Source organism: Pagrus major, chromosome 13 (assembly GCF_040436345.1).
Source record: "Pagrus major chromosome 13, Pma_NU_1.0".
In the NCBI taxonomy this organism is placed as follows: Eukaryota; Metazoa; Chordata; class Actinopteri; order Spariformes; family Sparidae; genus Pagrus; species Pagrus major.
The window spans coordinates 12,523,349-12,667,527 of record NC_133227.1 but is presented as its reverse complement, the minus strand read 5'-3'; the positions used below and the strand labels follow the sequence as shown (position 1 = coordinate 12,667,527).

Genomic DNA, 144,179 nt, shown 5'->3' with positions numbered 1-144,179 from the left:
ATCAAGTGCATGGTGCATAAACTCAAGTGCATAGTGCGATAGAGGAGAAATATGTAGTAAAAAGAACAGTGTATGAGGATATGGATCTGTGTAGGTTTTTGGGAGAACAGGTTGAGTACAGCAAACTGCTACAGGTGCAGATGAAAAGCGAGTTTGAAGAGGTGGGTTTTGAGTAATGACTTGAAGGTGGATGAGTCTGGGCAGTCACGGATGTGTTTGGGGAGGGAGTTCCAGAGGGAGGGGGCAGCAATGGAGAAGGCTCTATCCCCCCAGGTACGGTGCTTGGTCCTGAGGGGGGGTGAGAGAAGGTTAGCGTCTGAGGATCTGAGGTTTCGAGAAGGAGTGTGGTGGTGGAGCATGTCCATGAGGTAGGGAGGGGCCTGGTTGTGGAGGGCTTTATGGGTGAGTAGGAGGAGCTTGAAGTTGATTCGGTGAGGGACAGGGAGCCAGTGAAGGTTTTGGAGTACGGGGGTGATATGTTCACGGGAGCGGGTGTGGGTGAGGAGGCGGGCAGCAGAGTTTTGGATGTATTGAAGTTTATTGAGGACCTGTTTTTTAAATGTTTCATCATTAATGCAGGAGGAAAATGCCTTTGCTTTTAGTGAAATCATCTTACACCGAATAAAATGTGCTATCAAGGTCTTCATGTGCAGATTAAGTAATCATTTTGTTATGATTTGTAAAGCTAGTGAGTGTAAAATATATATGCAAGTGCCAAGTAGACATTCTGAACATCACTTCAAATACATTTTTCCACTTTTTTATGTTTTTTATGGTTTCATCTTACCCTCATATTAAATATTCTCAATGTTTTGTTTTTTCACAAACTTGAGCAAGGCAAACTTTGGTATTTACGCTTCGGTCTGTTTGAAATGTGTTTGGCTGCATAGAGTCTGGAATGACTGACTCACCAGCTGGTCAATGAGATTTATATGGATGATATTTCTGAACATGTAGTTTGGTTAACAGCAGCTAAAATGATGTACTTCTAATGAGAATTCAACACAGTATAGGTGTCAGATTTCAGGTTAACATTGTATAAATTAAATGTGTCATAAAGGTAGATATGAAATTACTTTGCATATATTTGCTTATTTATTAGGAAACATTGCATCTCCTGACCATTCGCTTTGACATAAGGCTGTCTTCCACCTTTCCATCATCTGTGACCGTTTATCCTGTGCAGGGTCGTGGAGGGCTGGAGTCGATCCCAGCAGACATTGGGTGAGTGGGATACTCCCTGGACAGGTCACCAGTTCATAACTTATAGCTTAGGCTATCTTACCACTGAGAAATACAGGTAGTTTGCCTGGACAAGACTGCATTCTCCACAAATATTCCAAAATGAGTGATGTATGGATCATCACTTTGATCAATAGAAGAATAAACTCAAGGTGTCTCAGTTGTCCTTCTTTGAATATGTAAAGTTATCACAACACAAATTTGATATCAGGGAAGATCTTGGTACATATGTATACACGGTCACAGTCACATACCGAAAGCTTAAAGTAAAACTACAGTCTGTCCCACATCATACAGAATCATCTTGTATGGACACGTCAACATCTGTGTCCTGCAGTCCTCCTGTCTGAGTTCCTGTGGTCATTTCAGGACATCCCCTGGCAGACATTGATCTTTGGAGAAAGTCTTCCTTACTGTACCCACTAAAGACAGACAGTCCTAACAATCTCTCTGTATCCCTCTCCTTTACATTCACTATGTGTATCCATCCTTCCCCATGCTTCAATCCCTCTATGTCTCTATACCATTTTTTTTAAAATCATAATTGTTGTTATTGCCCTTGGCCTCAGCTGTGGTGGTAGATATCTCTGAGATAACAGCTTACTCGATCTCTCCTCCTCCGTCCTCAGGGACAAACACAGACTGATGCTCCTGGCCCTGGAAAACATTGGCTGTGGCAGGATGGTACACATTCCTGTTGGTGCAGTTTACCTCTGTAACAGATAAGGGCTACTTAGTGTATTTATATTGTAAGATGAATCACACTAACAAGAATGGATTTGGAATGCATCCCAGTAATTGAACCACGAGCATAATGCTTCCATGCAGGTTAACTGATTGTGTATAGGAATGCAGCAATATACAGCAGCGCTGCACTGCCTTATAAATAGTCGGAGGTTGTGTGTGTTTGCAAATGAGCCCACACAGCAAAAATTGAGCGAATTAGCTGTGTGTGTGTGTGTGTGTGTGTGTGTGTGTGTGTGTGTGTGTGTGTGTGTGTGTGTGTGTGTGTGTGTGTGTGTGTGTGTGTGTGTGTCCTTCTGTGAACTTGCACTTGTGCACATGCGTTTCTATTTGCACCTGTGTTTGTGTGTGTGTGTGTGTGTGATTGACTTCTCCTGCCTGGTTGTGTTTGTATAAGCTGAATGTTGTTGCCTCTGAGACCTGGCCCTTCCAGCGCCTCCAGCTGTGGGCTTTAACCCAAGCTGCTGAGGGCTGTGTGACCCACCACATCAAACACACACACACACATGCACCTCTAAAAACACATCTTAAGCTCTAATTTATGCAATTACTGGTCTCAATTTACATACATTACCATAGATCATACATGTGGAGGCTGCTTGCAAGGTCACTGCTGAAACGCTCCCTCCTATTTAAAAGGGAGGATAACATGTATAATGGCTGTACCAGTGTATCCTTGATTTATTTCAGGAGCTTGTGCCTGGGATTTCTGACACTTTATAGTGCATAATGCTACCATCCCCACCCATTCCTCGCTACCTGCTCTAACCGCTCAAGTAGATGTGAAATGCATAGACCTCATTAACCCATAATTGCAGGGTGCACCGGCGAGGATGTCTCTCTTAGTGTAAGAGCCCTTAATGCTAAACAATGGGCCCTGTGTTTCCTCTGTGGAGGTATGTAAGGGCATGTGAGCTGGTGAAAAGGGGGAGTGGGCTGGAGCCAGTGATGTCTCTCTGATTTCCTCTTTTCCTATCCCTGCCTCCCTCCCTCTCAGCTGGTTAATATGCATTTCATTAGGGTGGCCTGCTGCTGGGGAACCTGCTCTTTTAGCTCTTCCACTCACAGCGTGACTCCCTCCAGGATCGGACATAATGATTCTCCAAGACGGCAGCAGGTCCAAGTCCACTTCCTGCTTTGCATCCAGCCACAGAGAAATCTGTGGATAATTCACCTCTCCTCACTCCCCTGTCTCTAACTGAGATGGATGCAGATGAGCTTTTCTATACCTCTCTTTGTGTGTGTGTGTGTGTGTGTGTGTGTGTGTGTGTGTGTGTGTGTGTGAGTGTGTGTGTGTGTGTGTGTGTGTGTGTGTGTGTGTGTGTGTGTGTGTGTGTGTGTGTGAGTGAGAGTGAGAGAGAGAGAGAGTGTGTGTGTAGGAGGCGGTGTGCCTTAAGCAAGAAATGGATTGGTCTGTGTCTTCAGACTAGGCCCGGTGAGGCAGGCGGAGAGTATAATCTGATTTAAAGCATGTCAAGGATTGTGAATAATTTCCTCATTACCCCCACCCCTCCCGTCATTTTCAGGGCATATTTAATTTAACAAGAAGAGGGAGCGAGCTTGTGTGTGTATGTGTGTGCGTGCGTGTGTGTGTGTGTGTGTGTGTACTTGTGTTGGTGTCTTTGTGTGTCACGTCTATGCTGAAGACTGTCTCCTATCTTCCCGCTCGAGGAGGAAAGAATTACTCCTTGCATACTCTCTCTCCGTCTCTCACTTTGCCTCTCTCTCCCCGACCCCCTGAGAGCTACAGCTGTCACAGTGTCACTTTTCCCATCCATAATTGAGGAGTGCGCACTGCACAAAGCCCATGAAACCATGTCAACCACTTCCAGTTGCTCCTGTTAAATAATCAGGCAGAACCAACAGTGCCGGGGGGTGGGGGGGAACTGCCTGTGCAGCTGCCTGTATCGCTGGCTTGTGCAATCAGTCCACAACTTCTTCACCCAACCCCTGACCCCCCACCACCTCCGTACTCACCAGCCGACCCAAACACACTAATGCCTGACCAGTTACTAGACTTGTCCAGTCAGAGTTGGGTCACTGTGTCATGATGGACCTGAACACCAGCTTTGGTTGTCAGGTAACAGGAGAGAGTCAGATTGACCACAACAACACTCGGAGTCTACAGCCATGCAAGTAGCTCTGTCAAACTGTACTTTGAGTTGTTAACATCAGTATGCTAACATACTCACAATTATGCTACGATGTTTGGCAGACAGAATACCATTAGTTTAATAATATTTGCTGATTAGCACTAACTAATCTTAACTTACGATGCTTGCTAATTGGCAATAAATACAAAATACAGCTGAGGCTGATGGGAATGTCATTGCAGGTATTTGATCAAAAACCAAAGTACTGGTTGAACAGATATTTTGAAGTAATGACTGTGCCAGGTGAAAGTTTTAGAAATCATCCTCTAGAGAATAGGAATTTATAACTCTGATACATTACCTTGAAATATATTAATATTCGATAACATGTTCGAAGGAAAAATTGACGAAATATTGAGGCAATAAAATTAAAGATTTTTTTTTAAAAGGCTTGTGAACTGTGTGTTAAGTGCAATAGCATTTATCAATATTTTAATATTCTTGACAGCACGACAAGAGAATATGAATATACTAAGTTTCATGAAATTCCATAGTTATCCAGACATTTTCTCTCTGAACCAGTAAATGACTGTCACAAAATGTTTTGCCAAGTTGAGATATTTCACTGAATAAGTGAAAATTTTGACCTGCTGGTGGCTCTAGTAGAAAAGTTAGAGAATCACCAAATTCATTAGAATTTATCTTCTCTGGACCTTGGACGTCTCTGGCTAATTTCATGGCAATCCATCTGATAGGTGTCGGGATATTTCACTCTGTAGCAAAACCTTCAACCTCATGGTAGAGGAAAAGTCAAGGGATTACCAAGGAGTCATACTCTGGTGTCCATGAATGTCTGTACAAAATGCCATATCAATCCATTTCTTACTTCTTTTGTCTGGACTAGGGTTGTAACTGTAAGTGATTTTCACGGTACGGTAACCATCTCAGAAAATATCAAGGTTTATGGTGTTTTCTTATTATCATTGGTTACAATGACCCTTAACTGGATAAAAGTAAAGGTTTTTTTACAATACTAATTTCACAAAATATAATCCTGTCCTGACAAACAAAAAAATTGATATAAACTTGAAATATACAGTATGTATTTTTAATAACACTATCATGGTAGAATTTACTCCCATAGATAGGCAAAAAAAATGAACCAAAGTGGTGGACTGACTGACTGACTGACTGACTGACTGACTGACTGACTGGTAGATCAACTTTGCCATCCCTTGAGCCATGAAGCTAGCATCATAAATATAAGAAAGAGATGCTACCTGTGCACAACATCAAATGTCTTCACCGCTGCAGCACTAACACACGAGTGTCAATGAGATTAAGTTGTTTTTTGCTTCAGACACGACTTCCCACAGAGGCGTTTGTCATTTTTCAAATGAACTCTGTGATAATTAGATCACTATTAGTCCTCTGATTAGTGAGCCACAAGGAATCTCTCTGTTATCATTTCCCTCACCCACACCCATCTCCTCCTCTGACCCCGCCTCTCTCTCGCTCCTCATGGCAGGTTCTTGCTGCCATCTCGCAGTGTCAGGAATCAAAGCAGGCGGAGAGCTCCTAGGAAGGCATACGGCATGCTGTGTAACAGGCACTGAGCTCCCACCCTCAGTGTCCCCCGTCACCCCCTCTCTCCCCCCACCCTTTCCTGGGTCTCTGTATAATTAAGCATCACCACCTTCACCATGCAACTGCAATGACTCACACTGTTTCACAGACACAGCTTCCATTAGAATAACGCTACCTACCCTGACGATTGTTAGAAGCACACTTCACTCTCACAGCGAGGCTGTGTATTGGTTAAGACGAGACAAAGAAAAAAAGCTGGTTAGGCGCCAAACCTTCAACCACCTCAAAACTACAGAGTTTACATTTAGATAATAGCAGTGCTGCCAACATAGGAATTGAAATTATACAGAAGCCTGCATACAAGAATTGTCCAATGAGTGTGTGTCTGCGCTGTGTGATGAAAAGAGCTGTCTGGAAACGTACACCCTCTACAGAAAGGTAGAGTACAGTGATGCTTTGTAATGAAAGATCTGTAATTACTGTGTAGTGAACAGTAATGGTAACCTCCCACTCTACAGGCTTTTGACAGCAGTAGAGCTCTCTCTGGGGAGCATGGCTCTCTTATTCGGGTCCTATAGGAGCTGAAATATACCATGCCGGGCCTGTGGATTACCACTGAATACAATCTGAGTATGACAGCGGAGAAGTCTGGTTGTTATAGCTGCCTCTCTAGTCTTCGTATAAATCCTGTAAGGCATCACACAGTAGGCCTCAAAGAAAGAGTGAGGGAGAGACATCTGAAATACAGTACACTGCTGGTACTGCTTTCTAATAAGACATTCTTTATAAATCTTCTGTCTTCTATCTTTGTGTTTTTAAAAAGGTCTAATTCATCACACAGGAAGACATCTCGAATGGATACTTCAACCACTTGAAGAGAGAAATGTATGAAAATTATTAATATTTCAATCTAACTGTTGACATATTTTTAAATGTTTTGATTGACGGTGAACAAATGATTGTTAATTGCTATTAACAATTCATTAAAGAAGTGGTTCTTATTTCCGATTTTGCATTTTACATTTTACATGAGTACATTTACTCAAATTCTGTCGTTAAGTAGAAATTTGAGACACTTTAACTGTGTTTTCTGTTATGCTACTTTACACTTTATACTTCACAGCATTTCGGCTGTTTTTTCAGACTTTGTTAAACTACCCAACTTGATATATATACTTGAGTTAAAAATGGCTCCATATTGACAAAATGCAAGAGTGAATTGATACATCAGTGATAACTATCCAATGGTGTACCAGTAATAAAGCTATTGCAGTCATAGGGGCCATTTTCTACATTGCATTGTTTTACTTTTGACACATTAAAGGTGCAGTGTGAAGGTTTTAGTGCCATCTAGCAGTGAGGTTGCAGATTGCAACCAACTGACCACCCCTTGTCTCACCCTACCCATACGGTGGCCACTGAAAACGTTAAAAATGTAAAAACTCCCTCTCTAAAGCCAATAATTGGTTTGACCTTTCTGGGCTACTGTAGAAACATGGTGGTGCAACATGGTTGACTGTGGAAGAGGACCTGCTCCCTCTGTAGGTATGCATGGCTCATTCTAAGGTTACAAAGACACAGCGGTCCTTAGTTTCAGGTGATTACACACTAATGAAAACATCATCATCAATATATATTCCATTTCTGCTAATAGAGCCCCCTAAATCTACGCTGCTGGTGAAGAAATGACCAAAGTGATTCTGATGTAAGAGGTGGGGAACAAATTTCCCTTGTAAAATTACATTCTAATAGGAAGCTTATACGAGGCTTCAGCAGTCTGAGATCAAGTGGGTATCAGTCATTTTAACACAAAATTTCCTCTCTCTGTTTCCATGGTAAAAAGTCTACCTTCAGAAGATAACCCACTTTATTTGACTGACTGTGATTACTGAAGTATCATATTGGCTTCGGCTGAACTTCGAAATTCATTTTTGCACAAAATGAGAACTCTGGATTTTTTTCCCCCCATCTCTTACTCTGGAATACATATGAGCATGAGAGTGTTGTTTTAAGGCTAAAGAAAGAAAGACTAAGAAAATGTCAACCTATCCTTTTAAACTGCTGACTGGATTATGGAGTGGAGGAAGTCTGCATTAATATGTCATTGACATTCTTGACAGCAACCCTGATGACTTATTACTTACTAAGAAAAAACATCTGTATTGCAAAGTTACTAATAAATTCTGAAGTAATTAATCCAAGTCATTATTACTGATATGTGAAATATTAATACGTTATTAATTGAACATATGCTACAGTTAATAAAACACCTGTAAAGTATCAGTGTTCATTTTAGCAGCTATTTAGATTTAAAAATTAGAGATACAAATATTTATTTGTTTCAGTCACATTTTAGTCAACAAAGAGTCGCACATTTTTAGTCAGCTTTTAGACAAAATGTTCTCTCTCTTTCAACTTATCCAATTAGGCAAATAAGCCTCTGCATAATCATCAAATCTGTTGGGTAGGTTTTACTTACAAATAGGCTACTACCATAAAAAATCACACTAGTGCTGAAACAGTGAGTTGTTTAATATGCCTACCTGGCCTTACAGTTCATCATCATACATAAACACAAGTGTGACTAGATGGCAATTCATACCACGTTCAGGGCTGCCATTACGATTTTTCTGGTAAGGACAATTAAGTGAAAATGGATTGAGCATAATTACAAGTCACTTGTCCAAATATGTAAATAAAATTGCAGGTTATAATGTAAAGCAGCAACACCTGATGTGCATTTAGACAGACTGGGGTCTTAAATCCCAATGCAGTTTTCCCCATATGTTTCACTGGAACCTTAAGACAATATACAGTATGTATGATACAGCATTTTACATGTCCTACTAAAAAGTTTATTAAAAAAAAAGTTTACGTTAATTCTCAGGCCCTTCATGTTTGACTAACAAGCTTTGAAGCTAACAAACAGACGTTAACTAACACATTAGCACAGACAATGTTAGCCTGGATGCCACGCTCATTTGTTTATTACTTTGTTCGCGCAAACTGAAAACTTTTTTTGCAAGAAAAAGTGTCTTGCAGCCAGGCAAAGTCAGCTTGGCTTGCTAGCAAATGTTGCCACAAGTTGAAAGAGCCAACTGTCCAGTAACACTGACTTAACGTTAGCAAACTGATTTGCTTAGTCAACATTAGGATAGAGTTAGTTAGCTCACTGTGGTAATTATAGCAAGATGGTTCGACTTCAAGTGTCTCTTCAGGTTGGTTGTATTCTTTGTTCATTCATAGCCACAAGTTGTCCCTCTGTCTCCTTTTAATGCATTGTGCTTTCCTTTCTGACCAATTATAATAATAAGAGTGTCCATAGATCTACTCTGTTTACGAACAAACCTTTTTTGCGTTGAAGCCGGCAGCTGTTGTCACTAATCCACTGTCTCTTTGGGGCAGCATCACCTTGGGATTCTGGGAAACTGCATATGTCACATCAATCTGTATGCATGTCAATCAATGACAGGGATGTAATATTTATATTTTTAAGCAAGACTAGATGCACAATTGGAGAAAAATATCACATATCTATTGAAATCTCATTAGTCCCCTAATAACATTTTAGTCCTGTCTAGTCTCGCCACTGATCCTCATTGTTTTTATTATCACAGATCTAATTTTAGCTAGTCGACGTCTAATCTTAGTCATGGAAAACAGGTCATTAACAAACATTTTTTTGTTTGTTAGTCACAAAATCAACACTGTAAAGTATGACTTATGATGAAGTGGTATTGTTTTCTTTTTTCACAATGTGAATAAAGACCACTCATAACTTGAACTGAAGGGAAATTTTAATTTGCTATGTCAGTACTTGAGAAAACATATCATATATATTTATTTTGTGTTTTTGACACAGTCTCAACAACATAACTGTACACTTTATGCTTCTCAAGCTTAGAGTAGGTATGAGTAGGATATATTAAGAGAACCCGATTATTCACTTCTCCAAGCCAGGTTTTTCCAGCTGGTCCTTACTCACGAGTCACATCTCCATGATCTTTCATATCGCTCTAATAACTTCACTGTTTTTATATGCTAAGGTTCCCCTGTTGGTGTGCAATGAATTCCTCTATGATCTACTCCTGTATGTAACCTGAATGATGATGTCTGGGCCACAGTGCCTCTCTGCCAAGCTCCTGCTTTGTTGTTATTTGCAGTGACACATGCAGGGACTGGAAAAGGTCAATGACTTCTCCCATAGAGGAAATAAGAGAACCTCTGGATCATGACATCTGCATATCTATGAGCCAGAGAGAGTGGCTGTGACTCGCTTCCGTGGATTTATTGACTAGCACACGAGTCTAAATGGGGAGTCATAATTGTGTGGAGGCGAAGGAATCCAAGCAGGCTATATTATGTTAATGTGGCGTCTGCAAGAAGAGAAGAAAGGACTGTGGAGTAGTATTTGTGTTTTCCTGCCACTCAGAGTCTGCATCTCATGAAAGCAGTCAGCTTCAAGGTTCCTGCTCTGTGTGTACTAACCAGAGCTATTCATAGCTTTGATTGCCCCTGAGCAGAGCTTTGTCTGTGCGAGTGACTTACCAAACAGCCCAAGATGCAATATGTCTGAGGAATGGCTGTAAGTTTGTATGATTTTTATTTTTTTTTACTCTGTGTGAGTAAGAGAGAATGTTAAATAATTCATTCATCTTTACTGATTCTTTTTAGGAATCAGGAGAGATATTAATTTAACTCTGCAGTGTATCTGTAGAAAGCAGGGCCCTGCTGACGCAGCCAGCACCTCTGAGTCAGTCTTGGACTTGTGTTTGCTACTCTACCTTTCCCACGCAGACCTTGGGATTTTTGTTCCTTTAGCGATGACTGGAAGGCAGCTTCAAGCCTGCCAATCCTCGTTACTGACTGAAATGGTGTAAATTGATTGGAAAGATTTGTTGTTTTTTTCTCTGAGTGAAAGAGCTGACTCCCACGGAACTGAACTTGCAGTGTACATGTTGGTTGAGGTCTGTACATGTGCAGTGACTGAACAAAATAATACAGACATGTACAAAAAAACAAACAAAGCAGGAGAAAATGGATGTCATTCAGAAAATACTGCCCAGTGACAAATAGGAAAACATTTCAAAGAACAGCAATGATTCAGTGAGGTGGAGTACATTTAGTGCTCCAAAGACAGATTTAGCCTCTTATTAATATGAGCAGGAAATTCATTTCATTTGGGTCAATAACCATTTTTGGTTTGGGACTGGTAGGGAAGTACTCTCTGAGCGGTTGCTCATTACCTCCCTCATGTTGTGCCAATTATCCAATCAGGTAGTGTTATTTTCATTAATGAAAACTGTAACTAAATGTGTTCATCAACAACCTTTTTTGCATGACTAAGACAAGGTGGTGATAAGATGGCACCGGCATCATCACACTAACTGTCGCTATATTTACATGCAATATTGTTAACAGAAAAGACAAGAATAAATATTTTAGTCAGACAGTTTTTTTCCCCTCTGTCCTGTGCTATACACCATAACATGTGCAGCTCTCATTGTTTTATGATAGTAATAGTTTATTAGAGTATTGGGTCCCAGGCCAGTTGTTGAATCATGTTGCTTCAAATTAAATATGCAACTCAGGACTTGTTCCATGTCTGGATGTACTCCTCTCATTGATACCATCAGGCCAACAGACCAGACACTTTGAATGGTTAAATGATTAAGCTGCATTCTTAATCATTCAATGTGGTTTCATCAGATAATAATGATAAATATTCTGTGAAAGAAGTTTAACCAAAATTAGTTTTTTATCAAAATCCAAAATATTGATTTTGGCTAGACTAGATTGACTGAAAAGTTTAATATATAATTTGAGGACTAAAAGAGACAACTGAGCGAGGTTGAATAAATATAATAAAAACAAGGCCTAAACATTTAGACTAAATTAAAAAACTGATTATTAACTGAAATTAACAGTACAATCAGGAAACACCCCTGAAAGACAGCAGAAACAGTCCAGGCTCAGGTGTTGTCAACTGATTTGAAGATTTTACCCCTTTTCCCACCAAGGGCCCAACATTTTGCTGAGTACATCCAAATATTTACCCTTGAGGTACACCACTTTCTTTTTGGACGTGCAGTTTTTTCATTTCTGAAGCTGTTTTTGCACCCAGTCATTTTGTCTAAATTACCAAGGAGATGAATGAAATATAACAACAACCTGTTTTGATGACCTCCTGTTGATTTTCATTACATAGTGCTGCTGTGTAGAAACCATGAAACTCTAATTGTTAATTACCTTGGTCAAGGAGGTGTTTTTTTTTTTTACCTGAGATCATTTGTTTTTGGTTGTTGACTGGTTGGTTTGTCAGCAGGATTACACCAAAAAAATGGGTGGAGGATGGGTCTCAGAGGGCCCAGAATAGATACCATCAACTTTTGATGTGGATCGAGGTTAAGTAACGGATTCAGAATTTCTTTCTCACTTTATTTAACTTTTTTTCACTAATTTCTCAGCGGATAATGCATGGATCTTGATGAAAAAAATATGGCATACAGTACAACTTGATGGAGATCTTCATGAAAAGCTAGATTCTTCAACAACACAATGGACATCATGATTCCATCGGCATTGTTTTGTTGGTTGGCTATTCCAGTGGTCATGTTAAACTTTACAACAAAAGTTTCTCACCTGACAGTGCCTTTATTAACGTGCCCATACACAGGTGTAATCCACTTTTCATGTGTGGACTAAACGGTCTGCTCAGTAAAGGGCAGACTGGGTCTAAATAAATGTCTTATTGTGTGATCAAGAGAAACAGATTGTGTGGTGTGACACATGCTGAGCAGAAGACAAATATATGCACAGTGCACGAACAAATATTCTCCCTTAGTGGTTTCAGGCGAAGCCTCTTTACACGTTGCTTCACAGCCAAGCACTAGGCAAGCTACTTCTGTGTGCAATGTGTGGGATTAGATGTGACATGGCCGTGGATGGAGGGAACGTCATGGTTATTCCTCCTGTGTTGTTTGTGTGTGTGTGTGTGTGTGTGTTTGTGTGTGTGTGTGTGTGTGTGTGTTTGTGTGTGTGTGTGTGTGTGTGTGTAGATCTGGAGGTTGCTGAGCTCATATGTAAGTGTTACTTAGAGGTCAAGCTGTATATCAGGAGGAGCATGGAGAGGCCCTAACACAACATGATGATAATCTGACTCTAGTGTTTATTCAGACCATGGGGATAATATCTGGATATCACATAACGACGTCCAGTGCTTCCTTTTAACAGCTTGCTCTCTCCTCTCTTCATGTATTGCCCTCAGGTTAACATTTCTCATCATAACAAGGCAGTTTGGAGGGATTATTTGCCCCACACAGGGATGTGTTCTGGCTGTGATGTGTGTCAGGATCGTTCTTAATGACTTCCTTGTGTTTTCAATGGCCCACCAGTCAGTGTGTCCTTGACTCTGTCAGCTGCTTAGCTGCCTGAATAACATCAGGAGAATACGATCCTCTGGATGTGTGTGTGTGGGGTTTGTTTGGGAGGGCTATCTATACAGAGAGTGTATGCATGTTTAGTATACATGTCTGTCTCTTTATGAGTCTCTGCTTGTGTTTGTGTGTCTGTACCGTGTGTGCAGGCGGTGCAGCAACCCTGTCCTCCAGCACAGCACAGCACAGCACAGGCCCAGGCACCGCTCTTCAGACATCTTGTGCGTCTCTGGTGAGTAATCAGGTAATTGATCATAGAGACAGGTAATTATTCCTGTGCCAAGCTCACTGGCAAATGAAAAGTCCGGCAAAAAGCATCCGTCTCATCCAACACAGCCTGGAGTAAGAGGACAAGGGAAGAGTAAAAATGGGGCTCTGGGAGGATAGATGGCCAAACGAAAAGGCCTTAAATCACACGCGAGGTTTTTTGCCCGTTTCGTCTTGGAGTATTAGAGAGGTTTGTGTTCCAGATGTTCATAACCACAACCTCTAAATGCAGGCATGGATGAGGAGATTAAAGGGCTGTATTCAGAAGGGATTCCTGCGCAGTAACTTTAAACCGAATTTCTCTTTCACACAACCTCCCATGTTCACACTTTAGAAGTTTGAATAGAGGCCAGCAATCCAGTGATTAGAGCATTTCAGTGGTCATGTAGTGTTTTGGTTGGGCCTGCACTCTGTGGGTTGTAAAAGGTGAGCTACCGTCGGCGTGACAAAGTGCTTACAGGCAGAATTTTGCCTCCCCCTGCCTACATCTGTGATCTAGATTGCTTGCTTCATTGGTGTCATTTAGGTTTGTTCTGGAGCAGTGAGTAAACCAATCTTCTTACATACACCCCTGTCTGCAGTTTGCCTTGATTTATGAACAGCGAATAACCCAGCCGAACTTGAGGCTCATTTGTCACCTGTCATTAAGATGTACTGGTAAGGTGTTTTCCTGTTACAAATAGCCCCCCCTCGGCCCCGTCAGTAGTTGTGCTGCTGCTGCTGCTTCTGGGGCTGTGTTGTGGAGACCAGTGGAGGAAGAAGAAGCAGAGAAGAGAGGAGCCTTGCTGCCTCTCCAGCTGTGTGCAGCTCACACAGAAGGGAAGGGTATTACGCGTTGTCCAGTTTGTCTGCCGTAATTGCATTGCCATCCACACCACGAGACCACGTTCCCCTCACGGCGATCACTCATTGTCATTTTTCATCTTTGCGAGTGCCTTTTTTTTCTCCCTTTCCTCACCTCCCCTCCTCCCCCCCGTCCTCACGCACCCCTCCACCACGCGCAGAAGTGGTTGCGCTCTTGTGGGCTGAAACTCCCACTGGAGACAGACACTTATTTGGCTCCAGGATAAAGCTAGATGTGTGCTGAATTGAAATGCTAAGTCTAGCATGAAACTCGGGGGCCATAGGAGACTAATCAGTTGTTGAAAGGCAAATAAATAAATAAAGGCATGTTGCTAATCTAATTTAACTCGGACGTATGCTCCTGCATTTTGTGAGCCTGACTGTTGTTAAAGCCTTAGTTGTAACATGCAGGGAAGTGCATGAGTTTTTGTCCGCCTTTGTTTCAGGGTGATGAAGGGATGGAGAGAGGGATATGAAGGGACATTAGCCCCAAAGAGGTGAAGGAGGTGGGAGGAGGAGGAGGGGTGAGGCTGGCTAATGGGTGAGGTTGAAAGAAGCACAGTTGCAGATTTGTCATTAAATATGTATTTCCCTCAGCAGAAATCCCTCTAAACACACTCCCTGAACTGACATTCAGTTGGTATCCTCCGAGCTGTGTGGGGGGGAGTGAGGCGGGTGGAGAGAGAGACAGACACACAAAGGAGAGAGACACACAGACAGAGAAAGGGAGAGAGAGAGAGAGAGAGACAGGAGAATATGTTTGACAGCATTAAGACAGACAAAGGCAGGAGAAGCTGTATTGGGGGGGGGGGGGCTGAGCCGACAAAGCCGTTAATGTAGCTTTAATCAAACGTGCGAGTGCTAAATATTCAGAAAGTAAACAATGACAGAGAAGCTGAGATATGAATGGGAGCATTGTTTAACAATTGCAACTTCAGATCTTCCAGATTGTTCTCTCCAGTGCAAGCAAAATATACGCTTCTGTTCCAGAAGTGAAATAACTGGAGCATGTGTGACAGCTAAGATTACACATAGCTACACAGCTAACACTCATTAATATCTGAGCCTAATTATAGCTTTCACAATTGAACTTGTAGACTTAACAGTCTATTTCCAGAGGGGCTCTCAGCGTGTGTTTATTTACCTGCTCACACAGCAAAGAGGTGCTACTGCGACTCGTAACGGAGGCATTTCTGAGGGCACGACTTCAGCTGGCTTTTAAAGACGTACAGGCGTGTTTGTTGTAACCATTGCAAGCTTTTTAACAGTCAACAGATTTGGGATTAATTTCTCATACAGCTCAGTCTTTCTTACAGATTCAGCACATTCCATCAATATTCAACAATGATGCACAGAGGAATGTGTCACCGAAATTAATTTCTCCACTTGCGGTAGCCTCAGTAGCCCGGAAGGCAGAAATAACTACTATAAATGTTGTCTTTCGAGTAGCACAAACAGCTCTTCAATTTTACTGAAGCGAAAAACCTTGTGCTATCTCTTCTGCTCTCTCCACCTACATGTGAAACAACAGCTGAAAACGACTGGCAGAGGTCCATTCTTTGGGAGACGACAAAATGTAGAACATTTCAGACATGGGTTGAAAGACACTGGATTCACTAACAAGTGAATCAAATAAGAGTAAATCCAGCTTTAGTTTGCAGCCATGCAAACAACTCCGTGAGGCTGCTCTGCCGCTTCCAGCTAACTGCCAATATCACCATGCTGAAAAGCTCACAATAGCAATGTTAACATGTTGCTGATTAGCAGATACAGCCTGATGTTTACCATGTTCACCATCATAGTTTACGACGCTTGCTAATTGGCAGTAAACACAAAATACAGCTGAGGTTAATGGGAATGTTATTACTTTTGCAGATAGGCTGAAGAAGAGCATTGGCTTAAAACATCACTTATGGATGAGCTAATAAATTGCACTACAGTGCTCAAACCTTTTTTCATGCAGGTATTTGACATACACCAAAGTATTGGATCTCCAGCAGACATTAAATTGTATTTTTTGGGGTCTGCTCCAGCTTAGTGTTCTGTAAATCAGTTTTCATGTGCTCTCCTTTTCAGACACATTTAGAAACCAAAAGGGAGAAATGGAGTGCTGCAGGAATGAGTCCTAAAACCCAGAAATGAGTTAGTATTCTTGCACATCCAATTCCCTCATCTCAAAGTCTCAATGGGTTTTTCTGAATGGGTTTTTGGTTAGGTGTCTGAAATAAGGTCTGTGGTTAACACAAGCATTAGAGATTGTCATGTTTTGTTCTACAACATAAAATACGTCAGCGAATTAAAAAAGACAGCGAACAAGTGGCTAAATGAGATGACAGAGGTTGTCAGGGACATTAAACATCATCACGCTGAAAACTGAAGCTCATCTACTCACTAGTCCGTCTTTACAGCCTCTTTGTGTTTATACTCATGCTTTTGCAAACTACTCTGACTCAAATTTGATTCACGAATCTAAAGTAAGGTGTGTATAGTGTTGACAAAGTCATGCAACCAGTGTGTATTAAATGGTTTACTTCTGGTGATTGCATTTGCACTTCTAAATTACTTTCAAACATATTCAAATCAAACATAGATGGAGACCTTATTTCGATACAGCCGATCAAATCCTACATAAAGCAGTAATGTCACAGTTCTGTCGTAGTCAGAGCTGGCGGTCACACTGAGCCAGCAGCAGCATGCTACACAACACAAGAGCAACAGCACACAATAGCTTTCTTGCTAAAGTCTCCCTCTTATCTAACTCACAAACACGGACACACGTCTTGTCCTGCACTCCAGCTTGTTGAATGGGCCACCAAATAAACACTCATCAGGAAAAAGTGCACTGCTCAGTTTACGGGCTAGAGAGCTAATTAGCTGCTCAGCTGCAGCACATTAAACAGCATGTAAACAAATGTGACTTCGGTCTGGTGCCGTCCTTCCTTTTCAGTACCACTAACAACACACTGAATAAGACATGTTGGCTACAGCACAAGTTTGTTTTTGTCTCTCTGTGTTACACCAGCACTCTGGCAACCTGTCAGCTGCTGTCAGTCAAACACAGGTAGACGGGGACACGCCCCTCCAGCCTGCTGAGAGGAAAAAGGAGCATTTCTAATGTTTCCACAAGTACTTTTTTCTTTCTTTTAACAGTTGAAAACTATGCACAGTATATTTAAAAACATGTGGACATTATCCATGACTACAAAAGGGACAATTAAATGATTCCAGTTGGCATCATCAAAGATGTTTCAGTTTATCCTGAGGCGAACATGAAATATTGAGACAATTCATCCAATAGCTGTTAAGAAATTAACTTAAAACTACATGTGTCAACCTCATGATAGCACTTGTGGGTAAGTCAGGGGGTTTCCAAAGTCATAAGGGTTCATTGTCTTGGAATCATGGATCTCTTATGAATCTCTCTACCAACCCAAGAAGACGTTGACATATTTCACGCGATAAGGGGAACCCCTGACCTACTGGTGGTGTCAGATGTAGAGTCACCAAAGTGGATTCATCCTCTGGGGACCATAAATGTTGGTACAAAATTTAGTTGATTGACTTACCGAGCAACAAACTGTCATTGCAAAAACCAGAGTTCGATGATACAACATACTGAAATCAGCCTCTAAAGCAACTGATTGTGCTGCTTTTGCAAACTGGCAAAATGTCTTCACTTGTGTGGAGACGTTTGGTCCTGATGAGGACAGACAAACTGACACATAAATACACCCCTGAATAAGCGTAAGGAGTCGCACCACTCTAATCAAGCAACAGCAGATGTGAAGAGTATCAGCACCTGTTACTTTAGGCTAAAGCTAACACACAACGTGAGGATGTGTGAGGAATGCAAGCCAGCAGTAATGGGTGGAAAGGAAACGGGTTGCGTGTTAGAGTTTTAGTAACCTGTTGCCAATAATAACAGCTAACAAACCAATTATCAAGGATCACCTGCATTCAGGTATGTGCACCTAATGTGTTGCACATGATGTGTTCTGCATAGATTTAGTCATAATTGTTTTGCTTTGCGTTCCCTAATGGATATAAATTGCCAAAAATGATTACTACCATCATGATATTGGTGCAAGGAAATGCTGTTTTTTTCCATATCCATTTGTTTTGAGTTAAAAGTTGTGGGGTAATATAACCTTAAAAAACTACCAAGCATTCAACTGTTATTAAATATCTATTTTCAGCCAACTTCATGTTTGCGTTATCATAATTTGAAACAAGCTTTCTGGAGTTCATTTACTTCCCAACGTTTGTGCTCAGGCATATGAAAACACACGATTGCTGACTAGATTAACTTTGTTCCATGTTCACGCTAATAGGTATTTTTACAGTAATTGCTTCCAGTGGTAGCTGGATTAATTTTTTTTTTTGCCTGCAGCGTGCGTTGATGTGAATGCAGCCTGACTCACTGGCAGTTACAAAAGTGATTGCATCCAAGATTGTCTGAAAAAAAAGTCCACTTGACCAAAAAAAAGCCTTCATAGAACACTGAGATCATTTCCCCTAAATTATTTAGCACCCACTCTGCTTCTCTGAGGCTCCTTCGTCTGTTTCTGTAGGGAAGTAAAATCTACACTCTCCTGACGGTATTAACCAATATTTACTATGCACTGCCTCACCACACACATGTATTTAATATTCTTGTAGAGAGCTAAGTGTTGCATATCATTTTTCAGAAAAGGGATACCTTCATTAAAATATCTACAACCTTTATGATTACAGAGATGGATTTGTGGTATTTAAAGTTGTTGAAGGACGGAATGAAGTGCTTATATCCTGCAAATCTCTTGATGTCACAAAACTATGTGTTAACTTGCTAAATTGTCCTGACAGGTCTAACAGCACTAGCAGGTGACTGAGTGAGATGTCAGTGAAGCCAAGTTTGTGCATGCCCACACTGCTCTGAGGAGAGGTGTTATCAGGCACCATAACTTAAAACACTTGTGTGGGTGCTTTAAGTCAAGACAGTTGTTTGGACTTACATAATCCTTACTTTCAGTATCTGCCTTCAAGCACCCTTATGTTTTATGCTTTAGTGTGTCTACCTTTTGTTACTTTGCAAATCCTTAAGAAGACACTGCTGGGGATGCTGAGCTATTTTTTTTAAATCCCTCAAAGCAAATGGGGAAGAGCCTCCCACAGTTAACCTCAGTGCTGGACTGGTTAAATGCCAATACTGGGTGTTTACTGAGTTTTTAATACCTGTCTCAAGGTCAGTTTCCATTCTATGAAGGGTTAATGTTGAGCTCAGAGCAGTCAGACCTCTCTGCCTCTCAGCTGGAGCTCACCCTGATCAACGCAGGTAGTAGGAGCCCAGTTTGCATGACTCCCTGCTGTGACTGGGGGGTGGAGAAACAGGGAAAATGCACTCACAGGCTCAGTGGGAGCTGCTTTCCTCCTCACTGTTGGTCTGATCCCAAAGCGTCTGCAGTTAAACCCTAAATGTGGTACATAACATATTTTGATGAGCCTCAAAGGCATTTTTTGAGATGCTATGTAATTGGTGAGTAAATTCTTCATGGCACATTTTACGTATGTGCTCTCATGACTTTGTGGAATTACAACCACATTTGGATCACACATGTAGACTGTATATCAACTCTGACTGACCCTGCCAAATGTTATGGTATTTCATCTATTGGTGGTGCTACTGGGTACTGTTGCCTCTTCAGTACCCATGCAGAAAAAGTCTGAATAGGAATAGTTGAATGAAGGATAGACTGTGCACTAACATGCCTCTGCAGTTTAATCTGCATCATCAGATGAAGAAACCGTTTTTTTTTTTTCAGTAATTCACACATTTATTGACAAGCAATTATGATAATAAGTGCTATTTTTATGTTAACCCATGAAGACAGGCGGAGATGCTGTGACATCGTTGATCAGGGTTAAAAGGCCACAGAGTTTAGTTCCGAGTTATCATGCCTCTCCCTCTGTCTGTGTGCTTGTTTGTTTCTCCTCTCTGTGCGAATGTTGTTGTCCTCTCCTGTGTTTGTGTGGCCTCTCTCCAGGTCTCTATGGTGGAGAGGAGGTGCTGTGGCTCGGATCCTACTCAGTGGGCGACACTTGAAGCTGCTCAACTGTCCTCCTGGATCCATCCTCCTCGCTTAGGTTTTACTACCTACATTTGTCATCATAATTGTAAATACTATGATTTTCTGCTGTGAATCTTTTCCGTACACATTACATCTATGGTACGTCTGTCCGTCCCTCCTCTGTGGCTCTTCTGAGGTTGCTTCCCTTTTTTTTCCACGTTAAAATGATTTTTTGGGAGGGAGTTTTTCCTCATTTAAATCAAGGGTCCTGTATAGTGTGCATATTGTAAAACCCCTTGAAGCAAATGGTGATTTGTGATATTGGGCTATATAAATAAAATTGACTGCAAAACTTGACATTGGGTGGCAGAGAAGTTAACCAACACCCACCCCTCATTCATCCTCCGCTGAGGCCAACTCTGACTCATCGAGTCACACACAGCCGTGAATCAGAGAGAAAAGGCCAGAGTGGATGGTGTGTGCACTGTATGTGTGTGTGTGTGTGTGTGTGTGGTGTATGCGGGGCAGTGGGCGGAGGTGCCAGGAGTACAATAAAAGGTTTTAATATGTCCTCAAAACTACATCAACGCAGAGCCTCTGTGGCTGGTAGCACCGGCCAGATGTTTATCTCTAATCAATATGAGCACAAAGAGATTACACCAAAGTCTTATCATCTGTCATCTATTACAGCGGGGCCCCAGTAAATATACTGTTGTAGTCTGCACTACCTGTTGTGGGGTAAATCCTGCAGTAGTCAACTGACTGAGCAGCGCTGAGTTTCAGTGGCAGTGGTCCAGTCAAAGCTGATGTGACGATGATGAAGTGAGCTCAGTCGACTGTGCCCTTCCCGAGCTTGGTAAGTGGTATCATGAAAGCACTCCAACATGTAAGGGCATATCTGATTTGCAAACCAAATACCCTCAGCCAAAACGCTCTCTTTCAGTTGTTCACAAGTGGAGTATATTAAAGAACCATTTGACACTAAATTATACCAGCTTTTTTTTATGCAGCTGCCACAAGCCGCAGATAAACTGACAGAATGATAAGTTAAACATTTCTCATTGGATCTGCAGTCGTCTTGCAGTCAGGCTGACGGAGACTTTAAAAAGTGAATATTGCCGCTGTAAACATGTTGTAATTTCCATGCTCTGCTTTTTCCTGCATAACTTCACATGATTGAGGCTGACAATTTTAAAACATGGATTCCAAAAATGATCTTTATTTTCTTGTTGTTAAAATAGTGATACAAGGCAGTACAATGCATTCAGAAAGTATTCACACCCCTTCAGGTTTATGATCAAATTTTATTTTGCAGAATGATGCTAAAATCATCATCAATCAAATTCATTTGAAGCCCCATAATAACAAAGTAAAATCAGGATTTTAGAATGTTTTGTGAACTTCAAAAGAAAAAAGGTGAAATATCACATCCAGGTTCCTTGTAACCTTGAAGGTTCCCAAGAGCAGAGTGGCCGCCATAAATCTTAATTTGAAGAAGTTTGGAACAACCAGGACTCTTGCCAGAATTGGCCATTTTGGGAAGACAGGTGGCTAAGAAACCGATGGTTTCCTCTGAGGAGATGGGAGAAACTACCAGAAGGACAGCCATCAGAGAGTCTCTCCTCACTGACAGACACATGAAAGTTCACTTGGAGTTGACAAAAAAGCACCTAAAGGAAACTGAGAGAAACAAGATTCTCTGGTCAGATGAAACACAAATTAAGGTGTTTGCACTCAGTTCAAAGCTTCATATTTGGAAATTATGCATTGCTCCCCACCTGTGTAGTAACACCCTAATGGTGAAGCATGGTGGTTGCTGCATCATGCTGTGAAGGTGTTTTTCAGTTTGAGGGAAAGCAAAATATAGCAAAGTACTGAGATATTCTCAATGAATGAAAACCTCGGAAATTTTGTGGCTGTTTCACAGACTGAAAATATATTTTCCTAACCTTAACCAAGCTGCTTTGGTTGCCTAAACCTAACCACAGACTGGGTTCAACCCTCCATTCTTGTGTGCCAGTCCTGGAATTTGTACAGACACCATCCACCCTGACCAAATGTTGTGTTCCAAGAAATGTGGTGCAAATTCGTACATGTAAACTAATCCTCTAAATTATATTTTGAGACAATTTCATGAACTGCTGTGATACTATGTTGTCTTGAATGGCCATGCTAGAGCCCGGACTTGAACCCGATCAAACATGTTCCATGGTCCCTATCCAGCCTGATAGAGGATCTGCAGAGAAGAAGCGCAGAAAATCCTCAAATCCAGGTGTGTAAAGCTTGTCACGTCATATCCAGGTACTCCCGAGACTGTAATCACTGCCAAAGGTGCTTCAACTAATTCTTATGTCAGTGTTATCTTTCTGTTTTTTACTTTTTTAAACATTTCCAAAACCGGTTTCTGCTTTGTCATTATGGGATGTCTGCTAATGGTTTTAGCATATTATAACTAAATGTGAAAAATCTGAATACATTCTGAGTGCACAGTACAAGCTGAGGCGCAGCTTATATCTAGTAAATCCCATTCCGTGCAGGAAATGGTGCAAGCTGATCACACATTACAGCACGCCGACCATATTGTCCCTCAGAACAAGACACTCTACACAGTAAATGTAAGACACAGATGCAGGCATGCATAATGCATGAGTGTTGAGCAAGTGTTCACATTGCGATGAGAGTGTGCTATGTTGAGAGTATTTATGGCATATTGCACCATGAATAATGACTTCAAACACACAAACAGTATGTACACAGACACACACACACACATATTTGCATGTACATTGATGCACACACGTCTGCACACACACATTGAACAATCTAGTCTCTGCTGGCAGCACAGACGGATGTCTTCTTGGCAGCTGAGAACCTGTATCAAAGTACCTGCTTGGCTTGCAGTGAGCAAGTAATGACATGTACATGGTATTATTGCATGCATTAATAGAAATGTACACTACAGTCCTCACTAGGCTGTCAGTTCTATTCAGTGTTAATAACAAGAAGTCATTACTGTGCTGTTCTTTACATCCAGAACAGATTTAGTGCATACTGCATGTATTGATCAGTGAGCAGAGGAGGATACTGTATCTGTCAGGATTCTCTGTTGGGAGGAGGCTGTTTACAGAGGCCTTGGATGCTGCAGCTGGTAAACTTATTGACCAGGAACAAGTATGTTCAAATAAACCCTGCTCATGAATATTGACCAGAGTCCCATAAAATATTGAGTGTGCTGTGCTTGATCCTTGGATGTGTGTATTTGTTTGTTTCCCTACAGATGCATGGATGGAAGGGTTACTTCAAGATGTATTTACATGAATGTTTGCTGTAAATAGTCTAAAAGTCATTCTGCATTGAAACGAAAAGGTTAGTTTTATGATTAGATTGTGTGATTAGGACCTTGTGAAACACCCTCTAAACCCTGTAATGAAACTCAATTTCTTTTCACATCTTATTCCTCATTTAATGGTTGACCTTATTTAAAATGTAATCTCATTTACAGACCTAATGAATTCTGAATTTCTGGTGAACTTCATTTTGGCAGGATATGTTTCACTGAGATAGTTGATACTTCAAACATAACGAGACTAAGCAAACTGCTGCAACAAGCCTATTATGCATCTAACCACCAAAGTCAAATTGAACTTTAATGCAAGATTAGAATTACCAATGTATAAAAATGCATGAATCATATATCAAAAAAACAAAGTAGGATAAATTATGAAATCCCTCTCATATCCAGTATAAATTAACTAATTTATAGAATTTTTGAGGTTACATTTTAAAGACAGTAGGATATAAGAGGATAATTGAAATAAGTGAAAATACAACTTATTTTAGTCTGTTTTCAGAATTTTAGTTTTTACAGGAAAATATCATTTAATCTCTTAATGATATAAGGAATAAGAATTTATTTGACATTTGACATTACATTTAAGTTACATGTATTTATCTTTATTAAACATCAAATATCAGGCTCTGAATCAGAATCTGAAGGTATGAAATACAGTATTTGACCTCACTTGTTTCACAACCTACTCGTGAGTTGACTCGACCTGGGGCTACACTCTGGAGCTCAGACTTTGACATTTATGAGCTGGAAATCTAATTGAGACTCGTACCTGACGAGTTAAGTGACTGAAACGAGGCCCGTTGTGTCTCACATCTGTTGTTTGTTTGAAATAGAGCTTGGCGATATCCATCAATCACGCCGCTGCTTTACAGTAATTTACACATTTCTGCAAGTGTTGCACTTTTTCCGGCATGATCAACTAATGTAATGAGCTCGATGCAGAGAGCTGAGGGGCGAGGTTGGAAGGGCGCCGATGTGTGTTGGTGGCGGTGCTGATGGGGCAATGAAATCCCATCATGAAGAGTGGAGGCCTACTGGGTGGTAAACAGGCCTCGATATCAATCAGCTGAGGAGGAGGGGAGAACACATGGGCTCTGGAGCCTCCTCCATCCCACACACACCCTCCAATTAAACAATTAGGGGCCGAGGCTGCTCTAATTGGAAACATGGTTGGTCCTGCTGCACAAGGGCCTCCGCTACGTCAACAGCACTTCAGCCACCCTACTCCATGACACTCACCGTGCCCTTGAGTTGAACCCTAACATCCCCATTGCTCTCTGTCTCACTGGCCCCTCCTGCTCCTTCTCTCTCTCTGTCTCTGTCTGCTTGTTTCTCTCTCTGCTTCTGTTTCTGATCTAATTGCAGCCGTCCATATGGAAGGTGGGAAAACTGCAGAGTCTGCAAACCTGGATGTATTTCCTGTGGCTGCTGTGTCCTTTGTTATGGCACAAGCTGCCATGTAATCCAAGAGTGCCTGCAATATCTTAACGTACATGACTTGCATGTGTCCTTTCATATTTAATTTCAACATTTTACAAGATGGAAACAGTTGTGACAAACATCCATGCATGTTCTGGAGAAATAACTCCACACAGAAGCAGACATGAATAATTACTCCAGCCTGAAACACGGTGTGAATGTTGCTTCCTGGGATGTGACCCGTCCCTCAGTGTCACTGTGAAGAAAATGACAAAGCACCATGTCACAGAGGAATGCCGGGCATGTTGTAGCCAGTCACCCAGGTCAGCCTCCTGACAGCAGGCCAGTTTTATGGTTTTGCTGACTGCTGCTTTTGATGGTGTAATTGTGACAATGATCTCATTCTCTGCCTCTCTCTGCCTGGTCTCAAGGAGCTCTGTGCTCAGCCTTCTTCCCAGCGACTGGCAGTCAGGAGGGAGAGGTGGGGGTGCACATTTCATTAGCTTTCAATTCATATTGAATTTATTAATCCCATGCTGGTTCTGCAGGGTGGAAGGCTGCTTAAGAAGGGGAAAATATCCTCGATATAGACACCTTTTCCTCCATCTGCTTGCAATGTGTGTGCAAAAGTGTATGAAAGAGAGGAGGGGGGAGGGAGGGTAAGGAACCAAGAAGGCGGGAAGGGAGAGGGAGAATAACAACGACAGCCTAACAACAAGGGCTTGTGAAAAGACTGCAGCGGGAAAAAGTGTGTCAGATCATTTACCAGCGGGGATGCACGACTTCGTCTTTTTAAAGGCAGCAGCCCTGCAGAAAGGCTCTTGTCTAGTCAGCACTGCAACAAAGGCACAGCTACGGCTTTATTTGTGCGCCTGGAATGTTCCTGCACGCACAGGGGCAGCACCCGAACAACTAACCCTCAGCTCCATCAAGGGAGGGAACATGGCGCTAACCTCAGCCAGACCTCACCCCGGATAGAGAAGCAAAGCATTGTTGCAGCAACTGAGCTGACAAGCACTTCACACTATTTAACTACAGAAGTGACTCAACAAAGAGCAGCTCTCTGCCTAACTGCCTCTGAATAACACTGTTTGACGTCGTTCTGAAGAGACTCATGTTGTAGCACACTGGTCCCATTACAAAGCAGGTTGTAGAGCTGGATTTGAGCAGGTGTCAGCTGACAAAGAGCTGAAGTTCGTCCATCTCTTGTAAAGACAGTTACAAGCAGATAGCCATTATGTTTTCATGCTTTAATGCCTTGTTGACCTGCTACACTACCCAGGACTAGGCTTTTTTTTTTGGTTCGAGCGCTTGTGGTTCACAATCTGCTTCGCCTGACCCCTCACTCAGCGAGCCTTCACACACTCCAGCCCCGGCTGCTCAGACGGAGGTTGAGGGCACGGAGCCAGCCTCTCTGCATCCTCAGCACTCTGCAGCCCTCTCAAGCTAATGACGAAGGGCTGCTCCCACTTTGTCACACGAAGAACTCTCAATCTGGCATTTCTGTGCTGGTGTCTGTAGGAGGGAGGGGCTGGGAGGCTCCCATTCAAATTGAGGCAGTGTCAACTCTTTGTACAGTGGCAGCAGAATGGGGTGAAATGTTGGAGAAAAGCAGATATTGACACATTTTAGAATGGATTTTCTGCCTATATGATATATAAAAATTCTGCCTTAAAATGTCTGAAAAATTGAGTTGTGTACTTACATTATCCCAAAGGTCTCCAACAATTGTTGGAATTTTATTCAAGGGTACGTGTTTCATTTGGTCCCTCTGTTGCCATAGCTTCTGGGGAAACTTCAGATGATACATCAGAGAGTGAGGAAAGAAGTCAGCGAAATTGAGTGAACGTGAATAAAACTGTAATACATTGCCTCGTCCTTGAACATTTCTACCTGAGTCAAGTCAGATACATTTTTGTCTGCAATGGTGGTTGCTTAACAGTGAAGACAACAGCTCCCATGATCCAACGCTACTTCACAAATTCATCAAACTACATCTTTTGTTCCCATCGTAACTGAAAAACCTCCGGCGGGAGAAATTACAAATGACGTACTGTGTGTTGTGTGTTGCCTTACAAAGCTTATAAGGCCACAGGACATTTTTCCCTGCACACCTGCCAATCAGCTGCCCCCACATACTTGATCTGACAGAGATCAGACCATCCCAGCAAGACCTGCTGGACCTGTAGGCCTCTAGCTCACACCACCAGCCATCGGAGTCAGATATTCCATTTCATTGCAATTCATTAAATCATAATGAGGTTTCGGGACAGAGTTCTTTGACGGGATTTTCTACTTCGTGGTGTGCATTTTATTCATTCAAAAGTTTATTTTGGAGGGATCATCGAGAGGAGTTGGCTGCTTCTCTGTGTGTGTCTTGAAGTGTTTTGAATCCTACATTTTTGAGGGGGAATTTCCCTGTTGTAGCCTTTACGAATGCAATATTTCTGTGCTTCCTATTAATATTTCTCACACTTATGTAAGCTAAAATAATAACTGTATGGTGAACATACACAGCACTAGTGTTGTCACAATACTGGAAGATCTAACTTTAATACAATACCTTGAAAAAAAATTGATATTGAATACCATGATCCATACTACGGGGAAAAAAATTGACACTGAATGAGGGAATAAGATTAGATTTTTATTAAAAGATAAATATAACAAGGCTTGGTTCATTTATTTCTGTAGGAAATGGGATTATGCAGTGCTGTGTGTGTAAAAGGCAGCTGGTACAGGTGCACCAATCCTGCGAAAAATGAGCTTCAAATGTTCAGAGTCAATATGTATCAATATATCAATATTTTTGGCAACACTGCACAGCATAAAGCAATGCCAAAAGAAACTGTCACTTTGTCATTGTGAACAAATATCCTGGTTACAGGGAACTTGTTCTCTTGAACTTAAAGAATACAATACAAATACGTCTGAACTTGAGTCAATTAAATGTTGCGCATGATGTTCTCCGTTTCCTTCAGTTCAAGTTTTATTTTCACTGCCTTGCTTACAAGCCAACTATATCATTTTGTTTCTTGTTGCAGTGCAAGAGAGATGCATCTTCTTCTGCTTTTATTTTCAAGTTGTGTTTTTTAGTTTCCTCCTTTTAAATTGATACTTAGTTGGATTCAGTAAGACATTGTGGCTATTACACAGGGAAGAAAGAAAGGGGAAAAGCTGACCAGTGTATGTATTTACTTTTAATTGTGGTTAAATATATATGAACTGCATGAAAATATGAACCAAATACGGTAAGTACCTGACTCTCATGTTCTTTTATTTTCAGATCAGCCTGATGGCTCTTAAAACATTATATTACTGTAATTCAAGCACAACCTTGGCTCTCAAGATGTTTTTATTCCACATTTTAATAACTTTGCAGTCAGGGCCAAGTGCCATTATGTGAGCAAATGAATGGAATAAGTGCTTGTTCTCATCATTTTCAAAAGCCCTCCGCAATCCATCTTTGTAGCCCGGGTTTGTGGATGCCTGGAAAAAAGGCCAATAGGCAGTGTGTATATATGTTTGTGTGTGAGAGAGAGGGCAGGAGAGAAAGGGGGGAGCAAAGAGCACATATCACTGTGTGCTTTAACATGGGGGCTGGGAGGAGGGCTACTTTATTTGAACATGGCACGCTTGTTGACCCTCCTCATAACTATTCCTCCGCTGCAGAGGCCAACAATGGGATATTACCACTTAGCCTCTGTAAACACAAGTTACGCAGTTGAACTATGGACCTCGGAGTTGGGCTCTTAACTGCTGGATGCCTGAGCTGTGTCTGCCGGTGAGGGGAAAAACCTTTCCTGTCTGCGAGGTCAATTTTATTGATTTACAGAAAGCTTTTCAAATATGTCACGTGATTCTTGTGATCTTTCAGTAGCTGTGTTGTTTGTCCTGTCTCCTGCTCTGTGTCTAAGGTCACAGGACACACACACATACACACACACACAAACACACACGAGTGGCCAAGCTTCACATCTCTCCACACTGTATTCTCACCTTGAGTGTTTCATGCTCTAACATTTGAGCATGTTAAGTGAATACCGAGTCTAATTTACCGTCCGAGGCGTTAATGTCTTTCTGTCTTATCTGACCACCGACTCTCATTAAATTCGGCCCATGTTCTCTTTCTGGGTAAATCTCAGATTTATTATTCACTTTCTCATGCAGGATTTAGTCACACAACAGTGAGACAGGGCCCCTCTGGCAAATGCTCCTATAGCAGAATGGCGGAGACCACAGAGCATGTCAAATCAAATGTCAAAAGAGCAGTTGGCCAACTCCAAACTATCTTATGCTTTCATTTCCCCAATATTCTCGAGTGCTGCTGGGATGGAATATATATATGACAGAATGTCTCTGTGGGACTTAGATAAGAGGGAGCTGGAGATAAGTGAGAGAAAACCATCACCAGATATGATAGCAATCTGCTATTCACATTAGTTACTCTGCTATGACAACTGTGCTCATCAGCTGCGCTATTAGATGTTTTCTTCTGTTAAACAGTCTTATACAGATGGTATCATGCCACAATTGTTTTTCGTATCAAGGAGAGTGATGATAAAGCGTGGGAAGCACCGAATGTGAGATTATTATTCATTCCTATGGGGAGATTTAAGGTTGAGAAAGCTGCTCGATCCTTTGGGATCAGATGAAAGACACAAAGCTAATGTCGAAGGGCCTTGGAGACTGCACAATACAAGCACAAAACACTTGTTATACACTGTATTAGCAATGACTTTAAAGTGCTTGCATAATTAACATATCTATGCCTGATCATTTCATTTAGATCTGGAATCTTGTTTTTTCATGTGAGAGACTAATATTTCTTTAGCTTTGGAGCAGTGTAATAGAATGATGGAATAATGTTGTCAAGTCATGTTGGTGAAGTATCCTCCCAATAAATACTGGGAACAATTTGGTTTCCTCGCATGTTACTGTTTGGCACAGTGCTATCACTTTTCAGGCTGCCACACCTTCGTGACTACAGTGTTTCAGGAGCAGCCGGCTGTGTTCTGCACCCAGGAGCTGCTGTCATCGCCACCTTTAAGGCCTGGTTTTCCCAGTTCTCACTTCCAGTACTGCAAAAAGGCAATGTTACTAATGAACTGTCACAGATTATTACATGTATTATTATACTGTTCACAGCTCTTTAAAAATAACTGCAAAGCAGCAATGACTTAATGAGAGTTTAGAAAAGCAGAGACATTTTGTAATAACGTTTTTACCTGGCAAAAGCAGTGCTATTACTATAAGAAACTAAAAGAAATAGCACTTAAAGGGGGTAGGTATTCATCAGTGAATCACAGGGCAACAGCATATGGGCTAGCTGGGCAACTGGTTGCCATTCATTTCTAAAAAGAAACTACCATAAAGAGCTGTCTAAAGACAACTTACATTGTATCACAATACATTGTATTAGGAGGCGATGCACAAAGATGGGACAAGGACTTGCTAAAAATTATTAATATTCTATAAACCTACAGCACTCACACTAGGAAATAGAGGAAGTAATATTCTGGCTTGGAGTGTGCCCTGAGGTAAATTTGAAGGACAGTTCTGTTGAATGAATTTTGTTAAAAAACAACCAAACAACAAAAGACATAGTGATGAAAAAAATGTGTTCAACTATATTGTATGACAGGGGCTGACAATATATTACATCAAAGTCTTTGATCCATGGTATAAGGATTTGATTCGTTGTTGAAATGATCTATAAATGTCAGCTCCAATAGCACTGACTGTAACAATTATTTGCATGCACAGCTTCCAGAGAAAAGCTCCTGTAAGCAAGAGCAAATTCAACCGGACACATAGGCCTTTTAAAATCAGTTAGCCTTAAGCTTAATGCTGACTACAGGGCAAGCCAGAAGAACTTGGAAAACATATTTTGTTTGGTTAATTTCTCTCACAGTTTGTAGCTGTAATTGAAGCTCTTTTGGTTTGGCCCAACATCAGCTCGGATGCTGGTTGTATGAGATCAGAAGTGCAGCTCCCAATTGTGCAATGTTTTGCAATATTTTGGAAAAATGGTATGTATAACTGAGCTCATTCAAATATGAGCTTAAAAATCATGAAGTTTGATGGTGTACAACTGTCTGGTTTTGGGTAAGAAATTATCTAGAGGGAAGTGCTTGCTGAGCGGCCACAGCTGGCAAAAAATTTCAAAAAACAAAAATGCATATCGAGGAGACAACCATCCATCCTTCTTAAGTGTCTCTTAGCAACATGCCGGTTGTATGATGTCTATCTGAAGGCAGTGGCAAGAAAGAAGATCCTGTAAAAGAAGTTAAACAAATAATATGTTGTGTAAAAGTGTCGAAACTTGTGAAACCGATCAAGTCATTATCTACTCACCCCCATGCTGATGGAAAGGAGGGTGAAGTTTCGTAGTCCACTAAACATTTCTGGAGCTTCAGAGCAAAACAGAGTTGCAGCATTCTCCTTAACAGTAGTAGATGGGGACTTGTTTTAAAACATAAAAAAAACTACCAAACAATCTTAACCCCATCTGAAGCAAGTGCACGAGCTGATCTCAGCGCTTCCAGAGACTTGGATTACACTTGTTTTTTTTTAAAGTTTTTTATTTACATTTCACTACTTCAGCTGTTCAGGAGAATGATGCAACAGTGGTTTGCTGTTGAGCTCCAGAAATGTTTTGTGGACTATGAAACTTCACCAACCTTTTCATCGGAATGAGAGTGAGTAGATAGTGACTGATTTTTATTGTATTTAATTTTTTTTGTTAAATGTTGCTTTAAGTTAAATTGATAGTAAAAATATGATTAGTTGTAACCAGAAACAATATTACTATGATGTTACTCTGACATTTATTGGTATATTTTTCCCCTAATCTAAACCACTATGTAAATAAAGAGGTGGATAAGTATGTAAGTTTCAGCCATGCTGAAAGTTTATCACAAAGTAATAACTGATACTGTGTCAGAGTCAGTATAAAGCTGTTTGCTTACTTGAGAATAAAAATTGTTGGGCTTTTGGACTCACTCATATTAAACTGTTCCCTGCTGTGGCACTTGAAGAGACATTTTAACACTGTTCTCTCTTTGACTTTGATTTTGTATAATTCATTACCTCCCCTTTATGTTATTTAACTTTGACTGTAGTGTAGTGTTCTTATTGTCAGGTTTTGAAGCACAGTGGCAAATCCTATTCTGTAAATGTGTCAACAAATACATTTTGATGTATTTTTCTGTTAAAGTGTTCTCAGTATGCGCTCTTAATGTCATTGCTTTTTAAATTCCCTTTAATACTATGCACTTTTCATTCCTGCGGTTCTGCACCGAATGTTTGATTTTACTGCTTCCTCTATCTCACTTAAGTCACACTGTGTGAAATTGAGACCAAATGAATGGATCTGATTGAAATAAAACAAAACAAAGGGCGCATCAATGCATCTTGGTTGCACATTTCAATTGCAAGTGGAACATCACATGCGCTAGGTGGTGCACTGTGTAAGTGAGCAAGTTTATAGGGTTTGATCATTGGTAACAAAATCTGTTGCTCAGTAGCGCCACTTGCGCTGGCCTAGCGGCAATACCTATCAGTCTTGTGTTATTACAGCCCTCATGACCACGACAGTGTCAAGTCAACCATACTGGAACACGGAACTACTTGTTACGACTGTCAAAATAAAACAAGCATAGAAAACAACACGTTGCAACAATTTTTTGTGGCACAAATGCCCAAAGAATATCAAATATACTGTTAAATAATTACAATTGATTTACAAATTTATTTTTTTCACTAATTCTATATTTATAGCTTTAGTTATTATGTCTAATAACATAATTTCTTGCTTTTATTTTGCCGGAAATGTTGCCTACTTTCTGACGTGTGTCTGTGTGTCTTCGGTTAGCTTGACAAAGCTTTGACCACGAATGAGCCAATAGGCTGTGGAAGGCAGAGTTGTCCCTGTGGCCGCCATTAAAGAAAGGAATCCATGAATTCAAATGGAAACCAACAGGAACCGAGGCTGAAAAAATGATCGAAATAATCGTTGAAATATAGGCCGATGGCATATTTCGAGAGGCTTTTACAGGATGTATTTCGTTTTTAGACTAATTTTTGCAATGGAGGAGTAAGACAGGACGTTTTTATTTTTTTAAAGCAGAGACCGTTTTAGGGCTAAGGGGGAGGGGGAGAGTTGCTTCTTTGCTCTCCTTTTCTTTTTGTTTTATGAACAATTTTCGCACCCTTTAATTTGTTTTTACTGTGTGCTTTTGAGATGTCTTTATAGAGACCACACAGCCTCTTTTATCCGCTTTTAGCTCCGGCGGGGGAACTGCAATCGGAAGGTTGTTGAATTAACTATCCTCCAGCCAAATGTTACAAAAAATATTTCTCGTTGATTAAGCCTGCACATCTTAGAAAACACAAATCCGCAAATTGTTCTTTATTTCCCGGGACGTGAAATGATGGAGAGTTGGATCTCGCAGTGAAGAAGGATGAGTTCTTGTTATATACCAAACGGGGCCAGCTTGGAGGATTGCCATTCCAATCTATTCTGTCTGGTAAGAGATTTAAAACTAAAGGAAAGCAGCCATTTTTAACTAGCTGAACGGGGGCTAAGCTAACGTTAGCCACACACAGGCATCAGTTGATAGGAGCTGAGCTTAGCTAGGCTTACGGCCCTGTCGAGCTGACATCATTTCAGGACAACAAGGTATCCTAGTTCGCTAATGTTACCGTGTGCACTTGTTTTAGCACCTTGCCACTAAGTTATGACTGCCTGTTCATTATTATCTCCTTTCCGCAACATTTTCATTTTCCCATTCGCAAAACCAAACACTCAAGGTTAACGCCACTCGCTTGTTAAGCTTCATTTACTACATTTCTCAGGACAGACACAGCAACACATCGCCTGTTAGCACGGACATAACTGTTGTGCATTTTACTGCCAAAAAGCACGACTGTGTCTCCCGACGAGTTACTTGTTGTGGCACTTTCTCCCTGTCGCCTCAGCACCTTGTTTATTATTAACTTCCTATCTCGTTCTCATTACATTCCCACTATGTTTTATCAAGTGGCGGTGACCCGTACACCAAACACTTCATGCACTGTAGTTTGCAGAGTTAAGTTGCTTTCACTGACTCTGTGCTTTTGCTGTGAAATGCTGTGTTTTTGTAGAACACACTGACAACTCCTGGAGGGACGACTGTCAACTTGCACGGCTTGTCTATTAAAGCACGCCCCTCATGCTCTGCCTACAAAGCTCTTTTTTGCAGCGAGCATGTAACAGTATTGTTCGTGGCAACAGTATTTGTTTGAAAGCGTTAATTATTTATGTAATATGCCATCATCTTGTTTGTCACTGGCTTAATCTCCTCGGACTTCATTTTCTAGTATTCACACCAACTAGGGCACAGGCCCCAGGCTGATTATATAATCTCTGGCATACATTCCTGGGCTTTACAAACATCTAGGTAGCTACAAATCTAAACTACACTCTCTACTACTATAAACTGGGATGAAGCGTAGAATGGGTTCCCCTGTTTGTCTGTCTCTGAGTATCTTCTTCATCATATCATGTTGTCAGTTGTGGCCGGGTGACATTGCCCCCAAATAGTTGTGGTTGTGATCCTACTCACTTGGAGTTCACAGGTATTCTTTAAATCCCCTGTGAGATAAATAGTGCAGAGTGAGCCTCCGCTGTGTAGTCCCCAGTCTGAGCCATACAGCATATGTAAAGGTGTTGCTCGAGTGTACAGTTCCTCCTCTGGCTGGATAATCATGAACATGATCTGAATGTGTTTGTTGTTGCAGTTAATTGGCTTGTCAGCAGGCGTAACTACTGTTTTACTTGTTGGTTAGCTAAAGAGTGTGCCCTGAACAATCCTGGAAGTTGTAGATGTGACTTCTTCAAATGCTGAAATGTAACGTTTTAGAGAAAGTTGATTTTTGTTTTAGATTAAATTCACTTTGATGGACAGTGGAAGTTGCATCCTAGGTAGATTTGTTAATATATATATGTCTGCAAAAAGTTGTTAGAAGTTAGGTGAGGAGTAAGAGTAGAAATGCATCAATACTAGAAATGTTGACAAAGAATACAGTATAATAATAATAACAATACAGGGCAATACTACACTGCCTTAACCACAAATTGACCCAGCTTCCAACCTGTCAGCCCCCCTAAAGGTAACATTTCATTGCAGAAAATCCCCACTCTCTCAATACTACTTAGTTGGGTCGATTGTGTGTGTGCTGAACACGTAATTACAATGTTTACGACAGCACTTGAAGGCAGCGTTGGCTACAGTGGACAGGCGAGGCAGAGGCTGGTAGTTGTGGTGCTGTGCCTGTCTGGCTGACATTTTCCTGCACACTGAGACTAAGCATAACACCACTGCTGTTATGACTCACTCACTGAACAGACTCCACTTTGTGGTTTTATGGTGAAAGAATGCGAACACATTGTGGGACTTTTTCCCCCCTTAGTTTTTCAGTGGATAGTTTTCTCTGGAGTATGTTACTACTTGTTGCATACTTTTTTTTTTGGTATTTTAAAGGGGGATCAATGGATTTAACTCGGTGTGAAATTCAGTTTAGCTGTTCCTGTGTTGTGCAGCTATGTCACTGACGTTTCAGGAAATTTGTAGTTAGGGCTGCCATGCGTTTCAGTGTCAGATTAGGTTTAAACATTTAAAGAAGCACCTGGCAAAAATCTTCAGTTTGGTGATGCATGACTGTGGCACAATAAATTAACAAGAGCTGTGTGTCCAGTAGCTCAAATGAAACTGGTTAATTTGCATTCTCCTCAACCAAAAATGCAAAGGCACACTTGTTAGTTTCACGTTTGCTGACAGGGTTAACTGTGAGAGGTGGCAGACAGGAAAAGAGACTTGGTAGAAGAGGAGCATCTGCAACATGATTTGAGCAGCTTCACCTGTTGCTTGTCTCATATCTTGAAAGGCAGGAAGGCAGCTGTTTGAACACAGTGTTCCCTACTGAGCCCCAGAACCCTAAGTGGCCAGAGGGAAGGTGAGCAGCTGGCAAAATCAGGGGTCGTAACCCCCCCAAGTACGCGTCACCTCAGGAAAACTTCCTGCCCGTATCCAGTGGCTTTGGGTTTAGATTCCCCTCGTAATGCCGCAGTGTGATTTCTGGCTTTGGCTTATGAAAGATAAAACTCATGACCCACAAGCAGTCGCTCACATACCTGAACATTTATGAAGACATAGCCAGGGTAAAAAACCTTGTAGATTCATAGCAGTGCCTGGAAAGCATGAACGTTGGAAGGAAACAGAGATATCTTTGGCAGCCTCTGTTTTTGCACACAGGCTGCCACTAATTTATTTTGAAAGAACAGACAGAACAACTGCAGAAGGCACATTTATCCTTGATGGAGCAGTCTGCCTCTTGGATATTGTTGATGAGGAGTGGAGGACTGATGTCTTTGACAGAGGGGCAATTCAGTTCTGTCTCTTCACGCTCAGGAATATGTAAGGACAGAAGTTAATATATTTCGTCTGCAGTTCATAGTTTGGTTTGAGACACAATCACATGTGGTTTGTGCAAACTTTGATCTTTGATATTTATCACCAAAACAGAACCGATGTACGAACTACAAGCAATATGACAACATTTTTCTACACTCTAACCATCTGTTACTTTTTTTAGTACTATTGAAAATGCAATTTAACGGCTGTTTAATCACTAAATAATGCAGCCTACTTTACATCTGTGCAACTAGAAAGATTGCTTGTAAAGGGTTAAACTATAGCATTGAAGGAAAAAATAGTGAATGCAGTTTGTTGTTGTGAATGTTGTTAGGAATGCATTGTGCTGCTAGAGTTAAATGCTTGCAATCAGTTTTGTTTCTTTTTCAAACCCAGAATAAGTACAAGGATAAACTTAAGTGTTTCAACAGGGACATTTGTTTTGATCCTATTGTTTGTAGAATCATTAATTACTGAAACACATTTTCAGTATTTATTAGTTACATCCACTGTGAATCAGCTGCTTAAGTACTTATTTCCTGTGTAAACAAAACAGATTTTTTTCTTGAGGTCTTGCGGGAGGAGACCTGTTCCCCTGAAAGTGACTTTACACGTTTTTGTCTAATTCTCCCAAATCAGCTCAGCCGGTTTAGATGTGTGTCCTTAAGGTGAACCCTTGCCGCTCTTGAGCTTCCTCAGATCACTTTCTCACTTTTCTCAAACATTTAGACAGTGTAGTCGTTTTAAGCTTCATGAAGTTTCTGTTTGATCCAGTTAAAGTTCTCACCACACCCACAGTCAGTGTCTCACTAGAAGTGGGAGAACTTGAGTTAGTACTTGTCACCTTTTGCTCCATAGCATCCAAGGATTGCAAAAGAGAAAAGATCACTCTGAATCTTAAACGATAATGATGGTGATGATGTAACTCATTTCAACCCTAATGCCTCTGTTAAAACAATACTGTTAACATTAGTCATTTAAATGTATCTTTGCAATAACAGTGTTGTGTGAGATGCATCTGCACTGATCATTTATTGCAGAGTAATGATGATAAAGAATTGATGTGGCTATGACAGTTTGATAGTGTAGTGTCTGTTAATGATAATGCTGTTGGATAATGAGGGTGGAGATTCACATAGTCTTAAAATAATTAACACAATACATTCAATTACTGGAGCTAATTGCTTGTTGACATTAATAACACAGCATTTGGTTAGCTTTTTCCTGTACACCATATATTGCGCCGTATATTCTTAAGGGAGAAATTCATAATGTATTCAATTGCCTACTTGGCAAAGAAACTGCAGCATAGATGCAAACATCCTAATAGTGACAGATACAGTCGCAAAAAAGGTGATGAATAGAAGTGTAGCGTAAGATGAAGAGCCCAGCCTTCTGCTCTCGTAGGCTGTTGTATTTCATTCACACATTAACAGCACAGCAGCAGCAGCAGCAGCAGCAGCATTAATCAGTATTTTGGCTGGGACTGCTACTACAGTAGCTAAATCTCAGAAATGAACCAGGTCAAAGTTTCAGTGCCCACAGGATGTGGTCGTCTGGTTGAAGTTGCCCCGTGTGTGCAGTTGTACCGCAGTTAATAACTAGACGCATGTCAGTGTTTTCTCGATGTGCCATTGTAAAAGTGCCTGATACAAGGGAGGCTGACTATAAATTAAACTATTCAGCCCTCTCATGACCACATGTACATGAACTTGCATGTTTGTTTGAATTAAGAATGCCTCATCACTCTTTTTTAGAAAGTCTGACACCAGCAATTTCTTTTCAATGTTACTTCCTAAATACCTTATGGGTAATTGATTGTGCAAGTAAGTAGTCTAGGTGTTACTGCCTAATTGCTGTACTCAAATTTTGATTGGTTTGGGGGTTGGATAGAGAGCAGTTTGCATTGCCGTATGATCTTTTGCGGTTGTAAATGTGAAGTTTACACAGAACAAGATACAGTAGGAAGTGTTTAGGATGAGTGGCCCTCTGATGCAAATACAAGCCAATGCACTTTACCTTGGCAATAACAAAATGCCAGCGTGTTATGTTGTAACTGTATCCACTTTTGTATTGTATTGTATTAGAACTGGCCTGTAAGAGCAATGGTAATGTGCATCTCCCCGGTATTAAGTGGTCGTTGGTTACAGTTGTGTTATAAGGCTACTTTAAGTGTATATATAATGGATGTTTCAGACAAAGCAAGCACATGTAAAAAGAACAAGGAAAAAACAATAATGCAATTAATTTTAACTAACATAGATAAAATGATTTCGGTCATGACTAGGAATTTCAGCTGCTCGTCTAACAAAACCTTTTATAAGAAACACACCATTATCATTGGGGACTGGCCGTGGTCAGTAAGATGATGCGGCTGTTCACTTACTAATAGTCTATCTGTGCCGCTCATGTTCTGGTTTCACAGTTAACTGTTGTCTTCACCCTCCCTTTGCTTTGTGTGCACAGATGTTTCCTAGTAAGGTGCAGGTGTAACGTAGTGCTTCTTCTCACACTCCAGCAGGAAGGAGCAGCCTAACTGCTGCAGCTCTGACGTTACACACAGACCCAGCTCTGCTGCTTGCACCTCAGAGCTTGTTCTTAGTGTGTGTGAAGCAGCTTTTGAATTTGTCCCAAGCCAGATTGTTCATCAGAGATCATGATGTTTCGATCATACGTCCCCACAACTGCCCTGTTTAGTTGTGACACTACAATGAAACCTTGGGCTTTTGTTTGCTTGCCAGTCACTTTTTCCCTGGAGTTGGTGGTGGAACAAATTAAACACATGCTTTCTGTTTATTGCTGATGCATACAGTGTATACTTCATAACTGTGGAATAACAATCTAGCCTGTATGCTGCTGATGTGTGTTACTCGGACATGTACAGGCGTCATTAATACAGTAAATGATTTAACTTCAGGTTTATTCATGATTTGTCAACCAGTGTGTGTGCTCACTACGTCTTGTGGCATACTAACTTGTTGTGATCTAGCTCTGCTCCAGCTGACTCCACACAATGCTCTGTTTTGACAGTCCTCAACCTACCCCCCAACCCCCACCAGCACCATCACAACTAACACCACAAATCTCCCAGCTTATCCCTAGCCAGGCGAAAGACCACCGCTCCGCCACAACCACGGGTAATCACTTGTTCAGGCTCAGCGCCTCTGCACTTGAGTTAAGATATCCCCTGAATTGTAATGGATTAATTGGTTGAATATACAGAGGGACAGCTTGCCAACTCAGCCTGAACGGAATAGGACTAAACGGCATGAAAATGAACAGTCCATGTTCGCACAGATTACTTGAAATGTCTACAAGGATAGATAGAGGACCAAGATTGCCAGCGGAAATGGGGATGTATGCCTAAGGCATCGCGTGTGTGTTCTTTTTAGTAGTTAGTGTGTGTATGTGTGCATGTGTTTAGGTAGACATGGGTAGACTGTCGGCGCTTGGGTGATAAGCAGCAGTGCTAGCTAGCAGTGGAGCGTAATGTTCCTGCTTTAACACTTAATAACCCCGCCAGTGATTTACTGCCTATGAGGCTTTTTCCTGTGTGTTTTGTTCTCTCTATAAAAGCCAGACAGCGTTTATAGAAAGGCAAAGCACCCCCCCAGCACTCACCAATAATGAGGATTAAGGTGGTGAGACCACATTTACCAGCATTAGTTTTTTTCCTATTTGTGTTTCGAACATGTTGTTCATGGCGATATTGAAAGGACCTGAAGCACAAGTACATAATTCTTTGCAGAAACGGACAAATGTCCCAAATTTTTCGGAGCAATTTTCATTTCAATCACACACAATAGTGCTCTGTTTTCTTGTCATCTACTGTGTATCTTTCCATCTTCCAATTTCTCACAGTTTATGTTCTTTCTTCAAATTTGACAACCTGGGCGTCTTGTTGTCAGAAGTAGTTGGTGGGTGAACTGCCCCATAAAAGAGGATTAATACCTAGTCTTTACACTCTGCTCAGCACATGTTTACTCCAAGGTGCTGAGTGGATCCTGAAGCAGCGACTCTGCACACTAACAATCTCTTTTTCTCCTTCTTCCCCCTCCCTTGTCTTGCAGGCTGACTTGACAGGGATCAAATGGAAGAGGTTTGTGTGGCAGGGTCCCACCTCTGCACCCATCCTCTTCCCGGTGACAGAGGAGGACCCCATCCTATGCAGCTTCAGCCGCTGCTTGAAGGCAGACGTGCTAAGCGTATGGCGGCGCAGCCAGCGGCAGGGCCGGAGGGAACTTTGGCTCTTCTGGTGGGGGGACGACCCCAACTTCGCCGATCTCATCCACCATGAGCTTGCAGGTGGGGGCCCCGTGGCATACATATAAGGGCATGTTTTTTTTCTTGAGCTGTGCAGGTACATTCTCTTTATGTTGTTTTCTCACTACATGCATGTCAGAGGTCAGGGTCAGCTGTTGGATAGCACCGAGGGTGCTTGTAGGGCTTTTAATGGAGAGTGTTCTCTGACACACATGTGTTTATTATGTTAAAGGTCATTAATTATGCTCATTCACATTTTAATTTGGCTGTCTACTTGAATATGTTTACATGCTTGAATATTGAGAAAAAAAACATTATTCTTCTTGGACTGTCCATCGCTGCAGCACTTCTATCCCCCCTCTGTCTGAATGCTCTGTTTAAGTGTCTGTCTCTTAGTGACATCACAGTGTTACAAAGTCCTGATGGCTTGTTTGAAGTTTCTGAATACGGGCTGTTACATTTCTCCATGGACTGTGCGTTTTGATACTTTCACAGTATGAATTTAGCAGCTAGACCTGCTTTATAATAAAAACAACATGGAAATCACACTTTCTACAGTAACAACTTACCTCACTGCTGCATTATAGTTGGGCAGATAGTTAGCAAAGTTAGGCACTCTAGTTGTTCTGGCAAGTTATATTATTAAAGAGAGAACAGGGACTGCTATTCACTGTCTTTGAGCCACTGCTCTGGTGAGAAAAATAATCTATGAATATGAAATTCACCTCAACTACAAATGCACCTTTTGTTGGATTCACTCAAGGTTACATAGCTAAAAGAGTGATGGCTGTAAAAGATAGCTGGAAGTGTAGAGGGCTCGCAGCTTTTGTAAAAGCAGCACTTGAACATCGATCTCCCTGTCAAGATACGTTATTGGTTGTACAATGAAAAATGATACAGATTTCATTGGTTGATTGTCAGGTAGGTACAGGGGAGACGCCCTGTAAGTGATAGCCTCAGGGAAATGTTAAAATCTGTGTGATGAGATACTTCCCTAATGCCCCCTTGTAACCCTCCTCTGACTGATAAGCTAGCCAGCCAGGCTGGTAGTGCCAACACCTGCAGGGCAACCCCCTCTCCCTCGAGACAGTGGGCATCACGCTGTTTCATTATTGCATGTGTGTTGACAGGGGCATCATGTCTAAGTGACCGCTGCCCTACAGCAGATGGAAGCAGCACCTTGCATTTTATTCTTTTTATTTTTTATTTTTTAGTGGAACATGTAATCTCAAGTCACATGTTGCCATTCCACAGAGGACGAACAAGAGAGGAAGAAGGTAGAGGAAACGGAGCTCAGTCCGATTATAACTTGAGAGAGAGAGACCCTGCATGCAGGAGCAGCCATGTGGAAACGAGGCAAATGCATCCACCCCCCACTTTCTTCCTTTCCCTCTTCAGTAACAGTAACATTAGAGGTGGAAGATGGAAAAGGCCATCTTTATTCATGCTTTCTGCCATGTAGATTGAACTTTCGAGTCTGAGCCAAGCACAGCCTGTCTGTGACCCTCCTTCATTATGGGACATTGTGCCTGAAGTGGACTCAAAATGGGAGCTGAAGGCTACGATGGGCAGCTCATTCAGGCCTAACGGGTCCTGGTAATTACCTGAAGCGTCTGGCTCAGGCTCTCTAATGGAGTGTGCCACATTTCAAGCAGGAGGGGATGGTATGGAGAATCTATATTTGGAAATTGTTGGAGTCAGTGCTATGTTCTTACACTGGTTTTGGGGCAATACCTTCTTGTGTTTCAGAAGATAGAAATTAAATAATTGAATATTGACCAAAAAGTCAGCAGCACATCTTCCTTCGAGGTATTTCCAAACAAAATGATGAATCATGTTTTGGCAGGGCTCTTGGCAGAACCTGTTTCAGATGTGTTCTTTTAATTCTCGATAAACAACACAGGTACAGGGCATTTTTCCTCCTCAGACTGATCTTTACATGGACAGTCACAGAGACGTGCATCCCGGGCACCTGATGAGATTCTTCACATTCCCCACTCCTCATGTTCCTCAAGTGTCTTGCACCCTGACTCAACTGCATCTCGGTGTGAATGGTTCCCAGATGGGTGGTGTAATCCGTGTTTCCTGTTTTGGAAGCTGCTGTTCCTTTCTCTCTGGTGGAAGATGTCTTCCTCCCTCCTTTGAGCCTTTTCCCCTCCTGTAGCTGCTGTGGGACCCAGTGAAATGAAGCAGAGCGGCCCCTCTAGATGGATCTAAAGTCAGCCAGAGGGCTTCTTTCTCTCGTCCTCCTTCCCCCAACAACCATGTACAGCTGCTGATCAGTGTGTTCAGGATGGTGTGTCCTGAGACCTGATAACACAGCTGAGCCGGAGATGGAGGAATGTTGGGACTTTGATGGCTTTACATGTAAACCTGTGCATCATGGCCACATTTAAACAATCTTCCTTTCGCTACATGATGTTTGAACAGCTATAAATACTTCTTCTGACGTGGACGGACCACAGGTCTGACGAACCAGTGCTTTTGTTGCATAATTTGGCCTTTAGTGCAGAGGACTTGTCAGTTCTTCTGCTAAGGCTCCAGATTCTTACTGGTTTTCGCTCTGACCATCTAATTGGAAATAAGGCGACGTCGTGTGAATGCTGATGGAATAAAAAATTGAAGGTTGTCTTGTTTCCTGAGCACCAGGATGGAAGATCACTGCTCTGGCAGAGTGTTTGCGTGTGTGTGGATGATGATTGACAGTCTGTTGCGTTTGTGGACTCTCCTGGGTGCTCTGCCTGTGGAGGCGCGAATCGACAAATACCAGCGAGCGTTGGCAGGGCAGACGACGGCAGGACCCAGCCCAACCGGTGCACTCAACTGGAATGTCACAACTGTTGTCGCCTTTAAAACGCCACACTTTTTTTTCTCGACTAGTTCGATGGATATTTTTTTGCCTTTGGTCCTAGCCTGTCTTGGGAATTATTAAAAAGCTTTTTTTTTCTTTTTGTGTTTTCATTCTCTTTTTAGTCCTTAGTGCAATATTGGCGGTAAACATGAAAATCCGCTCTTTTCCTTTCATTTCAGCAAGCTGAAATGGCACTTGCTCATTCCCCCCACCCCCTCCACCCTCATTAGATTAGCGGCCTGTGAAAGTCTTTTAATTTTGAGCAAGTGCCATTTCTGTATACCAGCGTGCCAGTAATCCCTTCTCTCCAGGGAGATGAGGGGAGAAGGAGTGAGCTAGAGAGATGAGAGTAGTGAAGGGCGGAAAACTTGAGGGATCTTTTAACGTCTGACACTTAATCACCATTGAAGGAATGTAAGGGTAACCACCAAGCCCCTTCTCCACACTGTTGGACGACCCGCCTTGCTCTGCTAACACAACGAGCAAACCTATTCTAATCTTCCCCTGGCCATGCACAGAAATTATTCCCAACAAGTGAATGCCATTGCTGAATTAAACACCCCCACCCTCGCAGTGGTTGAGTATAGGCATGTATTCTTATGCAAATGCCTTGCTCTCTTCATCGTGCTCTCTCTTCAAAAGCTGGTGGAATCTCCTGACCAGGAGCACCCAAAGCAAAAGATAAATGGCTGCCTTTTCCTCCCCTCAAAGACCCACTGATTTTTGAATTTTAAAAAAAATAATTTTGCATTGAAATTAGGAATGGATGTCGGTCTGTGAGGGTAATTGCTCCGTGGTGCATTTCTCCTAAGTTCTTACTAGTCTGGTCCCTCTTCCCACCCTCCATCGTGTACTTCCCCTGTACAACAAAGTCCCACTGGGGCTTCCACTGCTGGAAGTCTGGCACCATGTTTCCCTCTTGGGTCTTTCCTAGTTCACTGTTCCCTCAGCTGCACATGAATCCAGAACAGTGGGCTTCACATTGCAGTCCTTCTTAACCTTTTTAATTTATTTTGAAGGAAAAAAAACCCCAAAGAACAAATATGTTGGAGATTTAACAAACATCTGATTTGATGAATGCATTTAATTTTGTGTGTCTACCTGTCTTGGAAGTATGTGGAAGATCTATCCATGCATTTTCCTTCTTGAGCAGCACAGCTGGGATTATTATTTGTTGAGGGGAAGGTTAAAAGGGAGAGACTGTCATCTGCTGTCCAGAGCAGGTTATCAGCCAGCCATCTCCACCGAGGTCCCTGGAGCTCACACATCTATTCATTACTGGGTGTCGGGTCAGATCCCTAGAGAACGAGAGAGAGAAATGGTGGGGGAGGGAAGAAGAGGATTGCATTCAAAATGTCCATCTCTTCCAACAGTTGATGGCGAACACATTGTTTGGGATCCATCCAGCGATTGAGGGAAGAAAAGCTCAATTTAGCAGCACTTGTGAGTGTGTTTTTCACAATGGTCTTCTCGTAGTTGTTGTGGTTTTTGCCAGTATGCAGTAATTCTTGGAATTTTTCAAGTTTTGCCAAGTGCATAGAGTTTTTTTTGTTCTTGTTTGACCACTCTCCTCTGTGCCTATTTGAATCAAGGGTGAAATAAAAACAACCCTGCTTTGCACCTCAGGGCAGAATACCTAGTTCCAAAGGGCATATTTCAGTAGTCTGTGAGGGCTGTGTTGACTGAAAGTTTCACTGTTTTACTGTTTTTTTTCCTGTGTTCTGTGAAGATCTTACTTCAGAATTATTGAACTGCCGTCATATCTGAGAGATTCTCTGTTTGAAGCACTGCCTGCAGAATACAGATGTTCGCTGACACAGAATATTCAAATACCGAGACATCTGTTGATGCTATGTCTGCTTTTTTCCCTATTGCATTATATTATTGTTGTCTTTACAATGTGGATGTCAATTGTTTTTGACATTGTATAGACTAAACGATTAATTGATTTTATTGCAAAATTGGTAGATTAATCAAGAATGAAAATAATGGGTAGTTGCAGCCCTGTATGACGACCCACTGGAAATTGAAGATTTGATTAGCTGTTGATTATGTTTAAAACAGACTTGAACATGGACAAAACAATGTTATCGGCATGTTGATATCCATAGTCGGGTTATGTCTGACTTTATCTGAAAAGAAAAGTGTGTAGAGCTGTTCCAAATGGCTTGAAGGCGGAGTGACGCTTGCAGATCATACTGCTTCCAAGTGTAGGTCATCCCAGACACCAAAATGCATAAAGAAATGCAAACAGTTGTGTACTAAATGATCCCAAATGTTCCCAACAATGTTCAAACCCAGAGAAATCTGTGATTTGTTCAAGAAAATGGTGGGTTTCATTTGGTCTCCTGTTGCTGTATCATCCGGGGAAACATCAGATGATATGTCAGAGAACGAGGAAGGAAGTACTCAGCAGATTGATTTATTGGAGTGGAATGATGATGTTTTGCACATGATAGACTTCAAATTCAGATTTCTTTTAATAATCTGAGTTAGACAGCTGTGATTTTAAAACACCAATTGCATAAAATTCAATAAATCACGTTTATTTGATTAGATTTCATTGTTTCCTAGTGCTTGCTTCCATCAGCCTGGGGCCCATCATTACTTGTATCTGCTGTTTCGAAACTTGCCTGTGGTTTTTGAGTGTTAATCTTTATGACAAATATTAAAATGTGGGATCATATTTGTCTAGTACAGAGCTATATTCCTACAGCAAAATGTCAAGCCATCAGTTATGTGGTTGTCTGACTCGGCACTTGCAATCCTATTTTAAAGATTGCTATGGCGTATTTGCTCTCTTGGATAAGGACAGAAGCGATGACACACAAAAAAAATGAATGCGATACAGATTCAGTCCCACAATGATGTAAGGCCCATTGTATGCAGCCCAGTGGATGCCCCAGGCAAGGATTCAGAAAGGAGAAATGCCACTCACCCTTTAGAATTTCCAAATGTTATTGACTTGGACAGCCTGTGAAAGTCAAACAGAATTTTTGAAATCTCCACTCTTCAGCTGTAAACATAGACAAAGGCTGTCCGAAAACTTTAAAGTGAACAGTGAAGAGTCTGGGCTATGCGATTTGGCTAAAACTAATTAAGGAACTTGCTTAGATTGGGACAGGAAACATTACTTTCTGGAATGACATTTAAAAACACCCTGTTAATATTCTGATTTGTCATACTCTTCGATGACTACCAAACAATGCTGGATATTCTCTCAAAACAAGGTGTTGGGAGCACACCGGGTTTGTGTGGCAGTGGTCACAGAGAGGCTGTTGTGCATCAAAGAAAATTGGTCAGTGATACACTTGGTTTACCTTGGCTTAGGATTTGTGGTGCTTTTCTTGCCTTCAGAGATGGTCCCAAAGTTCAGTGTGCAGTGTAGAGAGTGATGAATAGATAAACCCAGACCAGCTCTTAGGAGGAAAAAGTAGTGGAGGCCGATGGCTTTTGTGCTTGGGGATCAATTTTCCAGGGCTAATCTCCTGCCTGTGAACCACCCTCCGCTTTCCTCTCCTCCTCCTGCTCCCTCTCCCTCTCTCGCTCTCTTCTGATGGATCTCCATTGACTGGCACAGCGCAGGGACTCGGCCATGCATGCAGCTCTGGCCCATGGGTGCAGTCTCCCTCGCTTCTCTCTCTATCCGTCTCTTTTTTCCCCTCTCTGCTCAAGAAATATTCATTAATTAGTAATGGAGACTTTACAGAGCACCATTGGTTCTCTTGCTCGCTCTCCTTGCAGATAAGGAGGAAGAGGAGGAGAGGAGAAAACCTTCTGGCCAGGCTTGGTAGAATCCCCCTGAGCACAGTCGATCACAAGGCATTAATCTTGCTGTTTAATGACCGACTGCTGCTCTAATTGCTTATACACAGACGAGCAACTTGGGGGGGCATGGTCAAAAATATTTCCTTAGCTTTTACTAAATTCCCTCACTTTCTCATCACTTATATAGATCCCAGAATCACTCATGTGCCATTGGTGTGTTTTTAGGATAAGCGGAGTACTGATGCTGCACTGTATCTTGATGTTACAGGAAATGCTCTGTGTGCTTTTGTTTCAAAATGTGTTTTTACTTGCTTATGCGAGGTAGATGTGAGTATTCTTAATAGAGCTGCTATGCACCCGCTTAAGAGCTCTTATAAAGGTCAGATCATGTGGGCCCACTACACAGGAGGCAGAGAGATGAAAGTGTCCCAGCCATCAGCTGAGCTCATAAATCTTTGTTTAAATGAGGCCACTCATCTTTCGCCCTGTGCACTGACCACCGCACACCGTTCCCCGCCCTCTCATCACATGTGCACTCACAAGTCCGTCACTACGCTGGAATTTTGGGTCACAGATGTAACAGAAACTTTACAGCAACCATAGGTACCAATGTTCTCCATATAATCATCGGTTGCACTTTACACTTTAAAGCTGCACCTGTGCGCAAAACACAGTCAGACGCATAACATTTGAAACATGAGGCGGCTTGGGCAATGTTAATGTCAACACATATTTTCACTTGAGTTAAAGCAATTGTGTTACACTTTGCCTTGGTTGCCTTGTGTCAGTTTTGTAGCTGTGAGGATGCTTCCCCGTCCTTATCAACAATAGGAGAATTTAATGATTTATAATAATGTCTACTCAAAAGCACTTCAAGTGTAAAGCATAGCTCACCTCGTAGAGCATGTGTCCCAGGTATGGAAGCTGAGTCCTCAGCAGTGGCCTGGGTTTGATTCCGGTCTGTGGCAACTCTGCTGCCTGTCTTCCCCTGTCTCTCACCTACTTTCCTGTCTGACTCTAAGCTGTCAAAATAAAGACTAAAAGCTGATATCATGATAATGATATGATATAGATATATTGTGTGGCCATATTATGAGATAAAACAGGTAATTTGAAAATGCTGTGACTGACATATTGACTATTTTCAGACGTTAAATGGACTCGATGATTAATCAGTTATCAAGAAAATAATTGGTAGAATAATTGATAATGACACTAATTTCGTTTCAGCCCTAGTGTTTACTTTGAAGCAAGATTGCACAATAAGATTGTCAAAACGAGGATTTGTTCTGATTTGTTTGTTGAGAAGTTCTATGCTACGATTTGCTATGTTGCATCTTGCAGTCTCAGATGAATCAAGGGTCACACAAGGCTCTCTCACAAGTTATGACCCACTCCCTTTCAAATCTACTGACTATTTTTTACCTTTCGGTAGTGAAAGGTGGTTTTCCATTTTTCATTTCATAAGATTTTTTTTTTTTTATGTGGAGTATTGTTGATGGCTGAGGCTTCTGCACTTGGTTTTGTCTCGAAGAAGGCTAATGTGATTGACTCAAGGACCTAGGACAGAACAAGCACAAGAAAAACAAACACGTTCATGTTTTATTTTAGTTTTTTATATTTTCCCTGGCCCCATCCTGTAGTTGTGGCAGGTTGAGTCCAGAGAAATCTGTCATGGGGATTCCTCCATTTACGAATGTCAAATTCTGTCTGTCCTGGAGTGTCACTCCTACCCTGGATGCTTGGTTGGGTTTTGATTTTTTTTTTTTTTTTTTCAAAGTTGCGTTGCCAGTTCTCATGAGTGAGTGTCACATTGCTTACATCGTAACGAATGCTAGATTTCAGCGGCAACATTTTGCGTCTCCGTGTCTGTCTGAAGCGGGGAACGTTGCAGCAGGCATCGCATGATGAACATGAGGTCGTTAAGAACACTTGATGTAAACCAGACGCCTGTTTTAGAGCTGCTCGGTGCTCGAGGGAGAGACTGAGGAGGAACAGGCGACAGGGAGGAGGAGGAGGAGGTATGGGGCAGATGTGGTCTTGGCAGAGTGAAGCAGATGGGATTGCCATGGCGGTTGATGTGATGTAGTAGGTGTAGGGAGGTTTTCTGCCAGTTTCACAGAATCATCCACAGAGGACTCGAGTAGGACTGCAGGTTGAACTGCAAAACACAAACTGGGTTGATGTGTCTCTTGCTGTAGATTTGAGCCCTGCTGCTCTCCTCATTTCCTCCCCGTCTTTCCAATGTTATCAGTCATACTGATCTGTCTCTTCAGCATTAGAGTTTGGCCTAAATCCTGTTTTGTTTTCTTTTTTTCCTGTCCTTTCTCTTAATCTGCTGTCAGTGCCTCAGTGGGCTGGCTTTCTTTTCTTGTTGACTTTTTGCCCTCTTGCCTGCCTCGTCTCTCAGGATGGCCAGACCAGCTGCTAAATCACTCAAAGCAGACTTGGTGAAAAGCGTTCTTGATGCCATGCATACTCGATCACATCCACATTTTCTGGAAAGTTAAATGGCTCTTTGCTGCTGTTGATTTATTTTTATTCTGCACTTTCTGTTAAATTTTAATAGGAAATTGCTGTTTTCCGGCCTTTTTCCTGCCTTTGCCCTGCTTTTCTGTGTTCCTGATCTTATCCCTCAAGATGTGTGTGCACCTGATGAATTAGTTTGCTGCTCTCAAAATCATCGAGCACGTAGCAGCTTTTACTTGGCAGCTAGCCTGAGGTTGTTTTCCTTTGGTTGGATATAATGTTTTAATGGCTAGCTGATCTTGCGGTGTCCAGTAGAGCTGTTGCATTTGAAAGTGGATTTGATGAGGTTGAAATTAAAATTGACACTTTTTCTTTTACATTTTTCCTGCAGATGTTGTTTGCAATTGTTTGCTTAAAGAAGAAAAAACATTCCAACTCTCAGCATCTCCAGCTTTTCAGAACTGCCAGGCTGGCACACAGTGCCCATGCTGTCTCTTTATTAAAAGAAGGGAAATCAATGTAATTTCCTATTTTGATAGCTCTGGAATCGTCTAAATTTAAAAAAATCTTTATCTTTACAACTGCAAGCCAAGGGTTCACTTAATAATTCAATAAATTTTGATTAACTTGCTTGTGGGCTGGCTCGTGCCTCCCTGGTGCACGCCAAACTGACACGAAGGGTGGGTCACACCCGGTATTTATTTCGTCTGCGCTCAAGCAGAGACAGCACACTTGGAGAGATGTTTGCTGGAGACTTGACTGAAAGGAGCTTAAGTGCTGTAAGATGTGAGCAGTGGCTGTTAATGAGATTAGAGCAGCATTCAGGCCAGCGCAGAACGTGATTCAGAAAGCAACTCTGATATGGGTATAACGGTACATTTATTCATCCTGAACAACGTGTTACAGGACACTCACTTTGGTATGGTTCGGTACACTATACGAACCAAATAATTAGAATCCTGTGAGCCTGACACAGTCTAATAACAGTCTAACTCTTTGCAGGTGTAGAACAGAAACTCAAATGTTCTTTCGGTGAGTGTGAAAGTGGCAGTGTGTCTTTCTGTTTGCTAAACCATACAAGTTTGGTTATCCCAACCTGTAGAACAACACAAAAGAGCTGCATCAAACATGTTAGCTCATTTGCGACAGCGTCACCAGAGTATATGTATTACTGGAGGGAGGCTGAAAAAGACTCGGGGTGCTAAGTCCTTTCCCCCTGCGGTGTTTGAACAGCGACTCACTCAAGCAGCAACAATGACAGTGGGAGAGTTGTTACTCATAGGGGTGTTTATCACAGCAGAATGTTACCATAATCAGTTTTGCAGAAGACATGGTATGCTCAAGGTGTAAATATAATGTTCCCACATGTGCACATAGATTTAAAGCACATAGCTGTTGCCTTTTATTAAGTTTAATGTCGCTCAATTGATCATATTGCAGTAAAGATTAACACACTCAACATTTATAAACGGAGAGACGTAAAATCTTGGTGTGTCCCTCCGTACTGAAAATAAAACCTGGTTACTGTTGAACTGTGACTTTGTGCACCGTTTCACCCCTAAACCCTGTATTAAAACTCAATGTGCGGAGGAGCAGAAAGCACCTGAAACCTCCACAGCCTGAAAGCAGGCAGCAGCAGGTTTCTACTTAACCTCTCTCTGTGTCAGTGAGAACACTGCTGTTTGCATCTTCTTGGGATATGATTTTCAGATTTCAGTTCAGATATGACTTACTGTTTTGCATTCCAGGAAATGTGCAATTTCTGTATCAAGGTGTCCGATGTTAACTGGCAGGTCCGTTTTAAAATGGCTTGTCACACTTATCAGATTGCCAGAGTAAGCTCGTCACACCTCTCCCTCTGTGATTATTCTCACCAGATCCCATTCTCTGTTACCTTCTCAGTGTGTTTGATTAGAAACATAAACGCTCACAGCTACATTTATGTTTACGAGAAAGTTTGTCAGACTTGAATTGCAAGCTGTTTCATAATGAAATCATTGATTGTGTTTAGTCAGAGACATTGTCAATGTGAAACTGAGCTCAGACTTGATGTCATACACACAAACAGTGTATACATATTCATGCTGAAGCATCAAGTCCTTTTGAGCTACCTGTGTGGAGAGTTATAGTATGTCGGAGTAGGCCTGTCACAATAACTGCTTTTGTTGGAGGCTATATTTTCCTAGAAGTACTTGGGATAAACAATATTATTATCATTTTTAGACCATTTTATGCCACAGTAATGATAATATTATAGCATAATAATGCAAGCACAGCCTTTCAAAGAGCAGTGAACTCAAATGTAATTATTGTGACAGTGTTTGTTGAAGTGGTGTTTTGCTGTTCAGAAATAAACACACTTTAAGACCCGATAACTTTTACGAGTCATGTTTTTAACATATGATTAAGTTAAAGCTGGGTGATAAAATAAAAACATTTTTAACTTTAAACACTTTATTGTTGATACAGGGAAATGTGACACTATCTATGACAGTTGGTGCTCCCATACTTAATCTTGTAAACATTGATGAATATGTCTGTTAGGGACTGTACTATCTAAACAAGTGTACGGCTGCTTTATGCCTTGCTTCTACCAGCTGCAGCTGCAAGCCCCATTCTCCCTCTAATAGTAAATGAGTTTTTGTGCTGCCAACACTGACATTGTTGGCCTTGGGTAGTTATTACGAGTGTGTAAAAATGGCACAAAAACTCTTAAAGCTTTCCACTCACCTTTTTGTGCCTCTCTCCTCTTTTTCTCTCCAGCCGAGGATGACGGGCTATGGGAGAACGGCCTTTCCTACGAATGTCGCACACTGCTGTTCAAAGCCATTCACAACTTGCTGGAGCGCTGCCTCATGAATCGCAGCTTCGTTCGCATCGGCAAGTGGTTTGTCAAACCATACGAGAAGGATGAGAAGCCCATCAACAAGAGGTACGTTGGCACCACTCGCTCTGCTGACTTCTTATCCACGTCGTCTCTTGTTTATGGCTGTGCTTTGTGCATGCACCTGCACTCTGGCAATGGGTACTTTCTTGGCATTTTTTTTCTCAGTGTTGCCCTTTCAGACATGTTATGTCTCTTGTTGTTTGGCTGTGATATGGTCTGGTGCAGCTCAGGCTGAGCACTGCTCCAACAGGCACAGGGTTCACAGTTTTTATGTGTAGTGGAGTGTGTAGGCTATTGAACCCACACTTCGAGGGTGAGGGGTTCTGTTCCCACTGCAGAACCTGATACAAATATACAGTATGTATTCTTATGACTTCTTATTAAGAGGCTGATATTAAATGGCATATATTGTACCAGGGATTTCCTGCTCGCGTTTTATTTGCTGCTGATCTCAATTTAAGTATCTTTTGATACCAGTCTAATACAATCTTCATTTTAATCACATTTTTGTAAGGCTGTACTGAATGTAATTTTTTTTTTAACATTTGAAGCTTCTATTGAGTTTTTCAAATAAAGTATCAACTCTGTCATATTTTCTTCCATCATTGCGCAATAAAAATTGTTGAACGAAATCCTCAATTTGAATAACGTGATTCATTGGATTTAACAGAGCGCAGAGTGCCAAGCTAATGCAGATACATAATCTGATCTTTTGTTTAAAAAATGATTCACTACGAAAGCGTTCTAGCTGACATGGAATTTTTTTTGTTATTGTGGTTATATAAATACCACTTATGGCGCTGTTCCATTGCTGCTATACCACCATTAAAGGTGGAGTGTGAGCAAATCTTGAGTGAGAGTTGATTGTTGAGACTAATTCCCAGGTGTTGGCTTGGTCCAAGCCAGCATCAGTATTTGACGAGCTGGGAATGAGACACTCACTATCACACAAAAGAAAAAGCTGCGTAGCATTTAAATGTCAACATTTTGAATGAAGCTTTAAAGCTTCAGACCTGCCCAAAGTGGGGCCCGTGGGCCAAACTGGCCCACCATAAAGTGTAATGTTTCTAATGAAAGAAATTGAAAAATTGAAAAAATTATAATATTAGCTTATAATATAAATCAATGTTAATACTCTTTATTTTTGTGAGGTTAAAAGGCTCTTAAAATTTGTAGGACCCCTAATGATTGATTACTTCTAACAATCTGAGCATGGCAGGCAGATTGACACTTGGTGCAGGAAGCCATATAGTAGACCTTTTTTTACCGTGTCTATTTTGACATGAAATAGTAGGTAAACAGGTGTTACTAATCACATAAATGAAGGTTTTGTTCATGTAGCTTCAGAGCCTTAATTAACATGATTAGTCACACTTGTTTTCACATACGTCATATGTCCAAATGTCTGCTCTGAAAAAGGTGTATTGAGAGAACTTGGGATCCTAGTTCCATTTTGCTTCTTAACAATAAAATACCTGCCTGTGGCCCTCGGTTAAGTTTCAGTTTTGGCCCTCCAAGGGGAAAAAAATTGTCCACCCTTGCTGTTCGGTACAGCCCTACATTTGTGTTCTTTCTTTAGCATTCAGGTGCAAGTTAAGCCTTGAGTAATAATAGTACATTAAAATTTGTAACAAAAACAAAATAATGTCAGCCAAGATCGCCTGCATGGTATTTAACTGCTGCTACATTTAACACGGTGCTCTACTGTGAGTCTCTGTCTCCAGCATCAACAAAATATTGAAGTTCCAACAGCAGGGGGGTGCAGATGTGTTGCTCACATGCCAAATGATGTTAAATTATATGCAACGTGAACTTGTTTTTGAACCTTAAGCCGCTCAGCTTGCTTGCACATCACCGTATTATTAGTTCAGTTGAAACTGCTGGCTGCTGTTTATTTATTTTGTGTGCCCCATTGTTAACGTGCCGGTTGCTTGTTTGCAGGTTGGGTTACAGATAGTTTTTTTTAATGGGGAGCATTTGGGCACTTTTGACAACTGCCCTACCTGAGGCAAACAAATAAAGCATTGTAAATGGCTCAGACTTCATTTAACATTATTGATGTATCAAAAAATCACGGCTCAGCTGTGGAGGTCCCTGCATTGTACGCTACTTTACAGTCGTGATATGGACGTTTTAAAAAAGACTGAAAAGGGGTGCTGTTGTGCCAGAGTGCCAGAGCTCTCTGTCTCCTATCTCTCCTCTCGCTCTGAGTGTGTTTGTGTACAACTGAGACATCCTCCTCCTCCTCTATGCTATCTGCTGAGCTGGATTTCTTGCCCTTGGTGTCTGGGTTTATTGATAAGAGATGGAGACATGGCTAGTGAGGAGAAAATGACCATAGCAGTTTTTTCCCTGCACCCCCACCAGCTCCCTGACTACCTCACCCTGTCTCTCTCGCTGAACACACACCTATTGTTTGAGCTCAAGTGGATTTTCTTTTCTTTTCTTTTTTTTAAACTTTGGTTTGGAAATTATAATCGGAGTGTGAGGTGACAAAGTTTATGCTGGCATTGCAACAACTGCTGGACAGTGTTGGATGAGAAAGCAAACAGAAGCCTCTAAATTGTGGAAAAAGCTCTAGAATCAAAGAGGCTGTATTTTGTGTGTGCATGTGTCAGAGTGTTATTGTTCCGCAGTTGTTTTGGTGTTGTTGCCAGATTTCCCAGTCAGGTGACCACAGGGGCCACGCAGTGACATAATCTTGTGTATCCACAGACACGTGTGTGTGTTTGTTTGCAGGCCAATTGCTCTGTCCTGAATAGAAATGGCCAGAACACTGCTACCTGCTGTCAGCTTGTCTTTATCATCACCACAATGTGTGCTGGCAGATCAGAGTTGCCAGCTTTAATGTACACTCTTTCAGAGCCTTACATCTGTAGACAATGACTCTCATCTCTAAGGATGAGTATGATAGATTTTCACTTAGCTGGCAGAATAATAGACAAAATAATACTGAAGAACAAGCCACTTCTTTTTTAAGCTATATTCATGGCTTGTTTTTAGCTCTATTGCCTCATTACCCAGTAGGCTGATCACAGAGGGCCCCAGTCAAGGGAAAAAAAACAACAATGGTCTTTTCCTCTGCTCTGGAATTCACAGGCCACCCTCTGTCTGTGTGTCTGGTTCTCTCTCAACTCTCTCTCCTCACTCTCCCTCTCCCTCTCCCCTTCCCTCCATCCCCCTCTGCTGTCACGGAGCAGACTGGGCAGGTTATAAATAGTGGTGCAACCACCCTGAATCTTAGTTGTCGTCAAGGATGTTTGTCCTCTCCCTTCGGTGTGTTCCGCTGTGCTCCAGCCTCGCTGGGATTTCGACAAACAAAGCACCACAAAACTGTGACGGAAATGTACTCGACCCCTTTTGTGTGTTTTTTGATGTTGCTACTGCGCCCAGACCAGCTGGTCTGACACTGAAACATTTCCTGAGCTGTTATTGATGTAGGGCTGTGGTGTTTGTAATTGGGAAATGGCTTAAGTAATGTTGGCTTTGTCGTTTCTGTGGGACTAAGTAATGCTAAGTATACAGTGATGGGTCCTACCCTCTTTTGATTGTATGTTATCCAGAGCTAGTTTGCTGTAAATGCTGATCCTGTCACCATGGAGATACTCAGAATTGTCCTACCAGCACTGCTGCTTTTCCACGTATAAATTCAGCATGTTCACCCCCTAGGGAGACTTCATCCTCATAGGTAACATGACAGTAGGGCTACAATTAAAGATTATTTTCATTATTGATTAATTTGCCAATTATTTTTAATTGTTTTTAGTCTCTAAAATGTCAAAAAATTGTGAAAAATGCTCATCACAATTAACTATAGTGACGCATTCGATTTGCTTCTTTTGTCCAACTGACAGTCACAACCCAAAGACTCATTTACTTTCATAAAAGACAAAGAAAAGCAGCTGATGGGAGCAGCAAATGTTGACATATTTTCTTAAAAAATAACATAATCAAAATAGTTGGCAATTAATCTAGATCAATTAATTGACTAATCCTTGTAGCTCTACATGATGGTCCCATTTATGTCAGCGCTCAGGTCTTTTGGGTGACTCGCTGATTCCACAGGGAATGGGATGTAAAATTTCCAGGGAAATCCCACTTATTGTTCAGTGAGGAGTATACTTACTGTACATTGTTTACAACGCCCATCATTCTTGGATACTTCCCCTTCCTCCCTAAACACAGATACACACACTAAACTGATTAGATGACAGTGTTTGCTAGCACCTCTGCTCATCTGTCTCGTCTAAGCACCTTGTTCACTGTTCATTGACCTGTGGGTCAGCTACTAGTTAGGATTGCCTCTCCTTCTAAATCACAATTGGATTAGCAGCCAAGAAAATCAATAATGTCTTTAAACACGTCTTTTTTTTCTTAAGTGACAACCCAGAATATATTTGTATGATGAAATTGTTTTCTTTAGAGCATAATCTGAAGGGTCAAGACACATTTTGAATTTATGTAAAACTACAGTGTTTACTCAGGAGTATATGCTAATCTTCTCACCAGAATTAGTGATGTTTATCATTAGATCTCTGATATTATATATGATATTATATAAGATGTTGTATGGGCTAGTTGGGTTGGTATAGATGCTGGTGAAAAACTTTTTTTCATAATCATTTGATTAATCATTTTGTCTGTAGAATGCCAGGAAATAGTTTGAGAAACTTGTTGTTTGTTTTAGTGTGTAAACTGTCTAAAATCCAAACATGTCCAGTTTCCATCATATATGATTAGTTTTTTTTTCAAAGCTTCAAATCCTTGCATTTGAGAAGCTGGAACCAGCAAATGTTTTTTGTAATTTTTTTTTAAATGATGGAAACCGTTAATTTAATGACAGAGCTTCACTAGCCAGTCAATTGAACAATAAGTTGATTGACAGAAAAATCATCTGAAGAATAATCTGCAATTATTTTGATAATCGATTAATCAAAAAATTCCAAACATTCTCTTTTAAAACTTAGTATTTTGGGGGTTTGAACTGTTGCTTGGACAAAACAAGACATTTCATAAAGTTGTGCTCTAGGTAATTGTGAATTTGAACTGTTTTCTGTTGTTATATAGTCCATTAATAAAAAAAAAAAAAGGCAGATTAATTGATTATGAAACAAATTATTAATAATAGGAATCGATCAATTAATCTGTACTAGAATGCACCATTGCGGCACAGTTGTGACTATCAGTCAGAACTTTTCGACTTTTTAAAGCTATAAATACTCAAAGTTAGAGCTGCAATGATTAGTCGATTAATTGATTTTTCGATGGAAGAAAAACTTGATAATCGATATATCGTTTATGTAATTTCTCAAGTAACATTAGCTGGTTCCAGCTTTTTAAAATGTAAGGATTTTCTGCTTTTCTTTGTCAGTTATGATACTAAATGAAGAGTGTTTGGGAGAAGAAGAGATTTGAAGACATCACTGCGGGCTCTGGGAAATACTGAGCATCTTTCAGTTTTATCTTGGCATTAAATAGACTAAATGATTAATTAATTTATCATGAGAATAATCAGCAGATTAATCAACAATGAATATAAGTTAGTTGCAGCCCCACTAAAAGCCGTTTTTGTGGTCCGCTCCGATCAAATCTTCTTATTGCATCACACTTGATCATCAGGCAGCCCCTGTGTGGCATCCAAAGTCTCCAGTTGGTGGAGGCTGTGGCCAGCTGACAGTGTTCATAACCTCAACCCCAGACCTCAGCCTGTGTTGAAATGCTTACATCATCTCTCTCTCTCTCTCTCTCTCTCTCTCTCTCTCTCTCTCTCTCTCTCTCTCTCTCTCCCCCTCTCTCCCCCCCCCCCCCCACCCCCCCCACCCGTCTTTCTCATTTTTGCCTGATGTGTGTGGTAAGCAGTAAGCAGCAAATTTGTATTTTCACAATCTTTGATAATGATGACCTCTATTGGTGCCATCAATTGCTCCTTTTGTCTGCTTCTCTTATCGAGACATGAGGAATTAGCCATATTTCTTAAGACTCATGTTTTTTAGGAGATTGGAAAAATAAAGAAACATGTCGAGATGAATGTTACATTAAAATATCGGTAATAATAATAAAAGTGTTTTTGGATATTTTTCTTTAAAGAATCAGTGCACATCAGTTTGTTGAAGCCTTTGTCTCCTAACGTGAACTGCAAATGCAGCAGTACGAGTTGATACAGCTGACAGTAATTCTCTTTGTCTGGAGTACAGGCGGCTCCAAGTTGTGCAGCCTGGTTGTTTGTGTGAACCTTATGCTGCTAGGTAGACTGGCTTCAGGAAACAGAGAGAGCGGGAGAGAACACAAGGGATGAAGGAAGGGAGGGAGGGAGGGAGGGAACGAGCAAGGGAGAGCTCCTCTTGGTTGTCATGGCAGCAGGGAAATGCACCATGGGATCGTGTGTTTCCAAGGTGAAGCGGGATGCTCGTGCTCTATTGGTCAGCTTAAGGCAGACTAGCTCGTTGACTTGCTCCTAATTGGCTGCATTACTGAAATTCAGAGCAACATTAAATCCAGCCCGCTTTGATGTTTCAATTTGATCAGGACAAAGGGGATCTCATTTCTTTTTATCTGCTTGGTATGCACTGTGTAATGAAAGCAGCATTTACAAGATCTACAATGTACTCTGACTGTGCTGCAATCAGGAGAGTGTTAGATTACTACGCCGCTGTATTTAAATATGTCTCGTCTGTTGTGCATTTAGTTGCTGCTGTCTGACTGAAAGCATCATTAACAAATCAAGCTGTTATGAAATGAGGCTAGTGTGCATCAGCTTATATCACAAGAGCAAATCATAATGAATTAATGCAAAGCATAGTTATATAATAACAAATATGCCTGCATAAACACATGTGACTGTCTTGCTCTTCCTCTCTTTTTGTGGCCCAATGTTGGGAGGTGAATGTGTGAGTCCTGGTGCGCTGTGGCAGGCGGAAGCAGAGAGCAGCACTCTGTTAAGTAGGACAGTGCAGGATAAAGGGCCACTGCCTCCAGTCTGGGGCTAAAGCGCTAAATTTATCCCCTCCCTGCTCCCAGCACAACACAAACACACAGGGAGGCAGCCACACAAACATGCTCGTCAACAATCGGTATGCAAGCCAGTCCACAGCGAGGAGGGCAACGGAGGGGCTGGCACATGAGCGTTTCGTTGGAATTACTGGTGTATGACACAAGGAATGCAGCCGGACGAAATGGCATGTAGTGCGCATAGGGACTAATAGTGCTGATGTAGATCTACAGGACAACTCAGCACCTCTCTTAAGCACCCCGTCCCCTACATTTGGGCCCCCTACCCCCTGGGCTTCCCTCTACTTCATCAGTCTCTCTAGCAACAGGAACTCCAGGGAGACTGGGCTGGGGGACCATGTGACCCGGCGCTCTGGATATATCATGTTGCTGGAGAGATCCTGTCCACAAGATAAATATGGCTCTTAAAGGAAAATACCGGTGTTTTTCATTGGTATGGACCATTTCCTTAATCGCTGCGCAATTATACATTATTAATAGCCAATTTCCCTTTGCATCACTTTAGTGTTGCAACTTAAAGCAATGCCTTTTGTATCGCTGACCTTACAAAGACCCCACACTGTAGCTATCTCTGCCTCAAGACAAACCATATTGTTTATGTTGACTGCACTGGTTGAAACAGTATTTATTAATCAAGTTATTATCTTACAGAATTAAGTAAATAATGTCACTCAGGTGACGTGGATGGATTATGACTTTCTATCATAGTGAACAAGGTAGAGTGTTACCAAGTGAATGAGAACTCTGATTTACAAAAGCGAATATGAGTTTGATTACCATATCCCATGACAGTGTGTGCACGGTGAACAAATTGCTTAGCATTTCAAGCAGTGTGAAGAAACAAACAGTGATGGAATGTTAATATGTACATTTGGGGTTATCAAACACTTACAAAAAAATGTAATGGATGCAGGATATTTTACAGCATAACAATAAAAATTATTGTCTAAAATCACCTCAGTGTACTGAAAAAGTAAACTTGACTTGAAATGTAATAATTATTAATCAGCCCAAGCATTGTTTTTCAGCACCACCAAAAAGTTTTCATATCTGCAGACATGGACAACATGCATGCCGATGCCGATATATCTGTGATAGGCCAATATCAGTGGATAACATCAGCCAACTGAAATATCGGTCAGGCTTTGCTATTTATAACACTGGAAACAAGAGACCATCAGAAAACTCACTAAAACTTCTTGTGAGACTTTACCACCAATTTCCACTCCTGAACACATTCCTCATTTCTTCAAATGCCAGTGAGAGGCCCTGAGAGAACAAAGAATGTATCTCTTATTACTAAAGTTAACAGACTTCATTGTCTTTTTATGTATTGTAGCGCCAAGGAAATCTGTATTTGTGTCAGCAGTGGATTTCAAGGGTAACAGCAGGGACAAATCATGTCACTTTTCACGGAGGGAATCCTGTGTCCTCACATTTCCTCTGCTCGCCTGTTCTTCACCCCCCGCTCTCCTGCCTCCTCAGCCGCTGCACACTGCATTCCTCCCATTCCTCCCACCTTCCCCACGTGACCAGAGGCTACGGCAGAGAGCAGGGGCCAAGCGAAGGTCTGAAGAAGTCGTCATAGTTAATCCGTCAGACGTCACTCCCTCGCTGCAGCCCCCCCACCCCCCCGTCCTTTTTTAACTGTGATTCCTGCGGTACTGTTTTTAATCCAGAGGTTCAGACAGATGGCCACATTTAAAGCTAATCCCTTATATGGTGTTAGTCCTTTCACCTCATCGCTGTAGACTGCAAGGTGGCTGCATTGTAGCCTCAAACTAGCAAAAATGTTAGAATATTTACAGGAATCTCACTAAAGTGCATGGAAACCTCCAGAGACACCTTGAATGAAGTCACTCCAAACTGATCTGTGCTAGCCAAATGTAGGTTTCAGTTTAAATTAGGAATGCAAATTGTTATTTTGATTTCATTGATAGTCGGCTGCTTTAACAATTAATAGTATATGAAATACGTTTTTCCATTAGAAAACAGTTTAAACCACTGACTTGATCTATGTTCAGTGGACAATCAGAGAAGGCTACATAAAGAGTTAAAAGAACAGATAAACACCGAGTTACTTCAATGTAACTCGTCTTTATTTTAATTGTGGAACTCCAGTCTGTCACTATTGATCAATTGACCAAACAATATCCAGTCCATAATGAGGCTTGTAAAGGGCTAAAAATGTTTTTTTGTATTTTTCAAATGACAAATTAGTTATATTTTAATTAGATACTTTTTCTGATACCAGTATTTTGTTTTGATATATTTGATATGTATGTATTTAGAATTTGAGAACAACAACAACAACAACTAATCAATTGATTAATCTTTAACATCCCTAGTTTGAATTCATTGCATACACTAATAATGCAACTAAAGTATCCTCAAGACACACTTGAGGGTTGTCAAATATGCAATCCCTACATACAGTGGATGTCAGGATCTTTTGTCTTTTGATCTTTCTTCTCACTGTGCAGCCATCGGCTCAAAGAACGTGTAGTTCATCCTCTTTCTTCAGAGCTCACTTGGTTTAATGTGTGGTTCACTTCAGGGTTAATAGAAGTGGATTGCTTACAATTTTAGAAATATTATGTTTAATTTAAAGGAATATCTTGGGGGATTTCATGCAGTTGAAGTGGAGGGAGGCCAAATGCATTTTAACATACAGTCTGTTAGAATAACAGCTTTGTAGTTTGAAACTGCTCCGCTGAGTTGAGGTATGTAATCCACTGCAAACTTTTTTGCTTGTGTTAATAAAAGTAGTCAATTCAATGCAAAAAATGTTAATTGTTGTTGTGATGTGCTGCTGAATGCGCACTTTTTATTATAAATCTTTGTTACCTCTCTGCTGTTACCTCTCTTTATTTTAATACTGCATTATGCCCACCATCAAAGGAGAGTCTCATTAGTGTAACAGATGTTTTCAAAGCATCAACAAGCAAACTTCCACTCTCATGATGCACAAAGCATGAATAACGGCTGATATCTCGCCCAAGAGAAGTTGACCCTTAAGTTGTGTTTGAAACTCTTCTCCTCCTGATCAGTCGTCTGTCTTGCATAGTACTGAGGCCAACATACATTGATGATTTACTGGGGAAAAAGCTCATATAGTCTTATCCACTGGAGCTAATGTTGCCAGAAAATACTGTTGAAAAGTATAAGGGAATATACTGAATGTGTTGTCTCCCCTTAATTTGACAAATAAAACAAACAAATCTGCTGACTTAAATGAAACATTACATTTTGAGAGTCACAATAAAGCTAGAGTTATCAGTTCAATAAAAGTTTAAATGCACCACAAGCTGTTAACTTGATACTGAAGTCTCGACACAGAGCCACATAAAACCCACAAACTTGGCCATTGCATTTAGTTATATTTGCATGTAAAATGTGTCACAGCTGGTAGTAGAAAATTTCAACCACACTAACTACTGTCTAACACGATTTTCCAAAAGCGTTTCAGCTCATTTGAAAGAAAAAGAGGCCAAAGTAGGCCTTCCCTTTGTGGGTTAAGTGCAGAAGCCCAGCTTTAATCCAGGATGAGACTGACTAATTGGCCATGGCTCTGGGTGATGAACCGTTATTATTACAACTGCACAACTCATATTACTAAGGGCATGATGACCTAATGACTCAGTATGAGCATGGCTTTAAACAGGCTTAAATTTCCATCCTTTTTACATACGACCATAACTGTAGGTTTTCATTGACAGGCTTATAGGATGTTGTACGCTACGCAGTTAAAGCGCAGGATTGTTGCAAGTATATTATGTTCTTTGTATGTACAATTAAATGCATATCACACTGCAGTGATATACTAAGTGCCTCTTTCACAAGAAGGAACAGATGTTGCATCACGATGCAGTTGCAAAGTGATTATGTGAACATGGTAATGAGCATAATTGCTGAAAATATTTTTTTCAGAAGAGCAAAGGTATCTGGCTCAGATTGAGACAGTTTGCTTTTTAGCTGACAGCAGGTGTATTAGAGGAACCCTGGGGTGTGCGTACTTGTGTGCGTCTGCATCTGAGTGTGATATAGCCTAAACGGGGAGGGAGCTGGGTACCTGACTTGTTGTCAGGGCTATGGCAGTATTATCTTTATTCAGCTGAGGCTGTATCTCTGTGTGGCTATGATAGACTTGCAGAGGATCGGATTTCTCCTCTTTTTGTGGACCTGTCGTTCTATCTCTCTCCATTTCTCTCTCCCTTCCAAGTTTAATCTGACATATATAAAGAGGCTCACCCCCCTCTCCATTTGTGGCAGAGGGAAATCAATTCAAAGTAATAGAGCTCTGAGAGTGTGTAAGTGAATGTGCCGGCCGTAAGAGTTTCAGTTTAGTGTTTTCTCTAGCACCTACTCTCCTGTGTGAACTGCGTGCTAAAGCCGGCGCTGCTGCGTCTCTCAGGGCTCTGTGTGTTTGTGTGCTTGTGTTACTTTGGCAGCAGACAGTGCTGTTGTTTCCCAGTGGTCAGGTGGCTAGACAGTAGGGAGGATTATATCAGCCTGGAAATGTGTCCTCTAATTCACTGCTGTTTACCACCTTCATTGTTTTTATCTATCTTTCCTCCCGTATTTGTTTTATCTTTCACTCTTGAACAAAACACTACCTTATTATTTCATGAAGATAGGTTTGTTGTCCCTTGTCAATTCCTAATGTGGCTTGGATATGAAAGTCAAATTTGCACAGCCTTTAAATATTCTGCTCTTTAAAGCTTTTATGTAAACAATAATGCTAACTCAATAATGGCAGTGTTGTTCAGAAAAATTGACTCCTCGCTCCTTTCAAGAAAAAGCTAACCATGGTTTCTTGGCAAGTCTCCTTATGTCTCTTATGTCTCTGTCCATAGTCAAAAAAGTTTATCCTTGTTCACGTGGTGCCTGATTGCTATTGTAAGCATTAACTCCACAAACATTGTTTAATAATGTTGTGCCAGAAACGTCACCCATGCCAGCACGCCTTGTCACTGCAGCAGCACATGACCGGTCAAAACATGTTTACATGCCCCAGATCGTAACAACAAGCTGCTGCAAATGGCAGATATCCACGTATGAGCCAGACCATCGGTGCCGGCTGGATACAGTAATGCAAAATGGCCAGAGATGGAAGGGTCCCAGCAGCGGGGACACTTGCTGCTGTTGTTGTTGTGCTGAGGAAGTGTACATGAGCTAAACGGAAGCTCAGTTCTTAGAGCACAGCCAGCCAAGGCCAACAAACATCTGTGGAATGTCACTGCTCTGCAGCCTCCTTCCTTTTTCTCCCCTCTCTATCTTCATATCTTCCCCAAAACTGTCCGTTTAAGCTTCAGGCTGAGTGGCTTCCATTTGACTCTTGATTTGCCTTGAATCAAGTTTCATATTGACTTAGTAGCTCTGTATGTATGCATTCATCTGATGCCTGAAAAGAAGCTTTTTGTTACCCCGCACCTGGAACGTGTTCAGTAGCTGGTAGTGATGAAACTTAGACAGATTGATCAAAAGAGCAGTGATAAAATGATGCAACAATGCATACAAGTCATTATGTCAGTAAAATGCAGATTAGCTAAAGCTCTCCTTGTAAGAACACTTCACCTTGAAGCAAACAAACCAAACAGCAGACAGACAACAAGCAAGCAGACAACCAGAAATCCTGTCGAGCTTAGGCACACTTGTGTTGGCTGAAACTATCTGAAGAACAGGAGCAACATATTTTAGAATAGTGCAACAAATTTGACGCGAATAGGGAAGTAGAACTCAATAAAAATGCCACTAATGCCTGAAAATTTGGCAGGAACATTAAAATGGTGTGATACAAAAATTCCAGTGCACATTAATTTCTAACAGCTCCGACAGTAAATGAATGGAGCGGGATGCTCTGTCCCTGTAGGTTTACATGGGCAACTGATTTCGCTGCCATTTGCTGTAACAACAAGCCACAAATTAATCTGCTGGCAAGCCTCGGTGCAGATAACTCACAGAAAATAAATGAGATGGCGTTGCTCACAGCCATTGTTTTATTCAGAAAGAGCAATCTGCTGTCTTCCCATCATTGCAGTTGTCCATCATTTTTGTCAGATAGTAAAAAAGCAAAGGTTTTCAGTAGATGAGACATAATTCTCACAAGAACAGAAGTTTGACTTAATTGTTTAAAGCACATCAGCCAGCTTAAAAGTTTAGGTTTGCTTATTTAAGTCAATTTATTGATTAGTCGTTGTACAGAAAATTAATCGGCAGCTATTTCGTTAACTGATGAATTGTTTCAGTAATTTCTCAAACTGCAACAAACGACTGTTTTCAGTGTACATTCATCTGTTGACTATTTTTTTTTTTGATGAATCGATTAGCTGTTTGGTCTATAATATGTCATAAAATGGCAAAAAAATGTTAATCAGTGGTTCCCAAAGCTCAAGATGATGTTCTCAAATGTATTGTTTTGTCCACAAACCAAAGATATTCGGTTTGTGCTCATAGAAGATGGAAAATATTCACAAGGAGCTAGAATCAAAACATCATGGATTACTCAAAATGATAAATCGATTATCAAAATAGTTGCCGATTAATAATAATTATAATAACAACTAATTGATAAATCGTTGCATCTCTACTCAATAGTTCCTGTTCTTTCTGCTTTTCTCTGTTTTACATCACTGTAAACTGAATATCTTTCTTTTTGAAGCTGTTGGTCAGACAAAACAAGCAATTTGAAGATGTTGTCTTGGACTCTGAAGAATTGCGATGGGTATTTTTCACAAGTTGTTGACATTTCCCATTTTAAACGATTAACTGAGAATTATATCTGCAGATTGATTGGTAATGAAAACAATCATAAGTTGTAGAGTTTGAGATGAGATCTGTAGCAAAAAGGGGAAAAGATGCAGAATATAGTGTCCAGTGCAACTTTGTTTGAGGAAACTAAAAAGCAGCCTTTTGTTCCGCCTCAGTGTGTCAGTGGTGCAGGTGCATTGAATAAGCTCTTAGATAAAGTGACATGTCAAAAGGCATATTCTGTATACTGCTAGGAAACAAGCTGTGATGCACATATCTTTTTGGGGAAAGAAAATGCCATGTCAAAACTTGGGGATGGTGTGCTACACAGCAGACCATCCATGTGACACTGACAGAGGCTGTCAGTCCCACACAGCTCCCTCCCTGCCGCTGCACAGGTCGCCGCTGGCCTTTGGCACCTCATTTCCATGGCATGCCAGCTGAAGGCAAATGTGCCCACCTGCCCTCCTTTGTATGTGGCCCCGTTTCAAATCCTCACTGGACTATCTTATTGTGTCCTTACCGAGCCAAAGGCCACTGGCCATTTGCATCTGAGAGGTGGAGCAGGGAGTGCCTCTGTGGACAATCACAGTGGCGTGTGAGTGAGCGTGCGCTGTGTGTGGTGGCGAGGAGAGGAAAAGAAGAGCGGATCAGAGAGCTGCCCAGTGTATTTGGCAGTTAATAGATGAAGAGTGGGAGGAAAGGTGGAGACGGAGAGAGAAAAGATGATTAAAAGATCTTGTGTCTTTTTGTCAGGCTACAACTGCAACCCTCCCTCCTTCCTTTATATTCTCTCTCAACATGACTGAGAGGGAGAGGTGGAGATGAAAGTGGAATCCCACTCAATTCTAGTTAATGAACATGATATTCTGACAACTATCTAGTTGTTTTGAGGGCTGTTAAACTCCGTATTTTGGGTAGAGTGCAGTCTGCTGTGTCTCATTTTTTCTCTCCACTGTTAGAATCATGCATTTAATTCCTCTAATAATGGAGCAAACAAATGAGATGGGAAGTATTTAGTAGTTTAGAGAGGGATTTTTGTGTCCATTAGCTCATGCACATTGTGCTGCTGACAGGTGGTGTTTTAATCACATATGTGCACTCAACATTGGCCTTGGGTTTTAGCCCTCTTTTATTTTTTGTGAAGTGCAAGCAGTATCTTGCTGAAGGGGAGATGACATTCTGAAATCCCAGAGAACCTGAGTCTTGAGGCAGGTTCGACATACTTAAACAGACACAGTGTGTCATGGAGTAGGGCCCTCGAGGGGTCCCTCAGGAGGTTCCTGTGGACCTTCAGGCAAAGTAGGAAATTGTTTTCAAATGAAATCCTAATTTCATTAGGATTTCATTTAGAGTGGAGGCACACAGGGAATAATTCAAGGATGTTCATGTTCATTTAAAGGAATAGTTATGGAAGTCACTGCTTCTTGCCAAGACATAGTCTGGCAACCCTTAAAACGTCAGAGTTTTTAAGCAAGCGAAATAGAATGTGTTAAGATTTAGAGGTGCTGCCTGGTAGATTTTACAGAGCTTAACAAGCGGTATCCCCCTGTTTTCATATTTGAAGCTAAGCTAAGCTCACTTGACCCCAACAGATACTGGATTTTAGGGCCAATGGCTATACAGATATTAGGGAGTAAAAAATTCCTGGATATTCTACACAAAAAAATGTATACATAAACACACATTTTTTGCAATCATCCCTCAAATGTGGTTATCAAACACATGACAGGTACATATGTAATGCTGGCAGGATATTTTACAGTTTAACAGTAAACTTTATTGTCCAAAATGACATCAGTGAACTGAAACAGTGAACTTTATTGGGAATCTAATAATTATAATTGAACCCAGTCTTCTTTTTCTGCATTATGTTCTGCAAAAAAAGGAAGGTTTTCTTATCAGCACATAAGATATGCCGATACTGATATATCTGTAATAGGCTAATATCGGCCAACTGTTGTAATGGATTGAGCTCTACAGCTAACTGACTGCTAGCTGTAGCTTCAGGTACAGACATGAGAGTGGTATCAATCTTCTCATCCACCTTTCAGCAAGGAAGTGAATAAGTGCTTTCCTGAAAATGTTAAACTCTTCCTTTATGATTTCACCTTTTCTATAGAACAAGTGAGTTTACTACTAAATAAAAACCTGAATCAAAGGTATCCCCCTTTATGTTTTGTTAATCTGTTTGAAAAATGGATCTCTAATAATGTATAGGAAAGCACTTCTACGCTAAATCATTTTGACTTCCCCATTGCTACACTTGACCTGCTCAACTAATCTCAGCCACACACATACACACTTTCCCACTATGCTCAGCAGCTGTTGTTTGCCGTTGTACGTGTGGCCCACACGCTGAGGTGTGTGTGTTTTGTGTTTGCCTCACCAGCAGGCCATGGATGTTTGCAGAAGAATTGAATTTGGCACGACGCCGCATGTAAGTGGATGTCACGCGTGTGGACAGGACGGCAAACGCTCCTGTGCTGCTGCTGCTGCTGCTGCTGCTGCTGCTGCTGCTGTTTCTGTTGACGTTTGGGTGCTTGCTGGGCCAAGCGCTAACCAAGCACCTGTTGATATTTGAGCCATGCCTCTGTTGGCAATCCCTCTGCAACTGAGTGGCCTTAAGGTTGAGTTGGGTCAATAGTATATAAAAAGAACTATTTGTGAGACTGATGTACAGGATTATATCCAGTTTTCATATGATTTGTGAAGAAGTAAAAATGCCTCAACGGCACATTTTTTGTTTTTTACAGGCAGACAGATCTTTGATTTCAGAGTCAGTGACATATACATTTGTAAAGTGATATTTTCATACATACATCATCATTTAATCACTACAGGATAGTAATGTGATCATTTAGCATGCAACAGTTTTAATGCCAACAGCTGGCATGTCAGATAATCTTCTTAACCTATCAGCTGACACCGGCAGAGCAATCTGTACAATCACATTTGTCAAGAATTGATTTGAATCTGCTATGATGCTGTGTGTGAGAGCTGGGCTGTACTTCTGTGTGTTGAGCCACAGATGGCAGCCCTCTACCTCAAGCTTACAAGTGCCCTGCCTGCAAACACAGATGTGTGTGAATGTGTAGTGTCAGGTTTTCTTTGTATGTGAGAGGAGACTGCAGTCCAGTTGATGTCTGCAGAATGCAACAACACACTTTGTCCCTCTCTGTTGTAGCCTGTCTTTCTTTTTTAAAATACATTCTTGTAATGACCACCAGCTCACCCATCTCCCAAAAAGTAGCTTATTCCTTTCAAGAGAACCTTAAATAACCCCAACATTCCTTTCAAGCCTGTCTCAGTCCAAGTTCTGCTAATGAGGAGGACTCATGCTTGGCTACCATTGTAACCCCCGTCTTTATTATTCCACTTGCTGTTTCTCACACACCCTCCAGGTGGTTAGGTGTCATGCCATGCCCCAGGAGTGGAGCGTGTTTTACCACACACACACACGCACAACTCGGTAAAAGGAGTCCAATGTAACTTACGACTTTGTGTCTCCTCAGTGTTGCCTGTTTGTATGTTAAACAGAAAACACACACTACAAACACTATTGCTTACGCTCAGTTCTTAAAGGGTGAGCAAAATGTTATTTTAAGTGAGTGATAAAATTTGGGTCAAGGCTCAAAATAGTACCCGACCAATATGTTAACTTTCCCATCAAATCTTTTTTGTTTTTCTTCGTATTATGCATAAGGGACTGAATACAACAGTTATGCAATGTATTTTGCATGCTCAACTAATTTATGGTATTTACACTAAGAATGTATTTCATTCTGTGTATTAACTGAAAGTAATATTTGTTACCCTTAATATTTGTTTAGCTGATGTGCAAGATTTTAGACTTCAGCCTTTGTACTAAATTGGTCCATTTAAACAATGTACTGATATTTGACACGTGCAGTTCATTTTTTTCCTCACTTGATATAATGTTTGTGGCACACTTAAATGCATTTGGATGATTGGATTATACTGTAAATTGGCATGTTATATGTAATCTGCTGTAGGACATATAAAACAAGACAATTGAAGAAAGTTTCCATTTACTCCATTACCTAATCTGGATTAGAAAAAAAAAAAAAGCAGGATTATTTCAAGAGTTGTTGTTTGCTATATTCATTCATACTGTCCATACTGGCCATGAAGTGTTCCTTTCTTTATCAAATGTTGGAAGGATGAGTTAGAGGACGATCAGACCAAAAACTGCCCTGCAGGGTTGAAGTTTTGGGGTCTGTATCTATCGTTGGAAGGATTTATCAGATGCCAAAACACTGCACAGCAGTTTCTAATATTATAAGAAAATATTTTGCAACTCTGGAAAGTGATCACGCCAACAATCATTTTATCTTTTATTGTGATGTTGATGAGGCAAGCAGTAGAAATATGGCGTTCGTGTTCCATTGTAATTTACCAGGAATGTGCTCTTGCTGGTATTTAACTGCTGGATGATGTCGCCTCATGGTCTGGTCAAAGTTGAAGCTCAACCTTTCTGCTGGACGATCCTGCGTTATTTGCCAGAGGTTGCTGCATCAAGGGTGCTACATTTGCCTGTGAATGTCATCCAAATGTAGCCTTAGAAAAATGTATCATCCAAAATTGCAGCCTTTCAGGGTGAAGTTCCTTTTTTTGTGCTCCCTGCATGTGCTGCGCAGGAATGAAACACTAAGTGTGGAACTCTGAAGGATACCTGCGTGATTTGTCAGACTGCAGAAGTCTTGTATTAGTTTCTGTGAAACTACAGAACGCATGGCTGTTTTCTGTCTGAATTCCCAGCAGCTCAGACTGCTAAAGCCTTAGATTAGTTTAAGAATGAATTATTTTACAGAGTGAGGACTATTTCATCCATGATGACTTACATTGTGATCACGTTAGAAAGGGATTGCGTCATGACCAGTACTAACAGGAGGGATGATCACAGCTATTTTAACGTACAAATAAGCCTCTATTAGTTGTATTATGACACACTTGAAGAAGTCTGAACCTCTCCTCAAATGTCATGGCAGTAGCAGTCCAATATCTGAGTTTGGCATGTTTTAGCACTGCTGAGGATATCCAAGTCTCCCTCCTGCTCTGACTCACCTTCATTAGCCTACTTGCTTCCAGCTGTAGAATATGAATATCTTACACCCATAGCCATGGGACTAACTAGCACCACCTAATTTTTTCAGGAAAAAAAAAAGTGTAAGATGAATGTCAAGCTCTGGGGGGCTTAGGGCATCTCTTCACTACGTAGGTGGTATTATCTTCTTGAAGTGCTCTCTCTCTCTCTCTCTCTCTCTCTCTCTCTCTCTCTCTCTCTCTCCATCTCTCTATCTGCCTTGCTCTCCCTCTCTGCTCCTTCTCTTTAATCCTCTGCAGAGTAGGTGTGCCAGAGAGAGACGGGGAGAGAAGACTGATATTTGCTTAACCAAATCCTCGGAGGAGGCAACCCTCTTTGATCCACTTCCAAATTCACAGCGTCCTCTTTCATTTGGTCATCCGTCACTTGCGCTGTCTCTCTCGCACTCCCTGCGTTTGTGTGATGTGTGTGTGTGCGTCGTGGGTGTGTGTTTTGAATGAGAGCGGGCTGAAAGAGAGAGGAAAGCCTGCAGACAATGGCTTGCATTTTGCTCTGCCCCTCTCTCCTTCCGTCTGCTGTGTCCTTGCTTTCCGTTTCTTCTTCAACTTGTCACTTTTGTTGTGTGCTGTTGAGGTCAGACTGGCACAGGCAGGCGTTGTTGTAAGCAGAAGAGCTGTTGTGTGTGTGTGTGTGTGTGTGTGTGTGCGTGTGTGCGCGTGTGCGTGTGTGTTTGTGGGAGACAGAGAGAGAGAGAGAAAGAGAAGGTACTGTTGGAGCTGAGCGTATTGGCTGGAAAGCCAGGGTTAGTCAGGGCTTGCCCCTTTGTTTTACACACAGTGCTTTCCACACTAGATGGACAGAACCACACTCACGCACACATACCACCTGTGAGCGCTGCTGTGTTGACTTACTTGCACCCTGACCTCTGTGCAGGCCATCAAAGTCTCTTACCTCAAATTCCCCACCCATATGTGCCGTTTGCAACCCTAATTCCAAAAGAAATAGGGGCACTGTGCTTCTTCTCACTTTGCATGTTGCAGACATTAAGTTGATAATGAGTGTGTATATTTACAACAAAAAAAAAACTTTATTAGTTTTAGCATTATATATTAGGTCTGCAAATTTTATTGAAATGTTATTGAAATTGCAATATGGCCAAGTGCAATATCCAAATTGCAGAAGCTCAAAGTTTTTAATACAACGGCTTTATAACAAACCCCCATAAATGTCACATCATGACTTTTTATCATTCCCACTAATTGTGAATCATATGCTCATTGTAGTATCTGTCTAAATAACCACTATATGATTTGTTTTTTATCATGTAGTCCCTGTTAGCCCTGTTAAATATTCTGGTCTTTTTCTGTACTGCATTCAGTTAAATGTAGGTCGAAAAGCTTTTTGCAAATAATTGTTGCACTCCAACGTCTTTGGAATCAGGATTTCTATTTTTATTATTAGCATGACTCTGGGGCAGGGGTGGCGCTCACAGAGTAACTCAGGATTGTGACACTATCGTGATGCTGATGACAACAATAGTATCATAAACAGTGACTCTGTGATACATTACACCTACGATGCATCTTAAAGTCTGTGTAACCAAAAAAGAAAAACGTAACCCTACAGCGGGAAAAAGAAGGATTTATTTATTTATTTATTTGTTTGTTTGTTTGTTTGTTTGTTCACTCATTTCACTCACAGAATTTGGCAATTGAAATGAAACGTTTAAAAAGTGCATACAGTCTTAGCCTAGTGCCTGTTTAACACACACACAGAAACACACACACTGACTTCAACTTCACGTCCACGTATGTCATCTTGCCAATGTAGAATAGCCATAAACAGCAGAACAGTTTGAAGTTAAAATGTTAAAAGGAAGGATGCAACTATGCCTCACTAAACTCTGTATAAATTCGAGCTGTGTAAATTAAGTTTACAGAAGTTCACACTGCAAAAATTTATAAGGTAGTGACTGCCTCTTGCTATATAATATATTGCTGTATCGATATTTTGTACCACCCCTACTCTAGAGGGCTGCGGATAGTTAGCAATATTGCCGCAATATTGTCTGTAGCATTGTCAGATTATAGACTTGTCCAGCCATCAAACCAGTTTGATACAGGCTTATAAGGCATCTTTTTATCACTAGCGGGTGCACAGATTGGTAGCTCCTTCTTTTACTCCCTTATCTATCTCTGGCCTCATCTTTCTTATCAGGACTCTCTGCCATGTTGAAGCAGAATATGAGTGAGAGCAGAGACTCTATTGTAGACTTAGACAAGAAAAAAAGACAGGCTTTTATAATCATATTTTCTCTTTCTACTTTTCCTCTCCCTGCCAACTTTTCTTTCCCTGTGAAAAGGAACATGAACTAGACTGTCTGATCTGCTTCCTTTCCTTACAGCACTCACTTCTCCACCTTACACTCTTTTGGAGTTATTCATTGCAAGCAGTACTCCTTTCAATGGCGAATATTAAAGCAGTGCAATCCCAAATGACTCATCTCTCTCTTTTTCTCTCTTCTCTTCTTCACAGTGAGCACCTATCCTGCGCCTTCACCTTCTTCTTGCACGGTGAGAGCAATGTGTGCACGAGTGTGGAGATCAACCAGCACCAGCCTGTCTATCACCTGACGGAGGAGCACCTCACTCTGGCTCAGCAGGCGTCCAGTCCCTTCCAAGGTGGGTGACCGGTCCATGACATATGGCAGTTTGTGAGCAGCTCAGAATGCACGGGGAAAAGTTTAAAGGCACGGTTTGAACAAAAGCAATGAAAGCAAACATGTTGGCAAAAACTAAGTTCTTGTGCAGCCCCCTCTTGGCCAGGTAGAAACAAAAACTTAGTTCTACCTTGTCTTGATTGGTAATTAGTTTGTTTTGGGGTGTCCTTTTCAAATGATTTGACCTTCAAGTGGAGTGCTACAAAGTTATGGTATGACACATCAATACCCTCGAGTTTGGTCCAGATCTGATCAGCTGTGTCAGAAATATTTTATGTGACACATGAACAGAGAAAGCATGATTTTTGTGGGAGGAAATAAATCAGACTACTTTGTCTGTTTTGCATTATTTTCTTTAATTCTTTGCTTCAAGACCGAATGGAATTCCTGATTTAAAAAAAAACACCGTAATCAGCTGACAGAATCCAGTAGAAGCCCTCTGACATTTGCATGTTTGAACACATGCCTGTGCACTCAAACAGCCAGGCCAGAAAGATTGGTTGCCTGTTGTTGTTGTTGCTGTTATTTTCTGCTTTGCAAGTTTATTCAAAATCAGTCAGCTGATAAGAATCTTTCATTTACTGCAAATAATCAAACAATTTCCTTTCTATGCAATTAAACTGGACCAAGGTGCGCAGAATTGCTCGGTCTGACCCCAAATATTGAATTTGGTAGAATATCTTGTCGGCATTACTGCAGCTTACTGTCAGTTTTAAAACTCTAAAACTCAACTGTTCATCCTTTGACTTAACCTAGCTACTTTAATAAAAAAAAAATCTGTATTGTTGACACAGTGTTGCACAACTTGTAAAAGTTTCAGACAAACGGGTAGAATCTTAAATTGTTACACCTCTGCTGTATGCAACAAAACAGGTCAAGTAACAACAACACCATGCTGCAACGGCCCAATCCACAATATGCCTATTGTGGATGTGCTCAAGCTGCTTTTACTTCCAGGAGCAAATTTAACCATAAAAAAACATAAAACACTATATGTATGTATTTTACACACATTATTGCCTGAGATTCTAAGAAATAGTATCTGCTGAAACATTTTTTTTTGTTTTTGTTTTTTTATCTACCACAATAAAACAACACGGATATAGGCCAAAGTAACATGAACAAACAAACAGAAACAAATAAACAAAACAAAAAATCAGATCCACAAACTTAATAATGGCAGCAAGTTCAGGTCCAAGATAACTCTGATAGAGCTACCAGACTTTGTAGAATTGATATGCTTTTGCATGTACAATATTTGTAAGTGTTCCAAGGGAACCAGTTCTAATATAACTTGGCACCATCCTTTAACAGAAGCTACTTAAACATGTTAATCTTGGGGACCCCATTTAGGTTGTAGAGCAGATCACCCAGCCTGTTGCCCTGGGGAGTTAAGGTAGAGTTAACTGGAGTGAAATATGAAATACGCTTTTAAAATAATTTAAAAGATATTTGATTAGAAATGTTAAATGCTCAGAGTAAATTAAGGAGCGTAATTTCTTGAATAGAATATATTAGTAAGCTGTGTGTGTGCTGTCGCTGAGATGATGCATACAATCTTCAGTCAGACTGTCGTTTATTACAGATTGGCCTGCTGCCAGTTAAAAAAGAAAAGCCCCTGTAGTCACTTTAAATTATAGCGTAGTGTAGTTATACAAATCTGCTGCTCTAATGATATTCCATCATTGGCTCTAAATTCATTACCCCACCCTAAGCCAAATACTATGTAATCCCAAAACCATTGTTTGCTTTCATTTCCACTCACACATAGAAATGGTAATGTAATGACTATGATATACATTTTGAATTATGTTGTGGTGGGAAGAAAATTCTAAACAACACCATGAGAATAAAGTGATTTCACACACTTATCCTGTTTGTATTTGTGTCAAAAGTGAGGTTTGAATATCTCTTTGTGTTATTATTCAGCCCTCATTGTTCCCGCTCGGCAGATGTCACATAAATGCACCCTGATGTTGACTTAACAACATCCCACCTGAAACAGACTCGAGATAATATTACTATTATTATTATTACACATTTTAAACCCACTTGCTTCTAAATCGAAAACGAGTGCTTGACAGAGAACTGGCAAAGGAGCACTTTGTGAGACTTTGGATCAGAGTCTGGCTGGAGTCAACCAGGATTTTAAACTCTTAAAATTGCCTTCTCCTTATTACTCTTTCTAAAACAAATGTTAGTTGAGCGACACATGAGCCCTGAAGAGAAGTTTTGCTCTTTTACCTTCTCATCTATAGTTAGATAGATGTGATTCAGCCCTCCCCTCTCCATACGCCCCCTCCAGAGTAATAACAGTGATCACTTCCTCCATTCACCACAGTAATTCCCATATAGCCAACCCCTTCACTGCCTCTGAAGCTCTCCTGAAGGGACGTGATAATGTCCCGTCTAGTTAGAGACTAGTGCCTTGGATAAAAATAAAATGATTATCGGAAGTTGGTGTATGTATTCCTATAGGGGTGTTGATGGGTTTTTGTAGTAAATTAAGATCATCATGTTGCTCTCTAGCCATCAACTGGTAGATTGTCACTCGTGAATCATTTTATTGGTCATTGAATAGCTGCTTTTTCTCAATTATAATTTTTTTCTATTTTCCAAGACATCTAGATAGGAATATTTAAAGTTGTCAGACACACACATACACACACACCTCCTCCTTGTGCATTGTGAGATAACACTGCTTCCAAATGAAGCGGACATGTGTCTCCGTAGTGTGTACGTATTTTACGATCAGCACAGGCTGCGTGTTCAGTCATTGAGTACGGTGTGTGTCTATGCGCAGGTGTGGGTTTTCACCGCCGCAGTGCATCTCCTCCTGGCTAACCAAGCATAGCGTCGAGGAAGGGCTGACTTCCATCCCCTTCATCCATCCATCTCCCCCCCTCTCTCCCCTGCTCACCTCTGCCAAGCTTGGTTTACTGTGCGGCAGAGCGCTCCGGCAGGCAGACCTCTCCAGGATGTGACCTCATAAAAGGGCGCAGAGTGAATGTAATGAACTCTCAGCCCATTACACTGATCTGAGCACATTTGACATGTCTTCAGGGAGCCAGAGATAGACTCACAGTCAGAGAGAGAGAAAGGGAGAGAGGCAGTAGGGATGGAGGGGAGGGTGCGGCGTGGGGTTGTGATGGGGAAAACGGTAAACCATTTCCATAATTGTGCTGAATTTGATCTCTCTTCAACAACTGGCCTCAGGTCTTAGCAGTGTGTGTGCAGCTAGAAATGCAGAAAGGGAAAAGGATCAGAGTTAAATTTAATTAAGGTTAATATGATCGACCATAGCTGGATGTTGTCGTGTACCGCAACATAAATTACCTTTTGTTCTTTCCTTGATGAGGGTCATTTTTTTGCTGAGGTAGTATTCTCTGTAGGCTGAGGTGAACTTTAGACTGAGGGGGCATCCAGGATACATTGTGTCTGCACAAAATATTTCGTGCTTTAGCTCTGAACAATGTTTGGAATGCCACCTTGATGAAGGATATTATCTCTGCCAGTCATTAAAATGATTGAAATTTTGCATTGGTATATTAGATTTTTCTGTCAAACCAGGAATTTTCAAAACTGCCCAATTAAAGTTGTAATCCTTAAGATTACAGTCCGGGCTGATTGGGTCACACCTGGAGTTACTGCCTCAACCAGAGGTGCGGTTTTACACTCTTGAGCAGCTACTTTGTCGGAAGTACGACAGCAGCTGGTGTATCTGTTCACATCACAACCAGACAAAATGACCTTCTTCTAATAAAGAAGTCATTAAAAAATAATTGCAACCGTCATCTGACTTTATGCTGCACATGGTGCGAGTAGTTTTTCCAAACAACAGCAGTACACAGTAAAGTTAGTTACCTTGCAGAAGACTTGGAGTTGTGCAGCTTGTCGCCTGCAGCTCTTCAGCTGCTTCTTGTTTCATTACTCCGTTACAAATGTTAAAACTGATATCAGTGAGATAAAATTGCGCTGGATTGTTCACCTGTGAATCCCTCGTGCTGAGGTAGGCAATCTGAATCCTGCGCGGGACTGGTGGACTCCGCCACTACCAATAAAAGCTACCATACAGAGAGGTTATTATATATTGACTGGTTATTGCAGATAAAATGCAGACCACAAATGGTATCAAAAATAGGATTTGATTTCATGACAGTCTTAGTGATCTTATCTTTAAGTGTTGGACCATTTGAGAGGTCCATCTCTTCTTGCTTCTCCTACTCTTTTTTTTTTTTTTTTCTGTTGTCTCCTGCCATTTTTGTCATCCTGGAAGCTGTTCTTTGGTCCAGCCGCAGGATCAATACCTGGGGACAGAGGCCATCCAGTCTAGTAATGACACGCTAGAAAAGCAGTGCAGAGAGAGACATTAACTAATGCTCACTCACCCACCCACCAAGTCAGTCCTCTATACCCCCTCTCTACATTCAAATGCATGCTGCATGTAGAAAACGCGAGTAGATGCATAACAAGCTGACAGTGTGTGTGTATATATGCGTGTCAAGTTGATATGCATATGGTCTCTGTGCTCATATGTATGCATTATGCATGTTGGTTTATATTACTATCTCCATTCTCTGATAGATGTAGGTCTGTTCTATAAGAAGACTGATGGGCTCTCTGACTCTCATATGTCTGTGCAGTCAAGTGTGTTTGCTGAAGAGTGGCCCTTTTTATAAGCCTCTGTTTATGGGCTCTGAGAGGCCACCGCTTGCCAATAATTGGTGTCTGGATTGCTCTGTAAGTATTTGGCGTGTCAGCCGGGACCGACTGGGTCCAGCAGTGCTCTGGAAAGGTCAGAGCACGGCTGATTCGTCCGAGATGACAAAATGACAGGGAAGGCAAAGCATGTGGGAGAAGAAAGGCAGGAAAGATGATCAAGGTGAGAAGAATAAGATTGTTGCAAGAGTGAAAATAGGAAGAGAAAATATAAAAGATAATCAACGAGGTATGGCATGAATGAGAGGACTGATGGGGCGGCTGTAGCTCAGGAGGTAGAGCGGGACGTCTAGTAATCAAAAGGCCGCTGGTTCGAATCCCTGGCGGCCCCAGCTGCATACCAAAGTGTCCTTGAGCAAGATACTGAACCCCAAATTGCTCCTGATGAGGTGCATGGCAGCCTCTGCCATCAGTGTATAAAAGTGTGTGTGAATGGGTGAATGTGACAAGTGTTGTAAAGCCCTTTGAGCGGTCAGTAGACTGGAAAAAGCACTATTGAAATGCAAGTCCATTTACCACTCCATTTACTGATGATAAGACAAGATGGAAGGAAGGATCAGGATAGGATTGCAGAGCGATGGAAAGAATAAGAAATACAGAGGTGAAGAGCAAAAGGTAGAAATAAGGAGGATACGATGAAGGGAATGAAGGGGGAAAAGTAAGCAATGAAAGGTTCAAAAATTGAGTGAAACTTGACGATATTTATACTGACTAACGTGTTGTCTTTCTCTCCCTCTGACTAGTCATCCTGAGTCCTTTCGGCCTGAACGGGACGCTCACTGGCCAGTCGTTCAAAATGTCAGACCCACCCACCCAGAAGCTGATCGAGGAGTGGAACCAGTTCTATCCCATCAGTCCTAGTGCCAAGGAGGGTGTGTCGGAAGACAAGGGGGAGGACATGGATTGGGAGGATGACTCTCTGGCCTCTGTGGAGGTCCTCGTAGGTCAGTTTTTAAAATATACATCATTAAGCTTAGTCTTTGTGAGATTCCCTGTTTGAAATGTATAGTTAACTGCTTTGCCTCTTGAACATCCCACTTCTGTGTGCACAGGTGGTGTGCGGATGGTGTACCCAGCCTGCCTAGTGCTGGTACCCCAGTCAGACATCCCTGTTGTGGCCCCTGTGGGGTCCTCCCACTGCACTGCCGTCTACTCGGGTGGCCACCAAGTGCCTGCTTCCCAGCGAGAGCCCGCCATGTCTTTGGTGACCCTCACCCCTCCCACATCGCCTGAGGAGGCACAGACAGGTAGTGGTATAAACAAATGTATAAGACAGGGCAGTAAAGACTTCAGTAAAGTTTCAGACAAAGCTTTATCATTCATTAAGGAGCAATGCTTGCTTTAGAATATTATTAAATTGGTCATTTTTTGTCATATGTCTGTTCACCCTGCTCTTTCTCTCTCCAGTGGACTCTCACTCGGCCCAGAAGTGGGTTAAGATGCCTTCATCCACTGACGCGTTCAGCGTGGACAGAACAAGTCACCATGGAGGCAAAGTTCCACGACGGCTAGCCAGTCAGGTGGTGGAGCGCGTCTGGCAAGAGTGCAATATCAACCGAGCCCAGAACAAGTGAGTCTGTTATTGTCTCTAGAAATTAGCACAGATTGATTGGCCGTGCTGCAGTGTTCAAGTACTCTTGGGAAGTTGGAATTCTCATTTTCAGTTCAAAACAATGTAATTAACTCAACCTCTTCAACTGGTTCAAGGTGATCTACACAGGCTCAGATGCCACACTTGGTTAATTTTTTAAATAAACGCTGAATGAAGTGTGATGGCAGTTTTTCTTTTTTCTTTCTCTGACACTCTTACCTCTTGGTGGTACTTCCTGCACCTTCTGACTGCCCATCTGTAATATATACACTGCATTGTTGTCAAACAGTCTCACATAATAATAACTATACAAAGAAAATCCCAGATAAACCTGTCTGGAAATAATGATTGCTTGTAATTAAAGTAAGGGTCAGCTTGCGGTTTTGTCCCATGGTCTTTTGTGTTATTCACCATCAGTGAAACTGACACATTGGGAGCAACCCGGGATCTGTAGCCCCTTGACCAAGCACAGAGTGTCGGCTGGAGTTAGCTGTTGGCTTGTCAGCCAAAATATTGTTGCTCCAAGCAGGGCAATGAAAACAGCCTCAGCAAAAAGCTTTTACCATTTGCCATTGTACACTGAAGGGACATGAGAAAAGGCTGTGAATTTTTTAGGATTTGTGTTTCAAAAAATGATACGAAAATAAGAGGTTGGGCCTATCTCTGCTGCATGAAAAAGTCAAAATTAGTGCACGGTACAATTGTGTCTGAAATGTTTTTTCCCTCTCTCCAGGCGGAAGTTCTCAGCCGCAACCAACGGTACCTGTGAGGAGGAGTTGACAGAGAAAGTGGGGGCCTGGGATTTTGTGGAGCATTCACAGAGGTCATACTGCAGCTGTTCTAGGTCAGTTATTTCCCATGTGGATGTACAGTATGTGCAGGTATTGCTCATGTATGTATGTGGTCAAAAGCCTTTCAAAGAGGTTACGTAGAGTCTACAGAGCTTTGAACAGTGGCACAGAGAGCCGCAGTCAGCAAAATATCTGCAAGTTATATCCACGTCTAGACTTTGACAAGCGTATTATTCTTCATATTTTTCAATTTATCACTATTTTGTGTAAATGACAGCCGTGCCGGGGCTGAAACCTCTGCCTGGCTATGTGTTTTTGTAAGTCAGACATTTTTTATTCCCACATTGATGGGAATAATTTGAAGGAGAAAGAATAGTTTGACCTCTGATGGAACATTTAAAGGATACCGTGGTAGTAAGAGGAGCGTGTGTGTGTTGCATGCTCCTACAGTAATGTTGACAAATGAGCTCAAAACATGTCGAATGAGATCAGATGTATCTGTTTAAATGTCAGCGCTGTTTTGATCTACTAGGTCAGATGGGCACAGTTACAGTTGATGCATATTGTGAGGACATTGGCAGGGAAAGGCTACAGTTGAATTCTGCCTCACGAAAAGCTTGATTTTAGTTGTATGTTTATTTCCTCATTCATTACATTTACATTTAATCACTGTCTTTAGGGTGTCATTCTTGAATTAAACAGCAAATCAGCTGTCCCCTACATCCTTCAGTCTTCAGCTTCTCATTTATCTCGGCCAACCACAGTTGCAACCAGCTGCTTTACTCACAAGGGTACGTGTAAACACAAGCAGCAGTGAGCAGTCAGTGAGCTGGATGCTTGACTGGCCTCCACATGGCGAATCTGAAGCAATCTAACAGATTGAAAGGCAATTCTTAATCATGGTTAATTATAAAGTACAATCTAAACTGAATTGTGATTGGTGGATACCTGACAAGTTTGGGCAGTCCTCCATTGGGGAATCCTTTGCACTTGGGAAAGGAGAGTCGGCTTGGACCGCAGACGACAGCAGAGTGGATTGGGCCAGTCAGCTGGAGCATGTTAATTTGTTGGAAGTCACCCAACACTTTGGCGACACAGAAATGGGAAGCTATGTGCATTGCCAATTTTAATGGTCATTAGCTCTGTTTCCTAGATGGAAGCCTTCCATGTGTCTGCTTATCTTGACATCGAATTGTCAGGGCACGCAAGTACCCTTGCCATTAAAGAGACACAGCTTCCTCATCAACATGCTAATGTAAAGCCACAGTACTAAGCTGAGAGGTAACCCAGGCAAGGAGAGGCTAAAGAAACACTGATGCTGACCCAAGAGACAGACAGTGGTAGTGGTAAGGGAAGGTGAGCGAAGTGGCTGGGTTTGCTATGGGCAGGTTCGGTGGTCGACTAGGCAACCAACCTTGTGATCATGGTGAAGCCTTGGTAGGGTGTATTCCAATGTAATGTATCCATTGGAGTTATGTAAGAGTGATATATTGTTTCTTTTCAACTGACAGCAATTGGTTTATTTGCTGTGATTTGCTACTTGGATGTTTTGGAAATTGGTCATGTTTAGGCTTTCAGGAGATGCACTTTGTTCATGTCAGAATTATGAATGTGCAATAACGTTTGTGGATTAGATGTTGCAGCCTTACACTCATGCAACTTAATTGTTGGCCTGCTAATTGATTTGAGTTTAATTAGTGAGGCTGCCATGTTGCAGGTGAGAGTAATTGAGGTAATTGATGTTTTCTAGAAGAAGCAGATGGGGGGATTTATATGGGGCGATTTTCTTTTTTTTTTTTTACACAAGCTGCACAGGGTCTGAATTTTTTTCTTTTATTGTGCATTTTCATGGTGAGATAGATTATCTTTGTCTCTGCTGCTGTTTTGTTTATGTCACCAGTAGTAACATATGTCCCTCTTTGTCTTGCAGATATAAGTCAGTGAAGCAGCGAATGGGTAGCACCCCAGGCCAAGCTCAGTCAGCTGGTCAGCCCTCCCAGCCCCCTACTAAGCACAAAGCCGGGGGAGAGAAGCCGGAGAAAGGTGACAAGCAACAGAAAAGACCCCAAACACCCTTTCATCATCGCAGTCTGACCAGCGATGATGCTTCAATAGACACAGAGGCAACGGCCGGCCAGAGGTTGGCCATGAGGGGTCAGGATGGAGGAAGATTCACCAGTATACGCTCTGCGGATGTGTCCGCCATCCAAAAAGCCCCCCAGCTCCATAGTGGGGTGGTCAGCACTGGGCCGTCGGAACAGGCCAACTCCCCCCAACCCCCACCACTTAGCCCCCACCCCTGCGAGCGTAGCGAAGAGTCAGGGGAGGGCATGAAGAACCCTTCAACCCCCAACAGCCAACACTTTTACCAGCCACCCCCGGAGCCCTGCCTGGTCGGGGTGAAGGGTGGTGGCGAGGAGCCCGGAGGGCCAGAGGGTCTGAATCAGCACTTCCACTCCCATCACTCCCACTCCCACTCCCACCCCGGAGGTTCGACCTACTCTGAGCCCCCTGAGCCCACCGTGTATGTCGGCGCGGCGGTCAACTTGGAGGAGGACAGCTCCCACACACCATGGAGGCTATTTAACCTACCCCGCAGGAAAGAAGCTGAGCTGCCCACGCCACTACTGCCGGGGGACAAGCTGAGGGACGATGCCTCGGCATCGCAGGACAACCTGGTGTCGGTCACAGAGTGAGTGACACATGCCAATTAACAATCGATGCCCTCTCTCTGTTATTCTTTTTCACACATGTGTGGAGATAAAGACTTAAGCCATTCATAGACTGACTAAGCATGTAGGCATCCAGACCCTCCCACCTTTTTCCCTGGAAAGTGGCCCCAGGCCGCTTTGGAGCACTTTCAATAGACCAGAGAAAATTGTTTTGAAAGAGTAATGATGCACAACCCACCTTCTCCCCCTTTCTCATCCTGCAGTTTCTGAATGTTGGGCATAGCGCTTAGCCGCACACAGCATGTTAATCTCTTGCTATGTGCCCTTTTGACATCATACATCACCAATGTGCAGGGCCAGCACTACTCATTGGTTCCTACACGCACACACACTGGGGCTAGGATAGTGGTAGAGTAATGGTAGGGTTAGATAAAGATAAAACCCTCTCCTATTGTAATACAGTTGAAGCTGAGAGAAATACTGTCAGCTTGGCAGGCACTGGAGACAGTCTTGCACCAAGAAGGAGCTGCTAGCAAGGAAGAGGATCACAGATGGTTAGAGCAAGAGGGGGGGGCTTGTCCGGTGTGAAGGCAGGCAGACAGAGTGACCAGCAGGCCGTAGGGTGGCCGTAATGGGAATTTTCGACGGGGTTATGCAATCCCAAGGGGGCCAGCCGCTTGGATGGCCTATTCTAGAGAGCTGTAATCCTCCCAGCCACTGCTCTGAATGGCGGCTAATCTCTGGCCCAGGCCACTGCACACCATCACCTCACATCAGAGCTGGACAGGCATGACGAGAGGACAGAAGTACAGAAAAATATAGGAGGCAGCGAAAGGGAGGGATAACACATAAGTTGGGTCAGTCCCTCCTCTCCTGCCGAGCTCCCAGTAGTTTTCTGCTTTCCCCTCCCTCCCTGTCCTGTTACATATAAGGAACAAGTAGGCCACAGTCAGAGCCACATAAGAGATTTTGATGAGCCCTGTCACAGTAACAAGTGATAAATGTGTCTGTCTGTAACTGTTAGGAGCAGTCAGCGCGGCAGTCACCACGTTTCTATAAATCTGCTCGAAATGTAATTGTCTGACAACAAACATGATGCATCCAGTTCTGCTGCATGACAGCTGTCAGAACTGTTTGCAATCGCTGCCATTTCTGTTTCTGCAGATAAACATGGTAGCAAATGTGACATATGATATCAGGCAGCATCAGGCCAAAACAGAGTGGTTGAGGAAATGTCCCTGTTGCCAAAATTTGAAACAGGGAATCATGAAGTAGTGGGTTTGGTACTTCTCTGCTCACATATAACTCTTCTATAATTTTTTTAAGTAATCACACTGCTCTTTTAAAATGGTCAGTAATTGAAATATAACTCTTTGAATGGAATGACTGGGTGGTATCTCTTAAACTGTAAATCTCTCTGATGGTCATTTACAGCTAATCCAGTGCTAACACTTCAAACTGCTTTTCCATCTTCCCAGGGTGATGTCCACATCCAAATGTCCACTGAAGGTGTCTGAAGAACGCGTTCAGATGTATCGAGCCAGGAGGAACCAGTACCTATCTGCTGCCATAACCGACGGAGATCACGAGCCGGAGGTGGATCCCTACGCCTTCGAGGAAGGAGATGTCAAGTTCACATTCTCGAACAAGAAGGATAAGGCAGGCGGGGAGCGTGAGCCAGGCAAGAAACATAAGGTAAGTCTGGTGGAGCGGAGGAGTGAGGAATGTTTCTGAACTTGACCCTTGCAGGATTTTATAAATGTATTGTACCTTCATGTTAAAGTGTTCCCTCTTGCTTATTAATTGCTCTGGACAAGAGCATCAAATAGAGGCCAGGCAAATTGCAAGACCATGGTACAACTATTATATTTTGTCCTGCAAGTGCATTCTCAACTAAATGGGATACAAATGAATTGAAAACATGTTTTGCAACTTGTTTCCATAACGACAAACTGCATTACCTTTCTGTATTGGCAAACACTACCTTTGTACATCCCTGAAACATATAAATGCATCTCCCACGACATATACTCCACTTTACTCTGCTAAATGCGTCTTATTTCAACATGCTGATATTTGATATTGCACTCAGGTTTTGTTGCACCCATACATTTTAGATGTTTTTCATTCTGAAGTTTACCTTGAGTACCTTGAGTAAAGTGACAGATTTCTATAAGTTGGAACATGGTTTTAAACATTCAGGATTATATAAGTATACTGTACAGCTCTTTAAATTGTATAACAAAGGTCTAGTCATTTTTAGATTTTTTAATACAGAAACACTACATTCTACGTTTCAAAGCATCATGATTCAGCTTAGAGTAATCTCCTTGAAGTGTAGCAAGATATTTATACAGCTCTGGTAGTGGTTTGGGTGGTTCTTGTCATAAACTTCAATTCCAGCCTGCCATTTTTTTATTGTGACTAGTTGACCTGAAAAACAGTCCACATTGAACTCCACTCTGTGTTGAAATAAGCCACACGCAGTGCCTTTTCCAAGTTGGCTGCTTTCATTCCTGTGTGCAGCCACACCCCATTGGATTTAATGCAAAAAAAGGCTTTGACAGTTTGAAAAATGCTTAGCGGTGTGAAGCCCTCCTAAAAGGCAGCACGGAGAGTTACCACTTCATCCACGCCTTCCTCAGCAGTCGCCTGAGGTAAAAGGGGGACAAGAGGGCCGACTTTAAGATCAGGGAGCAGGCGAAGTAGAAAAATAGGCCATCAGCATCCTCAGCAATACTGCACTAAAAATAACGGTGTGACCACTTTCCGCATACATCCGCTGTTGCTGCCCAAGTCTAACTGAACAGGAAGCCATCCCTGGATCCAGCATTGTTAGTTGAGCCCAGAGGAACACCAAATAGTTAGCCTGTCTAATTTCCTTTAAGTTGTTATGTTTTTCCTATTTGATCTGCCCTCTCCCTCCTTCCACTTCCCACCATAGTCCTCTGCCTCTGCCTCTGCCTCTGGGTTTGTTGGCTCCGGCTCCAGACAAGGGCCACCTGTTAGCTGTGGATTGCCCCCAGCATTGAAAGGGAGATTCAATGTGTGTGTGTGTGTGTGTGTGTGTGTGTGTGTGTTCATTCCTTGGCTGCATGTTTGCATCAGGCTTCACTGAGCCAGGAGTCTAACCGCAGCATCAAACCTGGCTCACTGAACCATTAAGCTTAAAAAGCGCACTCAAATATTTCCCTCTCTTCCGTCCCCCCCGGTCTGTGCTGGAATGTAAGGGTGAAGGCAGCTCTCAGTGGAGTGAAGAGTCCCCGAAGAGCAGTGTGTGCAATGGAGCCCTTCCACTGTCTGCTTCACGTGGCATGTGTGTGTATATCCACCACATGTGTGGGTGTTCCTCCTTGTTAGGGCCTTTTTCCTTAAGCATTTTTCTCAGTTTTTGTAGCTGCAAGATACTTTCTACCTGGCTGACGAGGAATATAAATGTGGAGCACTAAGAGAATTTCCTCTTCATAGATTTGAGTAGGTTTGGAGCTGGACAAGCGGTTGCAACATCTTCTTTATTCATAGTTCAGAGTATTTAACCACTTACTAGTGGCTCACTATAGAATGCAGAGACCTACTGTGAACTGTATATGAGCATCTCCAGCGATCACTCTATGAAATCTTCAAACTGGAGTGTTATTGACCTCCCTGCAGGCCATGTGTGACACATGCTGTAAAGCACCATCATCTGATCAACATACCATTACAGAGAAGTGGTGCGCCTATGTCTGAGTCTCCTGAGTTAAATGAGATGGAGGAAAAAAGATGATGGGATAGTTTGAAGCAGGCACGCTTGTAGCTGAACAAGCTTTTGCAATATGTAAAGACTCAAGACATACACACATTCCCACCCAAGGCCAGGTTATTGATAAGGGGTCAAAGCATCATTAGCACCTATAGATTGTGGCCTTGGTGCAGATGTAGTGCTCTGCTGTGGATTGGTCCTTTTAAAGGGAGACAGATTAAAGCCTGCGTTACTCAGAGAAAAGCCCTGGAGCGTAATGAAATCAATGGCTAGGACATAACATTCCTGTTTCCCAGCTAGAACTGTCTCAGCACATAGTGTACACACAACCTGCCATAAGAGCACACACACACACACACACACACACACACACACACACACACACACACACACACACACACACACACAGACAGAAGGCTGGCCCTCCCACATATTGATGTCTGGGTGGGAGCCTAAGAGGCCATTCCTTGGATCATGATTTCACTCTGATCCACTCTGGAAATCTCATTTGCCACAGCAGAGGCAAGCAGTCCATTTTCTCTGTTCTTCCTATTTTCTCTCTTTTTTTTTTTTATTACTATTATTGTTGTTATTATTTTTGCCTCGATTCGAGAATGGACCCCCCTCAGTAAGTCAGTCTGGCTGCTCGATGACACATGTTAGTATTTGTTTATTTCCATATTCTGCATTGTGATGTATCCTAACTCTGGTCCAGTCAGATTTCTTTGTATCGTTCTTAATCACAGTTATGGACTCAAAGGATTTCAAACACTCACATGTTAACACAGTAATGAAACAGACTCTGCTCAGCTGCAGGCCCTCATTAAGTACAAGACAAAGCTTCATCTACATGAGACTGGTGTCATGTTTTTATAAACAATTTGTCTGTCTGGACTTCACTTTGCTTTGTTTGATCAAATATTCTCTGTTTGATCGATCTGTCTGGTTCTATTGACATGTGGCTTTTTTCGCCCCCTCCTCCTAACCATCCCGTCTTTCTTTTTCCTCACAGGGTGAAGATGGAGGAGCAGGTCCTTCAGATGGTAAGGAGCCTCTCTATTACCTACTCCCTTGGTATTTTCTGACTTGGCTGCTGTCACATAAACACATATAGCCAAACTGCCAACCTCAGGAAACCTAGACGGTGTTCATTCAGCATACCAAGTAAAACTTGTCTGCTACTTTCAATTCAGTCTTTCCAACATTTTATTAATAGAAACTACATTCATTCACAAAATAAGGAACATTCTTTCTCAGTTATTTTTCATTTAAATCTCTTACATCAGATTCGTCATGCCACAAGCATTTCAATTATTGATTTTAGAAGAAAATCTCCCTCCTGAATTGAGTGGTTGGAAAGTAAATTGAAGCCAATCCAGGTAGCCAGTTTGCATAAACCATCATAGCAATTGAGATTTTTGCTTCCATTGAGTTCTCAAGCACTTAAAATGTACATGTGGACAAGAAGTAAAACCAAAGATATTTTAGTATAATAAGTATATTTGTTCGTGCAGATGCTCAGCGGGCAGCTGCTCACAACCGCATGGCCTCGACCAGCCTGATCCACGAGACAGATCTGGTGGTGTCCATCAACGACCTGGACAACCTCTTCAACTCGGACGAGGATGATCTGGCGGTTAGTAGAGACCTTGGCTCACACTGCAATGAATATCTAATTACACCCAGCCTGGGCTGGTGATGTATTTGTGTGTGTGTGAGAGTGTGTGTTTCCACTGGCATTTTTGTGCCAGAGCAGTGTCTTCACTGTGCTCATCATCAGCTGACAGTTCTCACCACCCACTGCAGTTACTCTAAGAAAATGTCATGTATGATACTGACTCGCAGGCCATCGGGTGTGAGAAATATGACAGGAATAAATTTAGAGTGGTATTATTATTAACAGATTTTGAGTTACCAAAATGATCATGTACTAAAATACTTCTCTTTTTTGTCCACAGCCTGGCTCTAGGCGACCGGTGAATGGAACGGATGAGAAATTTGGCGGCAAGGAACCAAAGCCATCCACTTTGGACCCTGTGTCATGCATTAGTATGTATCTCTGCATCTGTCTACACTGATGTCTCTCTCTCTTCCCTGAACACTGATGTGCCATGTCACCTTAAACTGCAAGGATGGATTTACCTCAAGTGTTGATCTAGAATCCGATTCGTCATCCGTGCCAGTCCCTTGAAAATTAAGAATGGTACACTGAGATTTTGCCAGAAGTCAATTCACTTTTAAATGTAGTATTCCCCCTGCTCACAATTTCAGCAAAGTGAAATGGCAGCATATCCTTTAAATCCTTTAATTAAAATAAAGGCTTTTACTACTCAAGCATCTTTGATGCTCACCCTTGGCTTGGCCACCTAGTGGTGGTGGATATGGTTGTAAATTTCACGGTACATGAGTGTTTAGGCTGCAACTGACAGTTTACAATTTGTTGGCTTGAACACAGCTGTACCACACAGTATATTCTGTGACATTTTTTTTCATTAAGTCATTCTTATATTCTTAGGTATGAGACTAAAAGACAAAAGAGAATTTTAGAATACTTAATATATTACTCTAAAGCAAATTGGTCTCAGATCAACCATTTTTCTTTAGTTTCATGAACAGACACTGTACAGTCTCAGCCTCTGCCCATTTACGTGTCTGTTAGGCCCCATTGAATAATCTCTCAATTACAAAAATGTTGTGTGTCCTTGAATATTCCCTGCATCCTCTGCCTATCTTTGCAAAGAGATATACATAGATGTCTTCACCAGGAAACCAGTCATTCTGGTGTAGAGTAGAATTGGCTTATGAAAATTACTATAAAAAGAAGGCACCTCTGCTTTTACCCACCTCTCAACTTTGCATAAACAGCCGTAAATTTTCTCGCTAATATATAAAGAAAAAAATGTGAACGCACATGCCAATTGAACTGTGACAAACTATGTAAACATTTCATCAGCCGTGGGCGAGATGCCTGTTAGACTTAAAGCTTATCTAATAAGTATTCATCTGTTTTGTGTTTACACGGTAGCTGCCTGTAAAGACAGCTGCTTGTCATATTTGGTTGCCGAGCAAGAAATCATACATCGGCAAGCATCTTGACAGAAGCTCTAACAGAGTTCCAACGGCTTAGAATTACCCATCTTACCATATAATGTTGTCCACATGTTCACATAATTGTTATCTTAAGAGACAGTTTGTGTCTCAAAGTGCTGTGTATTGGGCAATTAAAACATTGTAAACAAAATACAATTAATCTGATCTCATTATCAGCACATTTAGCAGTGCAAGCTGTATGATAAGTGCAAAAGTGCTGGAGTAGACTTGAGATCCCTATTGCACTCGTTCCTCCTCACACACATTATAATCCAAGTCATATTCTGATGTCCCCTTGTTTCTCTCTCCCACAGGCTCAGCAGACCTGCACCAAATGTTTCCCACGCCTCCCTCCCTAGAGCAGCACATCATGGGCTACTCACCTATGAACATGTGCAACAAGGACTACGGCAGCATGGAGGCCAACGCTGGCATGACCACGCTGGACGGCACCTCGTCTCTGGGAGGACACTTCAAGATTGAGGTGGAGGAGAGCTTCTGCAGCCCCAAGCCATCTGAGATCAAGGTGGGGTGAGACTCAGTAAATCTGTCGTGGATTATTGCAGCGTCAATTACTGACTGACCAAACCATTAGGTTGAATTTACCGCCAGAACTAGTAGATGTTATAAGTCAAAGTGAATGATGGTTAGTGGATATATGTTCTCCGCCATGCTCGTTTTGAGGCAACTGGCCAGCCACTCGGTCAAAGGCTGCCCTTCAGATTAGGAATACAGTCCTGAGGATAATATGAGGTATAGTGGATTTTTTACCTCTGAGGTTTCAACTAGGATACACATATTTTTAGATTCAGTGTGACTTACACTTTCTAAGGATATCATTATCTCTGATGTCATAGTGAATAAATATCCATACAGTAAATCCATAAAAAATATAATTGAAAAAATACGCTCATCATAAATCCAGAACTTGCCTAAGAATCGTCACGTTTCAAGTTTTCGTCAGTGTCAAAGTAATCCAGTGATAGTTGTCTGTACATTCATGGATAAGTTGTAAACAGGAACAGTTAACAGCTAATTTGGTATTTTTTAACTGACTTTTAATAAATTGCCAGCACTTTGAAATATCCTAATGAGCAGATGGTGTCATCACAGGCAGGCCTGTCAAGATTATTATGTCACCAATTTATTGTACATATTTTGCTGTCCTCAATATTGCCCATTGTGTTTACATGCAATTTTTTTTTAAAAGAGCACAAGAATTGATTTTATTTATGGTTTTGGTGCTGTGATTGTTTTTTAAATATTTATAATAATTATGTATTAAATGTATTTTAATATTTGTTTCAAATTACAATTCCAGTGTCTTAAAGTCTTAAGAATCAAAAGAGAGTATTTGCATTATTACTCTATTATATTATCATTATGTCAATGCCAAAACATGTCTAAAAATGAGTATCAGTAATGTAGTTTCTGGCACTTCTGCAACAATATTGTTCAACTACTGTAGTTACTGTAGGGCCTAATTGCACACATCATGATTCATTTTCTAACTCATGGAAATGTTAAGTTTGCACTCTGTGTCAGGTATAAGTAGTCTAATTGGAGATACTAAGATGAAGCTTCCACAGATGTTTTGTTTGTATGTATGTAAGGTTGCAAAGTGTTAGCCAGTGTTTTCCTGTGCTCTAACTGTTTTCTTCTCCCTTATTTTCTGTCCATCTTGTAGGATTATTCATTCGTGTACAAGCCGGAGCTGTGCCAGGCGTTCGTAGGCTGCTCCATGTTCGCTCCTCTGAAGGCATTGCCCAGCCAGTGTCTCCAGCCTATCAAAATACCAGAGGATTGCATCTACCGACCGAGCTGGACCATGGGCAGAGAGATGCTCAACCCTGTGCCTGTCATGACCTTCCTCAACAAGGACAGGTATGCTGCTGTAGTGCTAGTATGTGGGGGTTGCTGTTATTACACTGCTGAGATCTTAAATGTGATATAACTGTGGATAGGCATCAAAATGCAATCTGTAAAATCATCCGCTTAACAGAAGCACATCAAGTGATTCCAGTGGTGTCAGTGCCGGGTCTCGCTGACACTCTACATGCCTTATTTCTGAATAATTTTTATCTAACTCGTTTCAAAGATTGTTCATAATTTATCATGATGGTTACTGAGGCATTCTAATCTAAACCCGCTGAAGAAATGCCAAGGCTGTGCTGCTTGGTTTGCATTTTGTGTGCAGGGAAGCATACACTGCTACTGTGCTCCCTCTCTGGCCGCACATCCTCTGGTCTCTCCCATGGACACCCCCATAGCAGGCTGCTCAATTTCTCATGCATGGCTGCCTCAGGCGGAGCAGGGAAATGAGTGTAAAATGCCTTCTTGGTTGAGGATGAGGATTATCACTGGAGTGGTGAGATGGGCCCCCACAGCGGCTCCATGCCACCTCACTGCTCATAGCAGCGTGGAGTCTCTAGCATATCTGTCACTGTTCCTCTGAAGTACTCACTCTGCTACTCTCCACACACACACGCACGGGGATATCTTATCGGCGGAGTCCTAACACAAACCGTGTTTTGTTCTATTGATTCTATGATTTTTTTGTAATCAGAGCAGGCAAGCTTTATTACATTTGTGTGGGCTTAAATTTATTATACCCATGTGTTGCATTGACCCGGAGACATGAAATCTGGCAGGCTCACCAAACTTGAAGGGTTCACTGATCTATATCTAATCTTGCTGCTCTGAGCAGAAACTTTCACCATGATGCACTTCAGCTTTTAACAATGTCAGCCTCACTTAGCGTGTTTAGCTGAATTTTATTGCACTGCAAATCATTCAATTTTACACAAAGAACACAAACGCTGTGGGCTAATAAACTGGCCTGGAGCAAATGCCCGAGCATTTCCTCAGGTATGGTTGTGATTGGAAAATGTTTCGGCTCATAAGAAAGGAGTGATGTGTGGCTTAATAACAGAAAAGTGAAGTGTCAGCTTGCAGTTTATCCAGCAGGTTCAGGGCTGAGCTGGAAATGTTGACTGACTTTTGCATAGGAAGGAATTAAAGCTTTTTGCAGCAGAGCTAATTGCAACTGTGGGGCTATACTTCTGCCTGATGATTATTAAGATTTTTTTTAGAGTACACTGGAGCATGACAGGAAATGTAGAGCAGAACAAGCAACAAAGGTGCTCTCATTTTAAATAGTTTTAATATGAGTAGGGCTCATTATGTTCTTTTTTTATTAAGTGTGTAATTGGAGTGTTAAGCCCAGTTAAGGTGGACTTTGCAGGGGAGGGAGCAGTGTCTGCACTCGACTAAGCTTGGCCAGTGTCCAAAAAGTCATGGTAAAGATCTACAAATGTTGTGTTTGCGTTGCCTTTTCATCTGCGTCCTATCTTGAACGTGCCCTGGCTGCAGCAGAGAGAGGGAGAGCTGTGCAGGGACTTCCTCCTAATGGGTCCGTGCCAGAAGTTGTTCCCCACATACAGCTCGGGACATGATGTGCTCACCCTCCCTCCGTCTCTCTCTCACTCTCTCTCTCATACTCACCCCCCCACCCCCCAACCCCCCGCTTTCCTCACTGTTGCTTGCCAGCCCAAAAATAAACCTTACCTCAGAGGGCCACTCATTGAAATGTTTATTGAATGTCTTTCTCTCTCCTGCTGCTTCTCTTTGCTACCCATTTCTCGTTCTCTCTCCATCCTGCATTCTTGTTCTCTCATGTGTAAACATGTGTGCAGTTTAAACCCACTCTGCATTCCTTTTGTTGTGAATGTGGTCGTGCCCTACTGCCTTATTACGCGAACTCTCTTCTCAAATGTAGTGAGACAGTTGGATAACAGTATATTGTTATTTGAAGCAATGTGGCGAACGTTGCTGCTTTGGTTTTTAAAAAGAACACCAGGATGTGCTGTGTACTAGTGCAGGGAGTGTTAGTTTTTTTCATGCCTCATTTAAATGTACAGTAAATCAAGACCACAGTTGAGTTTTTCTTTCCCTTTTCTTTTACTGTGAAGAATGTGGTAAATTAACAATGTTGACATTGGAAGCTGACATTACAGTAGTTACTCTTCTTCATTGTCTGATAGGAATCATTTCTTATTGTCCAGAAATACTCAAAACAACCACCCCCTGGCTTCCACTGTCGGACACATGTATTAAGTATCAATTAGATGTCAACTATTAAGTTAATTGCCAACTATTTTCTTAATCGATTAATCAGTTTGAGTAATTTTTTAAGAGAAAAAAGTTAGAAATCTCTCATTTCCAGCTTCTTTAATGTGAATAATTTTTGGTTTCTTTGCTTTTCTGACAGTGAACTGAATATCTTTGTGTTGTAGATAAAACAAGATATTTAAGGACGTCATCTTGGGCTTTTGGAAACACTAATCAGCATTTTACACCATTTTCTGACATTTTATAGACCAAAAAACTAATTGGGAATATAATCAACAGATTAATCAACAGGGAAAGTAATCATTAATGACAGCCCCAGCCTTTACTAATTCTCGTCTTTTTCTCTTTCTGCCCTCAGTAACATCCCCAGTGTGGGAAGCACCATGGACCAGGACTACAGCCAGACCTACACCCCTCAGACCCACACACCCTTCATGTCAAACAGTGCTCCACCAAGTAACAGTGGCACAGGTATTCTGCCGTCACCTGCCACCCCACGTTTCTCTGCACCCACCCCACGTACGCCACGCACTCCACGCACACCTCGAGGCCCCGCCAGCGTCCAGGGCTCACTCAAATACGAGAACTCGGACCTGTACTCTCCAGCATCCACCCCCTCCACCTGCCGACCGCTCAACTCAGTCGAGCCGGCCACCGTCCCCTCCATCCCCGAGGCCCACAGCCTCTACGTCACCCTCATCCTCTCTGAGTCAGTCATGAACCTCTTCAAGGACTGCAACTTTGACAGCTGCTGCATCTGTGTATGTAACATGAACATTAAAGGAGCTGATGTGGGCGTGTACCTGAGCGACCCAGTCAGCGAGGCCCAGGAAACCTGCAGCTGCGGCTTCAGCGCTGTGGTCAACCGGCGTTACGGCAACGGCTCGGGCCTCTTCCTGGAGGACGAGCTGGATATCATCGGCCGTGGCTCGGATGTCAGCCGAGAGGCAGAAAAACGCTTTGAGGAGCTGCGGCTCTCCTCGCTGGAGAGAACAGGAGTCGGAAGGGGCGACCGTGTACCAGATGAGATCATTCTCCTCCTGCAGGACCAGTGTACCAACCCTTTTTCACCCATTTCAACCCTGGAGCATGACATAGTGACACGGGGGCCAAGTGGGGCTCCAGTACCACCTTGTGTCAGGGTGGAGGAGAGGGACTACCACAGCGACTGCTACATGGCGCTGGAGCATGGCAGACAGTTCATGGACAACATGTCAGGTGGCAAGGTGGACGAGGCGCTGGTTAAGAGCACCTGCTTGCACCACTGGGCCAAACAAAACGGTGAGAAATATGGCATTCTAGATTGTTTTTAATGTGTGGACACCAAACTGTTTATTTGTTTATTTTTGGCATCTGCAGTTTTTGGCCTGTTTTTATTTAACCACAGAATAGTTGAAAGAGGCCGTCTGCAAATAATCATTCATCTAAAACACTTGTTCACCACGAAAGCAAAGCCAAATTAGAAAAAAAGTGTATTTATCAAGGTTCATGTGGCTAAATGTTTGCAGGCATTGTTTTCAAACATTTTGTTTTTGTGGTGCTAATAGTCTACCTGAGATTGTTTTGTTTTGAGATATTGTTCCTTTTCGAGGATATTCTTCAAACAGATGAAACTGCATTTGTTACACCATCAGTCTCATTAAATACACATCTTCAATTCAAGTGTTAAACAGTTTTTTGATGCTGTAGTTTAAAAAAATTCATTTTGGAAAACTTTGGAGTAATATATCCAATTTATATTTTCAAGACCACAGTTGAGATTTTCTTTTCTTTCTTTTCTTTTCTTTTTTTTACTGTGGAGAACATGGTAAAATTAACAGTATTACTACTAACATAGGGATCATCAAAATGACCCCCGAATAATATCCAATTTATATTTTCACTTTCACTTCATCAGAAACAGAATTAGTTTTAAGTCAAACTTGTATATGTTCAAAAGTCCAAAAGTTACATCTAGACATTTACAAATAACCATAACTAAATGTAGGACTAAAAGAGATTATCGTAAACTGTGTGAGTGTTGAGATTCTTACGTTGTGATTCATCTGTAGCTTCCCCTTTACTCCTCTGTTCTCCAGCAGTGGACGTGAGTGCGCTGTGCTCTCAGGACGTGCTGCGGGTGCTGTTATCCCTCCAGCCTCTACTCCAAGACGCAATCCAGAAGAAGAGGACAGTGAGGTCGTGGGGCGTTCAGGGTCCCCTCACCTGGCAGCAGTTCCACAAGATGGCTGGACGGGGCTCTTATGGTAAATCTGGGGAAAATCTGGGGAAGGTTTTTCAAAGTTGTGACTTATGCTTTGCTTTACCATCTAGTTTAGCTGTATTAAAATCAATATAAATATATGATGAAGATGTCAGACTTTTCTGCCAAGAGTGTGATTCTTGAAAAACCTCCAAACTGATGGTCCAATCCAGGACTGTATGGGTGATATCAACATTTGGTGTTGGTGTGTGTGACATTTGGGATGTGTTGGTCTCGGGGTAGAAAAACTCTGGCTGATGTCAGATCAATAAGCAGTGTGGTCCCTCTGCTGTGGTCCAGATGTCAGCTCTGTTGGGAGGAGCTGTCAGATAGTTTGGTGACCTCATACTTTGATGCACAGTGGAGGGCAGGAGGAGGAGGGAGGCTGGCTGACACCTTACCTGTTAACAACACTCGCTCACTGGTTCTTTCTTTCTGCCTCCTTCCACACCTGGTGTACCCCTCCTCCTCCCTTTCCTCCTTCTTCCACTTCGCTCCCACAGGCACCGACGAGTCCCCGGAGCCCCTGCCCATTCCCACCTTCCTGGTGGGTTATGAGTACGACTTTGTGGTGCTGTCTCCGTTTGGTCTGCCCTACTGGGAAAAACTGTTGCTGGATCCCTTTGGCTCCCAGCGGGACATCGGGTACCTGGTGGTTTGTCCTGACAACGAGGCCCTGCTCAGCGGTGCCAAGAGCTTCTTCCGAGACCTCACAGCTGTCTACGAGGTAGATAATCTGATAAAACACTTAAGCATTAGCACTATCCAAATGTAACACTCTCTTCTCTTCACCTCGGGTTTGGCAGGTAATTATGCAAATAGAATAATTATCTAAGACTTAATCCTGATAGAATAATCACTTTCTATTGGACACGTGTAACAATATTTTGTTGTTGACATGATCAATGATGAAAAAAGCACTGCAACTACACTCAAGCCTTAGTTAACTATTCTTAAAATGACATCAGTGTACCAGTTTACACACTCATTGTTTCTGCCACTCTGCTTGTATCTGTTTCCCTACAGTCATGTCGACTTGGTCAGCACCGGCCCATTTCTAAAGGCTACCCCGACGGCATAGTCCTCGTCGGTGGAAATGGAGCAAAAAACCTGGTGGATCAGCCAGTCAGCGACTGGTTCCTCAAGGCTGCCAGCGGCAACAGCGACGCCTTCACTAAGCTCAAACTCTATGCACAAGTGTGCCGCCACAACCTCGGTAAGTGTCTTTTATAGCCAGCTGCATTTTTGATTCTTCATGGTGCCTGTGTTTTCTCTCGCTCAGTGCTCGCCTCAGTCAGTTCTTTGTTGCTAAGTTTCCACCTTCAACACCACTTGGTTTAGTATGTAAAAGGCTAGCTAGACAGCCTTGGCTGCTTGAAAGAGAGCTTGAAATGAGTGTAGGAGGAGGTGAAGTTGAAATGTAATAAATTGAGTGTCTTTTTATTTTTCTTTATATGTATTTTTCTCATATGATGTAATTAATAAAAGACCAATACTTTCTTTTCTTTTAGCTCCGTACCTCGCATCACAGCCATTGGACAGTTCCCTCCTCACACAGCCCACTCCCCCGCCCTCGTCTAGCCAGTCATCATCCACACAACTCTCTAGCTCTGCCTCCAGCTCAGTGGGCCAGCAGGGCTCAGTGAACGCTGCAGGCTCCTCCGCTTCCAACAACGGCAGCAGCAACAGTGGGTCCGCAAATGGCTCTGCGTCATCCAACAGCCTGGTGACATCCGCAGGCCAGCCTGGTAGCGGGATGCCTTCTGCCAAACCCACCTCTTTCCCTCCCTTTGGGAACATGGGCAGCCAGGGCCAGGGAGGGGGCCCCCAGAGTGGACAGCTGGGACAGCAGGCTGGTACCCAGAATACTGGCACCTCAGGGGACAACTCCAGCAGCCAGGCCCAGGGGCCCACAGAGCCTCCTGAAAGGTACTTCAGGACACACAAAGGATGCACACCATCAGCTCAGAAAAGGCAGAATGTTTTTGATCAGTTTTGTACATCACAACAAGCTTTGTTCATCTGTATTTTACATACTTTTTGTATTTACTGTGGCGTATAGGTCATTCCTTCTATGAAAGGCAATAAAACAATAAATCCATAAGAAACATTTTATCATCAAGGCTAAATATTAGTCCTTAGTTCTTTAATTTTAGCAATGAGGTTGCTAGGCTTTATTTTTCAGCAGTGTAAATATGTCTCAGCCATTCAGAAGCTGAGGAAAAAAACTAAGAACTGACCCGAGGACATAAATGGTTGTATAATACTGTGTTTGTGATCTTCTTTTGCCTTCCTCAGCACTTTGGAACGAGAGAAGGTAGGTGTGCCCACGGACGGGGAGTCCCACGCCATCACGTATCCACCTGCCATCGTTGTTTACATCGTGGACCCCTTTAGCTATGAGGAGGCCGACGGCGGCCCGGGGCCGGTGCCGGCCCACTCCAGTGTGTGGACGCTGGGTTTGCTACGCTGCTACCTTGAGATGCTTCAGTTACTGCCCCCACATATCCGCAATTCTATATCTGTACAGGTAAGTGGAGTTCCCAGGAGAGCCGCATTTTAATTGCTGACCGTATTGTATTTCATTATCATGAAGGTAGCTGCATAAAAGAAAATTCAATGTTAGTGTGTCAGTTGCTCCTTAAGGTTAACAGATTGCACCCAATTGCATCGTAGCTGTCTTTTCCATCATCAGAAGCAATAAATTATTCACACTTGCAGAGTGACCAGAAAAAAAGAAACTCCCTAACAATGTAATGCAGTACTAGAGCAATACTTCTCTTACCCAGTGTCCAGATTGAAAAGTTGGACTAAAGTTTTTCCCAACTTTTTTGTCAGAGCATTGTGGGAGAGTGTTATAGTTAAGTTTCCTTTGTCTGACAACTTGTGTCTTTTTCCTCAGATTGTCCCCTGCCAGTACCTGCTTCAGCCAGTGCGAGGTGAAGACCGTCATATCTACGCCCAGCACCTCAAGTCTCTAGCCTTCTCTGTCTTTGCTCAGTGCAGACGGCCACTGCCCACCTCCACCAATGTCAAGTCACTGACGGGCTTCGGCCCCGGGTTGGCCATCGACACAGCACTGAAGAGCCCAGAGGTAAATGCAACACATGGCCAAGATGGAGCAGTTTGCACTATTGTTACTTTGACATAACCCCACTGTAAAGGTGTTGTGCTGCTTTGCAGTTGCAGTTTAGCTCTTTAGCTGATCAGTAGCAGCGCTCTGTCTGCTGTGTGTGTTAGCAACAACATGCTAGTGTTGTCCTCTGATCGATAGGCGAGCAGACAGAGGCTGACACTGTGGCCTGAGCAGCAACATTTTAGTTGCTTTGAGCTCTCCCGCCAGACATGAACCTGACCTGATTTGACCCAGCCTTTTGCCTCGTCTGTGTTCAGTCTGCCACTGAAAAGAAAGAAGGCAATGAGATATAGAGTTCTTAGTCTAACCATCCTTGTAGTTTTTTTCTGCTGGAACAGGACCAAAGGAACTTGTAACCCTCTGCTGGTCCAGAGTTTTCTTTCCATTATCTGCTTGGCTAGCTCCCTGAGACCTCCATAATGGGATCTCGACTCCAGGTTTAGACAAAGGGGCGCTTTAGATCAGGACCTAATTCAGTTGACTTCCTTGCAGCCATTGCTACCTTTTCCCTTTAACACACTGGCAAACCTTGAGCTGCCTCGCTGGTAGAACTGGGATATGGATGGAACAGTTGGAGTGACACAAGGGACAGTATTTCGTTATGAGGATACCCTAAATGTGAACTCAGCAGAAATTAGGATTGAAAGAAAGGATTTCACGTGGCTGCGAAATACCAGCAGCCAATCATGCGTACACAACATTTACATATGTGGAGCATGTCAAATTTGTATCCATTAGCGTAGAAGGGCTGAACAATTTATCCTAAATCCTTTTTCCTCTTCACCTTCCAATCTGCAGAGGCCGGAGTGTTTGCGTCTGTATACACCTCCGTTCATCCTAGCGCCGGTAAAGGACAAGCAGACGGAGCTCGGGGAGACATTCGGGGAGGCGTCGCAGAAATACAACGTGCTGTTTGTGGGATACTGTCTGTCCCACGACCAACGCTGGCTCTTGGCTACGTGCACTGACCTGTATGGGGAACTCCTGGAGACCTGCATCATTAACATAGATGTACCCAACAGGTAGGACTACCAACATCTGCACGATATTCAAACCTAGCAGCTTTACAGTGTTAATTTACATCTCGAGGAATCACTAAATGCCACTTAACAGGTGTGACACAACTCAGGGAAATAATGTATTAGCTGTGACACTATGCTTTTATTTAATTTTAACTATCTGGGTTATTGCATTCTGAACACCATAACACTCACACTGGGACTCGCTATTATCCTCCACATTTTGGACTGATTCATTTTTCTCTGTGAATATCCTGTATTCATTCATTCATGGCTGCAATACAGATGTCTAACTTTACAAAAGGTGCACTGAAGTGGTCACCAACGTGTCTGCTCGATATCAATACCGTGATATTTTTGCATTAATTATGTCATTCTAGCTGTTAAATGCATTACTTTAGCTCTGATGCAGCCATCTCTCTCTGTCTGTAGTCCCTCTGGTCTCACTCAATGTCCCCCCCACAACACTATTGAATAGTTACACATCATGAGTAATGGCCTATCGACTATGTGTAATCCGAATCTGCAAAGTAACTAGTAACTAAAGTTTTAGGTTTGTAAAGTACAAGTACCTCAATATTGTACTTAAGTACAGTGCTTGAGTAAGTTGTGCGTTGTTACATTCCATCACTGGAAATTCTGAATATTGACACTAAAATTTTCGTTTTACTGTGAATGTATATCAGTTTCAAATATTGGTTATTGGTCTCCTTGATTACTTAATTATAAAATAATAATAATTGCTACCATCAGTCGAACCCTATTCAGCAACACCTCTTTTAGTCTTTGTCCAGAATACGTTGAAAAGTGTTTCTGACGTGTGTCAATGTGTGTTCCGTAGGGCACGGAGGAAAAAGGGCTCCGTTCGGCGGCTCGGCCTGCAGAAGCTTTGGGATTGGTGCTTGGGACTGGTACAAATGACGTCAGTCCCCTGGAGGGTGGTGATTGGTCGGCTGGGAAGGATAGGACACGGAGAGTTAAAAGGTAAGGAAGACTGTTGTGCTTAAATGCTTTTTCCTGACCAAAAAAAGAGCGTTCAGGTGTGTTTGATAACGGTGTATGACTTGTTCATTCATCCCTGTTGCTCTGCTCTCTTGATGTTCAGACTGGAGTATTCTGCTGAGCAGGAGAAACCTCCAGTCACTGAGTCGCCGTCTGAAGGAGATGTGCAGAATGTGTGGCATCTCGGCCTCAGATACGCCCAGCATCCTCAGCGTGTGCTTGGTTGCCATGGAGCCCCAGGGATCCTTTATCATTATGCCAGGTACAGTGTGTGCACATGACAAAGATTATAAATACACTTACTATCTGTTTTAACGCACACTTCTCATTTGAGTCGTGCTGAGAAAGGCAGCACCTAGGTGTGTGTGTGTGTGTGTGTGTGTGTCTGTTTGAAAGGACGTGATGGATGGCAGCAGCATATCACAATGCGTGTCCCCTCCTTGTCCAGATCAGATTGATGGCAGGGTAGATCATGTACCTTTCGCTCATAAAGCACTAGCTCTCAGATGCCCATTGATCTCAAAGCGGTGTGATGGAGAGGCAGATCAATGGGTTTATTTTGGGAAACGAGTGGGGGATTGTCAGTGCATCATACCAGGACTGTGATGAGCGATGCTGGGCTGAGGACATCTCCTTCCTTAAAAGCTCTTCAGGCTGAAAGAGATTAACAAGGCAGTCTTAGCCTTAGATGACTATGATATATACAGATGTTTACATCACTGAAACAGAATTTAAATATAGGAGAGTTGTTGACGGGTGTGATCTTGTAAATTTAGTTTCTTTGATTATGATGCACATGTATGGATACTCGCCACTGTGAGATTAGATTATGCAATCAATATTGTATAAGTAATACATTAATGTTTGAACAGCAGTTTCATTCATTTTGAACACTGTAGTCGAATCACAATTTTAAATGACAAAAGCTGTTACTTTAAGCTCAGTTGAAGATGTTAATAGATTATTAACATTCTCATTAGTACGTTCAGTCAGTTAAAATCACTGAGAGGACTTTTTTTTTTACGCTTAATAAACTCAAAAACACTAATGTCTCCACTTTGTCCTTATGGAGGCATTTAAATATATATGTCTCTCCTTGGTCCTCCATGCTTCTGTTTGCTCAAAATTCACTTCTCAATAGTTGTGTAGAGGGAAACTGAGCAAATCACAAGGGCTATACCACCTAACCTAGCGCAATTGTTGCTATTACAATCAGTTCTGTATAAACTGAGTGTTACATTTCAGTTATTTGTTTGTCAGTAGTCATCAGTTCCCTGTTGTTGTTTGAATGCTACAAAGTTAGACTATATTATATTCCTTTGTGAGCAATATGATGCCCTTGGCTCAAACATGCAGAATTTGCTCAGAGATGAGTTAAAAGATCTAACCATACTAGATGAAAAGTAGAGATGCACTGATCATTTTTCAGCATGATAGGTGATGACTAGTGACTGGCCAATCAGTGTCGAATATATCAGATTCTGTGCACACTCATTCCGTTTTTACCTTTCACAATAAGACTTCCATATATACCGGTATACAGTGCATAAATGCTTTTCAGGGGGAACATAAATTCACTTAGACAATTTCACTAACAGGCCACTCAACACAATAGTTTACATCATGTTAGATGTAGTGGGATACTTGATATACTTTGTTTATAAGTTGAATTTTATTAATACTAAAAAGTTTTTGGAGCACTTTATTTTGAGATGTGTTTGAATGACAGTGAGAAAAGGTCCTGTAACCTGGTGAAGTTTTGGAGAAAATGTAAGAGTTAATTAAAAGTTTTATTATGAAATACAATTTTTTTTTTCATAAAGAAAGGTTATACAAATGTTTAGAATTAAAGTTCTTAGAAAGAAAGAAAATCAGAATCGGCAGGTCAGACTTATAAAAAAATCATAAATTGGAATCCGCTAAGAAAAATATCAATTGGTGCATCTCTAATAAAAAGAAAGCAACATTTTGTTTGGTTCTTCTTAGCCTCGCTGTTTATCGACCCTCTCTCCTTCCTCTGTGAATCCCATTAGACTCGGTGTCGACAGGCTCTGTGTTTGGCCGCAGCACCACCTTAAACATGCAGACGTCCCAGCTGAGTACCCCACAGGACACCTCCTGCACCCACATCCTGGTCTTCCCCACCTCAGCTTTCGTCCAAGTGGCCAGCTCCAATTACACCAACATCGACCCCAACATCGACATTCTCAACGCCACCACTGGTCAGTAGTGCTCCTCCATCTATCTTGCAGTCATTGGCTGTGATGCTCTTGTGTTTTTAATTCAGTGTTGCTCAGCCTGTTTTCTAGACATAAAGCAAAGTCACAGATGTGATGGGAAATTACTGTCTTCCCCTTTAATCTGTACTGTTTTTATCCAAATCCTTCCTGTTTACTTTTCCTGTCTATTAAGATTCTGTTTTGTACTAGTATGTGCTTACATTCTTTGTGCATCTACGGCACTCTCAAGTTTATTTCCTTTGTGCAAATATATTTGTTGCCAAAAACTTGAAGCATGGTCACATACATCCAGTACTCAGTAAATAGCAAAATGAACCACACAATAGCATTGATGGTAAAAGGTCCACATTATATTTTCTAAAATGTTTGCTTTGCAAGTTATTTCTACAAAATTAAACCAACATATTTTGGCTATTAACATACAGATCAGAGGGGGAAGAAATTTTGTGAAGAGGATTTTGGATGCTTTTCAGAGACACAGAAGCTAATCAGTTCAAAGAAATCTTACCCCCAGACCTGTTGAGTAATTGTCCTGCTCTCCTCAGATGGGTCAGACGCTATCGGGATCTTTGACCTGCTGGACCAGGAAAACGAGTTGGTGGACCCAGACATCATCAACATCTCGCCCACCACTTCACCAGTACACTCCCCTGGCTCTCATTACCACCACGGAGGTGATGGCAGTAAGGTGAGACAACATTTGCATGCACACAGGTCATGGTAATTAAAGTAGCCTTGATGTCACACCTCATGTCTCCTTCTCCTCTTGTTAAATGAGTCAGAATATAACAGGATCAGCTGGTCTGATTGTACATGTGACAAACAAAGCTAACCTTGAGTTTGTGCTTTATTGCAGGGACAGAGTACAGATCGGATGGAGTCTCATGAAGAGGTTCCTAACCTCTTGCAGCAGCCTCTGGCCCTCGGCTACTTTGTCTCGACGGCTAAAGCCGGCCCACTACCCGACTGGTTCTGGTCAGCCTGTCCGCAGGCTCAGAACCAGTGTCCACTCTTCCTCAAGGTATCAGGCTTAAATGCTCTCAAATGTTTAATTTTTAAATGCTGCCCTTTTACACAAGTGTACAGTGGAATAAGTGTTCTTTTCATGGTTAAACAAGACAACTTAGGGGAATTGTTTTTGACATTTTGGAAAATATACTTGCTTGAGACAATATTGGGGGAAAATAGGTACCATTTCATGTCTACTGTTAAATGTAAAGTTACAGCCAACATCTGATTAGCTTAGGTTGGCACAAAAGACAGGAAATGGGGGAAACATTGAGTCTGTCTCTGTCCAGTTTGTCTACCAGCACCTCCAAAAGCTCATTAAGTAGCATTTTATGTCTTGTTTGTTTAATTTGTATAAAAACAGAATCGTAATAACGACACATATGTGGTTTTATGAGGGGTTATATGATGGACCATCTCTTGGCTGGGTGCAGTAACTTCCTGAAGTCTATGCTGATTGCCTGGAAACCTGCTTACCACTGCTCCTGGCCAAGAAATAGTCTTGGTCAAGAACTTTTAAAAATGCAGTTCACATATAAGCCATTAATGAAATGCAAATATGTTTTGTAGCAAAGCAAGAGGTGGTGTTTTGACTGAACCATTGTCTGTAACAAAAAATGGTATATCCAAGGAAACTACATAGCTTTAGTACAATATCCCTCACTTCTGGAATTGGCTACAGACTCACTGCTGCCCTCACCGCTCTGTGAAAAAAGCTATAATTATTTAGATGAGATGTAATAAAAGGGTCATAACTTCATTATAATGCCATTGAAACCACCTCTTTCCCTGCGCTCCCTCTCTCAGGCCTCTTTGCACCTCCATGTGTCTTCAGTGCAATCAGATGAACTACTGCACAGCAAACACTCCCACCCCCTCGACTCCAATCAGACCTCAGATGTACTCAGGTAAACAACACCAGAACACATCCACCACAAGTCAAGTGCACAAACTACTGTTGAAACCCTGCTGAGTGTGTTTACAGGGGATTGTTTTTATGTGTGGATTAAAAGTTTATTTGGATACAAAAGCGAAGTAGTTTTTAAGATTTAAGTAATTTGTGTGCACTTTGTATGACTAAAGACCTGGATTGGAAATTTTTGAGAAACAAAGGTTTATTTTTTTGTTTTTGGAACCCATACTGGGCTATAGTCAACCTATATCTCCGTATTAAAGAGTACCTGTATTTCTTTGTATGCCTGAACAGATTTGTGCTGGAGCAGTACAACGCCCTCTCCTGGCTGACGTGTGACCCAGCTACACAGGACCGACGATCATGTCTACCCATTCACTTTGTGGTGCTCAACCAGATGTACAACTTCATCATGAACATGTTGTAACCATCAATTACATAGGGGAGTGTCGGGGAAACATTTCACAGAAGAGGAAAGTGGCAACTCCAAAGGGGAGTTTCATCAAGACTGAAGAGAACTGCAAGAACCAGACCAGAGTACGGAGCTGGATCCTGCAACAAGATGGGATAAGACGGCTGTTCTAAGCTGAGACGGTCCTGTCCCCCCGTGGCTGTTACTGGTGGAGACAGTCCTGTCCCTGTGATTCAGAGACATGCACATAGAGACAAGGGAATAAAGAAGATGTTGAATCGCAATGAATGAACGTGAGAGAATGACAGATTGGTTGTCATGGTATGTAGCATGGCAGCAAAGTCACTGGCCAGTCTGTATTGGAGAGACGAGTCTATCTGTAAAGTTATTGGAAGAAAAGGGACATATTTGATTGAGGAAAAAACTCAAGAATGGATCTTTGGTTTTAAGACCTGAAATTCCTTTTTATTCCTTTGGATGAAATAGTATCCAAATGAAATGCCTGCATCTATCTTATTTATTGTACGTTTTTAAATGTATAATTTGTCTTATTTCTTAACCTCTTTTATATATAAAAAATGGAGAAGGTTTATATCACCTTCCTGCTTTAAAGCAATTGGTCTAAGATATATGTAATCGTCTTAATTAAAAAAACAACCAGGAAAAAAAATCCCATAAAAATTAAATAAAGTCCCAGTAGGTTGCTTTTAGAGTATTATTTTTTGTAATGGAGACAGAAATATTTGTATTGTCACAATGTACAGAAGAATTAGAGTGGAGAATTATGTTCCATGCCTTTGAGCATGGAGGACTTACAGCAAAGCTGTAGCTACAGAGGACTTGTACAGCAATGAACTTCACTGTGTTCAAATAAAGAGGTACATTGTTGTATATAGTATTTTATACCACACATTTAGACACAAAACCAAACGGCAATATATATAAATAATTATATATGAATGCCATGCCAGCAGTTGGTGGTGTGGCTTCTGTTTTAGGAATAAAGTGCGTCAACTTATTTTCCTGTGCTTGTGTTTATTGCTTTTGGGAGGGGGACTGTGATGTGCAATTGGACAAGGACACCAATAGTGGAGTGGAAGGAGAACTATTGGCATCTCTTGGAGGTAGCTGACCTCAGGTTTGACCCTTTTTTTATAGGGGAGAAATAAAACGAGAGCTAGAAGGTGAGAATTTGTCTTAACGGCAGACATGCAGTGTCCTGTTCAGCACATCCTTTTAGTTCACTATACCTCTCCTCACTCTGATTGGCTGAGGTCTGGCTCTTTTGGCACCACTTCTGATTGGTTATAGATACATTTAGACCAATCCCATTTTACTTCTGTGTGAAAGTAAATGTGTGGTGTAAATGAACTTAAACCAGCTATGGATGGCTGCCCATTGGATATGCAGTGTATGTGCACAAAGGAAGATCGACTGTCTGGATTTCTCCTGTTCAGAGGGAAACTATACTTTGACTATTGAAAATCCATTGGTATTGCTCTTTACCTTGCATATTTGCCAATATTTGTTGGCTTGGAAAATTTGGCCAACAAAATGTATTTGGTCTCTACTTTTGAGTGTAGATAAATACATTCAATATTTAATAAAACCCTGAAATTTAATTTTCAGTCCAGTGCCATGTTTTCTTTTTGGGGAATCATGGTTGTTTGCAGTCACCATCTGTTTCCACTGTACAGTAGGTCTGCAAGCTTGTTAGCACACACTATTCACAAGTGGGAAAGGCATTGGAATAACCCTGAATAATAATTTTAGTCAGATATCTCACTTGTAAATTGCTGAATTGCCCCGGGGTCGTGTAGTAGCAGCTGGCAATTCTTTCTTTTGAGAATTTTCTGCATTTTTCCTCGCTGTCAGCAGCCTTTGAATACACAGAGGTCCTGCTCTGTTTGCCTCCATCCCTCAGCAACTGCTGTCACTGTGCCCTTGACAGTGTAGTGGAATTCACACTGACAACATATCAGTGACAGGGTAGGTAGAAGTCTGCAGCATTTAAGAGGGAAATCTAAATAGATAATACTCGAAAGACAGACAGGGTATTTGTTTAATTATGGCCACTCACTTAACTTTGTGTGTGCCATGTCACATTACATCTTAATATGGGTCAATGTAGATATTTTTTTAAGATTAGATATTCACTATGACTTATGTTATCAAAATATTAAATTTCTGCAGCGTGTCCAGATATAAATGAAGGGATTGTCTGCCATAAGAGATTGATGAGTGGATACTGTACTGTATCTACATCGTCTGTTTTTCATTAATTATTCATAATGCAGAAATTATTCATGAATGGGAGGTTTCTTCACACACTGGTGGTCTATCTTTATTCAAGGTGTACTCGTCAGGTAAACATGCTCTTTTTTCGGACTCCATGTAGGTGAGAGGTGAAACGTCTTCAAGGAACTGAAACAAGTCCAGTTGCCCATGACCTGGATGACTGAGAACCTTCATCAACACATGTAGATTAATGGTGTCACTATTAGACCACTGCCCTTTACCGGCAAGCTGTATAACTTACAATAAAATATGCTGATGCCACTGCTTTGTTCTGCAAAATAAAAAAAAAATAAAAAAAAGATTCAATCGTACTCATATAATGTGTTCATATCAGCCCAGCCCATGCAGATCACACCACTGCCTGCAGTCAGGGCAGGTCTGGAGTATCGTACAGCCTCCAGTCTGTCACTGCTACAGTCAGTCAGCGCTGCTTCAGGCTGCTGACTACATCACTTCCCTCACTGTCACACTGACACAGTACCCACTGTGGATAAAGCTAAGAGTGGATATACGGAAACCACAACAGACAGGGCGTTAAAATATACAAGACAAGACAATAAACCTACCGGCAGCTGCTAGGACAAGCTTCTTTCTCTGTCATTGGCTTAGGACTCCCCTATAACGTTAGAGGCTGACGGTGCACAACCGAGTCCGAGGTCTGAGGGCCTCGGTGGTGAAATTTATCCTTTAAAAGACTAACTATCATCCTAATAAGTGAGGTAAGATGATTCTCCATTAGTTATTGTATTTGCATTGAATGTTTATGCGGCAGAAACGGACCAGACAGCACATGAGAGTATTGTTGTCTGACAAGTTAGCCTAGCTGGCTAGTAGCATGCTAAGAGTCGCTCTTAAAGCAGTGGGGTTAGTGAATGAGTGTTAGCCACTGCTAGTTAGCAATTAGCTACGCCTCGGTAGTGTTAGCTGTATAATACGATATTTCTCGTGCTTCAAAATGACACGCATCAAACATTTCGGAGTGCTACCCACGACATGGAGTAATAATTGGCTTGGGGGAAGCACATTTCCTTGTCAGCTTAAATTGCACGATGTGTAATTCCAGTTTTAGCTAGCTAACTAGCATTAGCGCCGCTAACGGGAGCGTTAGTTATTCGCGATAGCCAGCTTTTATCTTGTTTTGTTTGCAAGGTTATAGTGATAATAGCGACATTTATTTAATTTTATAGAAGCTGACTAACCAAAACTCGAGACATATTAACTGGCAAACACATTATTCATGAGCGCGTTAGTAAAACTATGAATGAATGTAATGCCACTATGTGACTACCGTTAACTCCATCAGCTGTACATAGCTTTGGATAGTTTGTAGAGTGTTTCTATAGTGTTTGCTAAACCCTTAAAGCAATGCATATGCTCATGCCCCATAGGATGCACTGACTAGAAGACTGTCCTCTTTATTTGCTGCACATGGCTTCAGATTCTGCCCTTTACATGGTCTGTTTTGCCTGTTCCCTGAAGGTTTGTTAGCAGAGAGATGGCAGACAGTGCAGGGCTACAGTTTGTCAGCCCCTATGCTTTTGAAGCCATGCAGAAGGTGGATGTGGTGCGCTTGGCTGCCCTGAGTGACCCAGAGCTGAGACTGCTGCTGCCCTGCCTGGTGAGGATGGCTCTGTGTGCTCCAGCTGATCAGAGCCAGTCCTGGGCTCAGGACAAGAAGCTTATCCTCCGCCTGCTCTCCGGTGTAGAGGCTGTCAACTCTATTGTAGCACTTCTGTCGGTGGACTTTCATGCCTTGGAGCAGGATGCACGGAAGGAGCAGCAGCTTAGGTATAGATGACTTACACATGGTAATATGATTGTTACAGCGTGGTAACCAAGTTCATTTTGGCAGTACACACAATGTGCCATCTCTTCTGTCAGGCATAAGGCAGGTGGCTCTAACGGAGAAAGCATCCTGGTGTCACAGCTGCAGCATGGCCTGACCCTGGAGTTTGAACACAGTGATCCCCTCAGGAGGCTCCGACTGACTCTCAGTGAACTGTTGGCCATCATGAACAAGGTACCCACATAATTCAATAAATCAAAGGATACTGACAACATGAATTAACCTAGCTGAAAAAGTACTTGCAAGTATTATTCTAACAACAACAAAATGCCACCATGACAAGAAAAGACAAGAGTATATGCTAAATTGAATAAAATGCATAGTTTTAATGTATAAAGGTTAATAATCGATTTTAAAGATGGTAGATAGTGTGCCATTCAGACCCACCCAGATAAATGATAGTGATAAAACCCTGCAGAAATCGGACTGATTTCAGTTGGCTAGTGGGCAGTTGTCTTTTGTAGGATATAGAGATGTGGAAGAGACATCTTTTGTGCTTGAATATAGACAGACAGAGCTGACTAAAGATAAAAAAATTAAAGCACGAATAACTTATTAATTAGTATTAAAGTACTGTAAGAATAAAAGTATCTTACTTGTGTAAATGGTTCTCTACTGAAGAAACAAGACTGCACAGTGGCTTTACTTTTTTGTCAAAAGTTAACTTGGCATCAGAAAGGATTCCCAAAAGTTGCTCTCACACTGACTGACAAATGACATATTTCTCTGTATTGCAACATCCTTCAGTACTTTCTTCTTCACATGATAGTATGCCTTGAATGATTGATCTGTACAGTCTGTTTCTCTTTTGGTTTCTTAGGTGGTAGACTCAAATGGAGAGTTCTTCTTAAAGTCCTCTGAACTCTTTGAAAGCCCTGTTTACTTGGAGGAGGTGGCTGATGTCCTCTGCATTTTACAAGCAGGTACCCAACTCCTTTCATCTTCTTAACAGTTTGCCTAGAGGAGCGGTGGAAGTGGGATGGTGTTGAATACGAAGGCTTTTGTACAGAGTGTGCTCATTGAAAGAATGAAGATTGTATTTTTAGGCCACATCGCGATACACAACATATATTTCAAATCACCACAAAAATGTTGGGACACAATATTTTTGACCATATACCTCAGTATTAATATTGCAACAATATTATAGGGATGACTATTTGTACTTTAACAAATGATTAACACAATGAAATCTTTGATGAATAATCATCAGTAATGTTGATATAAAGAATAAGTGGGTAAAAGCAAGCATTAGAACACGTACAACACATATGTCATATTATGATATAAAGATATCCAAAATCTAAGATGATATATAGTAACATATCACGATAATGATATAATATTGATATATTATGGAATATATCCATAATCCAGTATTTTCTCTTTATAGGAATGCAGCCTGAGAAAGTGCATCATGTCTTTTTGGATAAGGAATATGTACACTAAACTGCAACAAAAGCTTTTGAACAAAAGCTTAATTTATACTCATGCACATTTGAGTTATAGACACCTGCTCTGTCAGAAAAAAAAAGAACTGTTCAGCAAACATAAAAACGATTAAGAAATGCCATAATTTGCATCTACATGAATACATAAATAGACTGATAAATTAATTAAATTGAAATACCTTAAAAGACACATGTTGGTAAAATTCCAAATAAAGTAAGTACTGCACCGTATCAAATTGTTAATCCAAAATGAGCAATTCCAGGGACCCTTTGCTTAAATTGCAACAAAATTGACAGCTTGATTATAATGAGAGGAAAATTATATGAGCGCGCGTTAGCTGTGTATTAGGAAAAACTGTCTAACATCTCAGTACAGCCAGTTTGAGAATAATCCACTCAAGTGATATTATCCACTGCAGTTGACAAACTTGTCTAGAATGTGAGTTTATTTGTTCTTTTTTACAGAGTTGCCTTCCCTGCTGCCCATCATAGATGTGGCAGAGGCTTTGCTTCATGTCCGCAATGGAGACTGGTTTTTGTGTCTGTTGGTTGCCAACGTCCCTGACAGCTTCAGTGAAGGTAATTCATCGCATTACACTACACATGGTGTCAGCTGATAATGTGACACACAGTGCCTTGTTTGGTTAGTGAGTGCACCTGCTGTGGCAGAAAGGGTGTACTTAACATTACCTTAGAAGCTTTTTGTGATAACAGCATTGTAATTGAAGGCAGTTTGCTATTAAGTTGCCATCGCGTTTTCTTTCTGAGTTCAGGTGTTTCCTCTAATTCTTGCCATGCCACTGAGCCATGCCACTGAGTGTTTGTCTTTGATTGATGAACATTATTGTCTTGCTCTGGCTCACAGTGTGTGTGCTGTGTGTGCTTCGAGAGATGCATTATAAGAAAATGCCTGCTGTCTCCAGTGCCTCTTTATCATACAGAGGGTCAGGGCTAAGTCAGTAACTTTAGTGTGTGTTATAGCAGTCAACATCAAGGAGTCCTTTTGGCTCTGTTACAGGAAATTTCATTGTTTCATTGAATCGAAAGTGAAATGAATTGCTCTAAGGGTGATGTGTGGGGAAATTACCCTGTCTAGAAGCATCAAGGTCTGTCATGTTAAACAGAAGCTGGTCACCAGACCTAACTCCACTGGCTTGTTCAGGGTTATGAAATAATCCAGAACTGACATTGAAGGGAAAGAATATCATTTCAGTCCATGTCATAATCTCAGTCAACCATAAACAGTTTGCCTTTTAAACTGTCAGCTGTGGATAAGTACAAGAGAAATGAGATAAAGCTGTGGAAATGCTGTCTTCTGATGGCTATTAAATCTTATTTACAGGCAAATAAATGAGTCGTGATTCTGCAGTTTATGGAGGAATATGAGTTGGCCATGAAATTGGAGAAATGATACAGACAGTTTTACTGTCTGTCAGTGACATAAAGACAACCAGGAGACTTAAGTCAAGGATTACATTATTGAATTAACATATAACATTAAAATGTGTTATTATTATTATTTTTTTTTACAGTATTTCCCTTACTTAGTCGGAAAATCAAATTTAGTGAGCATATTGCTAATAGGCGGTAGATCGACTGAGTCAAAGCATACGATTTCAGAAAATGACATGATGTTTTTTAAGTGTGTTTTATGCAGCTTGTTTACTTGCATATGTCCTGCTTTCTTGCAGTTTGTAGAGGTTTGATCAAGAATGGAGAGCGTCAGGATGAGGAGAGTGTGGGTGGTCGACGCAGGACTGAAGCCCTCAGGCAGCTATGTCAGATGAACCCCTCACAGGCCCTTAACATCAGAGCTATGGTGGTAAGTCACTATTAATATAATCACAGGACTCCAAACAAACACCAGAATCCCAAAGTTTATCTTTTTCAAATATGAGAATCCATCACAGCTGCTATGTTCTGCTGGAGATGCATTTATGCTGAATTATTCTGTTATCCTGTTTTTTGCACATAAATTATGGATGTGTAAGTAATTTTAATACTTGTTTATCTCATCAGTTTGTGTGACATGCTTTCATGTCAAAATGTTACAGGATGGGTTTGCCAATAATTTGTTGAAACATGGTTGCATGTTTTAAAATGGCTAAAGAGTTTTTAAATACCACACCTAATAGCTTTGAAACAACTATAATCCATGTTTTTATAATAACAATCTGTCAAATGACAATGCGAAAAAATACCAAATATTCTCTGGTTCTGCTTCTAAATTGTGAGGATTTGATATTTTTATTTTTTTTTATTGAATATATTTCCTTTTGAACTATTATTAGTACAATTTAAGACTTCTCGTTGGACTGAAGGAAATTAAGAGGGGCATTTGTTACAATTTTTTTGACATTTTATAGACCAAACAGCTAATCAATTAACCAAGAAATTAAAGCTTGAATCTGCAGATTGAATGATAATGAAAATGATCGTTACTAAGCGCTCACAGAAATTTTTTCTTAATTCCTGATTAAATAGGCTATTGAGAGGCTATGTTTTTTCAGGAACATTTTATTCTCTGGTTATTTCACACCAACACTTCATAAAGGTTAGAAACCCAGAAGATCTTTGTCTTTACTGATTTATGTTGCGATACACTTGGTGATACTATCCCTGAAGGGAGAAATTTGTCTTCTTGCTTCTCCCCTGCTCTCAAGAAGGTTACAGCACAAGGTCAGTTATCGACCGAGGCCCCGGGAGGTAGAAGAAATTCATAACCTCACTGAAGGATGCATCAGCAGGACTCATACTCATACAAGAACTGTCCTGAGATCAGTCAAAAGAGCATCTAACATGCAGCAACAAATGACAAGGGATGCTAAAGAATGACCTATAGTAGAGCTGAAATGATTAGTCGATCAACAAAAAATTAATCAGCAGCTCTTTTGATAATTGATAAATCGTTAGTCCCTTTTTAAGCAAAAAAAATTGGGTTTTTGACTGTTGGTCAAATGTCAGACAAAATGAGATGTTTACATCGCAATGGGCTTTCAAATAATTGAAACATGATGTACTTGTTTATGTGTGATCTATATTCAGCAATTAACGTACAAGTTGATTGTAGAATGAAATACATAGACCCCACCAATTTTCAATGGGAGTGTCTATTTATTTTTAGCAAAAACTTATGGCATCGGAATAATTTATAATATAATCTAATTTAATGTGTTTAATCTGTGTATTCCCAGGTGGAGGAGTGCCACCTACCTGGTCTGGGTGTGGCTCTGACTCTGGATTATAAACCAGATACAGCAGATGAGGCAGTCAGTCCCCTCGTCTCTTATGTCAGTGGGCTACTCCTGGGTACCAATAGCAAAGTCCGTACGTGGTTCAGCATGTTCATTCGCAATGGACAACAGGTGAGGAGCCTTATTCTGGATTTCATTTAATGCTACTTAATTTGCTACACAGTCACAAAAGTTAACTGTGTGAGGTGACAAGACAAGATGTGTTGTAGTTGTGGTGTACTCATGGCACACGATACAAGACTTTCACCATGTTAAAGTCTACTGGATGAAATTTTACTAGGTTAAGTTAAACTAGGTCACGCTTACATTAATTATTATTATCTTTGATTAGATATTCATAATAAGATGTTAACATGTTTACTGTCTAACAACTAAATGCCGAACCCAAATCCAAACTTAATTTTAATGTCTTAGCCTTCAGTTATTTGAGGTAGTGAGGACTGGCCAACATGTCCTCATTCTCTGCATTGTTGACAATTGTGTTTATCAATTAATTGTTTATTGTTTTTCATTTATCATCCTGAAATGCCAAACATTCACTAGTTGGAGCCCTAATGTAGACACTTGGATAGAAGTGCAGCAGTGGACTCATGCCTTTCCCTCGCTCTGTCTTTGTATTGCCAGCGTAAGAGAGAAAGCAGCTCGGTGCTGTGGCAGATGCGCAGACAGCTGCTGCTGGAGCTGGTCGCCATTTTGCCGCGGTCACGCAGCACCCACGTGCCCAATGACGGTGATATGGATGAGGGGGGCGGCTCAGGGTACTCTGGCCTCAGAGAGGAGTATGTGGTGAAGGCCAGCGCTCTGCTCCGACTGTACTGTGCCCTCATGGGCATCGCAGGCCTCAGGTAAGTCAAAGAGGCAGCAACCTCCCTGTTATTTGATACTTGAGTGATCTTGATTTTGATGTTTATGTGGTTGTTTTTAGTTAAATTAGTTATTTAAGTGTTTGGCCTGTTTTTATTAACTCTGAATGCGTTTGATACAGTTTATATTTTAAAAATGTTCCACAGTGTGTGAATTTGTTTAAAATATTAGAATAAAATGTTAAAAGCTAATGTATTAAAGATAAATGTGATCCTTCTACACCTTCTACAGGCCTACAGATGAAGAGGCAGAGCAGCTCTTGCAGTTGATGACCAGCAGGCCCCCTGCCACTCCTGCTGGTGTTCGCTTTGTTTCACTGTCCTTCTGCAAGCTGCTGGCCTTCCCTACATTGGTTAGGTACAGAAAGCTAGTCTTATTACCTCCTACTTTTAGAAGTCTTTGTTTTATTCACCAAGCACAAATAGGTTGGATCACAAACCCTATTCAATTAATAGAGGTCTTGAGTGTTGATTTTCTGCCAGTGTATGCTGCCTGCCAGAAGTCTGCTTTGCATCTCTTGGCATTTAATATTGTCCTTTGTCATACTGAGTGTGAGCATTATCCTCTGTGTGTGTGTCCAGCACTCCAGAGCAGGAACAGCTGATGGTCATGTGGCTCAGCTGGATGATCAAAGAGGAGGAATACTTTGAAAGGTAAGGAGAATCTCTTTAATAATGAGGCATTATTGAACAGGTATTGTTCTGTGGATAAACTGTGGTACTTAGTTTGCATGTCCAAATGATAAGTGAGTAAAGTTGTAAATTACAAAAAAGGTCTTTATTTTTTGCAATTAAGTTCATCCAATTTTGCTTGAATGACACATTTTTTTCTATGTGATTTAAAATACTTTTAACTACTACTTTTTACTATTTTTAAGTTAAATTTGATAAATTCATGTCTGAATTCATACTCAAATATGTGTTTGCTTTGTAATTATTTGTTCTTTGTTGCAATCGAAAGTAATAAACTCAGTAGGTTTGGTTATTTTGTATTTATGTTAAAATTAAGTTCATATGGCCCGTCTTAACAACAAAATGCAGCAGTGCATATAAATCTGTGTTTGTATGTGACTGTAGTCCATAAAGCATAAATCATCAGTCTCAAGTGACTTTAGGGGTGACTGAAGGGACACACGCTGATGAAGAAGGTGTGTGTGTGAGAGCATGGATGTGTGTGGGTTGATGCAACTAGCGTAATGAGTTTATTAAAATGTCTGTTCTGGGAGAGAGCGACAGGTCCAAGAATCTTTTCTCACTTGCCTTGCATGCATATGTGTGTCCTCCTCTTTCCAGTGCTGCAGGCGTATCTGCTTCTTTTGGAGAGATGCTATTACTGGTTGCCATGTATTTCCATAGCAACCAGCTCAGCTCCATTATTGAGTTGGTGTGCTCTACTTTGGGGATGAAGGTAAGGTGGTAGGTGGGAAGGAGACAGTGATCAATACATTAGTCTGGCTGACCAGCTACTGGCCCCACTCCACTACAGCAGGGGCACATATAAGACTATATCACTGATGAAACACTTGCAGCATACACATATCTACTAAGACACTCTATACCCTGTGGCCAATTTGCTGTTTTATTACTTATTAAGTGCACTATTGTATCCTGCCTGTGTGCTAAGTAGTTTTCCTGTCTCAGTGTATTTTCCACTAAGATGTGTAATGTAATTGGATTTAGAGCCTGTTTGTTTCCACCCCTAGGGCAATCCTCTCAATTCAGAGTTGTGCCTGCCATGTAGAATTTTCTTATGAAATATGAAAAGAGGGAATTACAAAATACCAGCACTGTTGCCTGCGGGTTGTTTTCACTCACAGTATACCTTCCATTGTTGACATTCTTTATCTGTTTTTTTTGTGCCAATGTTCAACTTTGTACAGATTGCCATCAAGCCCAGCTCTCTAAGCAAGATGAAGACTATCTTCACACAGGAGATCTTCACAGAACAGGTACATACATTACAGTCCATCTTGCACATTGTCTACATGTAAATTCCAGTGTTCAATGATTTGTAGGCCCTTATTCTCATCAGCACTCATTTATTTTCCCATCAAAAGATGCTGTAAACTTGGGAATGTTGTTTTAAATAATTTAATAATAATTTAATAATAAATGATACTTAATAATTTATTAAAGCGACTACAAGGAACTTTTAAGTGTTTATGAAACAGTTTCGTGATTCCTCTGATGATTATAAATGCAGGGCTTAAAGTATTCCAGCACGGTGCTGGATTTCCGACCAACTAGTGCTAGCCAATCAGAGGCAGAGTAGGGCGGGTCTTGCGAAGAAACGTGAGTGTGGTGTGGTAGCCCTGCAACTCGACTCAAAGCAAAGGAAGCAAAGTTAATTGAACCTGGCTAAGATACAGCCTTATGTTGGAGAGGAGTTAAGAACAAATGGCGCTGGGCATGGATAGAGGAAAATGGTGGAGATGAGAAGCCGTTCAACATTTGCCACAGATTGATGGAGCTGGGTACTTGCTTCTGCAGCGTGTGCTCGAAGAAGCTACTGTACAGCAGCAGCAGGAAGAAAGTGCTTGCTCATCATGAATTAGATGCCAATCACAAAGCTTTGGTCCGTGCAGTGTCATACGAGTACATTACTCGAAAAAGATGGCTACAGCTGCCAGTGCGCCTTTAGTGACGGATGTGTGCATGTTCATAGCAGGAGGAAATTTGTCAACTTGTCACTCTAAAGTTATAATGGGGATCTTAATAAAATCAAATAATAAAATCAAAATAGCAGTATTGTTTACAGCTGCCATTCACATGCATACTGCAATGTACTTACTTCTATAGAGAAGTAAATTGTGCAAAGCACGTACTGTAAACAATACTGCTTACAGTAGTAATTGCATTATACTGTGCAATTCTTCGACTTCAGACACATTTCTGTTGTATCACTTTATGTATATCATCATATGGCCCACACGTACATTTGTGTATGTGCTTGATGTATGAAGCTGTGAGTCATGTTTGCCAATACGTACCTATTTTGCTAATGGTAATTGGCAATCAAGAAGCCTCACATTTATTTGAGTAGAATAACAAATAGGAGCCCTTAGTGAAGCAGCCAGAAAGTAAGAAATCACATTCAGCCAAAGTTGTGCACGTTCACACTATAAAGTGATGTTAAACAATACAGTACATGTAGGAGTTGTTTGTCTATTTTCCAGTGGTGCTGTTTGGATAACTTGTTTATTTTTTTCCTCGGGTGTAGGTGGTTACAGCCCATGCTGTGAGGGTTGCAGTGACTAACAACCTAAGTGCTAACATCACAGGATTCCTTCCCATTCACTGTATCTACCAGCTGCTTCGGAGCCGAGCCTTCACCAAGCACAAAGTGTCCATCAAGGTAGGAGATGTGCACTACATGGCTCAAAATGATGATTATCTGCAAAGTCTGTATAAAAAAATTTATTTGCCCTCTGGTGCTGTGTACATCTATCAGGATTGGATCTATCGCCAACTTTGTGAGACAACCACCCCCATCCACACTCAACTGATTCCCCTAATTGACGCCTACATTAACTCCATCCTCACTCCAGCATCCAAGGCCAACCCAGAGGCCACAAACCAGCCCATCACTGAGCAGGAGATCCTCAACGTCTTTCAGAGCTCTGCAGGGGTGAGTCAGCCAAAGGGTTTTTAAGGGACTGCAGAAACCTAAACCTGCTCCATAAACAGTTGATGTTGTTTTGTGATGTGTTCATAATTTTACATATCCTTTTTTGATGATATCTGCATCAGTATGTGTGAGTATTTGAAGGCACCACTTTTCTCTTAAGTTGCCAGAAGTAATTGAGTTACTTACTCGGTCCCTTTAATGGCACTTTAATATCACAACTTCTCTTTCAGTCTCTCTTGAAACCCCTGATTTACTTTACATAGTTAATGTTATAACAGGGTTAATTATTGGAATTAGTACAGCTTTATTGTACTGTACATTGTACTTTTTTCATCAATATCCCCCAATTGTTTCTGAGCTTAAGATGAAATATGTCTTTGTTGCTATTGGATTCAGGAGTTATGATGTACATTTGACTGCATTACTACAAGACATTATGAGAAAAGAGTTGTGGCACCATAAACATGTTGTTTAAGTCGGTGTAAATTGTGGTGTTTAAACTGAAATTATGAGCACTTCATTATCATTCTTTACCATTATTCAGTATCTGTCTTTATTTGCTGATAATGCAGAGCCCTACTGTGCTGCCTGTCCCTGACCTGTAACTGTTGTTTTGCTTCTCTTTTTTGTGATTGGTTAGCAAGGGGAGGGCAGTCGAGGAGGACGACAGCGCTACTCCATCACCACCCAACTCCTTATCCTCTACTACATCCTGTCTTACGAGGAAAACCTGTTGGCGAGCACCAAACAACTGGGTATGTACCAGACAATAACTGCATCCCATATAACACTGCACTTTGCCAGACTTCCCGCTGTGCTGTTGGCTCACTTCCCTTTCTATTTCTTATTTTCTCTTCTTCTGCCTGTCTAAAGTGTGTCCGTTGTCATCGCCTCCACTGAAGGAGGCATTGTGTTTGAGATGGAGGGAATTTGTCAGGCAGTGAGAGGAGAAAGGCAGCTTTTGTCCTCTGTGAAGTTGTTGGAGATGCTCTCACTCTGGATGTGCAGTCATTCATCCTTTTCTCTCTCGGCACTGAATGTTGGCCGCTTCATAGAGAATAAATGGAGGTCTGACAAAGAGCCAAGTACAATGGCTGCGGGAGCTGAGCTAACTAGGACAGCTGTAGGTTAGATTGAGCATTAGCAGTTAGCCTAGTCAGTGTTTATTCTCTCCCATGACGAGCTCTGCTCTTGCCCTTCATTAGGCCAGATTTATGTGAGAGTTTATGCCCATCTCTTTAATTGCTGTGTTTACCCAAGTGCTCCCGCAGCCTTCAAGGAAGGAGTAATGAAGCCCATCAGCAGTGGTAATGAACCCACGTCAATGAAAAATCACCTCCGCTCCTCTAACGCGTCGGCACAGTGGCTCTGGTGTCCTTACACTGCCAAATAAAACACTTGTCCTTTTCTTGCTTTATGTGCTCACCTTCTCTGTTTCCTGTCTCATAGTTTCTTTGCCTCACTCTACCTTTTCTCTCTCTTTTTTTAAGCCTTGATGCAGAGGAAGCCAAAGTCCTATTCCGCAGCCTTGATGGACCAGATCCCCATTAAGTACCTGGTTACTCAGGCTCAGGGACTGCAACAGGAGCTAGGAGGTGAGACATGGACTTCTACTCTGCCAGAAAAGCTTCTGATCTGTTTGTCCTGGATTTGTTTGTTTTGGGGAAAACACAAACAAAAAGGAAATTAAAAAATACATATAGTATATCAAATTGTATGTAGTTAGATGGGAGCGTATGAAGGTGCACAGGTTCAGGAATGGAAGTAAATTGATTATGATTAATTACTGAGTTGTGGAGAACGGATAGGATAAAATAAGTGTATACTTCTCCCTACTCCTTTTTGGGCATGTCAATGCTTGTTAATGAAATATACTTTGTAACATGTTTTCATTTTATTATGCTTATTTGTTGAACTAATTCAACTTTTTGTTTTATTTTGTTTTAGTGTGTCCAGAATAAATTTGCATTCATTCATTCATTCATTCAAAAAAGCTCAAAAACACAAAGGTCTTGTAGGTAATAACCTTACAAATAATCTATGTTCTTTCCCTGTACCCAGGTCTGCACTCTGCCCTGCTGAGGCTGCTGGCCACCAACTACCCCCACCTGTGCCTAGTGGAGGACTGGGTGTGTGAGGAGGAGGTGACTGGTACCCTGCCCCTTCTGAGGAGGATGATGCTCCCCAGCAACACCTGCAGATACACCCAGAGCCAGCTCCACCAAGGTGAGGAGGGCGGGCATACAAAATGAGCTATATAGGGTTGAGATAGACGGTTGAATGAAGAGCTCCCATGTCTTTCTGCTAAAATTACCAGATTTTTTTAAATGTGAGAGATATTACCAAAGTCCTTTTAACAATAAGTTCAACATATTCCCCTTAAGGTGAATGTAAACAAAATGACAGTACATAGGTTGATTAGATAGAATCAAAGGTTAAACTGACAATGATAGGATTAAAGAGCAAAATGTAAAAGTAGCAAAAGTAAATTCAGAAAGATCTCAATAGGGAATAAAACAGTACCAGTGATACTAACCTAGGAGCCATGGTTGTGTAGATGAGAGAGTAGTGTTACCAGTATTGAGTTGAACAGGGAAGAGGGCCTAATATTGTATAATACATTTACAGGTAGAAGCTGTTATCCAGCTGAAATCTTATTTCAATGGTTAATCCTCCAGGGTTTAGCGGATTATGCTGTAATTGGCTTTTCTTTGAGAGGGATCCTCGACAAAATATAAAAGTGTTACAGATAATCAGTTTCACACACCATTGTGCAGGTTAATGTACAGTATATATACCTTGACAAATTGATATTTTATGTATTTATGCAAATAGGTACAACTGTGTTGTTTTAAGGCATCCAGGGATTGTTTTTATGAACCCTCTGCATCACAGCCTTCTTTAGGATAATGCTGACAGGAAAGACAATGAATGGATTAATTCTGATTAGGAAAGTATGGTAAGAATAGAAAAATAGCTCCTATGCCTCCCAGGGCTTGGTGGTAGGAGGTGAAAAGGGATTTCAGATGAGTTAAAACAACAGACAGAAGCAGTAGTGTGGAACCTGAACTTTCAAGTAAATCTACAGCAATTCATTTATTAGTTGATCTATAGAAAATGTATCGCCAACCAGTTTGATAATCAATTAATCATTTAAATCATTTTTCAAGCAACTGTGTTAAACGTTTGCTGGTTCCAGCTTCTTAAATGAAAATAAAAAATTGACAATGAAAGTAATCGTTAGTTGCAGCCCTACTTTCAGTAGATGACCTACTCAGTTTGTTTTAATTTCTGTAGTTTTGACACTTAACTTTGATCCCACTTTTTGTGGATTAAGGTTAAAGGATGATATCACTACAGTACTAGTATCTTCTCACCACCATTAAGTCTAAGCAGATGTGTTTATCTAATGCTCTGTAAGTTTTTGGTTCCTATTAATTTTTTTTGTGGCTCAATTCAGTTAGGGGATTAAGACATGTAGACTTTGATGATTAATTCAGTTTGCCCCCATACCCACATCCCAGCCTTCCAGAAGTTACCATCTAGCAGCCCAAGGCTGATGCGGATCCTGGAGCATTTAACACTGCTCTCACCCGGAGACCTGATCCCTTATGCAGAGGCCCTCACAGCCAGCATGGCTCTCCTGCTGGAGCCCGCTGTGCCTCGCCGAATACTGCAGACCCTCAACAAGCTCTGGATGGGCCTCAACACTGTGATGCCCCGCAGGTACATGCTTTGGACACAATTAGATCTTTTGGACAAAGGATAGAAAATTGTGCTGTGGCAGCCTTTAGTGAGAATACCACAGAATATCACATGGGAATAATACATCATGGTAAATGGAATATCCAGTTTGTTTACATTATGCAAGTTAAAATTTCATATGGAACCAGGTAATTGATATGCCCAACGGATATGTTTCTGCCTTAGAGCGTTATTAGTATGCCTTGAATTAATGACATCACTTGGGTATTGGGGCTCAAAATCAATCACGAGTCCAAATAAGCATCTTGTCTTCACTAATTAGAATTTGGCTGCCTTTGCTCAACTTATTAAGAAAAGAGTAAATAAAAAAATTGAAAAACATTGAGGCCCAAATGTTAGTGTAAATATAAATCCACAGATTACATATTATTTCCCTTTTGGCTGCTCGTTACATTTATATTTGTATGTCTTTTCGGTAAAAGGTTAACAGTAGTACTTGACTCGGTGTCGTCTCTCCCAAGGCTGTGTAAAGTTGCAGTGAGACCCAGTAAATGGATTAAAGGAAGACCTGTGGAACAAGAGTTGTTGCCCTTAACCCCAGGCTGCTTGCTCAGTGATTATTGTGCGACTAGATCAGAGGTATTGAGCCAGGCAACTGTGTCTGCCTGTGTGAACTCTCTGGACAGAAGAGGGTGACCCTCACTCTGCCCCAGGGCCCACAGGACTGCAGTTACCAAAGCTCTGAGCAGACATCCTATCGATCCAACAGGGGTCTGTAACAAGAAGCTCAGGGCAGGAAAACTGAGGGGAGGCACCATGAGGGAGATGTAAGGGATTGTACCCCCTCCCTCTTCTCTTCCTTACTCCCTCTCATAGTATTGAATGTTGCAGAGGGCTAGACAAGAGGCTCTGGTGAACCTAGGAGGAGGGCAGCAGTGCCAAATTTCACACAGATCCACTGATTGATGCTGGTGCACAAGCTGCAGGAAGACTTGGAGCTCAAAGAATACCCTGCTGTGTAAAGTTTAGCACTGGTCTGATAAGAGAGATTGAGGGTGAACAGGCTCATTTGTAAGTAAATTAATTATTTAAGCCATTAAACCGTCTTGTGTCGTCTTTTAGAAGCTTTGGAGTATTTTTCTTTTAAAATACAATAGATTTGTAACCACACATCTCCGCTCTATCATGGCCAAGACTGAGAGGCCGAGAAGGAGTATCTTCTCCCAGGCCATTAGGGCCATAAATACTTAAAGAAGCATCCAGCACTGCTTTTGTAATTCAGATCTCTTCGCAGCCAAACCCCTCTACATTGCAAATTGTCCACATGGCAGATGTACACACTGCAAATTGGGTGCACGCTGCAATTGTTCACAAGATAATTATTTCTTATGTATTGTATGTTTTTTTGTTTTTTTTACGCGATCGTTATGTGTACATAAAGTATATGTGATATTCTAGTTTGTCCCTGTATATAGCTTTATATTTTTTTATTGCATCGATATTCTGTAACTTTTCTCTATTTGTAGTTTTCTGTATATTTTTCTTTTACGTTTGCTGTTTGCAAGGTTTATGGAGTTGGTGCAATCTCATTTTGCTGCTGTTGTACAATTATGGATGTGACTAATGTCTTGAATTTTGAAATCTATTTTGGAAACAAAATGTGGACAGTTCATGATTAGTTCATTGCATGTAATTCACCTGGATAAGCAATTTTTGTCGTGCAATTCCAGCTTTACAAAAAACTTCCAAAATGTCTTTTCATATGCTATCATGCTATCTCAATTTCAAGTGAAATGATTTGAGTTATGACGCTGGAAAAGCTGAGAAAAAAGAATGTAACCTTCCTAGTTAGGTATTTCCTCAACCTCATAATAATTCATGTGATATGAATGAAAGTTAAACCTAATGTGTCTGTGTTGCAGGTTGTGGGTGATGACGGTAAACGCCTTGCAGCCTTCAGCTAAGCTGCTCAGGCAGCAGAAGTACACTCAGAACGACCTCATGGTGGATCCTCTCATTGTGCTGCGTTGTGATCAAAGGGTGTACAGGTAACTATAGCACATCTTGTAAAGGGACACATAGAGCACATGGATACAGATGTGTTGATGTCACATTGTGTGTCTGTGTACATAGACCTGTTCACACGTGTGTTGGTTCACGCCGTATGGACCCACACAATTGGCTGCATTGATTTTCACACTATACAAGAATGGTGTAAGATGTTTGGGATACCTTCAAAGCAATTGTTAAAACACTGTTAATGCAGTTTTTATTTTTTACTGTTCAGGATCAACAAATGATTTTAAGATGTATGTTAACATCAATAATATTGATTATCCTCTATCTGAACACAAAAAACGAAGTGTTTCTTAATTTAAAAATATATTCTGTAACATTTATGTAGGGCTGCACCTAACTATTATTTTTTTATCCATGAATCTATTGATTATTTTTTCGATGAATCTATTATTTTTTATTACTTGTATTTACCCAAAATAACGCTTCAAAATTTGTCATTTATATTTCAATATTGTATTCAATAATCGTCAATCGTCAACAAACAAATATGACGAAGTATGCACTGCAGGGCATTATTCCCCTAACAGAAAATAGTCCGGTTTTAAATGGTAATCTGTGTAATCCTAATATATATTACGTCGGGGTGGGGACAAAGAGGAAATAATAGAACTTACATTGAAAACGCAGGTTTTCCCGTTCATTTTAAGCTGGCGATCAGGAGGGCACGTTATTTAGCATGGATTAATACTACAGAGGGAGCGCAACAGACATTTCTTTGTGTAGCGTTAAGTTTCACTTTCACTTCGGTCTGGTCTCGTCCCCCAGTTTAAAACATAGTAATGATCTGCCTCATCCTGGTTGTTTACTGTTATTTTTAATCCGTCGATGAGGACAAACGATCACTAGTAGGACCAGCATGCCAGTAGCAGAAAACATAGCAGCTTCGTCTTTTGGCAAACTGATCAGCAGGGGTTCCCAACACGTCACACACACGGACCATGGAGTGACTCCCACACCGTTGAACCAACCTGCGGTGTTTCGCTGCACCGCCAAGATCCTTTTTTTAATTTGGTTTGTTTTGGCAGATGTCCTTATAAAAATCATGTTTCCGCTATTAATGAAGCTTATCAAGGCAGCTCTGATTCCACTGTGCTAGAACCTACCCCTCTGAATTCCTTTTGATTTTTTTGTCCAGAACCTCGGTTTTGTGGATGTGCACCCGACTATCCTTGTCAAATTGCAACAGATGACCTCACCAAAGCAAACAGAATTACAGGTTTAACTGTTTGTTTGTTTATGCTAGATGCCCCCCTTTGATGGACATTGTCCTTCACATGCTGAATGGCTACCTGCTGGCCTCAAAAGCCTACCTACACTCCCACCTGAAGGAGACGGCTGACTTTGATCGGCAGAGCCAGACAGTCTCAAACCTAGGTGTGCCCGGGCAGCCAGATACACCTGAGGTCACCAGGGAGGAGCTGAAGAACGCCCTTCTATCAGCACAAGTATTTAAACGTCTAACTGGCACATTCACACATACATTGTCTCTCTTACATACTCTCACTTTATTACAGAAGAAGAAATAACACCTATAAACTTCTATTTAACCTCAGGACAGCGCAGCAGTCCAAATTCTCCTAGAGGTGTGTCTGCCAACCTCTGAAGAGCAGCAGCTAGGGGCCAACACGGAAAGCCTGCTGAGAAGCATTAGGGGCCCCTTGCCAGGGAAATCAAAACAGGGAAGCCTAGGGCCGAGTGCCAGGGGGAGTGTGGAGGACACCGAGCCAGAAGGAGGCCTCCTCAGTGACTTGAGGGAGGTGCAGTGTCTCATCTGTTGTCTGCTGCATCAGATGTTCATCGCTGACCCCAACATTGCCAAGTTGGTCCACTTTCAGGTAACACGATGGGAAAAGATGAAGTGGGCTGTACTCTTTATATGTTGTTTAACTGTGACAATGGGAAAGCAGGAAGCTTTACTGAGTCAGAAGCCATACAAAAAGGGAGAGAGTTACAACAGGGCTGAAGGTAAGACCAACAGGGGCATGTGTTGTTCTTGACCCTTTAGTGTTAATCACACTTTTTTAAATACCTACTTCTTAATGAAGTTCCTCCATGATGAGATTTTCTTGTCTCCTGTCAAATGTTGACATTAGAAAGTAATGTTATCATGCAGATATGCTCTCTGTGAGTAGTTGAGTGGATAGTGCCATATTGCTGAAAAGACCTTCGAGTCAGTTTTTCAAGAAGAGCCAAGTCATGTTGACCCCATTAGTCACCACATTCTGCCCATGGCTATAGTGGTAAGTGACTACAGCACTCCCAGAAGTAGCAGACAGCCATATGGTGGACTTCATCAAACCAGTCCCCCCTCTGTCACACTAATCCACCCTTGTCCACACTGCCAAGCAGAAGCTGCTGTGTGCATTCACAGCTACACATATTTTATATAAAAAAGTACTTTTATGTTTAAACGAATACTTGATTTAATTGACTGTGAATTCCTTATTTCTCCCTTATCTTTCTTGGTTTTATCATAAGATTTATATTTCCTGTTCTCTCCCCCTTTGCTCCTCTTTCTCTGTCAGGGTTACCCTCAAGCTCTGCTGCCTCTAACTGTGGCAGGCATCCCCTCCATCCATATCTGTCTGGACTTCATCCCAGAGCTTCTGGCCCAGCCCCAGTTGGAAAAGCAGGTGAGGCCTCCCAACCTCCCCTCTCCTCTCTTCTCTTTTTCCTGGCTTTAAATCCCAGACTTGCCCTGGTCTTGAGCCAGAGCCTCTCATACACTGTCTTGTTTTTTTAAATCAGTTGTGAATGTGTGTCTCCACAGATCTTTGCAATCCAGTTGCTGTCATACTTGTGTACCCAGTATGCCCTACCTAAGTCTCTCAGTGTGGCCAGGTTGGCCATCAGTGTCATGGGCACCCTCCTCACAGGTCAGTGAATTGTTTCCTTGTCTTGTCATCTTGTACATTGATGCTTTTGGTTGTAGTCCTCTTTACTTTCCTACCTCCTTTTATCTACTGTTGTGTCTCCATCATTGAATTTGCTCTCAGCAGACTCACTGTATACTGTAAATCACAATGCAGTCTGTATGCATTATATCAGCTATTCTCAAACACTATATGTTGATATTTTTTATCCCAATATTTGACTGCCACCATCTGGCCGTTTGCTGTCAGTGCAGCATTCTCTCTCCATTACATAAGTGTACAGTGTGTACCAGCCTCTTAGCCACTGTATTTATTGTTTACGCAGCTCTTGTGTGTACTGTAAGTGTGCATGTGTTTTGTTTTTAAGTGCTGACTCGTGCCAAGCGTTTCTCCTTCTTCATGCCCATCCTGCCATGCCTGGTGGCATTCTGCCAAGCCTTCCCTCCACTCTATGATGATGTGGCAGCTCTGCTAGTACAAGTGGGCCAAGTTTGTGCATCAGACGTTGCCACCAAAGCCAGGGACATTGACCCTCTCATTGCCCGTAAGTATTTTTAGTCACTTGTGTGCCATTGTAACAATTTATTAAATGGTATTGTCAAGATTTGTATCCTTTGGGTTACACTTTTTATCAATACATGATTTGGAACAGTTATTTTTCGTTGTTGAGTGTGACCACCAGTGTAGAAGCACTATATGTAGTATATGTCATTGATGTTATCAAGAGGGAACCTCCTTACACAAATGTTTAAGTACATTTCTCTTCCAAAAATATTAACAGAGACATTGGTGTCCCAGAACCGCCTCTATTTATATCTGATGTCTGCACAGATCAGTAAGCTATTTGCACTTAGACTGGCAGTTGCTGTCCTGAAGACCTTATTCATATTGGACACTAATATATCAACCAACATGATACATTATTTGATATTAGTTGTCACCTACACACGGGCTTAGATGTGGTTCACAAAACTTAACAGAGGAGGACATCTGCAGATAGCAATGTCCTGATATTTGAAAAAAAAAACTCCACTCTGACTTACTTAAAAACTGAGTCTTAATCCAATATTTAAATTTTACTACATAATGTAGCTGCACATTTCACCCAAAGTAGGCCTGCATTAGATCTAATAGAGCTATTCCAACTTGGACCAATATTTTTGACAGTTGAATAGATCTGAATTAAGAAAATGCGTCCTTCAAAGATTTCCTTTAATCTTTGGAAAAGACGTGATCTTTCACCGGATTTCTACTCTACCAATAGTGCCAGTAGGTTACCATCTCGCTGGCAGCAACACAGGCAACAGATTAACCCTTGCCTCTGCAATGTTGGACATGGTTTGTAGTTTTTGGCTGGCTGAGTGTGCCAACTTTCATCCCATATAAAAAAAGCCTTGATTGGCCTTAAGTACTGATCTTGCAAATTGACTTGGGCAACTCTAACTGTAGGTAATAAGTATATTGCATGTAGTTTTTGAAAGGTAACATCCATATACTCAGAACCTCTATATGGTGACACCACATGGACAGAAAAAGTTGCGTTGTGCATATGTGCCGTGTTTTTTATATGTGAATATGCTTTATGATGATGAATATATGTAGAGATATGTACATACCGGTAAATGGCAAACAAATCTGTTGTGTAGAACAGTCAGAACCATAACAATGCAATAGAGACAGATGATTTAGAGTAAAGTTAGAGCGATCTATCAATGTTTAAGTAATAACATGAATAAGGGTTAGGGTTACTATTTTGTTTTTTCTGCCTCAGGCCTGCAGTATCTGAAGGAGAAGCCTCAGGGGGCTGTGGCTCCAGGAGGAGGTTCTTCCAAGCTAACTTTACCCCAGAGGACAGCAGAGGAACTGGGTGGAACTGATCCTGATGTGCAGCTCTGCTACTGTGTGGAGGCCACCTTCATGGACATCATCAGCTCCACCCTTCATGGACTATAGAGCAGATACACATGTATTGAAGAAGATAAGGAGGGACTGGACTTATACCAACAACTCTAAACACTGCCTCTGAAAGACATTCACACTCCTGAGAGGGCTACTGTCAACACACATCCATTAATCTTGAACAAATGGACTCAGACTGATGTCACCTTCAAGGGCTTTCAGACAATGTAAGGTTGTGGGTTACTCTCGTTCTCTGCACATGATGGGACGTGTGTTGTGTATCCATTCTAGTATCTTCAGTCTGGACTTGAGTCAAGCACTGAAGAATTAATTCTCTACCAGACTCATTTTTGACACCTGATTTGCAATTTATTTAGAAAATATATGTAATGTACTCTGTCAGAATTTGTAGAAAGTCAAACACATTAAACGCTAAATGGGTCCATTTTCTTGACCTCTGTAGGCATATTTTTCTAAGCTGCAAGTGTTGTGATCTTTTTCTCTGCAACAGAAAAAGGAAAATGTTGCCTTTGAAATAATATGTAGAGCTTTTTTACTGTATTTGTTTGTAATAAAACAAAGAAAACCTTTCACTGAAGAGGTGTATTTGTGACAAAACATTTTGTTTTATGAGTTTGTGTTATGTAGGCTACATCTGCCAGTCAGTCTGAACGAGCTGCTTTAACAATCATTTATTTATAATGCCCAGAGTTTTCTCACTGTCGCCCTCTTGCGATCTTTGCATTTTTTCGATGTTTGAGAGAATTTCGGTGCTAGCTAAATGTCACGGCTAACAAGACCGCGTTATTCGACAGGAGGCTGACAGAAGAGAAGAGTGGCGTCGCTTGTGACCATTAGCTGGTGTAGCTTAAGTATGAGGGACTGCAGTTGACAAATGAAAAGCTTTTGAAAATGTATCCCGACTTGCCGAGGCTAACGTGTCTTTGAAGAGATACCCGACATACGGACACGCAGGAGACGAAGGTGAAAGCTCCGGAGTGCCAGTGTCAGGTGAGAGGACAGCAGCAGGGCCTCTATTTATCAAAATTGTAAAAGTGGAATTTGACTTAACTGAATGATAAACTTTCACCCCTACTTTACAAACAACTTTCTATTTTGACTGAGGAATTAGAGATCCCCAGAGGTGTCTGAAGTGTATGGCTTCAGTGCAGAAACGGAGAGCTCGGTCCTCTGGTACAAAAACTACGACATATCACTCGACGTGAAAACAATGTCCTCCGTTAAGTTACATGTATGGTTTAAGAATGGAGAGGTTTTGATATTTGATATCTGTTGTCAAGTCCAAACTCTGAAGTCCTAACTGTACACGTCGACTCACTCACACTCACGGCATACTGGTGATCTTAATAAAGCGGAGCCATGTTTAATGTTATTAGTAACACCTGTGCTTCTGCTGCTGTAGGCCCCATGTCAAGTCAAAATGTCTGCTGTGAAAAAGCCCTATTATGTATCCCCGTTATTATCTTTCAGAATCAGAAATTCGTTCCCTCTGTATTTTGAAAAACATACAAAACCTCTTTTATTTCATCCATGTGTATATTTATTTAAACACATTATTGTTAATTTCATGTGCCAGTTGCTACTGAGGATTTCACGCAGAGTAAATTAAAGATATATAAGGCCTGTGCTTTTGCATAATGACGTATTACCGAGAAAACACGACTTCCATGATGGATAAATCCTTGTAAGTTTTATTTTCCAATGCAAAGTTATAAATGCTGTTTCAAATATTCTCCCCATCGAGCAGTAAGAAAATGCTGGTTGAGAAATAACCTACTTAATTTATTTGTTGTCTAACAGTATGCAAATCTAAGTATATTGATTCTAAAACTATAGGAATGATCCAGGTAAATACTGGGTTGCAAAAATTTACAAATTCACAGGAAAAAAAAAATAGAAATCATAACTTAAGTGTCTAAAGTTTCTGCTAAAGTGTATGACGTGCTCAGTTTTTCTTATAGCAGTAGTTCATTTCAGTGGAGGTGGACCATGTGGCTAAGGGAAGCTGGGCCAAGCTGGTGTACCAGTTTATGAAAGATGGCACAAAGTGCAACCAATTAGGCTAAGTGAAGTTAGTCATTATGGCTTTCCTTGACGGTTTTGTCTGTAGATGGCAGCCCGTTCTCTATGCTCACTTGCATTTGGAAGATCGTTAGAGTTTGTTGGAAAATAGAGCTACATTAGCAAATATCATTTTACAGTCTGCTGCCTATTTTGAATAAAACTACTCCACTGGGGAATTTCTGATGCTGCACATTTAAATCCAGTGGACTATCCTGAGTGCTTCCTCTGGTTATATCATACTTAAAGTGTTTACAGGTCTTGGGGGGAGCGCTGCTGCAAAATGGTATTATAAAGCCTTTTGAGGCTCAGGGAAAGCTGCATGTACTCTGATGAATTGCCCCCAGTAATGTCACTTAATGGCTTATTTGCCAACCAGTACATTCCAGATGTGTTCGCAGCAGAACGAGTGTCAAGATAAGATCTGCACAATATATCGTTTCAGCATTGACATCGCAGTATGTGCTATTAGCAATAGCCACATCGCAGAATGTGCATGGCAAGTGAGGCTAATTGAATCAAACAACTTTTTCGCTGCTTGAACAAAAGGAAAGCTTGACCGTTCTTATTTTCCATGACTCATCTACAAGAGATGTCTGTCTAATATTACATACTTTCATGTGATTCAAGGGTTCATTGATACATGGCAGATTTTTGCTTTTCGGTGACATGCAGGCTCTGAATGCGCAGCACTCCACCAATCATTCATAATCAGTTTTGTTTGATAAAATGCACCCCCCTACAGAAACACCCCATGCTCCTAGAATGATTAATTCTTTCCAAATAGAGCTATTCAAGTTATCTGGGGGAAATTCTTGTATAAGATGCTTACATTATTGCACCATCATTCTGTTGCAATTGTTTTCTCGCATGTAAACTTACCCCTGACTATATCTCATAAATGTAGCTTCTTCTAAAATGGGTAATGCTGTACTTTGTGTGCTTGTTAAAGGTCTTGGAGGAGTGATCATCAGAGGAATTCTTATTATAGGAGTTATGAGTAATTCTCCTACACAACTCTTAATCTGCATATTCCATTAAATAATTGTAGCTTGTTTGAATACATTTTCTACAATTCTTTTGTTTACATACTCGTTATGGTCTCAGTTGGGTCACCTGAAATCTATTGGTGGCTTCTGAAGTCTGTTAAATACTATTGACTTCATCTTTTATTGCCCATATCTGCTATAACTCAAAAAGACTGTGAACAGACAGTTACAGAGCCGAGTTGAAGTGACTGCCACTAACTTCCAGCCCTTATTACTTCACATGAATCCATATTATTGCAGCTGTGCTATCATATCCTAATAGATATATACCTTTAATTCACCAGAGGGCAGTCTTGCTACGCTAAAAACAACAGATTCCTCCTGTCAGACTGAACCCATGATTTAAATAAACCTTTAAGAGCAGCCGTGAAGAACTGAGTATAGTTTTCAAGGTTTGCACAACTTATTCTGAAATATAAAACTTTCAGCGTTATTTAAGTGGCAGTGTAAAATAGCTTATGATTTTGTGAATTAAAAATTATTTCTTACATTAAAATGTGCCTCTTTACACAGAAAATGCCTCTATACACAGTACTTTACTACTGTATAAGCATCAAGAATGATCATTTACATAAGAAAGAATTGCTGATGTGGTGAAATACATGACAGGGGAAGATATACATTTAAGCAAAATCCTAAAAGCGTAATGTATAAAATACAATTTGGTAGAAAATAAACACTATGTTTTTTTATCTTTTATGTGGAGAGGTTCAATTGACTTGCACAACCCCTCTCGGGTTTATGGAGGCATTTATGAAGCACTGTGCAGCAGTTTGTTGTGCTGCTGCAGTTTCCCAATGCTGTGAGAGATGCCTGAAGCAAGTGAGGGTGAAATCACAGAGTAGTTTTGTTTTCACTGGCTTTGCCATTGTGCTTCTAACACCTAGCACCCAAAATACTAGGAAAGTGAAAATACTTGCAAACTGCAGATAAGGGGTGCTGAAGGGGAGATAGGAGGAAATAAGAGATGTATTGATTATCTGTTCATTATGAAGGCAGGACAAAGGAAAACTCTAGGTAACAGTCATGATCTCTCTCTCATTTGCACACATTTATAAATACCTGATGATGACATTCATTTTGTAATTAGACACAAGCTCTCATGCTGCAAAGCCCGTTAACAAGTTGATGATATTCCAGTAGATAAACAGACCAACTTTCAAGTAGCTGAGCAGAACAAGTTGACAAAGGACTTGACAGATTTTTAAAACAAAGAGTTAAGTGGATCACAGCTTACAAGGAGGCTTTCCTGCTCCTGATTGTCATATTACAATAAGATATCATGTCAGCACATTGGCAATAGCTCTTCTGTAGCTGTTTACACCATCACAGAGTCAAATTAGAGGCGTTATCTTTGATACATTTTTTCGAAGAAGTGTAAAAGATAAAAACTTTGTACTGCCAATCTGACATTATTCTACAGGGATATAAAGTATGTCTATTGTGATCAAAAGGTGACTTAATATTCGTTTAAAATCAAATTATGTTGGTGTTGTTCATTATGGAAAACAAGTTTATATTATTTGATGGCTCATTGTAGCTAGACCTTTATTTGTTAAGAACTCTGTTAAGACACGTTATTCTGCTGAATCTCCTGTTTACAATGTAGTCTTTTTCTTTCTCAGGCTTGCATGTTAGCCAAGGATGTGCAAGCACCAACCTTATTGAAAACGCTTTTACAACAATGCCTCTACCGCTTAAGGAATCTTGCCAAGAACGCCAGAGGGAAAAACCTAAATGGTGTTCTTAATACACTTAGCTAGGTATACACTACCTCCAGCATTTTCAATTCACATCACAGGTCTATTTGCTTCTGTTTACTTGCTAGTAATAAAAGACGAGCCCTTAAGAGGCAGCAGAAAATCCCACTTCAGCTTGTTACGAGAGTCATTGAGGTTAGCAGGCCCTGTTGGCCTCAGCGGCTCTTTGAGAACAAGGCACTTCAGGTATAATACAGTAAAACACCCACATGCTGCTGTGACTACTGCTAAGCTATCCACAAGGACAATGTTTGTCTCTGTAGTGCTCTCTGGATATTTGACTTTTTAAACCTGCTGTTTGACTTTGGAAGTAAGGTCCCTCAAACAGTACAGTATTTTTACAATACTGTGACAAAAGGACCAGGGGGAAATCTGAATAATCCAGTTAATTTCATATAGCATAACTTTATTAATCTGATTCTCTCTGTGCCAATGTTGGTTAAGTGAACTGTTTTACTTACAGATAAATGCCTTTATGTTTTCCACTTCTATTAGCCATGCTGTCATTGTAGCTCATGGATGGTAATGTCTGTCAGGTGTTAAGGTTGTTTGCAGACTGAAATATCTCAACAACTATCGGATGGATTGCCTGAAATTTTGTACAGACATTCATGGTTCCCAGCAGATGAATGCCTCTGACTTTGGTGATACATGGACGTTTCCTCTAGATCCACTATGAGGATGACATTTGTGGTTTTAAGTGAAATGTCTCCACAACTATTGGATGAATTTCTTTGAAATTTGGTGCACATATTCGTGCCACCACTCGTTGGTGAATTGTAATAACTCTGGTGACAATCTGACTTTTCATCTAGCCCCACCTCAGATCAACCTTTTAATTTTATGCTAATAATACATTTTTATGACAAAATACAAAAATGAATGACAGCCTCAGCTTAACTTTGCTAAATAGCAAACGATGGCATGCAGACATACTAAACTAAGATGTGAGATCTATTCTCCATGCAACATCTAAGACAAATTTTCCAGCTCACTTTGCACTTTTTCATTTGAATTACCCTCCCCACCTGTTCTGCACGTCACCCCTCATCTATGCACTGGGTGCTCTGTGCTTGTCACAAAGATACCATACAGATGGGCAAAGCAAATTTCTAGATCACTACTTGCGCTGGTCATTGGATCTTTATTCTTGTTCCTACTATCCTTACACTGATTCTTCATTGACTTTTGTGTCTGTTCTGGCTGATATGAACCAATTGTGCTGATATTTTGTCCAGGACACTGTCAAAAAAGATGATTGTGAACAACAGTAGAGTGTGTGTCTGTGTGAATATGTATGCTAAATAAAAAAATATAGTTAAAGGTAAAAAATAACCTCATTATATATCAGTGCTTTAGGGCATTAAACACAATAATGTGGTAGAGTATTTGGTAGAAATGGTTGCTAGTCTTGAATGATCACAGACTGGAGGTCAGTGATTCATGACCTTTTAATTATCAACTACATAACCAAGTGAATGAATGTTTGTCCTGTGCAGAAAAGGTGGTTTTCTCTTTATCTGTATTTGCTCGATGTGAAAAGCAGCTTGTTTTGCCTGATCAAAGAACAAGGAGAGACAAGTGAGATGGTGGGTTCTTCAGATCTTCCCTCCACCTCGTCTTCTTCGGCTGGTAGAAGCTGAGGGAATTGATTACACGGAGCAGGAGCGCTTTGTCAGGCCTGAATGCATTTTTCACAATGTGTTGCTAAGAACAAAGGGACACTGTTAAAGCTTTCGTAACACCCTTTAAAACTTTTGATTTCCCCCTCGGTTGAGCAGAAAGCGTCAGGAAGACGCTGGTTTAAGATTAATTGGCAGCGTGTCAGCAGCGTATTTACATTTTGTTCTTTTAAAGATGCAATTAATTACAAGAGATGAAGAAATCTGCAGAGAGATGAGATATGTTGCATTGGTTGCCCTCCTCCCTGCAGACTGTCTTTTGCTCTGAGGGTGTGTAGGCAAGCTTGCCAATTAACCACAGACTAAAAAGGACCCAAAGCAGCCATGTTTCAGCAGGTAAAAAAGACTCAAATTTAAAGTGCCTGGCAGGAGATGTAAGACAGACAGTAGCATGTCGTTTGCATACTCCTGTGCTTCAAGCTATGCTAGGAAGATGCAACAAAAATGTTCTCTTTCAAGAGTTTTGTAACTCCAGGAAACTGTTGCAAATTGGGCTCAGGAAAGGCATAAACTGTAAGTGCTGTATGCAGTAAGTTAAGGGCTCCTATTGCGTCTGCTTTTATCACCAAAGGAGCCTTTCTTCAATGTATAACTAACAGGATTGAACCAGGAAAATGTGTCTGTAGTCACCCTAACATAAAGTCTGTCTGGTATTCATCATCATCAAGGGAGCAGTTACAGTCTTCCCTGTCTACACTCTTGGGTTATTTATATCACTGGAATTAATAAAACACAGAACACACTTAGTAAAAGAGATGAGGCATTGAAGCATGAGTCTCACAAAATCTCCTTGTTATGTTGATTTCTTTGACGTCATGCTTTTTTCATGTTTTGATGAAACTTTGGAGTCCTACATTTCAATTGCAACCTCTTCCTCCAGCGTCTCCACTTGTGAAGTCTTTGGACAAATGTGGCTCCAGTTTTCTCTTCCCCCTTGGGATGCCTCTAATAACCCTTATGCCCATTCCTCCAGCTGCTGGCTTCCCCAGACTTTCAAAGAGAGACCCATGTCCCAACAAAGTAAGGGTAAGGCTCTTTCTTTCCTTTAATGATAAGACATAAAGTGAAGCTGTCAGAAATACCCTGAGTCTAAATAAGTAGTGTTTTTTTCCCCTGCCCCTCTCCCCCTCAGCGACCACAAACACGGCGACAGCACCCAGGAGTTGCAGCAGAGCTTCTTTAAAAGCAACATATGCTTTTGTACTGGAAATACATTAGTCATAAGGGGGAAGTAAGGGGGGGTGGGGGGAATTGAAGTTTGGCAATAACATCTCAAATGCCCCACATTTTCACTCTAGCAATAAGTACGGAAAAGTTTGAGAAGAAAGAGAAAGTTTGATGTAAAAACATAAAAAGGAATAATGCTAGATACCTCGGGAGCTTGCTCGCTTCGCACATTCCTGTGAAGACCAAAGAGGGCCTTTTAAAAAGCTTGTATAATTGATTCCACCCAGAGGTAACCCAAGGCAATCACCTACCTCACCAAAAGCGAACACTAAAGCCCTGTGTAAAGAGAGCCTGTTTTTGTGCCGTGCTGTTGCTCTGCAGTCCCTGCCATCTTTTTTTTATTGGCGCTTTCATCTGCGAGTGTGAATAACTGCGAAGTGAGGCAAAGCTGAATAAACATTGTCTGAATAGGTGATTGATGGATCAATTTGGGTCCCTCGTTTCCCAGTGCTGGTGGTGGCATTCACATTGATTATGTTGCCTGTGGTCGCTGGCCAAAATACAGTCCTTGAAATGAGAACGTCTGTTGGAAAACTTCCAGCGCTGCCTCAGCCAAACAGATGGCTCCCAATGCTGCAGTCATATCCATATTAATGGCATGATTACAATGCATTACAATCGAGAGATCTTGTCATTAACGTTGTGATTTAAAAAGCAATTATGGGTTTTGATTATCCACCGCCGCAGCTACAAGGTGTGTGTGTGTGTGTGTTGCTTTGCTGGTGGGCCCGTAGAGATGGCAGATTGATTCCTCAGCTGAGGAATGTGTTTAGCGTCCTGACTGACTGACACCTAATGAGCTGAAATAGGTTCTGCATTACGATGGATTGGAGCAGGGTCGAAGGGTGAGAGGGGAGAATATGAAGAAGGCCATAGGTGCATTACTGTTGGTGAGAATGTTCAGGTATGTGTGTGTTTCTTTTTGTGTGTACATGTGCTGGGCAGACGAAAGTGTCCGTTTAACAGGTGGTGGGCTGATGGGGATTTACTTTGCATTTGTGGGTGGATTGTGTTTTTTGCTTTCATATTCCCAGAGATGAGCTTTCTAGAGGAAAACACAGGACATCACTTTCACAGTGAAATATGTCCAAATGCTCTCATCTGGTAAGATGGGATAAAACAGCCTCCCACCAGATTAGAATTGCACATAACGGTTATTTTCATTATCAATTAATTTGCTGGTTATTTTCACAACAAAATGTTTAATCTATAAAATGACCAAAAAAAAACAAAAAAAAAGAGAAATGCTCCTCACATTTTCCCAGAGCCCAAAATGACGTATTCAAATTGCTTCTCTTGTCCAACCAACAGTCCAAAACCTAAAGACTCTTCATTTACTATCATAAATGACAAAGAAAAGCAGCAAATCCTTATATTTAAGAAGCTGCGACCAACAAATATTTGGCATTGCTGTTTGAGAAATGCTTGACCGAAGTATCTCGACTACAACTGTATGGGTTGTCATAACATTTTGTACAGATATCCATGGCACGCAGATTAAAGCTAATGACTTGTGTGATGGCCTGACTTTAATGTTACGCCAAGAGCAGGTAAAAGTTTATCACTGGATAAGTGACACTCAGTCAAACATCTCAACATGTATGAATTGTCATTATCTTTTGATTCAGACATTCATTTTCATCGATAATTGTGTCATGAAGATTTCATATCATATTTTGCTAATCAGCTGATCAGTTCATCTATCTGACCAAGAGCAGATGAAACCAACAAGGCTGTTTCACTGTAAAATTTGTAGTGTCAGATGATGATATCTAATATTTTACGAGTTTGTAGAACAATTTCTGTGACTACAAAAAGCTCTGAAATCCAAGCACAAATCTTCAACACAGTTCAGTCATTAGAAAGTGGCACAAATAAATCAAAACCTTGCAATGAGTAATCTTACCGAATGAATAAGAGCTAAGGGAGAAAAATGAGCACAAGTGGAGTTCAGTGAATGTGAGACACTGTGTTGCTCTTTTAAAGCACGTGCTAGTTTAGACCTTGTAAAGGGCAACACTATCTTCCCTGATGAAGAGAAACAGACGGATAGCAGTGTAAAAATTTGATCCCATCTTCTGCCTCCGCTCTGTTATTACCTCAGGTGTGAAATCCTTCCCCGCTCACACCAGCGAACCAAGCGTGCGTGCTCAGCTGTGAAATTGTATCTTTTCTGCTCTCTCCGCCTCCCTCCCACCAGCTCCTTCCCTTGCCCTCTGACAGGATGGCAAAATACTTTTTTCCTTGGCTTCAAAAAATGCAGCACTTCCTGTTGTAAGGTGAAGCTCTTCTGCTCCACAGTTGAATAATCAGGTACCTTCTTCTGCGTTACTCTCGTGCACCTAATAATGAAGGGATCAGAAACCACAGAAACACCTTGACACAGCAGCAGTAACTCGGCTGTACGCTGCTGTCACGAGTGGAGACGGCTGACTTCTCACATTACCGTGCGACTGTGCTAATGTTGTCTTGTAAGAGCACTCAAAGGAAATGAATCGCACACTGGGTTGAAAAGCTCCATCTGGGGACATTTGAATTGAGATGTAATGAAAGCACGGCAAAAGGTGCCATCTGTTAACATTACAAGGTAGTTTGAGCACATTTTTAAGGGCACTCTGTGATGTAGTGCTGGTGCAGTCATGCGGCTTGGGGCCTGCTTGACTAATCCTACGCAGGTCCTCTGTGGCTTCTCCCATGTCTTGACAGCAATGCCCTATTTTCTCTGTGGCTTCCCCTGTGAGAACAGATTGCTCTTCCACACCTCTCAACACTGCCAGGGTGCAAGAGAGCAGCAGTTTGCCCAGAGCTTTATGGATCATACAGTGCTGGCCTGTGCACTGACATGTCACAGTGCTGGATTACATAAAACGCCAGAGACTTCATTTGATTTTACTGATTCAGAATACAATGGCTTTAAATCACATTTCAGCTAATGGCATCAAGGATTGTAGAGGAATTTGTCACAGGGTCAGGTCAAGTTATAATCTGTAAGATTTCAGTCCTGGTTAATTTGGTGTCACTTGTGTTAACCGCATGTGTGGTTTAATAATACAGGTCCCAGGATTCTAGGGGAAACAACAGTTGTTTCTTCTGTTGAATTTGTTTTTATTGCAGCTAAGCAAACTTGACATAGCATAGCATAGCACAGTTAAAAGATCTGTTCACTTGCTGAGATGTTGGGAGGTTTGTAGCCTGTTGCCAGAAGCTCTTCATCTAATTGCTCACTGGAAACTGACCTGCTGTCAAAAATGTGAACGATCGTTGTCCTCAGTGCTAACCTCAGTGACAAGTACTTCATAATAAAAGCCACCCATTTTGCCAGTTGAATGTTTTTAACGTGAACTTGCAGGAGTGGAAAATGTTGGTTTGCATTAGCAGTAACTAAATACAGCTCTGATGTGGCTGTAAACACAGACTGATTGCAATTAGATGAAGAGTAATGGCGAATTACATGCCACATTATATCCTTTGAATAATAATAAAGAAAAAAGTTACAGGTGAATATGTTTAATAGCTATTGCTGTGTAAATGCCGCTCATAAATAGTATCAAAAACGTGTTTTGTTTTAAAACTTAAAACCTATCAGAGGTCAACAAAAACATGCAAACACTGAACACTGCAAATTCAGCTTATCCTGTGATGGTTCACCAGCACTAAAACTGAGGTTAAATGTCAAGCTTGGATCATTATTTTTGCTTGTCTGATTTACTGCCTGGAATGATTTTCATAGTGTGAGCTTCTCCCACTGGTGTGTCTCTCTCATGTGTTCATTTACCTTCTCTGCAGCACAAAATGTTGGTGAGACATACGATGTGCAATAAATCCCATCCCCGTGAAAATGTTCCTGAGGATATGTCCTGCAAGTGAAACATAATATTCTAGCCTTTAAAAAATGTGGTAATAACACCAGCGGGGGCATTTTTATGTGACTACAGGAGCTATAGTGAATCATTACGTACAGGTTGAGTACTGCAGGCTGCACCAAAATGCCCATAATCCCAGTAAAAACAAGAGGGTTACATCAATTAGTGATGTTAGAAGATAAAATGTTGCAGATTACTTAACTGGGAAATATGAGCACATTGGGAATGCTTTTCTGACTGCATAGCATGGCTGGAACGACTTGTGGGATAAATTCACATATTTTGATATACTAGCGCACCCTTGCCAATAACTATATCTTTGGAAGGCTTTCAACAGGCAACATGATCTCCAAACTCTTTATAACAGAATAGTGTTTCCCCTCCTGCAGCCCTCAGTGGAGTGAAGCTGACAGAGGGAACGCCTGCAGAATAATTTAACAGGACTGTGGGGAGAGCCAGAGAAAAGACAAAGCCCTCCAATATGATCTCTGAGGACCCTGCAGCAATCCACTGTTCTCCTCCCGCCATTGCCATTACTGACACTATTGATTATGGCCCTGGGAGTGATGATAGCATTCGGCTCTCCCCTTCCAGCGGAAGCCACAATCACGCCACCGTGTTTTCCAAATGATAGACTGTCTAGGAAATGAAAGAGGAGGTGAGGGCTGGAGAGAGAGAGATAAGGGTGATTGAGAGAGATAGGAGAAGGAGGCGGTGGGAATGCCGGCTAGTGAGGGGGGTATTAATATGGCTCGGTTAGTTTTTCATAGCAGCTGAGGAATGTAATGTTCCTGTCGGCCATATTAAAACATGGGGGCACGGTGTCAGAGTTGTGTCGGAGGCAGCGGGGCCTCGGTGGAAACATGAAAATGGCGTAATTGCCTCTTTGCCTGTTTGAATTGCTAACAAGGGAGCCTGACATTTTCAAATGGTCCTGATTGCAGAGAGCTCAGGACACCCAGGCAGCCGAGGCTTTTATGTTATCGGTTGCTTTTAAATGAGGCAAGGGACAGCCTGCTTGTGCATATGGAGAGAATAAAAAAAATCAACTGCAATATCATCTGGAATGTCTACATAAACATGAGCAGGAGGTTTTCATCTCTGTTAGGACACACACTGCACGTCACACGCCAGGTGGTTCCTTGATTTAATTAGCACAGTGAAGCTCCAATTAGCTGCAATAGTAAATCAGATAGTGCTTTTCATCATGGCACCGAGCTGATAGGCCCAGTAGGACTGTATTCTCCGTCTCCTCCAGGGAAGACAGTGGATCACAGTGAGTGGAGGATTACAGAGGGATTATAAGGAGACTTTAGTGCTTCAAACCACTTCTGTATCTGAGTCTTTGTCTTTGACCTGCAGCAATGAGACACAGTCCCCATCAGGAACAGAGAATGGGAGTGTTAAACTAAATCACCAATGGTTGGTTGCTCCGAGTTAGGTTTGCAGCTGTGACATGGTTGCTACATACTGTATATTCCCTACCCTGATAGTCGAGATAAAGAGAATAAAGTACAAAGGATTTTTGAGCATGCAGGCTCTTGTTCAGTGCTACCCTGTTTCATATTCACACAGTAGCACATTCACACTTTGGAGTCACAGTAGAACCGCTGCTTTCCATTACTCCTAGTATGATGCCTGTG

The 144,179-nt window shown here is 41.4% G+C and overlaps 2 protein-coding genes across 2 annotated transcripts; both read left to right on the top strand.

Annotated features, from left to right (window-relative positions):
* The first annotated feature begins 33,001 nt into the window (after positions 1-33,001).
* Positions 33,002-107,996, top strand: med13a (mediator complex subunit 13a). Its single transcript, XM_073479116.1, has 30 exons — positions 33,002-33,561; positions 40,557-40,791; positions 52,601-52,769; positions 74,086-74,231; positions 79,732-79,932; positions 80,041-80,235; positions 80,396-80,558; positions 81,313-81,423; positions 83,301-84,062; positions 85,521-85,737; positions 88,797-88,827; positions 89,299-89,420; positions 89,743-89,833; positions 91,189-91,400; positions 92,562-92,758; positions 95,364-96,286; positions 97,084-97,251; positions 97,751-97,974; positions 98,274-98,463; positions 98,759-99,176; positions 99,546-99,777; positions 100,150-100,341; positions 101,182-101,405; positions 102,244-102,386; positions 102,508-102,666; positions 104,438-104,626; positions 105,190-105,332; positions 105,501-105,665; positions 106,460-106,560; positions 106,860-107,996. Exons 1-30 carry the CDS (start codon positions 33,496-33,498, stop codon positions 106,990-106,992), a joined length of 6,522 nt encoding a protein of 2,173 aa, XP_073335217.1. The 5' UTR covers positions 33,002-33,495; the 3' UTR covers positions 106,993-107,996.
* A 1,689-nt stretch (positions 107,997-109,685) lies between these two features.
* On the top strand, positions 109,686-131,466 carry ints2 (integrator complex subunit 2). The gene is made up of 25 exons (XM_073480170.1): positions 109,686-109,994; positions 110,755-111,063; positions 111,157-111,295; positions 111,942-112,044; positions 113,038-113,151; positions 114,264-114,394; positions 115,767-115,937; positions 116,451-116,671; positions 116,922-117,047; positions 117,272-117,343; positions 117,983-118,097; positions 118,570-118,638; positions 119,910-120,044; positions 120,141-120,317; positions 120,958-121,072; positions 121,808-121,912; positions 122,379-122,543; positions 123,842-124,043; positions 125,945-126,070; positions 127,345-127,546; positions 127,655-127,936; positions 128,627-128,734; positions 128,872-128,977; positions 129,342-129,518; positions 130,746-131,466. Exons 2-25 carry the CDS (start codon positions 110,771-110,773, stop codon positions 130,925-130,927), a joined length of 3,636 nt encoding a protein of 1,211 aa, XP_073336271.1. The 5' UTR covers positions 109,686-109,994; positions 110,755-110,770; the 3' UTR covers positions 130,928-131,466.
* The last annotated feature ends 12,713 nt before the right edge of the window (positions 131,467-144,179 follow it).

Bases quoted from the DNA above. Each gene is read 5' to 3' on its own strand.
- ints2 (XM_073480170.1), top strand. From the start codon at position 110,771: ATGGCAGACAGTGCAGGGCTACAGTTTGTCAGCCCCTATGCTTTTGAA. The intron at 113,152-114,263 runs GTAATTCATCGC...GCTTTCTTGCAG, and splicing joins CCCTGACAGCTTCAGTGAAG to TTTGTAGAGGTTTGATCAAG. The intron at 120,318-120,957 runs GTGAGTCAGCCA...GTGATTGGTTAG, and splicing joins TCTTTCAGAGCTCTGCAGGG to CAAGGGGAGGGCAGTCGAGG.
- med13a (XM_073479116.1), top strand. From the start codon at position 33,496: ATGAGTTCTTGTTATATACCAAACGGGGCCAGCTTGGAGGATTGCCAT. The intron at 88,828-89,298 runs GTAAGGAGCCTC...TTGTTCGTGCAG, and splicing joins AGGAGCAGGTCCTTCAGATG to ATGCTCAGCGGGCAGCTGCT. The intron at 105,666-106,459 runs GTATCAGGCTTA...TCCCTCTCTCAG, and splicing joins AGTGTCCACTCTTCCTCAAG to GCCTCTTTGCACCTCCATGT.